The sequence below is a fragment of the Bemisia tabaci genome, chromosome 4, assembly GCF_918797505.1.
Source record: "Bemisia tabaci chromosome 4, PGI_BMITA_v3".
Classification (NCBI taxonomy): Eukaryota; Metazoa; Arthropoda; class Insecta; order Hemiptera; family Aleyrodidae; genus Bemisia; species Bemisia tabaci.
The window spans coordinates 45855310-45999488 of record NC_092796.1 but is presented as its reverse complement, the minus strand read 5'-3'; the positions used below and the strand labels follow the sequence as shown (position 1 = coordinate 45999488).

Genomic DNA, 144179 nt, shown 5'->3' with positions numbered 1-144179 from the left:
AGAGCCCGTCATTCCATGCCATTATTATTACAGGACTAGGTTTCTTACCTATAATTTGATGGGCACCGTGAGAATAATAGATAACCACAGTATTTGATCCGTGCCTTAAAAAATGAACTGCTGGTGGCAGAACCATCTTGGTGATGTTCATTAGGAATTTTAGACCTTCTTCTATTTTTTCAGCAGATGAACCATGGTAACTTGTAAAGTTTTGCCTCATTTTCCTTGAGTTCTACTTAGTTTGATGCCAAAAAACAAGAAAATTCATGGAGAAACGTGCCTTAAAGGTGATAATTCCCCCTCATACTTACTATCAGAGTTCCAACGGAAAAAATCTTGTTGTCATAGGTAAATACGGTTTCCATTGCTTCTTCAGCTCTTAATAGACAACTATGCGGGTTCGCTGGAGAATTTGGTGACAGCTAGGATTGTTAATTAGTATCTCCGAAGCCTGGTTGTTATAGCTAAACTTAAAGCATTGGCTTCAACGCATCGCAAAACCAGAACCTTGGAGAGACCAGTGAACATCCATGAGAAAGTGAGTGAGGAGCAAGGTACCTAGCATTGTACATCCGTCAGGTTTTCACAATTACCGTTCCTAGGGATTTAGGATTCAGATTCGCACATCAACCAGTAAGCTTTTCTCCCAATCATCTTGATATAGAGGCAGCTATGCAAGGCGCAGCCAGGTAGTCCAATGCTCAAGCCACTTAATCAACAAAAATATTATCCTAACTTACAACAAAATGACTTGTTTCTTCTCTAACAATGGAACCGGAAAATGTTACTTTGAATGCGCGAGAAACTTCTTTGGTCGAGATGAAGAAACGTAAATGAAGAAATGAGTCCGGAACATCTCGACCAGGTACAGGCCGCTGTGTTTACATTAGGAGTCTGGAGTATCTCGCCGCAATTTCACTTGAAATCACCATGAACAGATCAACGGGGTAACTGATATTTGATTTTACGAAAGGGATAAATGTTAGACGCGGACGAAAGTTCTTTTGTCGAGGTGAAGAAACGCTAACGCTGAGAAATTGAGTTTGGAACATCTCCTAGAGGAAGTCCGCTCTGGGTACGCTTTGTTTATGTCCGGACTATATGTCGCCGTTCGTTTGTTTACATTAGGAGCGAGTTTGACACCGATGACAGACTTTGGTTTTTGATGAAAATTTGGTCTGGAATATCTGGGCCAAACGCAAAAACCTTCCTTTTCCCCTCTATCGCTAATGATACAATACATCATTGTGTGCGGTTTAGGGTCTCTGGTTTTCAGGTAGGGCATTTCGATCTGCGCGGTTTTGGGTCGTCCCCCTTTATGGGGGGGGGGGGGCGAATTTGAAAGAATGCGGCTGATTGTGAGAAGTACTAGGGGAATTTAGCATACGGAGTTATTAACCGGGGAAACGTTCGGAAGCAGAATAGTAATTCGGGAAAAATCCGCGTGCGCCCGGGGGATTCCAAACACGATCTCGTTGTAGGATTTACTCGAGTCTACTGAACTTGGCCCAAACCTTGGTTTTCGGTCAACAAATCAAGTTGACGAGGGGTCAGTTGTGCTGGTCACAGAATCGTGTTCTGGTGCTAGATTCTTGTGGATTGGCAAAAAATAATGAGATCTGTCTAATCAGCAACTTTCTACGTTCAATATAGATATCGCCCTAATTGAAAAGTAGGATTTTTGACGTCATCCACCGCGGTAGTGACACCCTTGGTTTCTTCTACCTTGCTTTCGTCGAAGTTGCACGTTGAATAAGCAGTGCAAGTGTGCGTCACACCACTGATGAAACTAAGGTGAAAGAAATCGAGGATGCCACCACTGCGGTGGATGACATCATACACCGAATTTTTCAAAGCGCGATATCTCACTTAATATTGATCGTAGAAAGTTACTGTTTTGGCAGATCTAATTATTTTTAGCTGATATACGAGGATCGAACATCAAAACACAGTTCTGTGAACAGCGCAACCGACCCATTACTGACAGGTAATTGACTGATAACTGGATCGTGGCTGAAGACGATATACTTGGTGCCGAAAAACTACTCACCTTATAGTTAATAGTGAAGCATTTTTTTTTTTTTTTTTTAAATCACAATTCCTATGCTACTCTCTGCATGTGAAAAATAGTCCTGAGGCCCAGTGTATGAATAGATAATTACTATTGGAATTGCTGCTATGGCAATTTTCATAAACCTAATTTTTCTCGGCACAGTTATCAAAACACGTCAGGGAATGCTAATTCCCGGCCCGAACTCAAAGCAAGCTGCGCAAAAACATGACACAAAGCAATTAGATAAGTTTCCCGTGTAGAAGGATTACGTGCTATCGTCAGATTTGGGGAAATTAGCGCAATGCTAATCGGGCGCTTCCGAAACGTGCCCGGTGAGTGCGAACGAGTATAAAAGGGAAACAATCAGCGAAGTGACGCCTCGTTTTCGCGCTCGCAGGCAGCCGCGGCGCGGGCCCGCCCGGAAAGTTAGGCAAAATGCAAAGCAGGCGCTCGACGGAGGAGTGAATTTCAAACAGGAGCCGTAATAATTACCAATATGGCGGTGGGGAGGCGGCGCAGCGCAGCTTCCCTAATAGAATTAAAGCCGGGGCGGCTGTAATTAGCCTAGACACAGAGTCAAAACTGGTTAAATTGGCTCGGCATCTGAATCCGAACCTCTAAACCTTTCTAATCCCTCCTTAATTTGGGATTTAACCCCGCGCACAGTGCTGCCCAACGCTGGGTCCATGGAGCTCTTCAAGATAGAATTTACACGATTTGAATTTTCTCTGAGTTTGCCTCATAAGTCCTCAAAGAGGCTTTAAAAATGAGGATTTTCTGTGATAGAACACAGAATTCCTTCAAGTAAAGACGGCCAGAAATTTTTCGTAGGTAGGATGGCTGGCGTCTACTCAAGAAAGAATAAACGGACTCCAAGAAGACTATACAAGCAGTTCCACCCCGCAAGGACTCAAGAATCAAAGCCAAATCACCCTTATTGCCGAAATCTCACTACCTGCAGAAACATCATGTCCAACAGGTCTGTTTAATCACTCAACTAAATTGCTGTATTGTGCCGATTATAATAATTTTCTTTCCTTCCCTTCTTTTGTGTTACCCTACCCAGATTTTTGGTTTACTAAATTTAGGATATTTCAAGTGTGAACAACTGGTTTGGGAACAAACACAGTTTTATTTTATTTTTTCAAAAATCTTAAAATTCTAGCAACAAAATGAATGACGTGTCCGGGACGAATGGTTCCATGGGTTCTGAAACAAATACAAACGAGGGGAAAATCATTAAACTATTGCTGAAAAAGATGGACATTTTTAAAGATGAAAAGTCTCAAAAAATTAAAACTTTTTCGAGTTCGACTAACGTTCTGTCTACTCTTTCCTCACGCTACCTAGGTTACGACAGAAGCGATGTGTTTTCACTTGACTCGGAAATGACTAAAACACCATAACATGATTCTGTCACACGTAGTCAGGGAGAAATACGGAAAAAAAGGGCTTAACCCGGAACAAATTGCATAACAATTTATTCCTGTGTAAACGTCATCAGTAGGTCCTCCTGAACAACATACAAAAAGTTTACCACGGTCCGACCCCGGAACAACCCCCAAATGACGAAAATTCAAAATGGCGGCCATAATAAGGGCCTATGGGATTTCGGTATTTTAAAATGTTCCTATAGTGTCATGTGAGGTATCATTTCCTATGTAATTTTGGTCGCAGATTTCATTTCTGAAGTCCAAAAAGTCCCTAGGTCAAAGGGGGTGACCCAAATCCAAGATGGCGGCCAAATTTGAAATGCAAGAGGGCCATTTTTCAATTTTTACGTGATTGGGCAAGTGAGGTGTCGTTTCCTATGTAATTTTGGTCGTGCATTTCATTAATGATGTCAAAACAGCTCCCCGGTCAAAGGGGGTGCTCTAAATCCAAGATGGCGGCTAAATTTGAAAGACAGGAGGGTGAATTTTTTCGATTTTTACGTAAAAAATGAGAGTGAGGTGTATCAATTCTTATGAAATTTTCGTTGTAAATTTCATGTCTCAAGTCAAAACAGTCCCCCTGCTTATTAGGAGTGCCCGAAATTCAAGATGGTGGCTAAATTCGAAAGGCGGAAGGGTGCATTTTTGTAAAAAAATTCACCGAACAAGGCAAGGTAGGTGACTATTCCGTGTATTTCTAGTCTACAAGTCTAAATTAAACGTAAAAGATGAATTTTACTCATAAGTGAGACGTGTCATGCAAACGGTATGAAAATAATTTAATAGGAGCACCCAGTGAGTTATTTTTGCTCATTTTTAAAGGCATCAATTCTCAATCAAGATGAGGACATTGAACGTGACGGATCTACTTTAGTTAATATAGGAGAAAATCTGAAAGAGCGTGCTGATTCAAATTCTGTGTCAGGCTTGTCAGGACTGTCCACATCGGGTTTCTCCGAGTTTTTACAGTTGGAGTCCGAGTCTTCACAACTTCTCCTCTTGCGGAGGTCCGGGCATGATATTACAAGTACACCGCATGGTGTCAAACCCTTTCTTAAAATTACACCCGAAGATTTTAATTGAGCACCGATTCCGGAGCAGGAGGCAAGTCAGTATAAAATGGAATGGAGATCGTTGTTTTCATTCATTCATCCCCATTGACAAGCATCTGGATCGGCTTATCCTTCATCAATTGGTTTCGAAAGTTGTTCCTAAATTGGTGGTGCTTCATGGCTGATAATGTCGGAATTAATTTCTCTACTTGTGACGAAGATTTTTTAAGCTGCTAAATTTTTCCTTGAAGACTGATGACATACGTCTTTGAAAGTCTCATTTTTTGGCACCAAAGAGAGGTATTGTTACATTTTTTTCAGCTTTCCAGTTGATTTTCTGATTCCGTGCATGTGAGAGGTCAAGTTGCAACCAGTAAACTCATTTAAGAACAGGAGTTGCTTACATAAACGTTGACAAAGTCTGCGACGGATAAAAGAGATGTTAGCGATAGTTTTGGATTTAGCGTTCAATATCACTTCTAAATAGCAAAGAAAAATTGACGCCTTTCTGATCGATTTAACAAAAACACAAATAGGTTCGGATCCTCTCCTGTCACAGTTATGTTGGTGCTCTAGAAAGCTGCAACACCCTATTCAACGATATCAAGATCTGCATTCTTTCGCATGTACCACCTTACTCCATAGATTAGAAGAGTGTGCCAAATAAGGATAAGTCGCTTTTGATTAAGTCCGTGCTATATCCAGTAATAGGAAATTGGAAAAAAGAACCGTATAAATCCTCTTGCAGAGATTTTCAAGGAATGCTGAAGACGTGATATGATTGGAAACGAGTATGTTTTGTCTTTTGTTAATTTTATAGAGCGAACGCGCGTTTTTGAGCTAACATTTCTTTCGGAAGTACTTTTTTTCTCTTGGTTTTATTAAATAAAATTTAAACACCTAATTTAGGTTCATCGACCAAAATGCACGGAATAGTCACCTTCCTTGCCTTGTTCGGTGAATCCGTCACGTTCGATGTCCTCATCTTGATTGAGAATTGATGCCTTTAAAAATGAGCAAAAATAACTCACTGGGTGCTCCTATTAAATTATTTTCATACCGTTTGCATGACACGTCTCACTTATGAGTAAAATTCATCTTTTACGTTTAATTTAGACTTGTAGACTAGAAATACACGGAATAGTCACCTACCTTGCCTTGTTCGGTGAATTTTTTTTACAAAAATGCACCCTTCCGCCTTTCGAATTTAGCCACCATCTTGAATTTCGGGCACTCCTTATAAGCAGGGGGACTGTTTTGACTTGAGACATGAAATTTACAACGAAAATTTCATAAGAATTGATACACCTCACTCTCATTTTTTACGTAAAAATCGAAAAAATTCACCCTCCTGTCTTTCAAATTTAGCCGCCATCTTGGATTTAGAGCACCCCCTTTGACCGGGGAGCTGTTTTGACATCATTAATGAAATGCACGACCAAAATTACATAGGAAACGACACCTCACTTGCCCAATCACGTAAAAATTGAAAAATGGCCCTCTTGCATTTCAAATTTGGCCGCCATCTTGGATTTGGGTCACCCCCTTTGACCTAGGGACTTTTTGGACTTCAGAAATGAAATCTGCGACCAAAATTACATAGGAAATGATACCTCACATGACACTATAGGAACATTTTAAAATACCGAAATCCCATAGGCCCTTATTATGGCCGCCATTTTGAATTTTCGTCATTTTGGGGGGTGTTCCGGGGTCGGACCGTGGTAAACTTTTTGTATGTTGTTCAGGAGGACCTACTGATGACGTTTACACAGGAATAAATTGTTATGCAATTTGTTCCGGGTCAAACCGTATTTCTCCCTGACTAACGCGCAACTGACACATTTGGAGACTAACATTTATTATTAGATTTTGTGGGTAACTTTAAGTTCCTTAAATTACGTTCTTTGAGAAGCAATTTGGTATGAGAAGAAATGTTTAAAAAAATGCTTAAAAACTACTTTTAAAAATTGTTGAGATCATGTAAAAATGTCGTGACATCAACAGTGAAAAGGCATAAATAAAGTCATTCCTCCTCATCTTCTTCCTCACTGATGTGAATATTCAAGGAGTTCAACTCTTTTTCTTTCTCTCTTCTGGAACGTCAAAATTATCGCTCAAATCAGGCTTCCCCTCACTTTTACACATTTCTGTGTATTTCAAACTGCGGGCAGCTGACATGAACAGGGTGGAGTGCAACGTTTTTTAGTACAGCTGCAACGATACAGTCCCCATACTAAGTCGGGAACGCAAGGATTCGTGCAAGTGATTGGCTCATAACTGTCTCCAATTTTCCGCCAGCCACAGTCTGTAGGAGATGGTATTTTTGGGTGTTGCTCCAAACCTGAATTCCACACTAATGCTTGAAGATTAGCTCTAAGGAATGCAGGATACAAAGCACCTCTTGTTAACATGAGGTTCTCATCTTGGAACTGTTTTTTAGAAGATAATTGCCACCGAACTTCACCTATAGACCTGTTTGGTATATTTCAGCTAGTTTTGTTAATATATATATAAAGTCGCTTTATAACGCACTCTGGCGTTCTACGACACCCAAACGCCACATATGCCTGTCTTCCCAGAGGTTATCGGGCAACTGACACCGCAACATCTCTTCGTCAACGCCCTGCCGCCAACCCTTTACGGGACGTCCCCGTCGCCTCTTCCCAGGTGGTACCCAATCCAAAACTTGTTTGGGCAACCTCTCCTCCGACATTCTTTGCACATGTCCATACCAGCATAACTGCCTGGACATGACGTCGTGCACGATATCTTTCTCAACCTTCATCACTTTGTTAATGATTTTTTATAAATGTGTATATCACAATCTTTGTGTACCGGAGGTGCGTCCCATCCTGGATAGACTTCGCCTTGGTATCCTCTAATATTTACATGAAAATCTATTATATCATGGAAATGACTTTATAATGTCATAAGTAGTATTGAAATTATAACATTTTTAATGGTAATTATAATTATAATGAAAACGACCAAGAAATCAATTTTTAACTAACTAATTATTTGACTTTTTACAGTTTTTATAGTGTGATGTCTGGATTTTACACCCTAAATTACCTAGATCGATATCTCACTCGACGTATCGCATGACATTCAAAATTTTAGTCAGATCTGTCAAGAATTCGGAATATTCAAGGGGTTGTTTTGGGGGCTCTCAACCCCTGTTTTGGACGAGAGGTGTTTTCATAAACACTTTACCGTCCCGATCGTTCGTATCGTAATCTGGATGGCTGACTGCGACAAACGTTCGGTTACATTTGAATATAACCAGTCTTTACAGCGCGTTGGTGTGACACAATGGCGGTCATGCTGCTCGACCAAACGACTTAGATATGGGTTAAGCAAAAAAGTAGCTTATATTAACCAGCAAAATTCTTGATTTAAGACGAAATACTTCTTGGCGGCAAAAAGATTCTTTTTTTTCCAGTGTACTAACCCAAATCTTGCGGTACTACCCCAACTTGAGTTGCGGTTCTATATATATGTATATAAAAGTCGCTTTACAGCACTTCCTCGGGCTCTACGACTCCTAACCTCCACTGCTCTCTTTCAAACCACAAATCTTGGGGGATTGAGCACCTTAACATTTCCGCTTCAATCCCTTCCCTCCAACCTTTCAATGGGCGCCCTCTGCGTCTTCTCCCAGGAGGAACCCAGTCAAGGACCTTCTTCGGCAACCTGTCTCCTGCCATTCTCTGGACATGACCATACCAAATGAGTTGTTTTGTCATAGTGTCATGCACGATGGTCTGTTTGGCATCCATGATCTCCTGTACCCTCTCATTCCTGACGCGATCCTTTCTGGAAATACCAGCGGATCTACGCCAGAAGTCCATCTCAGTTGCCTCTAAAACCTCCCGGGTCCGCTGTTTCATTGGCCATACTTCACACCCGTAGGTTACTATGCTCTTGACAATCGCGTTGTAGATCCTTCTTTTGTTCTCTTTGGAGATCCTTTGGTCCCAAAGGACTCCATTTAACATAGCGTTGCGGTTCTACCACAACTAATTAGAAATGTCCGTATCATCCAACAAATTGTGGTAGTAACACAATTTTAGGGGATAACCCCTAACACTTTTTTTCCGTGGCCTGTATTGCACAGGTGCGAAATCATTTTTCCCGCATGCGTGGCATAATTTTTTCAGGCGTCGACCACTGTGTGAGCCCGGCAGGATTCTCTCCAGAGCGAGCTTCCTTTTGTCTTGCGACACTTTTTAATGGTTAACTCGATTAGCGCTGCAACTTGAGAACAAAGTCTCGGGCGTGAGCGCGGGCGGTAAGAGCTTTCATATCTGCATTAATCCGATTTCGAATCAGTTGCATTGTAGTCGGGCTCGTGGCCCCCCCTCCCCACACCTCCATCTTGTTAGTGGTAAATCTCCACCACGTCGAGGACCGAGGACTGGAGCCCAATCAAATGCAATTACTCCGAGCACGAACTGTGCCGCTCTCGGCAAAAAAGGACGGTTCTCCGAAATTTTTGCCGCCTGCGCCTTCAGATTTGATTTACCCGAGATTTGTTTTCCTAGTGAGGATGCCGTAATTAAAACGTCGAGCGCTCATGTCCTGAGGATTTTCCTCAGAGCTCATAGAGCTGTCCAATTTCTGCACTGGAAAAAAAACACATTGGATCTAGAGTCTAGACTCTTAAAAATATCGGCAAAAAAAAAATTCTCTTGATTCAATCGGATTTTTGCAATCAAGAACTAAGCCTCTTAATATGAGCGGATCTCCTTCTGATTTAAGCAAAAATCTGATTGAATCAAGAGTATTTTTTCTTGTCAATGTTTTCAAGAGTCTGGACTCTAGATCCAATGTGTTTTTTTTTCCCAATGTGGGTGAAAAATTAGAGTACTCTCGGTTCTCGTGCAACCGTAATGTACTCTAGTACAATTGCACCCCACCGATAATCAGTATCCATCACAAATATTCTTTTTCAGATTATTTTTAAACTTTTCTGCCCCTACCGTTAGATGAATATTTGTTTGCCGTAGGGCACGATCTACGCTGCTTTGGCGTTATTGAGGGCTTTATGATACCAATAATTGGTTTTTGGCCAACAGCACCCTTTCCATATGGAAGAAATAGTTTCTTTGCATTAGGACATCTTCGAGCAGGGGTGATTCAATTCTCATGTAATATGGAAGAAATAAGCGAAGACTCTTTTCTATCGAAACAAAATTAATGTATGAGTTTTTATCAACTGACGTACCGTGGTTTGCTAATAATTCAGAATATGATCTGGAAAATTTGCAAGGGGTACCGGTACCTATCGTCGCAATCGCGCTGCACCTCCTACATGTGTAGTTTCATCAAAAGTGTTGAAAGCCAACTTTCTACACGCTTTCATCGGGGAGTATGTTGATATACGGAGCATACTAAGTTATAAAATAAGGTAATACTCACTTTTTCTTTTTCGCCCGATACTGAAAATCGGGTGATTGTGTGATCACAATAAGTATTGGAAAGGAAATCAAAATATCAGTTTTGAAAATTTTTTATTTTTATCCTAGTTAGTATCAGTATATTTCAAACAAACTAATGTGAGAAAGGCTAGAGGTAGTGTGCCGTCTATTTCTTGCCTTCGTTAACATTAAGATTATATTTACTCTTTCTTTCACAAACATGCTGGGACTAGGGCACGCGAAAGGGTATAACTTTAAATTTACAAGTTTACATAACTTTGAAGTTGGTCTTTCCCCATCCTCTCACTTGCCAAGTTCATTTCTCCTCAATCTTAACCAAACCTCTGTACGAGATTGGAGCTAATTAGGTATTTAAATAAGGTTATCTCTGATTTAAGTATTCTTGTAGCGTTTGGTCTCTTCTTCTAAAGATGGGAAAGAAGTGCCTTTTAATGAAATTAAACTCGGAGAGGCCTCAACTCACTTTCGGAACATGCATAATTTGTGCCCTCTCCACGTCGCAACCTCGTAACTTTTTGCATATATTTGCTCTTATTATAATCTTCAAACGCCTCCTAAGCGCTGACAATCACAACTTTTCTGCAAGACTAAGGCACATCCAGCTTTCGGCAATAAGAGCAAGGTGCCGAAATTAGCTTTCAGAGGTCTCGATAAACCCGTGAAGCAATTGACCATTGGTCTAACCGCTTGAATGGGCCTGTTGCAAACTTTTGCTAGAGCAAAAATAAGAGTTGTTTCTTATAGCTAATGCCTCAAAAATCACGATGAGCGCATCGGCAAAGTCTGAAATGCACTCATAACTTCACAGTCTGCGTAAGAAATTTGCGGTTTTTTGAGCTTCCCGCTTCAAAAACGATACTACGGCACAGGTGAACATTTTGTAAGAGGAGTCGTTCCATCGTCGGCAAAAATCATCATGGCCGACGCCAATCCGCCAAAACACGTTTGATGGGACGAGATAACACCTGAACTGGATTAGACCAGATAATAATCGGTGTGTTAACGTTCATATTTTCCACGCCCGAATTGATTGACCTTGAACTCTCCTCGAATTACGCGCGGAACTGCGCACAAGCGTCGGCCATGATGAATATCGCCGACGATGGAGCGACTCCTCTAACAAAATGTTCACCTGTGCCGTAGTATCGTTTTTGAAGCGGGAAGCTTAAAAAAACGCAAATTTCTTACGCAGATTGTGAAGTTATGAGGCATTTCAGACTTTGCCGATGCGCTCATCGTGATTTTTGAGGCATTATCTACAAGAAACAACTCTTATTTTTGCTCTAGCAAAAGTTTGCAACAGGCCCATTTGTCAAGTTCACTTGTGATAAGCGCCAAAATGCATAAACAAAAAGCTCAATTTTAAACCCAAGTTATTGTCTCAAAACGCAGACGTGGAATAAGAGAAGGAAAGGAGAAAACACACGAAGAGGCAGAGAAGGAGGACACAAAAAGAATTGTCTTCTGCAACTCTGATTTTAATGGATTGTATTGTGAGTTGAGTGATTGCACTAATTAATAAGGCCTGATTTGAACAACAGCATTTTATTTGTATGTGAATGAGAACCAAGGTGTTGTGTTTAATATGTTTTAATCACTGATGTACCTTTCGGCTTACGCCATCTTCAGAATACAATTTCTTTGGAACAGCAATATATCACACTTTGTTTTACACAAGTTTAACAATATATTACATCGTGGACATCTCACGAAATGTCTAAATTAAGAGAAAGTCAAATAAGTTCAGAGCGTTACACCTATGAAAATGTAAACATTCGAATCAGCTGATTGTGACTACGTGCACCGGTGAATCATATTGGATATTGATAAAATGCTTACATGGATATCGTTAAAATGCTTAACCAAGGCACGTTGGCTTATGGGTACGTTGACGGCGATAGAGTATATCCACTGACCGAGCACACTTTCTCATTTGTACGTTCCGTTAGTTGTTCGTAAATAGTTGGACTACATTTTGCAATTTGGAACTATAAATTCTAGCTTGGCTTTAAAACAACGTATGTGTCAGTAGTTTCCCTATGCACATAAGTGTTTTTCCAGAAGAGCCAGAATTTATAGTTCCAAATTGCAAAATGCAGTCCAGTTGATGATGAGCACCCGTAAGTCAGTTGTGAATATCGTGCTTTTTCCTGAAAAATGACCGAAGTGGAGGGTCATATTATTTGCGTCAATTTTTTATCCAAGCTGGACGAGTGCAGATACTATCCGAATGGATTAACCCGCATTCATACAAGGTAGATTTAGGTATCACAGCAATGCCCCGCAGTTTATTGCCCCGTGAAACTCAGCCTGTTGCTGTTTCGCGGGGCAATGCAACTAAAAATTTAGTGCGGGGCAATGAAACCAAATTTTTGCAATCCCCCGCAGGAATGAAATAAAATTGTTTCACAGCCCCGCACCAAAAAATTTAGAGTTTCATTCCCCCGCAAATTAAATTGCTGATTTTTCATAAAGTTAGATTCTTTCAAAGTCATCATAAAATTCTGAACGACATTTTCCATTCCTTGGAGTTCCTACTCAACAGCCTGGTCTATTAAAACTTCATGCAAGAAAAAAACAGTTTGCAGCAACTCACCATTCACTGTGTCTAGTTCTCCTGAAGAGGTAAGATATTTCAATTCCAATCGTCCTATATTTTAAAAACACTTTCAGAATTGCACTTCACAGGATTCCCAACACTTCCAATTTCTTCCCTTTCAATTCATAGGAAAGTTAATAAGCTCATTCAAAGTTATTACTGGTCTTTGTACTTTTGGAAGAAAGTAATAATAATAAAAAAAAATCCTACATGCTAAATTTCTTTGAAACAAATGCCTTCCAGGAGATTGCACTTTTATGATGCAGTGCATTGTTTTTCTGTCAATCTTTCAATAAATTTTAAGGTAGATTTTCAAGAACTTGATGATGTGATTTTGCTGCTAAATCTCTGTTAATAGCTGATCTAATGCGGAAAAATCAGTTGAATCACAGAGTGCTAGTAGCTTTCATTTTTCCATGAGGATCCCAGCAAACCAAGCACTTCGTAAAGAAGTTCTAGAAAAAAAGAATAAAAAAACAGGCATTAGTGATTATTTCCTCATTGAACAAATAATTTTAAGAAATTGCAAAATAGCTTCCATCGTTTGAAATGTTTACACCTTGGCATGTTGGATACAGAATGAAGTGAGTGACCAAAAAAAATTACATCCATAACATTGAGAACTACAGATAGAGGGCATACATGAGGCAAAAATAAGTGACTGCTGGATTTTTAAGTCATGCTAAATAAAGAATAAATTTGTTGTTAAGTATGATAGGTAAATTTCTGTATTTGAATTTCTTCTTGCGTTTCTATTTTTAATATTCAATTCATTTTCCTAAATGAAAGTCCCGTCACAGAGATTTCCTACTTAAAATAATTGAAACCTAATGTTTGACAATTAACTGATAAGTACCACTGGTAAGCATAGTGAAAATTGAGAGCCCAACCTCAGCTTCTAGGAGCAATCCCTTCAGCTTTTTATGATCTTATCTGTGACTTAGTCAATATTTAAACCATGTAATTTATTGTCAGGAAAATCTCATTGTATCTACTACAATTGGATTCATGTAAACCTACATTTACTCAATCACACTCGAAGTATTTCGACAGTGTGAGTCGGCAATCACATAACTCGGTTTGCGACATCGCAGACTTCCTGTCATACTTTATTTTTTAAAAAGAACACTAGTCAAAGGCAATTCTTTAAAACTGCCGAGATTTTTCTTCTCAGTGGGAAGAAAATTCAGCATAAACTTCAAGGAATGATGTCCATTTGTTCTCCTTTCAAAAAATATCATAGAGCCGGAGATTTCCAGACACCGCAAACAAGATATGTGATTGCGGACTTACACCGTCGATTTGCGCTACTGAGCATTTTCAGGAACTTAATGAGAGATTCATTGATTGGAGGAGGGGTAGGGCATGAGCGTAGCAGTAGAGGTGATAGAGTTAGGGAGTGAGGGTTCAGGAAATTCACTCCAGATAATCTATAATTGAACCCAAAATTCGCAGATGGGCATTTTCCACACAATATTCATAATCATTTGAGGCTGAACGTTTGACAAAATTGGTAAATCACCAGGCTATGGTGCGATGTGCCACAGATCTGCGCATCACGCTCAAGATCACCATAGTAATCTGGAAAATGCACTACAGTGTGTGCACCATGCACCAGGTATGATCACAAATTTCAAGTCTCTTTCATCTAGGTGAAATCTGCCACAGGCTGGTTAAAGTACTACTTTATGTTTACTGCCAACTGATTTTTAACTGTTATAAAAATAACTACCATCTAAACTTAAAAATCAATGTATGGTCAACTTTAGGTTGGACTTCTAAGCAGGTTGTACCAGCCATTACGCAGTTTCAAGCTTGCAAAAAAGCGTTTGAGCATGTGTTGGTGCAGCCTCAGGCATTCTTTTTGGATTTCTGTTGAGGACTATTGTGGCATCAAGATGTATGCCACATTGCACCATAGCCTGTACAATTCCAGGGCTTGCAATAAGTTACAGAATCAGAACACTGTATCATCTAGTGGGGATCATGGTCTTTGCACTGCGCATAGGTACTTCGACTACTGCCGGAGGGAGTATCTACTTACAATGTGCAAAACATCAGATTCCTATTATTATGTTCATGTTGAACTTGAGATACTTGATTAAAAGGAATACTTGCTTACCATCAGAAACTGCATGAAATGCCCGTCTTTTCAGAAGAATTTCGAATTGTCGTTGCGAAACTAGTTGCAGTTTCTAAGTGCACTTATCGATTCTTTCATAAGAATGAAGAAGCTTAGATTTCCTTCAAAGTGGGTATAAAATAAGGACCATAAACGAGGAAGAGATGAAAAATTGATTTTAAATTATCACAACAAAAAAGTAATGCCCAGATAATTATAAACACTGAGTTTCGGGCCAGCCAGCATTAAGTTAGTATTTGGTAAGCTACGAGTAACAGACGACCCTCCCTGCCGAGATGCGGCAAACGAGTTTCACCGAAAAACCTTCAAATTTCTGCACTAACCACAAACCGTTGCGAAGCTGCTTTTGAGGTTATAAACACAGTTTTGATAACAGAGATAAGGGCTGATATGCTGATAACACTAGTGAACTGCTAGGACGACGTAAGAATCCTAAAATTTCATGAAATAATTTAATTTTTCGAAGCAAGCTCAGTTCGGTACTAGAAATTCATATCCAAAGCTATTCAGTCGATCCAGGTTCTCTAATTTTCGTGTCACTTTCATAGTTCCATCGTCTAAAATTTAAAACGAGGAAAGTCTATGTAAAAGTTGTATCCCTATTTATCACATCGTGTTTCTTTTACAGCCGAACAGTATCAATCAATTTTTTGTTCTTTACTCTCAAACTGCATAGTACTTGAATTTATATCATGCTGTTTGATGAGTGGTTAAAAATTGAGGAGTTGAATCATCGGATTCTTCAGATAGAAACTTAAATCTTTTAATTGCATTTACAAAATACCTGTCACTTCAACTCAACAATCCTCAATGAATAAATTTTTGCTCATTCTTGTTTCTCGGTAGGAGTTTGTCACTGGAGGTTCGCCTTCTTGGGCCCTAAGTAATATTCACGATCTATATGTTTTGATGAGAGACATTTTTTTATGAGCCAAAGATTCAACCAGCAATTCTTGATATTGATTCACCTACAACTCACTCAGTAATCATCAGTACAGGATTCAGCCACCCTCAATTAAATATGAGAGGTCATATTGATGCTGCAAGCATAGAATAATAACTAGCATTTATTATTCTATGCTGCAAGTGTGTTCACAAGTTTTTGACTTTAATACATCATAATTGTATACAAAAATGTTGAATTTTCTTCCCTGCGTTAAAGCAAATAATCTTGGATACTGTAAGCCAAACTTTATCTCGCCCAGAAATTTCTTTACAGCCAAAAATTGTTTTACTATCCACAATTTTCTCTTCGGGAGGAAAATGAGTTTCATCCAATTAGTAAACTCTGACTCGTCCCCAGTGATTGTAAAAATTTGGGAACTAAACGGATAATCTCGTGAATAACACCAATGACACATTTTCCCTCTGTGTATGGGCATCATTGAAAAAAGCTTACGTAATATATCATTTTATTTCTTTGACCTCCCGTAAGAAAAGTGACACATAAGGCTTTAAATTTTTTTATGATGCTGCTGATCAGTTTCCTACTGTTTCTGCAATTGGGGAAAAATTACAAATCAAATGAGATTTGACTTACTCTCAGAAAAAAAATAAAAGCAGGGCATCTCTGCTTTTTTTTGAATATGATCGACAGTCTCCCTTTGAAAGACGTCTAGGCATTCTTGACCAAATCAAGTCATCAAATGGCCAAGGCCAGAAGCTTTTTCTTCAAATAAAAATGACCCACAGGTATTTGATGGAATGACCATGAATATAGGTACAATTAAAAGTTTAGGTCCTTTTCTGCCGGACACAAGTGCACATGGACGAAGTATTTAGGTAACGTAGATGCACCAAACTTGAACCATAGGAAAGAGATTCAAAGTCTTATTCCTCCATAATAATGAGGACCAAGTTTGAGGATTTTTTGCAACGTTCAAAATATTTTGACAGAGAAAAATTTAAGGCTCTTGTTTAATGCCAAACTACTCCAAAGTCATATTTTCCTTAATGCACCTTTAGCCTTGATAAAGATCGCAAGGATCGAAAAGCTTCAGCTATAATCTAATAAATGTATCTCTCTTAACACCTTGGCGTTTTGTATTCACATGTTCCTACTATTAGTAACGCACTTTGTTGCATTTTTGTCAAAGTATTCGTTCAAATGATGATAATGCGATATTGCTCACAAATTTCTAGGAATTTAAGGCACATGAGTCAAAATTGAATCACAACATCAAGTCTAATGATATCGAGATCCTGTCAGCAGTTCAGCATCAATATTGCTTGATCAATTAAGTATTTGCTGGTTGCAAATCCAGTTTGCTTATTAGGAAAGCATCGGTATTTGCTGCTCTCAATTCAAACTTTATCAGGTATTGAGCAACATGTATGAAATGGTAAGAAAAGTGGAACTAATCTGGCCATCATAACCAGGGCCAAATCATGATATTTGGATAACATTGCAAAATGTAAAGTATGTAATAGTAGTGTAACAGAAGAGAAAGGAAGGAGATGTCAATGACAGTGAGTGAGTGAGATCTATCAGCGTTCATTACATGGCAAGGGTACTATGATCTTGCTGGCTAAGATTCACATTCATACACTGATACTTCTTGCATCCTTGGAAGCATTCTGTTTTGACACAAACAGAAGCTTCACAAAAATTCAAATGACGTAGCTCATGTAGATAAAGAAACAATATGTAGAATGTACAATGATTTACATTACAAAAATACAATAGTAGTGATAAGAGGAAATCAATTTCAAAAGCGCGGTGTTTACGTTACGATAGTTGAGAGGTGACACTCCGTGGTGTACGTTGCTTGTCGTTTGCCGCATCTCAGCAGGAAGCAAAAACCTACGAGTAACGCAGAGAGTTTTAGGTTATGTTGATGTTTTCTCGTTTCGCTGTTGCCATATGGTAATTCCTTTAAAAGCTCTTTGAGAGGTAATAAGTCAACTTTATACATAACTAATGTAAATTTAACTTTATTACTGACATGTCTTACTGTAATCGCAGTAAGTACATGCCATTTGTGTTGAAATTACAAAATCTATCTGTAGCCCATTACCTCCAATTTGGCTCCACTGTTATTTTTGCTTTCCCAACCTTCCAAATCAGATGTGCACCATACGATTTGCCGAGCTCATCAGCTCATCACTTAATTCTACAAAGAAACAACAAGTTTATGCCAAAAATCTTCAGCTTATTAATAAAAATCGATCTTAGTAAGCCCTTAGCCGTAGATAAAGTGAAAATTTAGAGATTCAATGGATGTAATATTTTAATGAGGTTGGCTACACTGAGATCGCGGGGATTTTTTTAGCGGGAAATCCTCTGATACTTAAATTCTCGCAATGAACATTTTCAATTTTATCTGACGAACGGGGGTGTTTTAATCGTTTAAAAGCCCATCCGGGTCGACGAATATGCACTATTTTTCACGAGGAATCGGAAAAAAACACTTTTAAAGGCGACAAATCATTAGTAAGGAAGAAAAAACAAGCCGGGCGCAAAAAATTTACGCATCTGAACACAGCTTGCTTTCTTTAGTTCTTATTCAGCACTTATTTGGTGATGCGGATTTTTATTTTTTGGTGCACGTGTTTTTTTTTGGAGGGGGTGGGAGGGGGTTAACATTAAAAAAAAAAAACCCAAATACAGTGTATTTCCGTATAGTTCATTGCACTAAGGGAGAATTCTTATTGAAGAAAAATGAGTCACGGTGCTGGGGGGGGGGGGGTGTCAGCATTTTCAAATATCGTTTTTTCGGTCCATATGGTTAGAATTGGCATAAAAGGGGCTTATTGCGCATACTGGAAGATCAAATCTGTCTAACATCATTTCAAAATGGCGGCCGATTAAAGTTTTGAAACTATCCAGTAAACTCCAAAGGGCCATATCTCTGTTGATATTCAACGTAGAGAGTTGCTGTCTCGCCGCGTCTTATCATTTTCACGTAATCTACAAGAATCCACCATCAAAACACGATTCTGTGACCAACGCAATTAACCTCAAATGCCATTTCGGAGCCCATTTTTCTAGTTTTTCTGTCCCCAATTGATGATGTTTTATTTCAATTACAATCGTCCTGTTAAATTTCTTTATTATTATTTTTTAATCGATTGACGTTTGAAATGAATTCGACTAAAAAGATAAAAATCAAGTATGAAAAAATTATAACGATTTAACCTTAAAATTTTAAAGAAAGAGTGTATTATAAAAAAATTAATTCAAAAATTAATAGGCAACAAAATTAGAAAAAAAGAAGAAACGGAAAACTGAAATCGAATAGGTACATGTATTCTGATGAAGAAAAATTCAACATTACAATGGCAAACAAAAAATCTTAATTTGGGTATTTGCTGCAGAGGAAGATGCTCCCCGGTCTTTTACGATTGATTGAGCGCGGAGTCCAGTTGAGGCACCGCTCGTGTTCATTTTTTAAAGCTTGGTACGCTTTATGGATGTCAGCGTATATTCGTGGTATGCCACTAACATCGATACGGCGAGGATTACAACAAGTATAGCAGCCAAGCCTAACCACAATCTGTCTTCTAATGAAAAAATATCGCACCACCTAGAAAAAACGAATCAATTTTAAAACTCAAAATGGACCTGTTCCAAAGATTCTGTCTCAGTGCATTAAAAAAGGAACCCTGCGTACAAATCCAACCTGCTTATTCCAGCAGTTTCAGGACATACAAATGTTTAGGCCGCGGCCCCCCTCGAAGCATCTCTTCTAATCTATGTCGCGACTGTCGTTATTCAAGGAGAGGAAAACAAAGTTATTCTCCTCCGCTACGGACCATCCAAAATCGACAAAACGCTTTGTTCCGTTCGTTTCAGTTCAGCCGGACTTCAGTTCAGGAAATTTGAAAGACAGTGCGGATCTTGCAACTTTCATACTAGGTAATCCTGCTTTTGCCCAAGGTAGATTTACACAGGTATGGAAAAGTTGAAAATTTCCCATGAGCCTCAGTACGTGTCACATGACTACGTGACGTAGGTTAAGGGGCCCGTTTTTTAATCAATTTACAATCAAATTAACATTCAAATGTTTGTGCGTTTAAACGTTAAAATTAATATTGCATTATCAAAATTGTGCAAAAAATCCCACAAAATTTTGACAGACGATAAACCGAACATAATAAATCAAAATAATCAAAACATTCAAAATGGCTGACGTTAAGGGGCCGCTGCACAGTGGGAAAAAACAGCCGATCTAGCGCCGAAAAAGTCGGAAAATCAGCATCAATGAAAATGGCAAAAATTGGTATGTATGTGTTCCTTAGGATCTACTGATCAAGAATCAGCCAAGTTCTACTTCATAAGATCGATCTTATCTGCGATAATAATAAGAAATGCACCGGTTAGCGCGGAGCTGGTTGAGGACCGCCTCAGAGTGGTTACATTCAGTAGCCTCGTGTGTTCGTCTAAGTGTGTCATTAGTGACTTTTAATTTTTTTTTCAACAAAGGCTTGCTCACCTAAACGTAAGGATACCAATTTTTTCTTTTTTACATACTTCTATGACTTACAGCAATTTTTGAAAGTTAGCCTCTGAAATAGTCAGAAATTCAAACTTCTAAAGACTGCATCTTACAATATCCAAGGATATCCAAGGAGATATTTATATCCAGTTACTCGTTATACTATCAAGATCACAAAAATCCTTGGTTGAAACCAGCCTTTCCCAGCCTTTCAGAGATATTTGATCAAAACTGAGTCGAAACATGTGCTCAGATTGATTGTAACTGTCGTTTTGCCTAGCAGCCTAGCGTTGAATCGCTGAGTAGCGTAGGGAGAGTGCGTGCGCAGAGCGCTGCGCGCGCAACTCCCCCAACGCACTTTTATATTACAGCTATTTCCGCCTCCTAATGCTGTCACCGATAGCCTAGCGGATCAGCGTGCTTCGCTATTATTTTCTTAGTCCGGGTTCGATCCTCGCCGAAACGATGTTTTATATTTTATCCGTGCAAATTTTTACTTTTTAGTTGTTTCTCTCGTACTATATTTATTAACAGAATGCGTATGTACAATACTTCATACTTTTAAGATTTTAAGGAGCTGGAGAGTTATGGAAAATTATTGAGCACGCAAACCATTCCAAAAAGAAAAAGGGAGAAATAAGACTAGTACACTTCATAGTGTAGAAAGTAACCAGCAATAACATAAAAAGCAAGAAATATTTTATTTTAACTCCACTGACTGATCAGGAACCACAAACCAAAGCACAGTCTCTAGGAATGTGAATTACAGCTGATTTGCCGACTAAATTTAGCTCGATACCTCTGAAATTTACGAAAAATCGGCGCATTATGCTTTCTTTGATGCTTAGGTAGATGTATAGGACCAACTAAGTGTGAAAAACCAATGGGAAAGTGAACACTCCGAGCGTCAAGACTTTTTCTGCGCTAGATTGGCTGTTTTTCCCACTGTGCGCTGGAGAGCCAATCAGAGGCCAGTTGTTAAGTTCTGTCCATACCTGTGTAAATCTACCTTGCATTCATAGGTGTTTTGGGGGGCGAGTTAGCGTTCCTCGCTCATTTCAAAGGTCCGCGTGATTTTCAGTCATTAAATTTCTATTCGTCGAGTTTATGCTTTGGACGAGTAACATTAAGTGCTCGTCATAAGCAACCCCATTCTGGGTTTAAAGGGTTGTCATCACGTCTATGGGACAAAGCCCGGCGCCTCGGAAAATCCCAGTGTTAGGAACCTAATATTGGCGGAGCTAGTTCGCTCGTGCTCTTATCGACTCAATTAGCGTCATTACAAGCGGACCGGAGGAACAAAAGGCATTAAGCATGGCGTTAAGGCTCGGAGTGGCTGCACCGGGAATTGAAACCGAGGCGCGGTTAGGAGGACCCGACATATTTCAGCACTTTGATAGGCTCATTAATCAAACCTGTATGAGTGGCTGTGTGCTCTTCGCCTCGTCTCCTGGTTTATGGCCAACTCATGTCGCTAGGTTTGCTTTCATCCAAGTTGGGCCGCCTGCTTTTCAGCTCGTAATATGCTAAGCACCTAATTGACGTGCTTACCACCGAGCATGGCTAAATCGCGCCGGGCTCTTCCGCGCCACCGGACATCGCTGCCGTCTTGTCGCTAATTTACCAGCGTCACAGAAGAAGAGCCCACGCCAAGTCAGCTTTCACCGATTCTACGGGTTGTAGCGGTATACTTCCGTCGGCGTCCAGTATAAACTCTATTTCATCCAAGGAATAGCATCGGAATACCTTGTCAAGATCAGCGCAACGAATGTTTCAAATAATTTCTCTAACACTGAAAAAAAAAAAAAACACATCAGATCCAGAGTCCAGACTCTTGAAAACATCGACAAGAAAAAATACTCTTGATTCAATCAGATTTTCCCTTAAATCAAAATGAAATCAGCTCAAATTAAGAGGCTTGGTTCTTGATTTAAGCAAAAATCCGATTGAATCAAGAGTATTTTTTCTAGTCGATGTTTTTAAGAGTCTGGACTCTAGATCTAATGTGTTTTTTTTCCAGTAAAGAACTGGCAGTAGTTGAAATAGGTATAGCACAGGCTTTGCTTCAAAATAATCGATCTGTGTCTGTTAAAGGCGTCATTTCAGCAAAATTTTAAGAGAAGGGGGACTATATTAATTCAGAAAAAGCTAGATTTATGGGGGGGGGGGGCAGGACTTTATAAAATTTCCTTAAATGCCCTCAACTAAATAAACCCTAACTTTTTTTCAAACGATGCCTCTGTCGTGGCTAGGACCCGGATCCTAACTATCCCAACCAGTCATTTTTCCAAACCCTCTTTTTCCCTCTAAAGTGGGTTTTTCAGTCGAAGAACTCAGTTTTGGGGCGCAAACATTGTAATCTCAACGCATGCTTTTGGCAACACGTTTGCCACGCCTTCAAGCGACGTCAACCCGTTCATCCCCCTCCTGCACTCCCTATTTGCGCGTAATGTTTCGCGCACCGGCTTATGACAGGTCCCGCGCGCCACTTGAAGCTTTTAGCTGCTCGGCAAACGGCGGGACCATTAATAATATTTTGTCCCATTCTGCGGACGTTCAACACCGCATTTTAATAACCCCCGCCCCACCTCCCTCAGCGTATGCCTGTAGACAAATAAATTTCGGCTCATTGTTTTATTCAATCCCGACCCCCCGTCCCCGTCGCCGTCGCTGAAAGACGAGTTATGAACTTTCGTGTCCCGCCGCGCTTCTCCTACCTCCGCTAAATATTAATTTTCCCAGCGTAATTGCCAAATCCGATGATTCTCTTTCATATTTCAGTTTTTGACGTCCCACACTGAAAAAAAAAATATTGGTGTATTCACTGAGAAAAGGGTAAAATTACCAAGAATCCAGGGTTCTATTTGATCCCAGTTTTTCCTTAGTAAAATTACCATTTATGGAATCGGTAATTTTACCGAGAATCTCGGTAAAATTATCGAACTTTCTCGGTAATTTTACTGGACCTTGGTAAATACACCAATATTTTTTATCGACTGTGGTAGAATTACCGAGATAAAATGGCAAAGTTACCGGGAATTGATTACCAATGTAAGTGGTATTCTTACCTGAAAAAAAAACAGTAAAAATACCGGTTTTTAGGTAAGCTTACCAGTCTGTCTTGGTAAAATTACCAATAATTGGTGAAAAAAGTGAGATGGTAAAGGTACCAACGGACCTTGGTGAAAACGCCGAGAATTTTTTTTCAGTGCAATAAAAAAAATTTCACCAAGACAATCATCAAATTTTTATCGACTCTTGATGATGATCGAGCCGAGACGATATAAAAAAAAATGTATTACAAAAGTTCTTCGGTTTATGTTATACAGGCATTTCGGCTGAGAGCCATCTTCAGGGTGTTGTTGAACAATCATACATTACTAGACCAAAAAATGTAAATGGAACATAACAGCAAAAAATATACATAGTATATATAACATGGTACATAATAGTAGACATGTGAAATTAAACCAGGAAACGAATAGATGATGCTGGCCTTCTTTGGCTTCTTTGAACTTTCCAAGCAGAAGGATTTTAAGCATAAAAAATCAGATCATGACTGGTCCTCAAAATACACAACAACAAAATTTAGATTTTGAACTTAATGGTTGTGAAAAAGTTCAAAATTTGGGTTGCAACCCGGGGATCATCGGAGATACGCTGTTTGTGTCCTTGTTGACTGTCTAAGAACAAGTCTATGGGCGGAGGTCCTAAGGGCAAAACAGCTCATAATTATATATTTGGCGGTGAAGGGTAATAAATCACAGGAGCTGCAGATAAATACAAGTAGATGAAAAGAGTGAACTAATATGAAATAGTCCCGTAAAATAACTTTGATTATTGAAGGTATGTCGTATTTATGTCTTTATCGCTGTCGGTTAATGAATTTCCTTTGAAAAAAAAGAGATTTCTTGGAAAAATTTTGAAAGTTTTTCTCCCAATTTTTCAGCGCAGTTATTTGCTAGGACGTTGGAAAAATTTCGGTTCCCTTTTGGTAACGACTATAATATTGCATTTTCAATTGGTCGCGCAATTGTAATGGAATAAATGAATTAAGGGTATGAGAATGGAATTACTTAAATGAAAAATTTTCTTTCATAGTGGTTCGACGCAATTTTTTTAACTGCCTTTGGTATAGGGGAAAACAATTCCGCAAAGAACAATATCGTTCATTCTTGACAAAGAATGTAAATTCAACATTTTCCTAATCAAGTCACCGTCGGTGTGGGGACAATACATTGATAATTTCTCAAATGTAAGTACACAGGTAGAAACATTTCGAATCCGAATACAGCCAATCGGCGGACGCAACTTAATTAACTTCGATGTGGGGTCGGGTTGCGTCGTCAAATTTGAAGGCGAACTAGCAGCGATTCAACGCTTTGCATCGCTCCAACTGACACGGTGCGGCTTATTTCTCCGCTAAAATAAAAAAAAGTTAGGAAAGTTTAGCTCCCCGCTTTCCAGCAGGTGCCAATACCCAAGAATTAATCACCTAACTTTAATTTGGATGGGACTATCTCATTTGTCTTTTCGAATTGAAGCTTCCTGTCACTTTCTGTTACTGGTTTTATTTCTGCCCAGAGGACCTCCCTTCACCCAAAAGACCCATTTCTCGCCCGAAAGTCCTGCACAAGGCACATGCACTCAGTGCATCTCTGCTTATGACTAACGTGTATGAATTACATTTGCGACTGTTGTACAATGGTTTGCAAGTTATTCTGTGCTATTGAGAAATTATGACCCCTTCCTCCCCTGGTCCTGAGCCAGGTTGTCAAAGCGCTGAACTTGAGATGTGTATCCAAGAGAGTAATCTCATTGCCAAAAGTATCTCAAGGAGGAATGGAGAAAAATAAGCTCAAATTTTGGTTGCCCTGAAAAGGGTCGTTTCAAATTAGAGTGACAGTAACTGGTAATTATTGTTTTCTTCGTCCATCGGGGGCAGGAACTCAACTCCAAGGCTACGACCGTCTTCTTTCAAAAAAAGTCACAAGGTTCTCGTCCATGACTTTGTCTTCAGTGTAATCATCAGTGCCGGACCAATCAGAGGATTCGTCATCGTCATTATCATCATCGCCGAAATGAATCAAAAACTGTTCAACCTCCACATCCGCAAGTCCTTCTTGTGCTCATGTCGCTCAAACAACTTTTTTGACGTGCTCGACATAAGATTTCCAGTCGTCCGTAGACAACTTTTCAACCGCTTCCAGGAACAGCTCTATAACATCTTCAAGGTTTTGGGTTGTCTCACGTTTTTGGACGTAACCTTTTAACCATGCCCATACCATTTCAATGGCGTTGGTATGCGGAGAACGTTCGGAGGAACCATTTCACAAACATTTCCGAGTTCATTTCCTCGTGATAGTCAACAGTCTTTTAAGAGGAAAAAATTAATGGGGGTGCAGAAATCCATCCTGAATTTCCTCCAGCATGGCGAATTATTAATCATTCTCCTTCGCCCAATGTGGGGTCGCTAATGTGAGCCTTTACGGTCCCATCAGATATGCCACGAGTTGGACATGTGTTTTTGTTCAGCCATGTTTCGTCTAAGATAAGATAATATAAGATATTTATTCAAAGTGTAAAACATAAAATAAAATAAAACATTAATCTGCCCGGCAAATTGGGATACCCAATTATTCTGTCAGATCAGACATTAAATCAAATTCAATTAATAATAATACAAGAAGAACAAAGTAATAAAAGAAATACGTAAACATACATTAGAACTAGAGCAGGACGCAATTATAATAAATATCAATTTAGTACAAAAAATGAGAAAAAAATAAGTTATGTAGCAAGGAATGGTGCCGCCTTGCGCCGGACTGGCACACTCGCGGGGACCTGCATGCTGGCAGGCGGTGAGAGCCGAAGCAATTCTCACACCTGCCAGCGGCTATGATTTTTTCGTACCTGCTCGCGGGGGTGCACGTAAATAACCCGGGGCAGCGATGTGGTATGTGGCGATCGCCATGAAAATTACACGCCGACGCGGCTGATGGTGTGGGCTCTAAGCTCCGTTTTTGCTAAGCATGTCAGTCCCGGCGACTGACATCGTATATTTTTTGTGATACCCGGCGGACGCTCAAAAAAACGATCTGAACTTCATCTTCAGCAACTTGAATCTGGAGGTGGGGGGGATGTACCTGGGGAACTATTACGTTCCTTATGTTGCTGCTAATTTCTTCTTCTCTTTTTCTGAAATATTAAACAAACGATGAAATCTACTCTTTGGCAAAAAATCCGAGGCCCCCACATACTCATTGGCATGAAAACAATTTCTCTAGTGTATGATCACAGCTCGTCCTCACAAAAAGCTCTGCCGGGAATTCAGGAATATCTTGGATACACTCTCTCTCCAGATTCGGACCCTGAATATCTTACAAAGATTATTTGGTCTTTTCCGAAGTCAATTATTTTGTGAGTGAATGATTCCTCTCTTTCCCAATCATTTCATAAAAATGTTTTCTCATCTAGATAACTGGAATTCATTTATTATACCTAAATTTAACGAACAAGAATTGTTTGCAGCAGGGGTACAAGAAGTTCTTAGCCTTCCCATTTTTATAGTCCAACCAATCATTTAGCTTCATGTTATCTTATATAGTCTGGTCTTGCTCAGCAGACAAACACATTATTTCGATAATCTGTTCGTAGGATTACTTGAATAAGTTGGTATTATCAAGAGTTTTATCCTCATCTTAGGAATACTTCTGTAAGCAAGTGATCACTTCAAGAGAAAAAAAAATGTTTCTGTCTTTACTGAAGTCTCTAAGTAACTTTTAAAATCAATGCAAATATTTTTTTATTTTGTTCATGCATAATTGCTTTTCCACTGAGCTCCACAAAAACCATCCATGATGCAAAGCTGAAAATCTTCTATTAATTTTTCCTCCTTTTTTTTCTTCTTTTTTTACAGACTACAAATATGTTACAAATGAATTGTATGTACCAACCGCGCCGGTTGGTCGTAGCGAGCGGGAATAGGACGTGATGGGGGGTTGGGTAGCCGGTGAAGTACTGGGTGTCGTGTGCCAGCAAGTTTTATTTTTCTTTCTCGGGGAAGACAGTTCCCCGGGCCCGTTATCCATGGCCAGCCCTCCGGGACTGGCTCGCGGACTTTGAATAGAGTATTGGCTCGGCCGGATTAACATGATCTCTTTGGTCCTCTTCGACCTCAAACTGTACCTTAGCTGAGAAAATACAAACCGAAATTGAGAGAATAGCCTCTCGACCCTGACTTATAAAATTCCTAGTTAAAGGGCTTTTCGCAATTAAGAAAGAGAAGTACTCTAGTAGAGGCTGTTCTATCGACAGTTGCGAGGTTCGCGTAGACGTGTCGACGCCGTAGTCCGGGGCGGTTCCGGGACCTCCGGCGGCTCCGGCGCTCCCCACGGATTCACCTGAAAACTCAGATCTGTGGCGTTCTCGTTATCATCGTCTAACACGGTGCTCCTGAACTCACTTTAAATGCGACTTTGTTGTACATCAAAAATTGAGGTTGGAGGTTGTAGTGGGGTACTCCCTGATGGGTTTTTGGGCAATTTCGAAATAGGTTGTCGGAGCTCCTGGAAAAATAATCGCATTTTTGTGGTTTTTTAGGGGTAAAATAGGAAAATTGGCCTCGGGGCGACAAATTAAACCCCCTCTCCCTCATCCTTGCCCTGACCGATCTGAATTTTTAGTATGTTTTCACCTAGTATAAGATGTGACTTTTCTGAAATTTTCATGCCCATACACAATTTTCTGCCCCCGCGGCAGCGTTGCCAAGTTGCGAACTCCAAAATATCGAATTTAATGATAAAATGAAGGTTTCGGAGTGTGATTTCCATTCAAAATCAAAAATTCACATTGTAAGTTGTAGCAGGGTACTGCCTGATGGGGTTTTGGCCAATATCGAAGTAGAGTGTTTGAGTTTTTTGGAAAATAATCGAATTTTTGTGGTTTTTTAAGGGTAAAATAGCACACTGGGCATGGGGCGACAAATTAAACCTCTTCTCCCTCATCCTTGCCGTGACCGATCTGAACTTTTAGTATGTATTAACCTGGTATAAGATGTGACTTCTCTGAAATTTTCACGCTCATACAAAATTTTTTGCCCCCCGCGGCAGCGTTGCCAAGTTGCGAACGCCAAAATATCGAATTTCATGATAAAATGAAGGTTTCGAAGTGTGATTTCCATTCAAAATTTCACTAGGAATGTGCAAGCTGAGAGCTTTCGATTAGAAAAGACATATTTGAGCAATTTAGAGTTGCAGTGTTGCCAGCTTTCGATTTAAAATTCGTCAAAATGACCCAAATCGCGTTGCAACCTCAAGCGCTGGATTTTTATTTCGTTCAGAATTGGTTATTACGGTTCTTCTGTACTCTATGCATTTAGGTACCATGAAAATTATGCCATTACTTACTTGATGGGTGCAGCTAACTCAAAAAGAGAGGCCGGATAAAGCGATGAGTCGGGGGAAAACGAGCGGTTCGGGTTGACAGAAAGTTCTTAAATCTACTCCATCACCAGAAAGTAGAATTTGAGAACTTTCTCCCACCCCCCAAACCTTATCCCTGTTGCAGTCAATCCTTTGAACATCTTATCTGAAATTTTGCCCCCGAATTTTCCCCCAAAAACATGAAAAATAAAAACACAAATAAAATGGGTGGATACCGACGATTCAAATAACGCTATGAAGTCCCTGAATTCGACCTCCTCTCATACAGCGGATTGGATAGTTCGAATCCAGAAGACTTCTTACTGTAAAGAAAATACCTTCGACAATTTAAAGAATAAAAAAATTACAAAAGATCATAATAAATTTGACTAATGTTAAAAATAAACTCCCTCATAAAAAAAAAAAAAACTAGATAACGAAATTAACGAAAATTAACGAAATTCAGGGACTTCCTAGCGTTATTTGAATCGTCGGTATCCACCCATTTTATTTGTGTTTTTATTTTTCATGTTTTTGGGGGAAAATTTGGGGGCAAAATTTCAGATAAGATGTTCCTAGGATTGACTGCAACAGGGATATGGTTTGGGGGGCGGGAGAAAGTTCTCAAATTCTACTTTCTGGTGATGGAGTAGATTTAAGAACTTTCTGTTAACCCGAACCGCTCGTTTTCCCCCGACTCATCGCTTTATCCGGCCTCTCTTTTTGAGTTAGCTGCATCCATCAAGTAAGTAATGGCATAATTTTCATGGTACCTAAATGCATAGAGTACAGAAGAACCGTAATAACCAATTCTGAACGAAATAAAAATCCAGCGCGTGAGTTGCAACGCGATTTGGGTCATTTTGACGAATTTTAAATCGAAAGCTGGCAACACTGCAACTCTAAATTGCTCAAATATGTCTTTTCTAATCGAAAGCTCTCAGCTTGCACATTCCTAGTGAAATTTTGAATGGAAATCACACTTCGAAACCTTCATTTTATCATGAAATTCGATATTTTGGCGTTCGCAACTTGGCAACGCTGCCGCGGGGGGCAAAAAATTTTGTATGAGCGTGAAAATTTCAGAGAAGTCACATCTTATACCAGGTTAATACTTACTAAAAGTTCAGATCGGTCACGGCAAGGATGAGGGAGAAGAGGTTTAATTTGTCGCCCCGAGGCCAATTTTCCTATTTTACCCCTAAAAAACCACAAAAATGCGATTATTTTTCCAGGAGCTCCGACAACCTATTTCGAAATTGCCCAAAAACCCATCAGGGAGTACCCCACTACAACCTCCAACCTCAATTTTTGATGTACAACAAAGTCGCATTTAAAGTGAGTTCAGGAGCACCGTGCTAATGCTACAACAACGGTGTTGCAGGGGGGCGGGCTGGTTTGAACCCCGCAATCCCTGTTGAGGCATCGTGGGTACCCGTCGTCAGTCACCGATGTATATTTAGGACCATTGACGCCAGTCGCTGCTGCTGGTGAGAAAATGTTTTTTTTTTTTTTTTTAATATAATAATTTATTGGTGACTATACAACTTGTAACCAATTTCAACAGAAATTGGCACGAAGGCCTATATGTACATTCTAATTATGAAAAGAGTGTAAAACATAAGTAAAGATGGTACAAAGTTATTAAAAGAAGAATATATGTAAAGTGATAAATTAAACTATAATCATACATTAAGTTGGTATTGTATCACCGGAAGCGCCTTGAGGCATTTCTTCGGTGTTTGTTAACAAACAGGTCCTTAACATCTTTTTCCTTATAAGTACTCTTTCTACAAATTGACTGATGGTCTGCCAGTTATTATTAGAAGAGAGCATAAAGTTGACTACGGTGGAGGGTTCTAAGCGATAAGATGTCGTTCTAGCCTATAAGATGTCGTTCTAGCCTATCAGATGGCGTGAGAAAATGTTACAGGAGTTTAAATTACTACACAAGTCGTTGAATATGTAATCTTTAAAAATTTACACAAATTTAAAAACTTTTAAAAACAAACTTAAAATCACTCCTTTGCAAATTTTTTTTTTAATAAATAGGTGCTGCTGGGAAATAGCTCATCCAGGAGGTCATTTGCTGTCCGACTCCTGAACACTCCGTTCCTCGTTCCTGAAGTCCTTTTTCCCCCCGATTTTTGTCTGCTTTCTTCTTGTTCGAACGAACAAAACTTTTCGCTATCAATGAACTCCTTTCAGGTGTACTTTCCGCTCTTCGTTCTTAATTTTGTGAAGGTTTGACGAAGGGTGCCCACGATAGCAAATTCAGTTGCACCGAGGTAATCCTTCAGGTCCATCTTCACAGCAACCAGCATAAACTACTAAACCAGGCACAATCACAATTCATAAACGGCGTGCACGTATGTTTGAGTGGGGAGTGGGACGTCAAAGATATAGGCCAGGTTAGTTCCATTGTCATGCGAGAGCGCGATTATGAGTGTGTTTATTCCCAACCGGAACGCCTTCAACTTGTAAACTATGCAATTCGCAGTACGTTTTTTTCCAAATCGTGATTCAAAACACGCTCCGTAGATTTTATCACTATCCAGTGATTTCGCAAACCAGTAACTGTGCAAGTCAGTATGAAATAGTAGAATTCCCGCAAAATGGTACAGTTATCGGGACTTGATTACCATTAAAAGTGGTAATCATACCTGAAATAACCAGTAAAAATACAGTTATCGTGGTAGGCCGACGATTCTTTCTTGGTAATATCATTGGTAATTGGTAACAGAAATGAGACGGTAAAGTTACCAGCGGACATAGGAAAAAAAACCGAGATTTTTCTGAGTGCACTGATGAGAGATTATTGGGAAATGGGAATAAATGGGAAGACTTAATTTTAGCCATAAGGGTCAATGCGGGGTTCCGGTCTAGAGGGATCACGCCAATTTGTTTCGTATCAGATTTTGCAAAGAATATCAAAGTTTTCGAAGAAGTGAAGAATGTAAACGACACCGTATTCGCGAAAGGAGCGTGAAGAAATCCGAAAGTTATCCCTTTTCAAGACGGAGCAGAGAAGTTGGGATGCAGGAGAGGCGGGTGTCGCGGAGATAGAGAGGAGCCGAGAGGATAAGAATCAAAATGGTGGTAATAATAAAATCATTGGAGCGTGAAACAAGATTATTCGATTACGCCTGAGCCAAGGCTCGACGCACTGTGGCACGAAAGCTCCCGTTTGCTGCGCGAAGACCCGGTTAACTTTAACGAATCAACTTTCCGCGAGTATGACCGCCGGTATCGGTATCAACCCCGCGGAGTCCTGAATTACAGTAAAAGTTCGTTAAGTCGAACTACGGTTAAGACGAAAATCCGCTTAAGTCGAAATTTTCTTCGGTCCCGCGACGTTGCATATGGAACAACGTTAAAAAAAAAACTACGCTTCAGACGAATTCGCGAATTTTTGAGCCGGGTGGAAAGCCGCTTATGTCGAAATTTTTTTTTTTTTTTCGAAAAATCCGGATTTTTACAACGAAAAACATAAAACAGCGATTTTCACGCTGATTTCGAGGTAAGCGGAGAAACGAATAACTCGAATTGCCGCTTAAGTCGAATTTTTCATCGGTCCCCAGACAATTCGACTTAACGAACTTTTACTGTGTTAGCTTTCTCCACACTCAGTGTTTTTGGAAAACATCAACACTCTTGTAAGAGCTTGACTGCCTCCTTATTCGAGTGGGTTTTGTTGAAAAATCAAATCAAAAATAGATCAAATCTATAGATTCTAGGGAAACTAATCGTACATACGTTGTTTTTGAACCGGGCCGGAATTTATAGGTCCAAATTGCAAAATGCAGTCCATTTGATCCCAATTTTTTCTTGGTAAAATTACCGTTTATGGAATTGGTAATTTTACCGAGAAATCTCGGTAAAATTATTAAACTTTCTCGGTAACGTTACTGGACCTTGTTAAAAATGCCAATAGTCATCGACTGTGGTGGAATTGCCGGGTTAAAAGGACAAAGTTACCGGGAATTGATTATCAATAAAAGTGGTATTCTTACCTGGAAAAAAAACAGTAAAAATACCGGTTTTTAGGTAAGCTCACCAGTCTGTCTTGGTAAAATTACCAATAATTGGTAAAAAAAAAAAAAAAGTGAGACGGTAAAGGTACCAACGTAAAAACGCCGAGAATTTTTTTTCAGTCTGCACTGAAAAAAAAAAGTAGCTTGGATCAAGCATGATAATTCTTGAATTTGCCGCCAAGAATTTTCTTTATCTTGCTTTAAGCTGACTTTTTCTTGATACAAGAAAAATAATGCTTGGGTTAAGCAAAAAAGTAGCTTATATCAACCAGCAAAATTCTTGATTTAAGAAGAAATACTTCTTGGCGGCAAATTTAAGATTTTTTTTTTCCAGTGTGGACCCCGAATGAGCCTCTCCGCGGCGAATCCAAGCTCTGGCGGCTCCAGCTCCACCGGGCGACGGCAGGTCGGAGGGGGAGGAGGCGGCACCTTGGAGAGGCGTGACTTGCCAACTTGCTCTCATCCCACTATCTCCCGAGCTCCCGCATCCCATGCCGGCTCCTCATAAGCTCACCCTACATCCACTCCTCTCCTCCAAGCTCTCCCGATTCCCACTCCTCGCTCTACTCCCTCCGCAGTGACCGCTCAGACCTCAACTCCGTCTCTCATAACCCCCTTTCCTCGATGGCTTGGAGGGGGGTCGCCAAACTTGTGCCCCATTGCCCCCGGCCAGCCCATCGTGCCCTTCCTCGCGGACGATATCTGCGATTATCCTCCGTCGCTCCTCGCTTTTCATGCTCTGACTGAGAGTTGAACCATCCGAACGTGAACTGATGTCGCGACTCTGAGCGGTTTTCGTGATCGTTCCTCCGACACTTCTCGAGGTGATTCGGACCGGTGGTCAAACTTTTATTTCTGTTGGAGGTTTGATGATGAATTTTTGGTTTACTTGGATATTTTCAGATATCATCGTTATAAGCAAATGGCGAACTTCCATAATGGGCCAGTTGCGCTGGGCACAGAATCGTGGACTGGATGCTTGATTCTTGTAGATCAGCTAAAGGTGACAAAATTTGTTCAAACAAGCAAACTTTCTACGTTCAGTATTAACCGAGATATTGTCCTTTGAAAAGTCGAGTTTTTGACATCATCCACCGCGGTAGTGACACTCTTGGTTTTTTCCACCTTACTTTCATCAGTTGGTATGACGCACGTTTGCACTGATTACTCAACGTGAAACTCGGATGAGAGCAAGGTGGAAGAAACAAAGGGTGTCAATACCGCGCTGGATGACGTCAAAAACCCGTCTTTTCAAAGGGCGATAACTCGGCTGATACTGAACGTAGTTCGGCCAGATTTTATTATTTTGAGCTAATCTACAAGGATCAATCATCAAAACACGACTCTGTGACCAGCGCAACTGACACATTAACAATTTCGTTTGCCCAGTGATCATTGTTCCCGTATGCACGTGAAAAGTATAGTCAACTCAAGGACTGATTGTGAGCTTGAAAACCAAGTATCTCGGTTTGCGACGCTGAAACCTTCCCGTCATGCTTCACTTTGTAATGGACCACTAGACAAGGTACGAATTTCAGCATTCTGATACATACCTCTTAACCATAATTTTACGTAGAGCACGATGCGCACAACGAAAATTACCGAACTCAACTCCTTACGAAGATACACTGAAAAAAAAGTAGTTAGCGTTGAGAACTAATTTGGTTGGTTCTCGCCAAGTAGAATCAAAATTAGGCTTCAGAACTAATTTATTGTACTGAAGCACCAATCAATTCGCTTCATACGCTGACTTGACTTTACTAGAGCGCGAACCAGAATTGGAAAACAGCACTAGTTGTAAAATTAGCGCTGTGGTAAGACAAATTCACCTTCGGGTCAAACTAATTCGCCCTCAACACTAACTGCCACATTGTCCGTTACATTTATTTAGTTTCGAAAAAGTGGCGTCGGTACAACAGCCTCAATCGCGTCAGCTCGTGAAAATAAATTAAAATGTGAAATTTCGGGCTCGTTTGACAATGTAAATACTCCCGGTATGATTTATAGTGTCCTCTCTTTCTTGAAAACGTTCGAAAGCAACATAAATAAACCTGTTAAGGTTAGAAATCGTCTGTTCAATTCAAAACGTAAACAAGCATGATATTCGTTGGAGTCGTCAATCTTCTATATTAAATTGCGATTAAAGCGTTCCGCGTTCAGTTTATATTTTTACGAAAATCTGTGAACTTACTGCTTACTTCTATAGTTCGTGTTCTCCCGTAATTTCAAAAGAATATCTCAAGTGTTCGGACGCCGACATCGGTTGGTCCAGTGGTTAGCGCAACTGATCACAGACCTAGATGTCCCGGGTTCGAATCCCGGCCTCGGTGGCAAGATTTGATGGTCTCAGATCTTGTCACCGTGGAGTGGCATGGATGTTTCTCTTCGTTTCTTCCTTCGTTTCTTCCTTTGTACTTCTGTTTCTACTGTTGTTGTAATCTTCCCATCATTTAGCGGTGGCTGTTTGTCTACACGACTAAGGCCAATGAACTATACCTAGAGTGCGCAAGCTCTCAAAAAAAAAAAAAAAAAAAAAAAAAAAAAAAAAAAAAAAAAAAAACTTCTTTTCCTGAAAGTATTGTCCAGTTATCATTCGCTAAGCCGTTTTCTCCTCTCTCAGTTTTGAGGTTAGGTTGACCCAACCCTACCGAATGCGAATTAGAGTAGCGGAATTAGTTTCCAGCACTAATAGTGGTTAGTGTACAGAAACCAAAAATCATGTGTGTCCAAATCACACAATTTGAGTTAGTGTATAGAAACCATTTTTAGTCATCTGACGCTAACTCATTTTTTTCAGTGTACTCAATAATTCTTGATGCGTCAATTCAAACCACCCGCTCATGAAAACTCAATGCTCTACGTGATTCACATCGCGCGCTAAACGTTATCATGACAGTCTCTGCGATATAAAAATCTGGCAATCTCAATCTTGACGCTTTGGCTCAGCTATAGCAAATTGCTTATAGTTTGAACAACACATGGTGGAAAATGAACATTGCTCGATTGAGAAGATTGCTGAAACCGTTGTAGTGCGCGATTTGACTCACGTAGAGCTTTGAGTTTCTTGTGAGCGGGCAGTTCAAATTCCTTGTAACCAATGTGAAATAAAAATGTTAATAGCTTCGTTAGGAGTTGATTCCAGTAATTTTCGTTGCGCGAATCATGTTCTACGTGAAATTCTGGTTAAGATGCCCGTATTAGAATGCTTAAATTCGTACCTTGTCTAGTGGTCCATTGGGCGACTAGCAATGTCATTTCTCGAGAGTTGTCGTACCCTCAGGTAGCGTGGTGATAGGGCAGACAAACGTAAGTCGAACTTGTGGGATGACACCGAGCGGGATCCAGGACGGACGGCGAGGAGGGAGAGCACACGCGAACCGGCGGAAAAAGTGCTACGCGAGCGGGGAAAGCAAGAGCCTGAACAAGAGCCTCGCGCCGGGGGAGCCGTATGCATTTATATCGATGCTACTGACAAGGGCTGCATTTATAAGATGCACACGGTTCGATAGTACAGATACTCCTGACCAGATGTCAGTGTGCCCCAATATTGGGCCACTCTGGCATCCAGGGGTGCTCAAGACGATGGAATCGTGGTGGGGGACCCGCCCATTGCCCCAACCCCCTCCCCTCCTCACTCAGATCATGATTCAGATTTTGAAAGCCCGCTAGCAGCGAGCACTCCGAGGAAATTTATTAAAGTTAATAAGAATGATTTTAAAACTTCTACGGACGAAGATAATGAATCTTCCGGTCCAGAGGGTCCTGTTCTTAGATCTAGGAGGAAAATTCCTGCAGGAGCAGTTAAAAAGAATAAGCTTCGTCACAAAGCTAGAATTTATTACCTATGTAAAATGTGAAATTAATAGGATATCACTATCCTCTATCTCTGGTAATGATGAAGCAACTATATCAGACCCAGTCTAGCCAAAAACGCTAAACACCCAAGGCAAAGTTGGCAAACCCATTAAAACAAGAGCTTACGCGAGACATAGAGCAAAAAGTGTAAATACCCCACCGACTAAAGGATACGACTTACAAGATGTACTCAACAGGAAAGCTCGTAGAGGGAGCTCTTTCAGGAAACAACTCTCAGCCGTAACTGGTTTATTCAAATAATCGAAAGTTGTCAATAAATTTCTCTATTAATTTAGTCCCCACTTCATGTGTATATTAATATTGAGCGGCGGTTCTTCTATCTTCCATGTAGACGACTCTAGGTATAGGTACTTACTTTAACCACATTGTAAACTAATTTAACCACGGGGGTGGTTAAAGTAGATTTTTTTTGTTGTAAAATCTGCGTTGAAACATTGCACTCACTGTTTTTAGCAATTGAATTGCTGAATCAGCAATTTTTTTTTTCCGTGAGCAGTTAATAAATATTCTGTCAAAATTCTCAAAATCTCTTACTTAACACATGATTTCAGGTCTGAAATCACACATTTTATTCAGTAGGATACAAATTCTGTACATTGTATTTTATTCGCCAACTCTCAAAGAAAAAACGCCGTCAATTCTCAAAATACTTCCCCGCGACTAGGAAACACTAAAAGTGGTATCTTAGGTATTAATCAGTAAAATCCTCTGGGTGCAGTAACCATAAATTATCAGTAAGAAAATTCATTCACACCCTCTTTCCTATCCTGTGTGAATTATTCCATAGTTTAGAATCACTTTACAAAGGTAATGCAAACTTGTGTTACACTCACCATAGTAGCTCGCAGACCAGCCGTTCATGCTCGCAGTCCATGTATCGCGTCCTCACGAAGACGATTAGTACTATGGGGTCCCGAACCCAAAGGCGAAAAACGTCGCGGGGCCGGACCTCTCCGAAGTCACCACTTGTGCCCATACCGATACCCCGCTCCAGGTTGTCCTCCTCTAAAACTTTTTTTTTTTTTTTTTTTTTTTTTTTTTTTTTTTTTTTATCCAGGACATTCCCCTTCTAACTTTATTCAACAATTTACATAAAATAAGGCTATAACGTTGATGGCGGCCTTTCTGCCACACACTTCGTCCCGATCGTATACAACAACGATCTGACAGTCCGTAATTGTTTTGTAGTTTTGAATGTTTTCTTTGGTCAAAGCTGTATCTTCAACAACATCGGAAATCAGCTATCGGTACAAAATGGGCGAAAAATAGTGAGGACCAGGAAAAAAGTTTGCTGATTCGATCCCGTTACAAAACTCGTTCAGTTTAGCTTCCTGCTACAGTCGAGCAATGATCCTGAATTTTTCCATCCGTTTACTCAAAAATCCCTCCCCCCCCCCCTTAGCTTCCTGCTGCAGTCGAGCAATGATTCTGAATTTTTCCATCCGTTTACTCGAAAATCCCTCCCTCCTCCCCCCCCCCCCCCGGTAGCCCGCCCATGATGATGGTACAAAACCCTACCACCAAAATAAGGTAGAATTTTAAACATGGGGGGGGGGGAGGGTGCTTCACTCCTCCAGCCCCCTCTCTTTTTATTAAGTTTTTTTCTTTTTCATGATGGATGAAAAACCTTTCTTTGTGGCAGAAAACTAGTAAAAAACTTTGACCATGTTAAAATTTAAGTTTCGGTCTGGAGAAATCGACCTGCACAATCTTATCGTACATTACATGAAATGTATTGTTACAAGAAAATACTACGAAGAATATGCGTGTATGTCCCTGCAGGATGAGATGCTGCAAAAGAAACTAACGAAAACTCCCTTACTTTTTCATCATTACTTATCTTTCCTTAAAGGCGGGGGGCGGGGGGGGGGGGGGGGGGGAGAAACTCTGTGTCCGGAACTGGTAATTCTGCCCGCTGTTCCGATTCGTTTCGCCTTGTTTTCCCCTCGCGGCCCGCGCCGAACTTTGGCTCCTGAATTCTGTCTCCGGGCGCTCGGTGACAAGAATCATAACTTTGGAATCGAGAATCAAGTCCGCGGACGCCGCGTCGGGCGCTGTATTAATAAAATTGGCCAGTCGAATGGAAAATCTGATAATCTATTTGTCATCACGAGTTCCATTTTTCATGAGCGGTCGCTCCGCTTTTGTCGATACCGACTCCAGTTTTTCCGGCCACCCTTCCTCAACTACTTTTTTTGGCTCAACTACTTGGTAATGCGGCTCTCTTTATTCAATGGAGGACTCGGATATTCTCCAGTATAATACCAGATACAATAACCACGAGGTCTCGAATATATCTGGACAAAATTCCGACAAACACGAGTTTACACTGAAAAGTATGAGTCAAGATCTTCGGGTTTAAGATCCATTTTTGGAGATGGATTTGTCTGCGTTGATTTGCATACAAGCGCGGGAGGTGAGTTTCGCTGATGATCAAGGGCATTGGACAGTGCGTCCAAATTTAGCAAATTTCTCCATGCGAGGCTCATTAAATATTTTCGAAGTCTGCCCTCGTATACGTCATCGTCTTTTAACATTCCATTCATTCATTGCAAACACATTTTTCCGACTACTGATTAGTTGAATTGGATGGACTCGGTGTAGACTATTTCTGGAAGCAATCGAGTTTTGTTTCTTTTGTGTTTGTGTTGGAAATCCACATTTTCTTCATCATGGAGGATGCTCATTTTAAGAAAGAACAAGAGAACTCACTTTCATTTTGAATTTTCCGTAGAAAGTGTGCTTCGAAGTTATTTTAGTCCCCCATCTGAGACCTTCTGCATCCTGAACTTCAAAGAGCTTCTTGATGTGAAACCATCGAATCGGATCTTGAAAAGGAAACAAGAAAACCTTTATCTCCAGGGTGGTTTCGCACTAATTTAATAATGTGAGAAGTGTCCAAGAAGACATGTATTTTATCCTTGTTGCAGGGGTTTGTGAATCAAAATTTTCGGGAACTTAATGAATAGGAATTGCAGCCTAAGATTCGGGACATGGTTCAGTTGCACTGCGTTTCATCGGCAGTCGAGGAGAACACTTTTTAAATGAATAATATTTTACTCCGCATGTGGAGCCACGGGGCTATAGTACATCGCTACATGAGAAATTTTAGTCTGCATATGTACATAACAGACATACATACATACATTTAAAAAAAAAAAAAAAAAAAAAAAAAAAAAAAAAAAAAAAAAAAAACCCGCAACTAAACTGGGTCATTATAAAATTCTTACATACTTACATGGAGTAACAACTATTGTATTTTTTAATTTCCTCAGGAGCACTATGCCTCTCTCTTTCTTGAAGGCCCTCCGTAGTGGTGGAGATGAGTTGTTAATGGACAGTAAATACACAGCAATTCACGCTTGATTTTAGGGAAAAATCTCAATGGCTGTACGAGAATACTTTAAATACACAGCAATTCACGCTTGATTTTAGGGAAAAATCTCAATGGTTGTACGAGAATACTTTAAATACTCGGCAATTCACGCTTGATTTTAGGGGAAAATCTCATTGGTTGTACGAGAATACTTACTTTTTTCTCAGATGTGTCCAATAGGATTACACGGACCAGCCCTCATCTTACAAGTGTTTAGAAGTCTCGGACACGTCTTTATCAGGCCTGTTTGTTGTTCCCTATTGTATCAGCTGTAAAAATATGTTGTAGAGGAATCCTCCAGCTGCCTTTCAAGGCACACAAGTAATATCATCAGAGCTTTGGATACTAAGGGTGCGTCATCTGCATTTAACCCGTCTCAAAAATCAACAAAACCATGATAGTGTGTCCCATTTGTCTCAACATTTTTCCGTTTACTCATTCCGTCAATTATCAGTGAGCCAAAGACTGGGCCGTCAGTGAATGCATACTTTTCTCGTTAATCTTTTAATGCTTCTTCCGTGAAGCCGGGATTCCCGTCAACAACCCTGTACCATTTGTATATTATATTCGGGTGCAGATTAACAGAAAGAGTTAAATATCCTGGCAACTTTAGCCCGTTGCAAATCTGAATGTGTGATGCACAAAACCCTCTACACAGATTTGCTTTTTCTACGATATATATTTTTTGAGAAATAAAATACCTAGAGAAACTCATTGTTGGGTATACTCTCGTACTTACTTGTGCGTTAATAGCGCAATCTGATTATCAATACGTATCACGTTTTGAATGAATTCTTTTCAATTTTCACTCCCACTTAAAGACAAATTTGCTTCACAATGATTATACACATTATAACTTTTAGGATAGTGCAAGTTTATAATAGCTGAATGAGCATGAAAATCTCCTTTTGAGTAGTTGTTTGATGAAAATTACATGTGCTTATTTCTTTGTTTGACGATGAATACGTCAGTTTTGATGAAGTGTTCCCCTAGATACATTATGCAGTTGAGATGGCAAAGTGTGGCCGAATCATCCAGCTTCTCTCTTCCGGCCTGTGCAGGCTCCAATGAATATGAAACAGAGCGTACACCTCATCTCGGAGGCGACGCCTTTCTGAGCACTTGCGCCGCGACAACAGGAGGCGAGGTTCTCACTGTTACCCGAATTATTTATCACTTGAGCTCTCGCACACACCATCAATCATGAGTGTTGCACCCAGGCAATAACTCGGAGTTAACTCATTTTTGAAGCTTCGAGTATGAAAGAGTTAAACACCGCGTTGTCAAACTTTTCGCCAAGCTTTTCGGTTAGAAACTTCAGTGCCAAGTTTTGTTTTGCCTGCATAGAATTCTATTTTCAGTTTTTCCACTTGGAATAAAGAAAATAACTTGACTTATCTTTAACCAGTGGTAAAGAGCTTTCTCTCTTCGTTTTCCTAACGAGATGAGAAGATAGACATGGTGACGAACTAATGAACTTAACTATTACAGTAGGTACCCTAGAGAAAATATTACCTCTTAATGAACATTCGTTCCAGGCAAGATCATGCAAATTAGACAAAAAAAAATACTACTAAATAAGTATGCAATAAAGTTACCTCTAATGTTGGCTTTTTTTGCGGCGGGGAAACCCCTTCAAAAGGCACCATGCTATTGGCACCGTATGGCAGTGTGAGATTCCAACTCACTGAAAAACCCCTCCTCTTCTGATAACTCCTATCTGGTTCCCTGCTGCAATGCCTGCAAAAAACTAAAAATAAAATCAATTAGAACGAATCTTGAAATGCACAGAGATGGTTATTTTTGAAGTTTTCCTACTTAATTTTTTGAATTTTTTTTTTGGTTTGTTTTCTTATATGAATTTTCCTGGAACAACATATTTACAGGAGGGCATTCACACATGGTAACTGTGCTGTGTTAAATCTAAAGACTAGAACATTTCAATTTGAAAGGTTGCCTGAAAGAAAAATTAAATGTTAAAATTTAAAAAAAAAAAAAAAAAAAAAAAAAAAAAAAAAAAAAAAAAAAAAAATTACTAGAAAGCTAGTCTGGAATGACTACTTGAAAGAAAAGTCAAAATTGCTAGTGTGCAGACCGTATGGAGAATTTCGACTCTTGCGAACTCCTTAACTTGAGATGTCCGCACATTATCAGTGCCTAACTGAAAATCAACAAATACGTCATCACTTTAATATAGTGAGACCCAGCAGCGTACGCAGATTTTTCTACAGAATGAAATTGCAAAAAAAACACTGGAAGACCAAATACTTGAAGATACTTAAGAAAAGAAAATGAAGGTAGATTAAAAAATAAATAAATAAGTAAATAAACAAATAAACAAATTCTCCTGGTTCATGGTGTTTCATTATTTGTCAGGACCCTGCTTCCGCTTTTTACCAGAGCACCTGAAAACAGACTTAGAACATAGATATATTACTGTGTGAATTTGACCGACTTCCTACTCCTGAAAGATATTACATGGCACATGAAAGGGAAACTATATGAGTGCCTTGATAAGAGAAAAATAAAAAGGAAAATGAGAAAGAACCTGATCAGCCTAATATGAAGAGAAGCAGGAGCTTGAGAAACTAGCCTAATATTCACCAAGAATGGACATCACTATCTCATCCCGGACCACTTGCAAGCGACCTGCATTTAAGTGCTACCGATCAGAGCGATAACGCTTTCCTTCTTTATTCATATACCATTGTTCGAAATATGTTTCAATGGGCGTACCACAAGAATCAACAAATGGCTTGTAAGTGTCAAGAACTCGAACAGAATATTGCCTAAAGTCCCCGACTTGGCTTCTCAACCACCTATTCCAATCATTAATTAAGGTGTTGACGTCTGCACCTAAATAAGGAATGGGGGGAATCCTACAAATGTAAATCCTAGTGAAATTCTTCCTGACTAACAAAAAAAACAAACAAACAAACAAACAAATAAACAAATAAACAAACAAACGAACAAACAACACTGATATACCAACATAATCACTAATTTTGGAACTTTTTATTTCTTTTCATATACCATTGTTCGAAATAGGTTTCAATGGGCGTACCACGAGAATCAACAAATGGCTTGTAAGTGTCAAGAACTCGAATAGAATAATGCCTCAAGTCCCCGACTTGGCTTCTCAACCACCTATTCCAATCATTAATTATGGTGTTGACGTCTGCACCTAAATAAGGAATAGGGGGAATCCTAGGAATCCTTTATTTTTGAGCCCACCTCACTGTAATCTGGTATCATCAATGATTGAAGTCTAATTTAATGAAAATGAAATGTTTGTTCATACCCGGTTTTTTATTCGCAAGTTTTGAAGTATCGGGAATCCAACGAAATAACAAACAAACAAACAAACAAACAAACAAACAAACAAACAAACAAATAAATAAATAAACAAACAAACGAACAAACAAAACTGATGTACCAACATAATCACTAATTTTGGAACTTTTTATTTATTTTCATATAGCATTGTACGAAATAGGTTTCAATGGGCGTACCACAAGAATCAACAAATGGCCTGTAAGTGTCAAGAACTCGAACAGAATATTGCCTAAAATCCCCGACTTGGCTTCTCAACCACCTATTCCAATCATTAATTATGGTGTTGACGTCTGCACCTAAATAAGGAATAGGGGGAATCCTACAAATGTAAATCCTCGTGAAATTCTTCCTGACTATTTCCAGCAAAGCCCTAAACTGTTCCCTAAAATTATCCCTATCTCTAACTGCATTGTTGGTACCTATAAAAACTACACATTTAGAATTACCTGGAATTTCGTGTTCTTCTACATAAGCTTTCAGAATCTCCCTACCTCTGGCAGCAGTGGCTCCTGATTCGGCTAAACTTGTAATTTGAAAAGGAAATTTGTGCTTTTGGCTCAGTTGTCGCACCTGGCTATCACCTATGAAGAAAACCATTTCTCCTGTCTGAGCCATTGTACTTAAGACACTACTACTAGTGAAATTCTTCCTGGCTATTTCCAGCAAAGCCCTACATTGTTCCCTAAAATTATCCCTATCTCTAACTGCATTGTTGGTACCTATAAAGACTACACATTTAGAATTACCTGGAATTTCGTGTTCTTCTACATAAGCTTTCAGAATCTCCCTACCTCTGGCAACAGTGGCCCCTGATTCAGCTAAATTTGTGATTGGGAAACTAATTATTTTTGAGCCCACCTCACTGTAATCTGGTATCATCAATGATTGAAGTCTAATTTAATGAAAATGAAATGTTTGTTCATACCTGGTTTTTTATTCGCTAGTTTTGAAGTATCGGGAATCCAACGAAATAACAAAGAAACAAACAAACAAACAAACAAACAAACAAACAAACAAACAAACAAACAAACAAATAAACAAACAAACGAACAAACAAAACTGATATACCAACATAATCACTAATTTTTGGAACTTTTTATTTACACTTATTTTGAAACAAACTGAATACTAACATCTAGTGATCTGTACGGAGCATTTTCTTGGTACCATATCCCAATATTCTTATACATATATTTCTTGGGCAAAGAATTCAATCTTCGAGAAACGTCATGAAGACGTGTTTCGGACGTTATGAACGTCCCTGGCGTGTCCGCAGCGTCGAAAGTCTTATTGTATTCGTATCCTCAGGTACAAATACGCAAGGAAAACAACGTCTCTTTCGCCTTGCAAAGAGCCACTTGCTGTTGAAAATCATGAATCACTTCAATGCGATGATACCGTATTAAGTAATCCAAAGTTCGAAAATTCGAAGTGAAGCACTTTGTAAGTACTTGGCGGCGGCTAGATTCATGGTCAGTTAAGAAAACAGAAAGGATTGGTAAGAACTTTCGCAGCAGACTACTTACCTATTTCAGGAACTTCTCACGTAAGAAGCAGGGGGCTTCCGTCAATCCGGACTTTGGAGTCGTGATTAGTTGAGCCGTGAAGCATTGAAAGGATACTTTTAGTGTCGAATGGGGTGCAGAAGATTTTGTGGTTTGGATGACCTTTTTTTTTGGCATCAGGTGAAACAGAAGATTTACTGAATGGTCTTTTTCCTTTTCTTCGGTTGTTGTCTGAAAATAGAAGTAGAAGATAGTAGAAAAATACCATAATTTATCTCTTTACTTCTGAATTCAATCAACCCTACTTGTTCTTTAACAAGCAACTGCTCGCTAATTAACAAGAAGATGGGTGCAGCTTGTTCAAGAACAAGCAGCACATCGTTGATGTACATGAACCCTACTTGTTCATTAGCAAGCAACTGCTCGCTAATTAACAAGAAGAAGGGTGTTAATAGACGAGTTCTCCTGCACATAATAACCTACCGGTGCATTGCCAAATGGCAGCCAATCAGGGTTTTCTCCTCGGGGTGCAGGCTGAATTGCAATCTTACAATGCCTTGAATAATCAGATCGCACAGGCCATGGAGCACCAATTTAATATCGTAGAAACGGAATAATCCGTTTTTGGGCAAAGTCGTGAGGATTTGGTTCTTTTTTTTCAAAATCCGATACAACGTATGTGAAGAATTTTGCAACTGCCAAAACGCATGCACCCCTCCTGTCCTCAACCTCCCTGACGTGAAGCAATAAATTTCTCAGAGGACGTTCAAGTTGCAAGTGCTCGTATTGCACCGTACTCGTGCAATTCGAGCACTTACCGCACTTGTCAGGAGTGGCGCTGGGGTCTATCGATTTTATTAAAACCTGTTGAATGCAGGTGTGTCGTTGAGTGACAACATACCACGCCAACAGCTGATTGTTGCCTTTGGATGTTGTACCTGGTTTAATTTCATCGTACAACTTCAAGTCTAAACTTTGCCTGTATTCAATCGATCTGCTCATCTTCCTGTACGTGAAGGAGGCGTCAAGAATCACTAAACAAGTTGACTCTTGACCCTTCCTCCCCGCACGGCTACTCTCTTGAATAAAGTTATTTACACTTGAAGATGGACCCAGGTGAACAGTCACGGAGCAGCGTGGATTGCTGACACCCAGCGACACAGCACTTGTAGCCAGCAATATTTGACGTTTCCCACTCAGCCAATTGGTGATTTCACTTGACTTCCTGGCATCCGTCAGGCTACCGTGAAATATTGCCGGCTCAACATTTAATTCCTTAAAGGCTCCTCTCAGCTTCTCCAATTTTTTGATATTTTCAGCGAAAATTATTAATTGCTGGTTGGGGTAGTCTGCGAAATGCAAGTAACTCATTAATGGCAGCGGATTTTTTTCTACCCCCTCCAACGACTTATAACTTGCTGAAACGTCAGTGATATCAATGACCTTATAAGAAATTTCCTTCCGAAGTGACATATCGGATATAACCCGAACGTCACCTAGCCCGTAAATGCCTCTGAAAAATTGGATATCCTCCGTCGTCAGAGTTGCCGAGACGAAGACATGTTGGACCACTCCAAACTTTTTAATTACGTCCCTGACACGTAATAGAGAGGGTCGAAATTCCACCCCCCAGGAAGGGACCGTATGAGCTTCGTCGTGCACTATCATAAGACACTTCCGGGGGGCTTTTTCCAGGAACGCATGAAGCTTTCCTTGACAGGAAGAAAATCGACGTTCCATTACGTATCAGGGCATTGTAATCAGCGATGCTGGACCACGTCATTTTTGTCCTTCGCAGGTCTACAATGTGGATTTTGTTATGGAGCCACAGGAACAGGTCCTCTAGTAGGGCTATTAATGGGACCAATATAATAACAATTTTGGGGGGTGATATTAAGCCTGGTGTTATGTAAGAAATTGTTTTGCCGCTCCCCGTTGGCATCCTCAGTACTGCGTTACTGCCTTCTAAAATGCAGTCGATCCATTACATGCATCCTCGTAATTAAGCGAGGTAATATCCTTGTTCACGATTTTGGCGAACTCAACGAATCTGGAAAAACAGCGGAGAAGAATTGTATGCCCGCATCTCTCATGGAAACTCATATACATTGATATTCATCTAACTCAGATCAAGGTGCCATACACCATGGCTAGTTCATAAACAAGCAACCTGTCGTAAATCAACAATAATGAGGAGATGAATAAACAAGTTCTCTTGCACATAATTTAAATCAGACGATCATCGCGGCATTAAAGGCATAGTACATTTTACAAAAAAATAATGCAACTACGCAGGAATGATTGCCAGTATCAGGCAGAATTTTTTCCCGGCTCCTACTAATCCGTCCACTACTGCCGCAGTTAGACCTTCCAACGTCTCCATCGTTAGTTCGGAGTAGTTTGTGCGGTTAAAAAATAAGCTCCTTTGCATTTGCAACTGTAACGCTTTGAGGGTTCGGCTCCTTGAGGCGGTCCTCTTTATCCAGTTTTTTATAAGTTTAAGATGCTTCTGCGGATTCATATTCAAGGATAAAACAGTTATCTTCGTCGCTTAAGACACGTCGGTATCGCAGTTCCTCTCGTGGGGGCATGTTATGTTCCGCCCTTCCCTGCAGCTGAAAGATAGGCGTTTTGGTCTAGTTACGTCCACCACGTTTTCCACTGCAGCAAAGGGTGGAGAAACCCCAACTGATTGGAACTGCGCGACGACATTCTTATCTTGGAGGAATCGCTTATCGGTTTCACCTGCCCTCCGCTGAAGTATGTACCTAATTTTACGTTTAGTGCCCTGTCTATTTTAGCAGTAACCATTACACGTTTGCAAGCTGTCCAATTTTTACCCTTCATAAGAAAAGACATGATGATTTTACAATTTATGAGGTTTTAATAACTCTAATTTAGTTAATAAAAAACCATACACAATGAGGAACCCCAAACAAACATTTGGTTCCTTTTTTCTCAAGGAATTCAATGTCTGTCACACACTTGCTGCGTTTCAAAATTTTTTCTGACTCTTCTCTTTAAGTTAACAATAATCTTTATTTAGTATAGATTAGCCACAATGGAGAGCTTTATGATACACGCCCACCATTTGCACACATTAAGAATTCATTACATCCGGAATTCATCGATAGAATAAAATGTCTCATGAAACATGTTTCAAGCCACGATCTGCCATTACGATTGCGTTAACTGGTAATTCTTCCATGTATCCGCTGCATTTCACAATGGCAACATCAGTAGTTCTACCACCATAACCTTGCGAAACAAAATTAATTAAACCATCCGGTGTACAGGAAATAAGGAACTTGACAGTATGACCTTTTTTTGTACTCAGACCAGAAGCGGGCCTGTGCAACTGCATCTCCAGGTCGCTCTATCTGTACTTCGAAGCAGTCGATAATAGATTGGACATCACTAAAATTAATTCGAAATGCAGTTGGAACTTTAGACTTTATGATGGAAGGAGAAGGCCATCGAATTAAAGAATTTAAGAAGGCAGCCATAACAGGTGCTGTTTCCCAGATGATCTGTGAAATCCTAGCTTTTGAAACATTAAAAACATGTCCCAAAATTTCAAATGATTCGTTTAATTTAATTTTTATTATATAGAACAATCATCAAATTAACTTTGGGTTTTTTGCAGAATTTCTCAAGTCGGTACAAAATGCACAATGTAGAATTAGTCAAACCAACGTAAACTTTTGGATGTTGTTTCATTAATCCGATAAGGAGACTCCGCAAAGTTTCCATATCGTTGGTTTTTCTAAAAGCTACGATGGAGCTTTCATCACTGTAATTGCTAGCATATTCCGAGGGGGCGTAGGAGGAATCACCATGGACGTCGTCTGAACTCATTTCTGAACTTTGTAGTGTACTGTCTAAATCGTTTTGTGAACCCTTCATGGGAGACGTGGCAATTTCCTTCCTTTGAATTGGTCGTGTACCCACTTTTACGCTGCGATAGTATGGTTTAGCCTGTAACATACAGAGCAAGATAATTTCATTTGTGTTGCGCATATTATTAATTCCTCTAAATAGTTCCCAGAAGAGCAAATAATTCAAGAAAGGAGAGAGAGGAAAAATAATAATTAGGTAAAAAAAAAAAAAAAAAAAAAAAAAAAACATGTAGAGAGAAAGAGAGAAAAAGCCCTTCCTCCATTCTCACAGTCTTCTTCCCAGTCAGGCCGCAAGTGTGATGGCAGCTAAGTTATTGGAAAATAGTCAAAATCAAATAGTACTTTCAATATAAATTCTTTTATTTGTAATTCACTTTTACTTACTCCACAGCAAGAGCTGGGGTCAGTGTGTAAATGGTAAAATATGTAATTTTTTCCTGAATGAAGTATATCTACAGTGCATCTATCTATCTATCTATCTACCACACGAGCGCCGAAGCGATCGTGTTCGCATGATGCAGAACATTCTGCACCCTGCTTTTTCCCGCCTTTGCTCTTGAAAAAATGATTACCCTGCAATGAAGGTTTTTTTTTATTTATATTTTGTTTGTTATATTTTGTTTTATTTATGTTTTGTCAACCAGTTTCACCTTCATAGTATGATACAAGTAGATAATATTTTTAGACCTAATAAATAAATGTGCAGAAATTAGAATTTTAACAAACAGTGGATAGAAAATGTAACCAACCTGACAGTAAACATTTGCAGAGGCCTTCGTACTAAAATTAACTTGGCACTCTGCATCTTTTTGTATTGCTATTCGATAAATAGGCATTGCAGTTCTCTTCAAAATTGGGGTTGGTCGCAACGGAGTTACAAGTTCACTATCTTCACAGCAGTCTATCGAAGGATTCTGCAAAATGTAAAAAATTTGGGCCGTACACAAATAGGAAAAAAATTGCACCAAGCTGAAAATGTGTTAATATTCAATATAACGAATGAATAAGGCTTCAAAACTCTTCTTTTATAGTTAATGTTGCCAAGCTCCTGTTTAACTGGCATGTATGCCTTGGGAGTGATCAATAGAATTTCTTAAAAATCAGATTTTCAACTTTTGTGAAATAATACAACTTTTGCAGATATCCTAAAATTAACGAGAATTTTTTTAGCGCATTGTATTGACATTTTTTCAAGAAGCGTGAGCGATGCAAGAAATTGCGCTGCTTCAGGGAATCGGTCATATTTCGTATTTGTCTCGTGATTATTACTGTGTTAGCATGATGAGTTTTACTATTATGTTTTTTTGACGATGATTCCTCAGTTCGTTATGTTACACTTGTATTGGTTCACTCATCCATTTTCCACTTCTTTCCCCTATCACATGAAGGAAGCTGCTTAAGACTCTGTAAAAAAGATGCAAAGTCTGCATTCTTGAACAAAAGCCTTAAGTTAAAGGAAGCGCGTTAAGAACTGAATCGATGAGATTTTTATATTGGATTCAGAGACTTCCAGAGACGTTTTGATGTTTTTTTATGCATTAAGTTAACAAATAAATCCGAGCAAATGCATTCAAGGCTGCGATCTAAAGTTACCGAACATCATAACAACATTAATTTACTTATAAACGCAGTAAGAGTAAAATCTTTAATAAATGAGTGTGTTGTAGGTTTGTAAGGAACGTAAAATACGCCTTCAAATCCGAATGATACGTTCCCACATAGTGCCAGAGTTCGAATAGTTGTATCTCCGTCTGTCTCATTTTTTGTTTTATCAAACTCAATCTTGACGGGACTTCACTTGATTTTAACCTGATTTCTTCTCACCAAGAATAAACCATTCTTAGAAAAGAGCTCTTTCCAGCAGGTGACATTCTCAATTTATAGGGATATTCGTAGTTTTACAAATAGTATACTTCGACTCGACTCATTTTTTCTCTACAAGTTGAATGAAAATGTATGTATCATCGTGGTTATTTTAAGCATAAAAAATTTCGCGTATAACGTGGTAGCAAGGAATTTTCTATTATCCAGTTTTTTTGTTTTTTTGTTTTTCGCAGAATCTTAGAGTGGCCGTCCTCGAGGAAAGGGACAGTTTTTCATCAAATAAAAATTTGCAGCACAGGTGTTCTTGTCAAGTGGGTCGAAAACTGGATTTATAGATTTTCACGAAAAAATCTCTAGTGTCCCAAGTATCACGCAGTGAGAGGTTTTGTTCCTTATTTTGTCGTAAAAGGCGGAAAGTAGCCTTATAATCTGGGCAGGCAAGATTTTGAAATAGCTTTTCCCTCAAAGCTCCTTCAAACCTTTTGCTTCAAACGGTTATGTTCAGTTTTGTTTGAGATCCTTTTGGATTTTTTTGTCCTTAAATCTGATGCAAACATCCGTCTGCTCTTGTATCAATGAGTCTATGTTCAGGTCTTGTGGGCTGAGATCGTTCTTCTCTAGAAGAAAAATCTAGTTTCGTAGATGCACTCTTTTACCTCACTTCTCTAGATCGAGCATACTGAGCATCTCTCGAAAACGAGCCACTGTACGCAGTGAAGGGGTGTGGGACGCCAAGAGGGTCGATTGTTACAGGCGGGAACGGGAAAATGATATTATTTCATTAGAGCACTGTAGTAAAACATCGTGCAATATCTGTGCGGAGAATACGGTACTGTTAATTAATACAGTTGGTAGTGCACACAAAGAGGATTTGTAGCTTGGCATTGTGACGGGGCATTCGCATGGAACTAAACCGAATAACTCCATGCCCCGAAGTTTAACTAAGTGGAATCCATCGCTATTATTTAGCTCCAATGTAAACCCAATTTTAGCCAGCTCGTCAGGATGGACCGAGTAGCTGCGCAGGGTTGCCCAGACAGAGAGAGAGAAAACTGGGGTAATTTTATTGATCCAGCAATGAAGATGTGCATATACGACTATGTATGTCCCATTATTTTTACGATTGGTTTTACTCTATGTCCATAATTTGACGTGCAGAGCTCGATTGTTTTCTACTCCATGACTCTCTATAATACTTACTCTCTGTTGACTTTTCTGCTCTGCTCATCATCGTAATAGACCAATGAGCATAACCCTGTTCACCTAAACTTACAATTTTCTCGCGCTTGCTGATTAAAATTTCAAATGGCTCAAAGTGTACTGAAATTATTCCTCAATTCACTGGCATCCACTAAAGTTGCAATCATGCTTTTTCTGTGTATATGAATTAATTGATCCAGCAATGAGGATTTTTTTTTTTTTTTTTTTTTTTTTTTTTTTGTAGTTTTTCCGGGAGAAAAAGTGGCGAATCTTCACGAAGATATGACAATTTAAGCGACTTGCTTCACCGGCTGTGGTAACCCAAAGTCGGGGAGCAATGAGGATTTGTATTTACGACAACGTATGTCACAATGCGTTTACGATTGATTTTTTGCAATGTGTACAATTTTACTGCACTCTGTTGTTTTTCTACCACGACTCATGGTTTTTTTAACGCTTACATCATCAAAATTCACCAATAAGCATCATCTTGCTGACTTAAACTTACAATGTTCACACACTAGCTATTATAAAGTCAATTTTCCCAAAATGTCTGAGTGCCAAGGTGTATTAAGTAATTCGCATATCGTGGTTCAAAACTTCTAACGAATTTTTTTTTCGACTAAAATTTAACCCCTTTCCTTTATAGTGTACAAAAAACATAGTTTTCCCCTACACTGGAAAAAAAGTCGCTTGGATCTAGAATCCAGACTCTTGAAAACATTGACAAGAAAAAATACTCTTGATTCAATCGGATTTTTGCTAAAATCAAAAGGAAATCTGCTCAAATTAAGAGGCTTGGTTCTTGATTTAAAAAAAAATCCGATTAAATCAAGAGTATTTTTTCTTGTCGATGTTTTTAAAAGTCTGGACTCTAGATCCAAGCGGTTTTTTTCCAGTGTACTTTCAGCGTAAACTCTCTCTAAGTCGTATGTCGATCCTGGTATGTTCATCGATAGATTTTGCTCTCGCTAGGACCTTGCTAGAAGCTAATGAGCTCTATTTCTTGTGCGTGCTATCTAACGGCCTTATAACGTACTGTATTCAGATTAACTCAAAGGGACTCGCTAAGCGGACTTGAGGGCGCGAAGCACCCTCTGAGGGTTGGGCCGTGTAGCGGCGAGGGGTTGTTGCCTCCTGCTAGTTTAAGTATATGCTTTGAACGGGTGGATATTGTCCTTATTATGTCTTGAATATTCGCGCCTGGAATCACCATAGTGGCACCAGGGTAATTCCAGACGAGGAACTTCGTTCCCGAGCACAAATGATTCCTACCCTTGCGAGAGATGATGCCCAGAAACGGTCATCTGGATACCCCGTCATTATGGGATTTTCCGAAATTGGAGTAATTCCACACTATCGTGCTCTGCAAATTTTGTAAGGGAAAACTTCAGATTTTTATAGAACTATCTATCTCTTGTCATTTGCTACACTTTTTACTTGGGATGCACATTTGCGCAACTATTCAACTTTTAGGGAGGCCGAAGCTTAAAAAAACTATTAATGCGTGCTCATTTTTAGTATTTGCCCCATAGTTTAAATTGTTTACGATTTTATATTAAAAAGCTTTCAAAGTTTTTCCCCATCGTTCGACTAGTAAGTCTGTTTGTTTTATTTTTTTATTTTTTTTTTTAGAAACCAGACATTAGAAATAAAGGAGGTTGCAGCGTTTGATCGTGTGAAACGAGTCAGCGTTCAGAATCGATATACGATTGCAAGAATGCTGTAAAATTGTTCCGATTCATTTACAGCAGTTTAATTATCGGGAAGTCATGCGAAAGTGCCATAATTTTATAATCATTTACGTCGTTCCTCGCGTTCTGAGGCGGTGAAATATGACAATGTGTCACCACTGACCAAATATCTCCATTTCAATTTAAATTAATCTAGAGTTATTTTTTCTGCTTAATGTACAGTTTCAAGTCCGCAACACGAGAATCTAAAAGTGAGTAATTACATGATTATTTTTCTGAACAATCTTCAAAGACAAGAAAGGAAGGGAAGAAAACGATGGCTTTTGTGTGCTTTTTTCTGCTTTATTTGTATGAACAGTTTTCGAAGATAGAAAAGGAAGGGAAGTAAAGGATGGTTTTTGTATGCAGTGTTCTGCTTTGTTTTCCTGGACAATTTTCGAAGATAAAAAGTATGTAGTTTTCTCTTTTGTTTCCTGAACAGTTTTCGAAGATGAAAAAGAAAGGGGAGAAAAGGATGGGTTTCGTGTGATATTTTCTGTTGTGGGGTCGTAACTTTTTGCTCAAAGCTTTTTGCTCGCAAGTGCTACACTGGAAGAAAAACACATTGGATCCAGAGTCCAGACTCTTGAAAACATTAATAAGAAAAAGGACTCTTGATTCAATCAGATTTAAGCTTAAATCAAAAGGGAATCCGCTCAAATTAAGAGGCTTGGTTCTTGATTTAAGCTTAAATCTGATTGAATCAAGAGTGTTTTTTCTTGTCGACGTTTTTAAGAGTCTGGACTCTAGATCCAATGTGTTTTTTTTCCAGTGTATGCAAATCTGCCTAATTTTTTTATTTTTTCTTGACGCCCAAAATTTCATTTCTGGCTTGTGCTAACTCCAAGGTCTAGCGCTTTGCTTCGGTTCACTCCCATGAGTCGGGGCCTGGACCAACATGAGGATGGCACCGTCCTCCGGGCGCGCTACACTACACGAAGGAGCTGCGAGTGAAGACGCGCAAGACCGAGGGACTGGAGATTGGCGGTGTCGTAAGTGGCGGAACAATAACGCGGGCAATAAAACTGCAATCACGTTTACTTTGTATTAGCCCGGCCGCAAGTGGCCCCGTCGAGGGCTTAATTGCAATCGAAGCCACGGAGGCGTTCAACGGAATAATCCACATCGAAAGGAACCAACGCCGCACGACGCGAATAAAGCACAAAAGAGGAGAGATGAGCCATTCCCGCCCCCGGTCCTCGGTTGCCGCCCAGGGTGGAAGCCCGGCTTCTTCCACCCTCGGAATCGGGGCGAACGCGCGAGGTCTCGCGGCCTGGCAACCGCCATCCAGCAGCGCCCTCTTGTCTCCACGGCCCGAAGCTTTTGTGTCAGCTTTCAAGCACAGGGTGGTCCTCAAGCTTGTTCCCGGATCAGACACGAAATATTAGCGACTCCGTATTGCTATCTGCCCTATAGAGTATACAGAGTCAACACTGGAAAAAAAACACATTCCAGAGTCCAGACTCTTAAAAACATCGGCAAGAAAAAATATTCTTGATTCAATCAGATTTAAGCTTAAATCAAGAACCAAGCCTCTTAATTTGAGCGGATTTCCCTTTGATTTAAGCAAAAATCTGATTGAATCAAGAGTCCTTTTTCTTGTCAATGTTTTCAAGAGTCTGGACTCTAGATCCAATGTGTTTTTTTTTTTCCAGTGAACGCTTGAGGTTCGCCTAATGATGACAGAATTTGCAGATGTCTGAAAGATGAATTCAGTGTTCAAGTGGAAACTGCTGAGTGAACTGAACACGAGGATACCCCTAGTTCGCGAATTGAACAATTATTGGAGAAGATACGACAAAATGATCCAATCTGCTAAAATACATGTGTTTAAATGGGAAATGCCGTCCCAGGGGTGCATTTCCTCACTTTTAAATCTATTTTTATACTATTTCCCGTATCAGAAAAAATTATGAAAAAATACTACAGCTTTTTAAGCACTTTTAGATGAAGCAACAGAAAATTTTCAGCAATCGCAATTAATTGCGAGACAATCAAAACACACATATTGCTCCTCAAACAAAAGGTGTAGTCGGTACTACGAGAGCGGTTCATTTTCGGGACAAGGAATTGCCCTGCGAAAATTAATGTGCACTCTTATTTTCCTCCTCGTTACGCAGAGGTTGTGACTTGCGAGTGGCTAATGCATTGGATCATCATCGATGCGATCCAGGTTCGATCCTGACGGTGGCGCCTAAAAACAAGGTCGCGAAAATTTTCCACACATATATTTGGTCGATTTGACACAGGGGAAACTAACACACACAAAATTAACCAACAGCTTGTGTTACTTGGTGTTTTACTTCCCACATTAACACAAAATTTCGGTTACTTTTTCTTACTGTGCACATATTACTCAAGCAATTTGACTGGGCTAAATTTTTAAATAGAATTTAAATAATTCATTGCACATTAGTGGGTAATTTAAATTGGTAATACTATAAGACACCAGAAAACTGAGACAAACCATGAAATCATAAGTTAATAGCATTTATTACAGAAAAAAACATCCAAGATTTCATTCAAGCACCAATCCAGGAATGCACTTGGACTATATCAAATCATTTTAATAGAAAGTTTCCAGAGAGTTGAAAAGCTGCTGCAAAATCAAAATTTTTGAACATAAAATCCATATTTATTGGTAATTCATCGGAAAATTAAATTGATGAATACCTAATTTTAATTTCAGTGATATTTAATGAAATTTTGATGTCGTCTGTATTGTTATTCCCGCTATTATAATTACGTTTGGGGAACATAGACATAACTACTGGTACTGTCAATCCATTATGATCAGGTGCTATTAGATGTAATGGATGACGTTAATAAGAATCAGCATAATGTTCAAATGGCGGTGTCATCGTGTACACGAGACAGGCAAATTAAATTTTTTCATCCTCGAGACTCGAGCACTGATATACAATTCAGGGACCGATTCATTGCGCACTGAAAAAAAATTATCGGCGTTTTTACCAAGGTCCGTTGGTACCTTTACCATCTCACTTTTTTTACCAATTATTGACAATTTTACAAAGACAGACTGGTAATCTTACCTAAAAACTGGTATTTTTACTGTTTTTCTCAGGTAAGAATACCACTTATATTGGTAATCAATAATCGGTAACTTTGCCATTTTATCTCGGTACTTCTACCACAGTCGATAAAATATATTGGCGTTTTTACCGGGGTCCAGTAAAATTACCGAGAAAGTCAATAATTTTACCGAGATTTCTCGGTAAAATTACCAATTCCATAAATGGTGATTTTACCAAGAAAAAACTGGGATCAAATAGAACCCTGAATTCTTGGTAATTTTACCCTTTTCTTAGTAAATACACCGAGATTTTTTTTTTCAGGGTGGTTTGATCGCGAGGTCTTACAGGAGGCGAGAACGACGGGGCACCCGGTGGGTGATCGCATACGAGGAAATATTAAGTGACATTTACGAATGCAACTTGGAAAAGAGGCACCGTCTCCAAGCGTGGATCCGAGTGAAAAGGAAATTTACGCGCGGAGCACTTTGATTTTGTTTCCGGAAGACGACGGAATATTGTTTTTCTTTTATTTATCTCCGGTTTCCGCCACTCAGCGACGACGCTTTCCACAATCCCTTCCTCCTCCCTGCCCCGCACCCCGCCCCCGCCGAGCGACGCGGTTTCGCCCTCCCGTCAGTGCCAGCGTCCCCGTTTTGCTCCTTCCAGCCGTCGGGCGCCGCTTCTAAATAAACCGAATTTCTCGCTGGCTAGCTCCGTTCATTCGTTTCCTTCTTTTCCTTCAAACGCAGTTTTCACTCGAGACAGAATATTTTCTCTGGGATACGGTTAAACTTCTCAAATGACGATTTTCCAATCCATGTGTACTGAATCCATCCAATTCTGCGTCCAATCTTTCATTTTTGCAAACCCAATCGAATTTTTAAGCGCTCAGCCGATAGGCAGCGCTTTTTTATTTCGACTTGCCTCTGAGTACTAGTATACTAGTGCTAATGCGTTTAAATGGCGCATCAGCTCATCGATGTGTAGGCTTTTTTTTTGGGGGGGGGGGGGTCCATTTTTAAAATAAATAAAGCTGTGAAAACTGTATTTTATGCTTTTAACGTAATGCGCAGGTAGTTTCGATCGTTTGTCTATAAGAAAATTTCTTAGCGGTAGAGTAATTCTTATCGAAATTGATCGTTGAACTCAAATGAAGCCTAAAAAAAACGCGCCTGATGAGCTTAACGGTGAGCTCATTTTCGGGAAACAAAAATACGCGTTTACGGTTTCCTCGGTAACCTTTGTTTGCTATCAGCTGATGTTTTATTTCCATTTTCCATTCATTACTAACACCTGAGCGCTTTTCTAATACGACAGTATTAGAACTTTCCCGCTAGTTTTTCTCTGGAATATGGTTAAACTTCTCAAATGACGATTTTCCAATTCATGTGTACTGAATCCATCCAATTTTGCGTCCAATCTTTCAGTTTTGCAAACCCAATCGAATTTTTTTTTAAATTGGGAGGGGGGGGGGGATAAACGTCGTTAAAATCTGATTTGTAGGTATATTTATGCTCTTCTCAGCTTGGATTCCGTCGGCGAGTACTATTTATAAGGTAGTAAGAACAATTTGAACAGCTGATCCATCGTATCTAAGAAAATCATTTGACCAAGATTAAGTCGGTAATTTTAAAGGAAACTGAGAGACTTTTACTTCCCTTCGACGTCTGATCAGGCTCATATCAAGGAACACAAACAGGACAAGTTTGGGGCGCCGGGTTGAGTTTTGGGGGATTGTTTGATATGTGGTGATAAGTGTAGTTAATGGTATGCACAACTGACTTGACTTTGCCAAGGTACCATTTATCATGAAATAAGACAGCAATAAACCAGGCAGGTTCTGAGCAGGACGGGACGGCATTGCTGATGGTATCTGATGGGCCATTTTCTTGTACTGATTTAAACTGACTGACTTTCAGTTTTTCTTGTAAGTTCTGAAACCATTTCTCATATGGGGTTGACATTTTCTCCAAATAAAACGTCTGTGGACAAGGACAAGACAGAGATATATTTCAAGGTAATCTCAAGCAACTAAAATTATCCCTAAAAAACTAAAAAAGGCCGCTATAGATTCATTAAAAAAGATAGTTGGTCATAACCGTAACTCTTGCATCATTACCGTACACCACAGACGGTCTGGGTGGAAGTTACGGTAATGAGAAACATTCAAATTTCGCGCCAAAAAGAGACATGGGCTCGTTGTAGGAAGGTGAGATTTCATATTTGAGAGTAGTTTAATGCCATGCGTTCATACATGAAGTAGGTTTGATGATATCTTCAATCCTTGGTGGATTTTTATATGGAGTTGGACAAAACTCTATTCATCACTGTAAATCGAACGAATATTACTTTATGATTAAGTAAAAAATAGAGAGCTACCCACTATGGGTCCTCCTTCCAACACAAACATTAACAAATGTAAGTTCGAGCTGGTGCTGCCACCTAGCGGCCGAAGTTTGCTCCAGAACAAGGGGTTACGGTAATGACACCAAATCCAGTAACAAGCACAATATGGCAATTTTTTCGAAGACTTAGAGGAAAATTTAGCTCTATAAAGAAAGAACAATCAATTCAAAGTATGCTGAAGCCATATTTGATTTCAGAAGCCCGTGACTTTGTATAAATTTGCTTGAATTCAGTGACAAAGTTGAGACTTTCGACCGGTAACAGGTTGCGGTAGTGACAAATTCAGCATTTCAGATCAAATTTTGAGCTATAAATAAAATAAATTCCTGCAATGTAAGCACGAATTCGGATTCAGCGCAAAATTTTCATGATGAATGATCTTCAAAACACCATGCCACTGAGTTGGTTTTGTGAAAAAAGTAGCGGTAACAGCAAAATGAAATCTTAAATGGACTGACCCTGCTGTTAAGAATGCGCAATTTTCTATAGCGTTTGCGGAAGAATTTCACAGTGGACTTATGACTTCCTTACAATAGTGAGGATGAGAAACTCGGAGCAGATTCAAGGAAAAACTCATAGCAGAACTGTTGGACAAGTTACTTACAACTAGATTACTACATTGCACAATCTTCGTAGCATTGTAAGTCTCATACGCCCTTCCACCGAAAAATACATCAATTGTTCTCGAATAAAACCAGCCAAATACACCTTTTAAACTGTTTGTGAATATTTGAATACGTGAAGTATTTACAGGCATTTTTAAGAAAACCCCGTAGTTATTATCTTCTGAAATGAAAAAAGATTAAATAACTAAAATATGAACAACTGTGTGACGTCACGTCGCAATTGGAGGTGCACATTTTAGACTTTAGCCCTCAATATTTAACCCTTACTCTCGCAAATATAACATGGGAATTGTTTTAAATAAATCTAGCTACAAGCCAAAAATAAATTGAACAGGTAATATTTCAAGCCACATGGAGATGAGAAATAATAAAAAACTTGCAGGAAACAAAGCAAACGTTTCGACCGCCAACAAACTGCGGTCTTCTTCAGTGTAAAAGGAAAAAGTCGAAACGTTTTTGTCACGCCAGTGGGATTTGTTGAGTTTTAGACGGACTGAAAAACATCTAAAAATCCTTGATGCGGCGGAAAATTAAGTGGAGTTGTGGGAGAGCAGAAAATAAGAAAATATTTAAAGGGCCGAAAATGTTGTATTAAAGAATTTGGAAAAATGCTAAAATTACAGAGTCACGCTTTGAATAAATAATGCCTAAGCAGAGAAAATGGCATAACGTAGTACTACGGGTCAAGATGGTGAAAGGACAACGATGATGGGCAGCGCAAGCTTTTATAGACTTGCTGACGTCACAGGTGGTGAGACAACAAGTCTACACGCTATCGGCTGGCTATAATCAGTGGAGCTATCAGCTGCAAGTTCAGTAATAAAAGTAATGGGTAATTTAAGGTGATGGCTGGTAGATAGGACTGAAAAAGAGGAAAGTGTACGAAATCCAGCCATCCCTAATGGGTTACTGAATATGCATAAGAAATTTATAAGTTTAAGAAAGGAACAAGTTGTAGGTATTTCAATACCTGTGACAGTTTTACAATATAAATTAAAGAAAATAAATAAAGGAAACTACGAAACTATTGGCATAATAAGTTAAGCGAAAATACACATCTATTGCAACTATTTTCCATTAATATATTTTTGGTTTGTAGCTAGATTTTTTTAAAATCAATTACCATGTTCTATGCAGCTTAGCCAGCCAAATTTGGCAATAAAATGTATCTAGCAAATATATTGGTATTGGTGTGGAAGTCCAAGGCAACCTCCTCTACATTCTTTCAATGTAGGCCAAAGGTTAACACGCAATGCAGACCGGGGGAAGCCGATCATAAGTGATTACGGTGGGATTACCTGCTTTCTAATTTCAATGCCGTCCGCTAATTGCGGAATATTCCCAATTGAGGATGTAGCAAATGTGTATCAGTCCAGTCTTGAGTCTCACTCAGTCTTCATTAGATCGGCGCGAGCATCGCCCCGAATTCGTGCTTCGCTCCACGTCGTCGATTTTCGAATTCACATAATTTTGGCCTCACCGCAAATCACATGATTTTACGCTGTCCCGACCGAAGTTCATCTTAAATATCTGTGTTTAATATCGTCCGTTAAATTTGTGTTAAAAATCTTCGATTTTCGGATTCTCATAATTTTGGCCTCACCGCAAATCGCATAATTTTAGGCGGTCCCGACCGACGTTTACTTAAATTATCTGTTTGTCCATGAAGTAAAGTTCGCTTGCTGTACGTGGCTAACAACCGTTCGAACGATATGTTTATTTATGTGCCACGCCTCGAAGTTAAGAACAGAACCAACGCTAAATCGAATCTGTTCTCCGTGCGGTTTCTGCAAAGTTCGACAGTTTTAATTCAATGCTGTTTCTGAATGGTCTATACTATCTGTGAAGCATCGGAAATTTTACGAAAATGTTCGAACTTGCGTGGACTCGGTGACCTCTCGCAGATTACAATTTTGGTGTCTCATTGTATTTTTGTGACTACGTCTATGGTGCTTTCAGGTAAACATTATATTTCTTTATGATTTAATATTTATCGAATGATTTTACATGTCAGTGTGTCCTATTTTTCTTTTTTCCTTTCATGCGTATTTTATTTGTCCTTCTTATTTATCGTTCATTTTCTATCGAAGTTTTACTCTGCAGTGCTTTTTCTTGCATCGTGTCTTTCAAGAAAACTGTAAATAGCAGCGTAAGTGTAACAGTTCATGGGATTTTACTGTTTTTTGTTTAGTGGCAGAGGATGCGGATTTTTGAAACACGATTTACCAACTGCGGTTGATTGAAAGATAATAATTTGTTTTAAAGGAGTTGCATACAGGGTGATCCAAAAGTCCCTTCCACCCCCTCTAACTTTTTACCTAATTGAGATAAAGACTTGAAACTTGGGGGATACTCCTAGGTCAAAGGGAGCTACTTTATGGCCCCCCTAAAATTTTCAGGGGGCCCCCCTTGGGGGGGCAACGGCCCCCAACTTTTAATTTTCAAATGGGAAGACCCCCTTTGTGATAGCTCGTTCGAAAGAGCATAAAAAAAGAAAACTTTTCGCGCAAACCCGAAGTCAATATCTCAAACCGTTTCAAAATGGCGGCCGGTTAAAGTTCAAAATGGCCGAAAATTCACACCGGTTATTTGTCGATGGATTTGCGCGAAAATCGGTATGTAGAGGTATTTTGACACGAGAAAAACGAATTTGACGTTAGATTTTCAAAAAAACCAAAATTTCCAAAATGGCCGCCGGTTAAAGTTCAAAATGACCAAAAATTGATTTTTTTTAGAAATTTAAGTTCAAATTTGTTTATCTTCTGCCAAAATACTCTCAAATTCCAAGTTCTAGGCAAATCCATCAGGAAAAAACCGAGGTGAAAATTTTCGGCAATTTTAAACTTCAACCGGCGGCCATTTTGTAAATTTTGGTTTTTTTGAAAATCTAACGTCAAATTCGTTTTTCTCGTGTCAAAATACCTCTACATTCCGATTTTCGCGCAAATCCATCGACAAATAACCGGTGTGAATTTTCGGCCATTTTGAACTTTAACCGGCCGCCATTTTGAAACGGTTTGAGATATTGACTTCGGGTTTGCGCGAAAAGTTTTCTTTTTTTATGCTCTTTCGAACGAGCTATCACAAAGGGGGTCTTCCCATTTGAAAATTAAAAGTTGGGGGCCGTTGCCCCCCCAAGGGGGGCCCCCCTGAAAATTTTAGGGGGGCCAAAAAGTAGCTCCCTTTGACCTAGGAGTATCCTCCAAGTTTCAAATCTTTACCTCAATTAGGTATAAAGTTAGAGGGGGTGGAAGGGACTTTTGGATCACCCTGTATATGTCTCAGGCAATTAGTAATTGCCTGCACTTCGCAAGCAGTTCGTATGTTGTTTCGATACATTGCAATATTGCGCATTTACACACTACAATTTTTAAGGATTATGGTCTTCAAAAGCATCAGCTCGCCTTGGAGCGCCTTCATTTTTTGTGATACACTACGCTTTGTCACGAGGTTAGTTTAGTTGCGTGTCCAATCTCAACCCAACTAATGTCACGGAGTTCACTGCGCGCTCTTCTGAGAGTGCCTATTTCTACTACACTGGGAAAAAAAGTCTGCTACGGTCAAGCCGTCTCGGAATCTTGAGAAAAAATCAGCTTGATTCAAGAATTTTCATCTTAAAACAAGCAATTTATTGCTAAATTCAAGATTCGATATTCTTAATTGCAGCTACCTTATAGCTTGGATCACCTGCTAGCTTGATTTAAGCAGCACAAAAATCTTGAGTCAAACTTGCTGAGTCTTACATCAAGCCACCATGGCTGCTAATTCTAAGAAGTTGTTTCTTGATTCAAGATAATGTATACTCGACTCAAGATTCCTGGTTTCAAGCATGACACGAATCTTGGAAATAGCTGAAGAAATTAGACTTAAATTAAGTTTGCGGCCAACTTCTTGAATTAAGTTTCCATTGGATTGTAACCACTCCGCCTTCGTTTTCGACACGGGTATTAAGTTATACATTCCTACATGCTCAAGTCATTCCAGGAGATCTCCAAAAGCCGCGCATTTTAACATAGTGCTGCAAACCGAGAACAAAACCCGCGGCAAGGCACGACGACTTCAACATGATCCATGTCGAAGAATCAGTAATGTTCTATCCTTACGTTACGGAATTTTATGATAAATGAATAAAACTTTTTACTTTTTAGTATTGGATCCGAGCATTAAACGAAAAATATTTAAGATTCCGCCGGGTAGCTAATTTCAAGCAGCACGGCCATGCTTATTTCAAGCTATACGTTTCTTGGCGGCAAATTTAAGATTTTTTCCAGCTTGCTTCAAGCTGATTTTGATTGGTTCCAAGCTACTTTTTTTCCAGTGTATGTTTTTTACGGTGGGAAAAATGCTAATTCACAGTATAGGCAACACAATTACCACTCTAATCTTATTATTTTATTTTTGAATGTTATGTTTTTCTAAATTTATTTACCGCTGGCTTGCATATTGCCGGCGACACATATACACTTCAATTGGACGATAAGAGAATGTAAAAATAATCTTTTCAGTTACTTATTAAAAGACGAATCTCATTATATCATTTACATCGCAGGAATACACATTTTTACAGACTTGAGGGTCAATTTTATTAAACGAGAGAAACCGTTTTATATTGTCGAGGATCAGCATAAAAAGAAGGATGAAAACTTGGATTTGATCATATTACAAGTTTTTAAAAAAAGGAAAGGGCACTTCAAAAAATGTAATTCATCACAGTAAAATATCACCGAAAATTAACAGTAAAATTAAACTTTACGATAGACAAGAAAAAAAAGAAGGAGAAAAAACAAAAAACCCGTTTACTTGACTGACTGCCAGACCCATAAACCAAACTTTCTTAGAATATCATACTTGTGCTCGGACAAGTCAAGGTTTAGTGTCAATGCAAGTGTCTCACACATAGACATTACTCGCGTGTTCACCGGAACAGAGGGTGATTTCATTCTTGCCGCAAAATGCAACTCCTCCGCAGAATACACCAAGAGAGGCTCAACGTTTAGCTTTTTGGTTCTAGTACAACAGTCTAAGAACTTTTTTTGGGGCGCTCCAACGCCAGTTTTTTGGGAACGAGAAGGCTGGGGAAGACAATAGTCAGGAAATGAAATTGTAGTTGATAAAAAAGATTATCCGTACTTTTTTACCCTTGAGCTGCTTCAAAGATGTTTTTTTCACATCTCATCATAACGTAAACATGTCATCCTGGCAAACTTACTCCAATTTTCATTTGAAATACCTTAAATCGTGAATTTTTCTTGTAGCTTTTCCTCAATTGTAGCTGCACGGATCTTCAGAGGTTAGTTACTAAAGAACTAAATTCATCGATATGTGGACTATATGCAAGTGCTAGAAACAATGTAACATTTTTTGGAAAAATTACATTTTATTGATAAAATTTGACCGAAGTTTTTCGAAGCAAGCGCTTCATCGTCAGGGTCACTAAGTATATTAATTACAAAGGTCATACCTTAATTTCAGACAGTGGTAACAATTGATAACAATTAACAGATCATAACGCACTCTCAATGATCGAACCACTTTTAATCTAAGTATGCATAGCGTTGTACTATTCATAGATTAAAAGTGGTTTGATTATTGAGAGTGTTTTGATCTGTTACTTGTTATCAATTTTTACCACCGTCTGAAATCAAGTTATGGTGCCACTGTCCGATATTAAGTTATGACCTTTGTAATTAATACTTTTGGACACTGACGATGAAGTGCTTGCTTTGAAAAGCTTCGGTCAAATTTTATCAATAAAATGTAAGTTTTCCAAAAAATGTTACATTATTTTTAGCACTTGGCTACATTCCCTATACCGATATACATACCCAATCGTCGTCAATTTTTTACACCTTTCTTCAGAAGGGTAACGATCGTTAAAAAAAAAAGGCAAAAAAAAAACGCCAAAATAGGGTACATAAAGGGACATCGGTACGGGGTGCCTCTTAGGGCGGGTTTGTAGATGCCTCCTTTTTTCTTTCTTTACGATGATCAATTTTTCTCGAGTTCCTCCGAAACTCGAGAATCGAGAATAATGAAATTCGTAATAAAATTGACCGTCAAATCCGTGAAGAATTTCCTTTACGGCTTCTGGGGTTGAAATTTTCTCCGCTCCTTTTGGGGGAGGTTTTTTCACCCTCACCTTCTTGGAAAGGGTTTCCTGTACGGGTTCTGGGGTTAGGGTTTTCTCCGTCTCTTTTCGGGGAGGTTTTTTCGCCGTGTCTTTTACTCCGTGAAGAATTTTCTTTACGGCTTCTAGGGTTAGGATTTCTTCCGCCCCTTTTGAGGGAGGTTTTTTCACCCTCAGCTTTTTGGGTATGTATTTCAGTGCTACTACCTTTTGGACATTGTGTTAGTAATACAATGTTCGCTGAACTTGAGAACTAAATTGCAAAAGTGAAGTAGGTACCTTTGGAAAAGTCAACCGCATTTGGCCAAAAAAAGTATGCCTTTGTACTGAGTTTCCTTGAAACTGCATGTCTTCCTTTTCTTATTTAACAAATATGTTTTCCTACATCGAAACTCGTCAGCGGAGTTGACAGTCAGTTCGGAGTGACAAGCTGGGCACTTGGTTTTCGTAACGATAACGTTATGGTTGATTAAGATGTGTTTTACTTTTCCGGGATCGAGGCTCATCAAAATTTAGTGTCTCGAGTCGATAATAAACGAATTTCACAAGTCATCGTAAAAAATAAATTGCACAATGTAATTAACACAATTAGAGCTTAATCAGCATTAACATTGTGTAAACAAAAACAATAGACATTATCTTTTTTTGTCTTATAAGAGAAGGTGATTTAAATTGGAAAAGTCGAACTAAATTTTACTTACCTTTAATGTGATCGTTCTCTTCAACTTCGCCTGCTTAAAATAGGTGCCTTATTAACCATACCTAAAAAGATGCATAACTTTTACACCATGAAATTCACCCTCAAAGCATCATTTTACCCCTCCTTTCCTTCCGGGGTGAATGAACCCGCTTCCGCGCCATTCGGCGAACCCTTGATAGGGGTATAGTAAAACTTGTTTATTTATGTATTTATTTATTTTATTTTCGCACATTAAAGTCCCATAATTGGAGCTATGGCACAAGTCAAAGAACAATAATTAAAAGTAAAAATTATAATTGTAAAATGTTAAATTAAGTGGTGGTTGGTAGAATGCTATTCATCAGCTAAGTCAGAAATTCGTTTATATCAGAGAATGCCTCGGTTAAGAGGAAATTTCGAAGTAAATTGAAGAATTTCTTTACTTCACCATCGCGGAGTTGTCGTTTGATGCTCGAGGGCAGAGCATTTATAATTTTGGACAGCCGAAAATTTGCATTCTTCCTCGGACCTGTATCTGTCTTAAATACAAAGTACTCTGTACTCACGACAGAAGTTCTACTCTCACAATAGAAACATTCTTTCAATATATCATCTACCTCATTTGCTGGATAATACTACCATGCCGCTTTTGTGCAGTTTGCGAATGTTCTACTACTCGTAATATCGCACATTTACCAGTTATGGAAAGAAGAAATTCAAATTTTCACGTTTGTGTTACCTTTTTTCAGATCGGAGGGAAGAGAAATTCTCCAATACCGTCCGACTCATCATGCTTTGATGCCAAACTACCGCCATCGCTACCTGCAAAAAATATAATATGGAACTACCTTCAACTGCGAAGGATGACATCCGCACAACCATCAACGACAGCAGTAACAACAATCAAGCAACACTCAACACTCAACATCAATCAAGTGACGCATGGCTGTCTGCAGTTGGCAATTAATTGCATTGCGTTCCACGCGTTGCGCGCGTCGGCTCAATCAGGCGTTGTAACAGCAATCTCATATTTCTGGAGTCCTTTTTACCGCCAATGATTTTAAACATCGGATGCATTCTCTACACGCAGGTAATCGCATTCTTGAATGTGAACCATTCTTCAAGTGTGTTCAACTATTTGAGCATGTAATTCTATTTTTCAGGCGGAATTTTGTGGTCGTTTGTTTCTTTCATTTCCATAGCTTATTGTATGAGATATGTTATACGTAACACCTCGTGACAAAACACAATTGTGCAGTGCACATGTACTTGTGTAATTGTTAGGTATCATATCATAGATTTAGTTTTACGGTTTCCCTCTATCTTTACGTAAAAACGTAAAAATACGTAAAGACGAATGTAATTCATTTTATCTGAGAATGATTTTTCACACTTGCGTCAAGTTAAATTCCCACGAGTATATAGTTAGGTTAGCGAACTGCTTATTAACAAACTTTTCAATAATTATAGGGTAATAAACCCATCTCAACTATATACTATGATTATGTAACGTGCTCTTAGGACCACGCCAGTGTTATGTGGTTGCGTTCCTGGTGCAGAAAAGCACGAACACAAAAATAAGAGATCCAAAACTGTACCCTAACGAAAAGTGGTGGTGAAGTAGGTCGAGGCCCGGCCTCCAAGAGGTGCAATCTTTTACTCTTTATGAAAACTAAACAGGCTTGAGTTGTTGAAAAACGGTCCTGGGTGAAGTTGAAAAATCCGGAACATGGTTCCCCGTGGAAGCCATCTTTGGTCGAATGTAAAGACACGTAGGTTGACGAAACATTTGCCAGCGCCGACATGTTGTGTGCCTGCTAGCTGGTCTGGATGGTGTCGTGGTGAAACAAGAGTACAAAAAAATGTCTGAACCTAAGCTCTTAGCAGTGAGGAATTTTTTTTTTTTTAGATGTACAGATAATAAAAAAACTACTCATAAGTAAGAAGAATTCAGAAAATCTGTAGATAAAATATTTTAGAAAAACGCCTTCAATCCAAGGAAATACGGTAATATCTTAGACATGTAAATATTTTGGTCACTCTAAAAAATAAAGGCGCACTATTGTCTCAACATTCAAAAAGCCTTCAATCCCTGGGGATACTTCAAAACTTGCATCAAGGCAACACCAGTCTCTTCGGAGGCGTGGGTTCGAATCCCACCGCTGCCCCCAGTGTGATGCGGGACCCAGGGTAGCGTTGTGAGGTCCGGCACCTCTAGAATGAAGTCAACACTTGATCTTGGAGCTTGGACACAGTGCGAGGGTTCGATCGTCGAAGGGGTCGAGCTCGGATCGTGTCTGCGCTGAACTTGTCCCCTGCGCCATCACTCCTACCTTAAATATCCATCGATTGAGTTTGGGGCACTTGGGCCTACTTAATAAGCCGCTCAGCGAGCTTGTGCCCCTGCTCAAGGTCGATGGGTATTTTCGGGAGGTACGCTGTTCGCTGATGCGATGGCCCAGGGCAAGTCGGCTGTGGTGTGCACCACAATCCTGGGGTCCCTGAAAACTAGGCGTCCCCGCCGAAACGAGACTTCGCCAGGTTATTTATTAAATGTTACATGAGGACAAAAGTAATTATTATAATAAATCACGTGAAGTTCACATGCTAAAGTTAAAAGTAATTAACATAAATATAATTAACAAGAAATGTTTGAGAGAACACAAGAATTGTGTTCTGGCAGGGGTTATCGGGATCTTGAGGCGGATCCGCTCCTCCAATAATGGACAGAATGCGATGGAAGTTCTGCCTCAGGATTCTGCTTCCCAGCTTCCGAGATTTGTCTATCAGAGCTTTTAGCTCCGCTTTCACTTGAAAATCCTCGACCTTCAGCTGAAGGACATGAGCCGTGCATGGTACGGCGGTGAGGCTTTGCTTCTCAACCGCTACCATTTCATCTTTATTTAGAAGAACGAAATCCAAATCTAAGACTTCCGGCATTTGCATGTCGACCTCCAAGGCAGCCTCGTCTATTTCTTGCGCCTCCTGCATCTTCTTCAGGAGGTCGCTAACTTTCATCATGTTCGACCCATTGTCCGTTGTGCTGGTGTACACTTCCTTGATGTTGATGTCATAATCCTCCAAAACTTTGATTATGACATCCCGCAAATTTTCCCCTGTGTGCCAGACAATTAACTCCGGCACAACCGGGATTTGTCTCTCAGAGTTTTCACCTCCGCTTTCACTAGAAAATCCTCGACCGCCAGCTGAAGAACATGTGCCGCGCATGGTACGGCGGTGAGGCTTTGCTTCTCAACCGCTACCATTTCATCTTCATTTAGAAGAACAAAATCTAAATCTAAGACTTCCGGCATTTGCATGTTGACCTCCAATGAAGCCTCGTCTATTTCTTGCGCCTCCTGCACCTCCTTCAGGAGGTCGCTAACTTTCATCATGTTCGACCCATTGTCCGTTGTGCTGGTGTACACTTCCTTGATGTTGATGTCATATTCCTCCAAAACTTCGATTATGACATCCCGCAAATTTTCCCCTGTGTGCCAGCCAGTGAACTCTGGCACACCCGGGATTTATCTCTCAGAGTTTTCACCTCCGCTTTCACTAGAAAATCCTCGACCGCCAGCTGAAGAACATGTGCCGCGCATGGTACGGTGGTGAGGCTTTGCTTCTCAGCCGCTACCATTTCATCTTCATTTAGAAGAACAAAATCTAAATCTAAGACCTCCGGCATTTGCATGTTGACCTCCAATGAAGCCTCGTCTATTTCTTGCGCCTCCTGCATTTCCTTCAGGAGGTCGCTAACTTTCATCATGTTCGACCCATTGTCCGTTGTGCTGGTGTACACTTCCTTGATGTTGATGTCATATTCCTCCAAAACTTCGATTATGACATCCCGCAAATTTTCCCCTGTATGCCTGCCAGTTAACTCCGACACACCCAGAGTCCTCATGCACACTTGCCCTTTATCCTTATACTGCACGTTCACCCCGAGGAAACACCTGTTCAGCCTGCTTACTCCGTCCACCTTCAAAGATAGCACTCTTCCATTTAGCTCCTTCTTGAGTTTGGCTTTCAGCTTTTGAGCCTTCGGCCTTATGAACTCGACCCATTGTTTGTTGTGCTCGTGTACACTTTCTTGATGTTGATGTCATATTCTTCCGAAACTTCAATTATGACATCCCGCAAATTTTCCCCTGTGTGCCTGCCAGTTAACTCCGGCACACCCAGCGTCCTTATGCACACTTGTCCGTTTTCGATGTACTGTACGTTAACCCCGAGGAAACATCTGTTCAGCCTGCTTACTCTATCCACCTTCAAGGATAGCACTCTTCCATTTAGCTCCTTCTTGAGTTTGGCTTTCAGCTTTTGAGCCTTCGGCCTTATGAATTCTCTCACGGTGTCCGCTGAAATCGCAAATTTCTTAGCCGCCGGAAGTGCTTCCAGAATTGGGTCGAAGACTAGACGGAAACCCACATCCTGGACGATCGTGAATGGTCTCGCGTCGATGGTTACCGATGTGGCACAGGCATCCTTTAGAAGTCTGCCGTTCATCTATACGTACAGATGCCCGAAGGTATTCGGACCAGGGCTGCTTCCTCCTTGTTGCCCGCTCTTTCCTCTCCGCTTCCACATTCGACCACAATTCCCTGTGATCTGCTTCAGATGCCGCATCAAATTTGCACTTCTATCACCCTGAAACATAAGAAATAGGGAAAATAATTACTAATACCTCTAATACACACACTCAACCACTCAATACACACTCATACCACTAATTTTCAAATACAATACTCCTTAGAAAACCATCAGTAGTTCCTAATACGGAATCCACTTGACGTGTGATGCGGGCCCTGGGAAAATGGGTCGGGAACACTAAAATAAGTAGAACGCGTGGTTCACGAGTGGAAGAACACTTCGAAAAACCTCAGGCACCTGGAGGGGTGATCAAATCGCGATGTCACTGATCTCAAAGATGAGGAGTCGTCTCCCGTCAATCAGTTGCATTGGGCTTTAACGCGCGCTGGTCCAGCATGAGGCTGGTGGACGTCCAGTGCATATTTAGACTGGTGCTAATGAGCGATATGGATAATGGGTGATGCTGGTTCACATGGACATTATTACTTTGTCTTATTATTCAACACAATTTTTTATCAACTCACCAAAAACTAAAATTCTGTAAATCAAAGGATATACATACCGCAGATTATATTCTCGGATGACCCTGGTTTCAAAACCAGGATCAGCAAAATCCTCGTGGATTGCGAATATCGCCTCGAATAAAGGATAACCATACCGTGTTACGAGTAAACAAACTAGCCTAAGCTCACCAGGACAAGAGAAATTAAATTTAAAAACCTCCCGGTCACAACGAATAAATTGGGAGCGCCCAACATATAAAAAATGCTCGACTCTAGGAAATTCACTTGGCGGGACAAAGACTAACACATATTCCTTACGGGGAACGGATGAGTAGAATTCAAAGAAGCGAGACACCATGCCCATGTAGAAATCCATAGTGAGATTGAAAATTTACCAGGACAGACAAACGCGACGACAATAATTGAGAAAATAGAGCGAGATATATACGTATATACAGCGTCCAACTGAGGCAAAAATGAGGTTCATCTAAAAACAAACAATTATTAAAATTAAAATACAGAAATAAAAGAGATTCATAAATAAATTTTGAAGAAATAAGAGTTAAAAAATTTTTTTCTTTGTGAAAGTATAACATATTGCATACCCCCAAATTTGAAGGAGATTGAAAAAGTAAAATTCTGTAATTCAAAGGATATACATACCATAAATTGTACTCCCGGATGACCCTCGCTTGGAGACGCGGGTCTACATAGTCAGAGTGTACCACAAAATTTCCCTCAAACAAGGGATACCCATTGCGAGTAACTAAAAGGCAGAATAACCGCAAGTCACCGGGGTACGAAAAATTAAACCGAAAGACCTCCCGGTCACACCGGGTAAATTGGGAGCTCCCGATATCTAGGAAGCGGTTGACTCGAGATATTTGACACGGCGGAACGAACACCAGTACGTATTCCTCCCGAGGGACAAGAGAGTAAAAATCGAAAGAACACATTACCATATCCATATAGTAATCCATAGTAATGGGACTAAAAATTTGCGGACAGAAACGAACGTAGCGTAAGGACGGAGGAGCACAACTGACGAACAGAAAAGCCCACCCTTAGCAAGAAACATCACCTACTTTCACAGAAGCAGGATGTCGATACTAGGAACTTTCTCCAAAAGTCGCGGATTCTCCCAACCCTCAATGACTAATTACAGCAATTCACAGCGGGAGGCACAACTACTGGTAATGTCAGATGCCTAGGATATAAGTCCAAATCCCAAAAATCGAAAAAATAAAGAGTCCTTTTTCTCCAGAAGAACCATCCCCTTAGAAAATATCCCTATTTCCCATCCTTGCCCCTGCATGATCACTCTCCCTCCTTCCCCTCCCTACCTAATTTTTCGAGAAAACGGAATTAAGAGAAAAATTCATCTAGAAACAAACGGAAACACTCAAATTTAACATTATAGATAATAAGAGAGCCTTACAAAAAAGCCAGAAAGGCAACAACGATCCTCCAAGAGAAATTTATAAAACGCCTTAATCTTCAAACAAAAACACAGGATCATAACATATTGCATACCCCCCACAGTTGAAGGAGATCAAAGGAACGAGGTACCTGCCAAAGGTGAGCACACGTGAGATATCGTGCCAAAGGAAACGGATCTGCAGGAAGGAATAAATTAAATTTTAGGGTTTTCAAAATTGAAATATAACTTTTCCAAAAGCAAGGATAAATATATTACTCCTAATTCAGTTACTGCCATTTTATTAAAATCGTGAATGTATTTATTAAGAAAATGCTGGCATGAAAATAATTGTGTTTCCGGAGTATATTGAAATGGACCATAATTATAACCACTCAGAACAATCGGACACTCTGGATGGAGGTGTCACTACGTAAGAACGAGTAAATTGGCTATTGTATCCTTTACATTTTTTTACTGGAATTACATATCCTCCTAACTTGCAGAGATGGCTTGGTGTGACGCCAGTCATTCGTCCTCGACAAATTTTTTGATGTGGTCACACAGGTCATTTATTGTCAACTGGTGGATTCCTATATAGATTACCGTGAGAGTCTATTGATCACCCGTCAGGATTCCTAGGTTACCGTGAGAGTCCATTGATCACCCGTCAGGAGAAATGTTTTTTCCAGGAGAAAGACTATTCCCGAGTCGAGATCATTTTTGAATTTTCGGCGTTAGAACAGGTTATAGTCAGCAGGGCTATGCTGAGTCTGCAACAAAATTCTAAATGCCTCTCCAAAAACCAGAAATTATTTGACATACCGCAACGTTGCATACTCGCGCCACCACTTAAAATAGTCGATTACAGCTTCAGAAGCGCGGAGCGTCGCCAAAAGCGACGTAGTGTATGCTAATTCCGAAAAATAACTTAAAATGCAAATCCGAATCTATCGCGGAGGAATTATGAATAAATAAAACTGTATCGAATAAACAGTTCCGAACTTGTAATGACGGGAAAAGGCTCTCTCTACAGCCCCCTTCTAAATTCGTGTTATACTTTCCCGGAGTTGGCTCTCTCTCCAGTGACCAACTAATTTCTATGAGAAAGGAGTTCATGTCATTTCAACTAAAGGATAATTCCTCTGGTGCAGTGAACACTAAAATTTCATAACTAGGCAGCAATCCTCAATTTGAAACTGGCTATCATTAATATCTTGGAGACTTTGATTTTCCCAACGAAGCACCGTAAGAACGGAGGCTGCTAACCAGGGGAGCCAGTCATGTTTACATACATCAACGCCGCTTGAATAGCGCTCTTTGGTGTTCTGCGACACCCAGCCGCCATACTGCGCTATCTTCCCAAAGCCCTTCTGTTATGGGCTAGTCATGTTTCAGGCTTTAATTTCGTCTTTTTGACGGGAAACAAGAAGTAAAGGTTAACCCTTTATGGCATGAATTAATTTTGAATCTTGCATTCTAAAGAGCTCAAATCTATGTTGTAGCTTTCGTAAAAACACTAAGTTCCAAACTTTTTTCCTTAAATTCCAAATCTTAGGTAAGCAGTTCAAAAAAAAGACACTCATGAAAATTTGCAATACCATGCCAAGAGGAAGATTTAATTTTAGAAAAAACCAAAAAGTGCGTTGTTACGAATAAGTAACATTATGCCATAGAGGGTTAAGTCCCAACTTGGACCTTTCCACTTAATTTTGGTGATACCTCCATAAAGTAGGTTACTAACCTAAATGTTGGGGTACTATCAAAATTAATTAGAAATTTCCGTATCATCCAGCAAATTGGGGTTGCGCCACAATTTTAGGGCATCACCATTAACACCTCTTCTCCTTGATAGGTATGCAGCAAGGCATAACCATACGATTGGGTACACTTTTTCCCCTCACACACTTTCTCCTTCTCTCTATTATGCATTGTTTGGGGCCTTTTTTATTCATTGATAAGGTCGTCTGTCGTAGAGGACAACCTCCTCGGACCGAATGCTCCTGAGTTAAAATCATTTGTATGTGTTTATAAGCCGCTTTTACGGCGCTAGGACGCTCTGCGACGCTTACCCGCCACAGGAATCTGTCATGGTAGAGATCCTCCGGAAGCTGGCATCTCTCCATCTCTTCACGGATGCCCTCTATCCACCGTTTGGCTGGACGCCCTCTCCGTCGCCTACCCGGGGGGACCCACTCCAACACCTTCGGCAACCTGGTATCAGCCATTCCCTGCACGTGCCCATACCATACCAATTGCTTGGTCATGATATCGTGCAAAATCGTCCCCTAAAATCGTTTGTGATTTGTATTTTATTTCCTCATGAAAGATCTCTCGAGGGCGACATTGTTTGTTTAGGAATTTATCGGAGTTGGGAAGAACTGACGAAGCATCTGACCCGACGAGCATGATTGTGGAGCACTCTGTATCGGTGCTGAGCAGGGGCGGGTCGAGTAAACTACTTAGCTCTCGGAGAGTGGAAGATGGGGCGAGAGTTGAACGCTGCCGTAAAGGGCTAGTTTATGAATGTTTAATGCGGGAGGGGCGACGGCGAGGGAGGGCGGAGGCGCTGGCTGCTCAACTAAGGGCGACGACGAAGCACCAGTTATGACACATTTAAAACACTTCAAAAACACAAAGTGTTTCGCACTTCGCTCCTTTCCAATAACACTCTGCTCCGCCGCCTCCTACCTCCTTCCGCGCTCTACCGTGACCCCACCCCCAGCCTCGACGCGGAAAGTTTCCTTATTTTAAACTTTTTCAACTCTCCAGGATTACTTGAATTGCTTTGCTCTGCGGGAAAAAACACATCGTGACCATCTTATTAGCTCCGGATTAAAATTGAAGTCTCTATTGTCGCTCTAGATCGCTGATTGGTCCAATCGAAAGCGATAGCACCCAGAGTATTTTTATTAATTATTTATTCTATTTGACTCTCGAAACCTTTTTAATCTCCCGGGGAGTTCTGCGAGTTTGAGTGTCGGTTACTTTTGCGACCGTAATTCTCAAATGAAGATACCTTTCCGACCAAACAGCATACACCCATATCAACGTCGCTAAGATTGTGCAAGCCGTCTTGTTTTACAAGTATATCCAAAATCACCTTCATCAGCAACATTGTACATTTCTCTGCCAATATCTTTAGAATAATGGAAAGAAAATCTGTGGCGAATTTCAGAATAGAGCTTACATGCTCTCCACCAACCATATGCAGAGTTCAATGTATGCACAATCTCAGCAACGTTGACATGGGTAGGAATATGCTGTTTAATCGGAAAGGTCCTCAGATGCGTAGAAAAAAAGGGTCTGGAATCCTATAGAAAGATCTTTCCAAAGAACCACTTGCACGTTTTAAGAGCAGCAAAAACTTTGCATCAGGACAATATTATTTCACGTGCTGTAAAGGCAGAACGGGTGAGAACGGTAACGAAAGAAGAACGCAACCGAATGGATTGTGGAAAAAGTTTTTGAATTGGAAACTTGAAAATATCAAGGAGCCGGCCGAGGCCGTATTTCAAAAACTAGCGTCTAAACCTGCCGAGCTAAAAATGACCTGGTACCAAGTTCGGGACCCTTCAGACTGACGTGGACAGAAGGGTCTCATCAGTTTAAAGGCTGCTGCTGCTCCGAGCAAATGCGAACGTTCGAACCAACTTAATTCGAATTTTGTCCTCTAAATTGATTTTTTAAGAAACATTCTTCAGTATTATGACTACCGTAACTATTGTGAATATTGCAATATTTTTGCTGTTTATCATACTGATTATAATTAGCATTGTAATTTGGGGCAGCATTAGAATTATGATTATAGTTAGCGGGCCTATGCTGCTGTTTTTGCAACTTCCTGTACGTGTCGATAACGTGATTATGCATCCGGCAATACGTACATATTTTCTTTGGGACTTGATTCACAAAATTAGATTGAAATTGATCAGGATGATTCTGATTTTGAAATGAACTAGGATTGTAGTTCTGATAATTAAAATTAGGATTTTGACCTTGGTATGAGAAGTTAGGATTAAAATGATTTTGATAATCAGTGTTATAATTAGGATTTTGATAAAAGCTAGTATTCGGATTCGATTGTTGATGAAAGTTCTGACTAAACTTACTACTTTGAAAAGGGTTACTGTTTGGCTTAAATTGATGTGCAGCATTTTGAGATGGATTAAAATCGTTATTAAATTGACTTTGATCACGATTATTACTAGAAGATACTTCAGAGTTAAAATAAATATTTCCTTTAGAAAATTTATTTTTCCCGCATTCCGAAGTATCGTGATTTTTCATCTTGAACAGATCACACCATTTATCAGACGTCGCTCTTTGAGCACTTGATTTTAAAAATTGTTCTTCTTCTTCTGCCTTATTAAGTGCTTGGAGCAAATTTTTAAGCGTTTGACATCTAAGAAATCGTGAAATCTCTGGAACTGCGAGTGATAAATAAAACGGTTAATCGCTAATTCTTCGATAATTTCTATTTTCCCGGTAGTATTAGAATTTTCCGATGATTCTAAAGTAACCAAAATACGAGTTATAGTAGAATTAATTCGGTTCTTAAAATCGATCACCGATTCGTTCGTTTTTTGTCTCAAATTGTTCATCTCTTCCATTAATTGAACATAACTTTTCCTATCCAAGTGAAACACGTCGAGAGCCTGTTTTAATTCTTACCATGATTTTAAATTTTCTTCGCTTATACATGACTTATCTGAACTGCTCAGTTTAGAATAAATAAGTGTTATTAAGGGGACTGATTCGTCGGCAATTAGTTCAGCGTTATCACAGTTTACCACAAAATCATAATATTCACTTGCATTACCATTAAACTCGCCGATTAAGTCACGCAAAAATTTCAAATCTGTAATTTTGCCGGGAGGGGGAGCCATTTTGGGTGGGGGAAATTGAATACGGCAAGAAACAAAAATTGATCAAATTAAAAGACAGGGTGAAATACACTGCACACACCTTTTGGATTTGATGATAAGACGTCGGGTGTCGGCAAGCCCCAGGAACAGCTCAGGGTAAAATCGGGAATGGCTCAAGATGCAAACAGGAACAGCTCAAAAACAATGGATTGCAAGTCGTAGCAACGCGAAGTGGTTAGCACGTAAAAAATTCGTTTCTATATTGACTGCGCCAGTGTTGGGATCTAGAATTGACTATTTCCTCCAACGAGAGGGAAAAACTCCAACACAATGAAATAAGTGCTAAAACATATATTGTGTTGGGATCTAGTCTGTGCTAGTGTCCCAAACCAAGAGAGAGAAAAGGTCCAACACGAAAGATGGATGTCTATGAATAAACTAGCCGTTCTGGGCGCGCTTCGCGCGCCCGTCACGCCTAGCCGGGGGCTACGCCCCCTGGACCCCCGGTCACTCGCTACGCGAGTGACATTCGGCTCGCTTCGCGAGCCGATTTTGTAGTAGTTGCAAATTTTTAATCACTATATTTTGAAGATTTCATAGAAAACATTATGAAATTCTCACTCCACAATTAACTTGTAGAATAATAATGGCAGGGCAAGAAATAGACTATATCTTAAAATGGACGGTTCTCACTTAGTACAAACAGCCAACACCACGAGAAGGTGAGGAACCATTGTTAGCCACTTTTTTTTTTTTTTTTTTTTTTTTTTTTTTTTTTACTTTTCTGAAAAAATTTACTGAAATTTTAGTTGCGTGCCCTAAAAGGAAACACGGAGAAAAAAATTTTGTGCATGGAACCCGAAGCTGAGATCATATGGATCTCTGAAGTTTTCGGGTCATGCATCCGAAAAGTTAAGGTCCATCTGCCGAAGTTCGGGTCAGACAATTGAAGTAGTTCGGTATACATACCGAAGGGTTCAGGTCACACATCTGAAGTACTCGGTACATACCGAAGTGTTTCAAGTTTCTGACCCGAATTTCGGCATCTGGACCCCAAGTTTTAAGAGATTCATATGATCTCAACGTCGGGTCCCATGCACGAAGTTTTTTTCTCCGTGTGAGTATTAATATAAATTTCAACACAGTCAAACACAGTAGAGAACCAAGGAAATCACAGTAGAACAGAGAAAAAATACCGTCGAATAAATAAAGAAAACTATTATCGAAGAAATTCTAATTATTTGGAAGGTAATTCGCTGGCGTAATCATTGCGTAGCTGCGTAGGAGCATGAGCGAGATTTATCATCAAATGACCGCTGGCCGGTAGGTACCTGGGCGGGCGAGCGACAATACGTAAAAGCGGTGGCTATGGTTCGATTGACAGAGGAGTGGGGAACGGTCAGACGTAGGGGAAAGGTTCAGGCTGAACCGTTCAGCACAGCGCAGCGTCAGTCACCGGGTGGGGAAGAGAGTCAGGGAGGGGACACTTCCCCTCGAGTGAAATAGAAAAAGGCAGAATCCTTCGAAGTTTATATTAATGATATAAATGTAAACCAATCATTACGAGCAATAAGCCAACTAAAGTTTTACTATAGCAATAAAACCAGGGATTTTATTATATAAAATACAATAATTGAATTGCCAAAAACATTTCAATACAAATATTGAATAAATATATATATATATATATTGAAGTGAATCAAACAATGCACAAAAATGACAGAACGGAAGAACCAAGAATTGCGCCTTGACTCGTGGTCGCGGGTAACACAGGAGTCATCACTAATGCTAGAACAATCTCTTTTAAATCGATCTAATGAGCCTATGGGCCTAGGCCTAGGTGTTTGGGAGAAAATGAAGATGAGGTAATCATCTGCAAATAGGTAGCCGGACCTGGCTCACGGCCGGTCATTAGGCTGGGCCGCGAAGTGTCGTCAGACCGGACATGAACCGGATACGAACTGTATCAGGTGATATGACTAAGAATAGTCGTAAGAGATAGATGTAAGGTATGTTAGGTATGTTGGGTGCACAACAATTGTACAAAACTCGGAAGCGAAGAACAACAAACAAAGAAGAACAAATTGCGGCGTGGACTCCTGGTCGCGGGCCTTCCAAGAGTGCCTGCTAATGATCTAACGATCTCTCTTAACTTACTATGGTTTGGGGTGGCAAAGCCGGACTCCGCGCAGGGTGATAAGATAGAGGGTGGAATGTGCAAGGTCCGGTAATGTGATGTATAACGAGGAAGAATGCAGATAGGTATGTCAATAGATAAAGCTAGAAAGTGGAATGGGCAAGGTCCGGTGATGTGACGTATGAAGAGAAAAAATGCAGATAGGTATAGAGATAGGGCAGGAACACAATAGTTGTAAAACACTAATTGCGCTGGTTACTTTTTGCTAAATGCAATCCAAGTCATAGTGATAGGCGGGGCACCCAACAAATATAAGGTTTCAAAATCTATCTTCAGCCTCATAGTTTTGAGATTTTTAATTGAGCTCTTAACTTGATCAGTGTGTTTCGTGTGTGGTGTAGTGTGGTATTTTAGTGGGAGAGAAAGTAGAACGAAAGACCAAGACACCGAAATGTGGGTGAACAATTTGTTTACTTTTTCTTCTAACGGAATAAAAGCGAAAATCCATAAAATGTCGTCCTAAATGACAACTCTGATGTGTTGTGTCCACTCCCGGAGCAAATAATCAACATGTAAAACTTATTACTACTATGCTTGGAAAAATACTCAGACATACTCAACAAGCATATTATACAATCGATGCATTTTTTGAAGGTTTTTTAAAGTAGTAATAAAAAGAAAGAAAGAAATAAATGATAAAATTGGTCACTTAATCAATTAATGAAATAACACTGGAGTCCATGATGCCTCAAGCTTGCGAATGTTGGAGATATTCGACTGTTTTTAACAGCGACAGTCGGGTTGACTACGCTCAGATTAACACAAAAGACCCTTGGTGGGAAAAGGGAAAATTAAATGATTCCCATGAAATTAATGCAGTCTGTACGGGGGGTTCTCAGAGTTTGCTCGTCTCTACCAACTATTTGCAAGAAGTATTTTCTGTCGGTGCTTGAAAATGATGTTATCTTCCTAAACCCTAATATGCTTAAATATAAGCACCTTATGAAGGAATACTTTCGAGGGGAGCTTTTACCGCACAAGAAATAATTGAGAAAGTTAAAAAAGTTAAAATTGGTAACTCACTTGCACGTTTTAATATTCTTTTTTGCAGACGCGTTTCGGGCATCGGTCCATCATCAATGCTAGATCACGACTCAAAAACGCGAACGCGAAACGCGTCTGCAAAAAAGGATATTAAAACGTGCAAGTGAGTTATCAATTTTTACTTTTTAAACTTTCTCACCTTATGAAGGACAGTAAACGTAAATTTATCATTTTATCCCCCCCCCCCCCCCAAAAAAAAAGTCCCACGTCGTTTCTCATAACGTATTAGTGTTTATTTTTCTCTGATTTCTAATTTTGTACCAGTTAAAATTAGTTCTAGATTTGTTCAAAAGGAAGTATTCTGCCCCTAGCCCTAAGTGCGGGCGTTGTCAGTTCAGCGAGTGATGCTGAAAAAATTAATAATATCAAAATGAAAACAAAAGTAAAATGAAATACCCCGTTAAAAGGCAAAGCTTTTTCCGAACGTGTTTATCAAGTGAGGGCGCAAACGCTAAGAACCCCCGGAGCGAACGTCGGGTGAATTTATTTCGCGTTGACTTGAGCGCGGCCACGGCCGAAAAGGCACACTGATACGGTGCCTCCCGGCTATTTATTATTAGAGAACAAGAGGATTTCGAAAACCCTATAAAGGTTGCACTTTGCCCGTATTAGCGCTGCGCTCCGGGAGCCAAAGGACTATAAAAACCAGTCGTATGATGTTTTATTCATTAAGAACGAGCCGGCGAGACAAACAAAGGGCTGCAGTCCCCAAGCACGCCCTATCTGTTCTCATTAGCCACCTTGCGAAGAGCTGTCCCCGAAGTCAAATTCTGCATTTTAATTCCTATCATTTTTTCCCGAACTGCCGTGCACCCCGGAACATCCGGCTCTTTATCCGCGCTCCGCTGTATTCATTCGCGAATTTTCCCGGGATTAGTCCTGTTTGGCGCTTCTTCGTGCTTCTCCCCGCCCTGTCCTTCCATCCTCTTGTCTCCATTTAAATGCATCGCCCGATGACGGTATGCAAATGCCGAGACTTGGATAGCGCCGCCATTCAAAGTGTTCATTTCTGAGAGTCAATTATTCATGATGGCTCATGCAAAATATTCGCCACCATCCAGAACAGAGCCGCCGCCAGAATATCCCTCCCATCTCCATTTTTCTCCATTTCCGGGATCTCTTTCAGGTGCTCGTACCGATGAATGAATGTTCTACACTGGAAAAAAAAACACATTGGATCTAGAGTCCTGACTCTTGAAAACATTGACAAGAAAAAAGGCGCTTGATTCAATCGGATTTTCGCTTGGATCAAAACGAAATCCGCTTAACTTGAGAGGCTTGGTTCTTGATTTAAGCAAAAATCCGATTGAATCAAGAGTATTTTCTCTTGTCGATGTTTTTAAGAGTCTGGACTCTAGATCCAATGTGTTTTTTTGCCAGTGTAACACACCATGGTTCACGAATTAAATAAGAGAGAAAACTTGGAATAAATTAATACCATTTATTACACAAAAACGACAGTAAAAATCGGAAGTGAAAAGAGTGGTGACCTCCTTAGCGCTCGATGCGTAGGGTAAGGGTGTGTTCGGTGCGGCGATCGGATGTCCGGGCCGCCGGGTCTTATCACGAGGTCTAAGTTCAAGAGATACCGATAACAGTATGACTCTTGTGTATGGAAAATATATCACACGTTAGATATCCGCCCGGTGATTTTTAAGTGTTGACTCAACCAACCCTCCCATTTGAACCTAAAACAAGAAGAAACATCCAACATGAATATGTTGGAAAAGCGTGCCGAAGAACTGAAATCTAGTGTGTGCACTATTTCCATTTCAACGAGATGTGTATAAATTAGTACTCTCTGCAAATTAGGGAGGAATTATTGATTTGATACCGTTGAATGTAAATACATTTTATTGAATAAAGAAAGTAACATAATTATATTGGATGAACAAAGAAAATAACATCATAAATCATTTAACTGAATTGGTTCATTCAGAATTTCAAATTAAAGTTTGGAAATTGTTCAGTTTGTTGCGTCATGTTGGAGATTGCTCAGTTTGCAGCAGCAGAGTATGGAGTTTACTCTGTTTAATGAGTCAAACTTTGTCTTTTCTCTTTTCTTCGATTGATTTGTATTAAAATGAGACTTTAAGGTATCTTTTCTGGAAATAAAAAAAAAAAAAAAAACGTGACACCAAAAAAAAAAAAAAAAAAAAAAAAAATGCAACTTACACTCAGAGAATCAACAAGGGAACCTAACCTCCAAAACTCTGCCTTCCAATTGGTCGAATTGGAGATTGCTCACTTCGCTGCAGTTGTAACTATGGAGATGCAGCCAACTTGGGTTTAACCGCTTCTGAAAAGACGCTGATTCGCTAAATAGTTATGGCGGCATTTAAACTTCTAATTTAAATCCTCCGAGCGTAGAAAAGCTTATTTGACGTACCTATGAAAGAAAATAATACGGTTTCCACGGGAAAATGTTCTCAAGGGTTTCCAGTAACAGGATAATTCGGTTTCTCGATGAATGACCTTCAGGGCTTGACACTATAACGGTTCAAAAACGGAAGAATGGATCCGACGGAAAAAAAATTCGGACCGCCCCTTGAAAAGCATTGGTCGATCGGTGTGCTGTACTACAGTACATCCGAGTGATTTCAAAAAGCGAGCCCTATAGGCACGCTTAAAAATGTGCACTCAATTGCAAAAGTATAGTTCAAGAGGTATTTACGGCTCGCTAGAGGAAAAATTACTTGGAGGAGTAGCGAAGAATTTTATAATGTACTGTACAGGAACTCTTTCAGAGAAAGGTGGCTAACAAAAAGGTTGGATGCAGCTTATTGTTAGTGTTTCTAAGATGAAGCAATCCTATAACAAATCGTAGTCAATATCGAACTCCGGTTGGTTTTTTCCGGCATGGATTCCGTGCGAAATTTACCAACGTGCCAACGAGGAGGAAGTACGGATAAAATAATATGGACTGTGAAATCGAGTAATCGTGAAAGTATAAATAATAAATTGTCGCAGTTCAGGGGGTAGTAAAAGGAAAAGACGGTGGCGTCTCCAAGTGCTATTTATCATACTTTAACCGCGTTTGCCAAATAGTTGTCACCCGTTCATGATCAGAAGAACTTTCAAATTTTCTGTAAATTCTCATTAAATTAATCAACAGCTAAATGTACTAAAACAATGGTTACATTTCTACCACCTCTCTGCCAACACCACCCTTAAGCGGGGCAACATTCAGCTTTACCTCGGAATGTGGTTTGATACGAATACATCGAATCAGCCGAAATGATGAAATTTCCGCAATTTGTCATCAAGGACGCTCGGAAAAGTGTGGCCATAACTCAGAGTCTGGGTCAACCATCAGTAAAATATCAATGCTACGTGCTCTTTTTCGGGTAACTTCGGAAGTTTAAATTAATAACCCTTACTCAGTCGTTTCTATACCCTTTTATTCGCTTTTCAGCACTTTACTCAGCTTCCTGCGTGAAGGGTAGCTCTCTCATGAATTATTTGTCAAATCATCGGGGATCATCTGGAAACTTTTTACTCCCTACTTTTATTGCCCACGTTTATTTTGTTACCATCTTATTTGTCGTACCCTAGGTAGCGTCAGGGGGGGGGGGGGGGGTTAGGGACAGCACACGCGAACCGGCGAGCTATCAGGTGCTACACGATCAGAAAGAAGGAGCCTTGCGCTGGGGGGGGGGGGGGCATGCATTTATATTGCCAGCTACAAATTTTAGCAGTTTATGAAGAATGTCTCTTGGGAGGACTTGTTCTGGTGATAAATTTCTCAATTCTTCACCCGCTGGGTGAGAAATCGTTCCTACAGGGAGCCGAGGGGCTATGATGGGGTGTTTAGGGAGCTCCCGTGGGAGGACTTGAACCAAGTATTTTACGTACGTATTCTCACTAACAGGTACTAGAGGTAATAAAGATATCAATGCTATTCTGATAAGGGTTGCATTGATAAGATGCACACGGCCCGAGAGTACACATACTCTTGACCAGATGCCAGTGTGCCCCAATATTGGGCCATTCAGGCATCCAGGGGTGCTCAATACGATGGAGTCGTGATGGGGGACGCGGGGCTGTACCACATTATTCTTAAAAGAATCCTTTGCGTACTTGGTAAGTCAAGTAATGCCGTTTTACACTGGAGGACTAGCGAGCCCCAACCGCTTATGTTGGGGGTCTAGCATGGGCTAAGACAAAAGTTGGTAATGGTAAGAGGTGATAAAGATTAAATGTTGTTCCAGTAACTAATGGGATTTTTACTGAAGTTAAAATATCCTTGTCAGTATTTATGAATATTATTGAAATCGCGTGGCGAAAATGGGGGTTCGAGATTTTGTTTCAACTTTACTCTTTCTAATTCAATCTAGAAGGATTTTGGAGCAATTATGCTTGGATGAATTACTTTTTGTTTAATGAATAGATTTGACTCAATGAAAGTCCTCAGTTTGTCACGTAGTTCAGCAATTACAGTGCGTAATTGCGCGGACTCAAGGAACCAACAGTCTGTAATGGCAAGCCAGAGCTGGAAAGCCGCTCCTTCGGGGGGAGTGAGCAGTGAAACTGACTAACCGACAGTTTAATCCTAAAAGGCGATCTGCGCCCCCAACATAAACTCGGTACCCTGATTCATGAAGCAGGGACGCGCACGAACTTAGTAGGTACCGGGCTCGGCGCCGGTCGCAAGGAGCCACTAAAATGACGGCAGAATGTGGACTCCGGACACGAAAAATGCTGCCACGAAGCAGTGCGGTTACGAAGTTTTCAAACTCGGCGAACGACATGGTTCTTTTCTCGTGTCGTAGTAAACTGAGAATCTGTCCTAAGATAACTCTTGAATTCGGTTCGGCGAAAGCCGCTAACGGTTCTTTGAAAACGGGAATTTGCTTAAGCGAAGCAAGAATTCGGTGGCATAATACTTTCACTGGTTTGAGGCACCACTCACTTCGGAGGCGTGGGTTCGAATCCCACCGCTGCCACCAGTCGTTGTACACCGTACAACGGAGATAGGAGGTAGCGTGGAAAAGACTCGGAGTTGCAATTATAAACGTGCGGTTTATTGAAGCAACCAGCAAGCGTTTCAAGTCGTAACAACGCGTGTCTGTCAAAGCGGTTGGCACGTAAACAAAAATTCGTTTTAATACTTGACTGCGCCAGTGTTAGGGTCTAACATGGGTTAGGACAACCAAACAGGAGAGGAAAAATCCAACACACGAGATAGGTGTCTACGAATATTGTGATGCGGGCCCTGGGAAAGGGGACGGCAACGCTAAAAATGAAGGAACGCGCGATGCAGGTGAAACGGACACGTAAGTAGTAAGCTACCAAACCACTGGGTATATTTTTCGCTCAAGTTGTACATCACGGAAAGATCTGACCTGTTTTTAATTCACATGTCAAGATTTTGAATTGACAATATTCTGCTGATGATTTAAATAGGGATACGTCTTGGGGCATACATTGAGTTTTCAAATAAAGTAATTTCTGCATTTGATGGAATTTGCGTTGATGTCAAAAAATTATGTAGCTTACTACTCACGTAGAATCACCTCGGCGCGGACAACTTCGGGGGTGCAAGATACTCGGTCTTGCTGATCTCACAGGGGAAGTTGTAGGAAGGAGTCCCGTTGATCAGTTGCATCGATCGACTGGGCCACTTAGTTTGAGGCATAGAGAAAAAACAAGGAGGTGTTTGCATTTCGGCATCTTGGAATTTTTTGATGACTTGATGACGTAGGTGGGTACAGCGACGTTTAGCTAAATATGAAAACGGACCGTAGTGTCCGATTTCTTTAATTAAATCAACTCATTATTAATTTCAAGCACTTTGATAGAATGACTTTTTTCTTTAAATTACACCATTTCCAAGAAAATCGACAGGATAAAAACGTCGCTGTACCACCTACGTCATCAAAAAATTCCAAGATGCCGAAATGCAACACCTCCTTTTTTTTCTCTATGAGTTTGAGGAGCTGGTTCAATGAGTTGTCCCCGCGCTAGGTCGATGGGTATTTTTGGACAGAGCCGTGAGCGGTCATGCAACGGGTCAGGAAAAGTGTGCGTTGGTACACGCATGTGCGCCACACCCCGGGTATTATTGGAAAAATCCGTTCAATCCTACAGGCCTGGTTGTGGTCGTTAAAGTATCCTCCAGGTCGTCGTCCTCCCCCCCCTTCATCCGGATAAGAGCGTTGACAGAAACTACCATCCAGTGACGCAATAGCATCACATATTGCCCCCGAGAGCAACATGTGTCGACAGCGATGAGTTGAGGATAAGGCCTCGCCTTCCGAGGCTTTAGATGACACAATCAGATAGTGGTGCACCCCTTTCAAGAGCCGAGATCACAGCTCGCCAGACAAACAGCGAACAGCTTCCCCTAAACACCCGCTCCCGAGGGGCGGCCGACAAATTAGGGATGATGAGTCAAATGGGCTTGCGCTTGTTTAATTCCGTATCTGGTCTCTTGTTCCCGTCAACGTCACGTCATGTTAAGCACGATTTCTTTGAAGCTTTTAAACGAACTTCGGAGGTATTGGGTGGTAACTAAAACGTATTTGTTTCACTCGGTTTTTTACGCAGTTTTTTTTTTTTTTTTTTTATTTTTTATTTTATTATTTTCTCGTGAGATGGAGTTGCGATTGCTGTGACTCATCAAGAGAAAATTCTCTCTCTGACAATGAGTTTAAACAAATAATACATGTACAAAGTTGCATTTGATACGAACATTATGATTATTATAACGGGGAACAGTGGGTAGCTGAGACTAGAGGGGAGCAATTTCGTGTAAGGATTCCGTTCAGGAAAAAGAACAACGAGTTTTGATATTACAACGATATTAAAATTAAAGGATCTTCAGAACTTTTTAAAGCGACAATTTTATAAACTTCAGATTCTCTTCTTTCGATTTTACTTCAAAAATTTCGATTACTTCCTTTTATAGCTATGTATATCTTTTGAAATACTCACCAATAATTGAGAAAATAGAGCGAGATATATACATATATACAGCGTCCAACCGAGGCAAAAATGAGGTTCATCTAAAAACAAACAATTATTAAAATTAAAATACAGAAATGAGAGAGATTCATAAATAAAGAGCTTGATGCAAAAACGGCTTTTTTCGCCCCCCCTCTGGAAGTTCTTCAGACTTTGTCTATTGATTACTCATACTTGAGCGCTTCTTTTCCCAAATTTTCAGACTCCCAAAAAATTTTGGGGGGGAGCTAGGGGGGGTGGAAGTCAAAACCTGTGAACCTCGATATCTCTTGAACAAAGAAAGATATCGAGGTCCGGTTTGGACAAAAAATCGTCTAAAATTGCATACTTTAAGATTCTAAAGGTCGAAATCCCGATATCACATTTTTAAGTCAACATATGTGCTTTTTTCCAGTTTTTAGGTCTAGAAAATTTCCTTTAAACAAAAAATTTACAAAGATCTCAATTTTTTATTTGAACCAAAACCATCTTTTTAAATTGTTCGTCTTTTTCCGCATCCAACGAGTGGTCCATTAAGCTGGGGAACCAAACGGTTCCGGAGTTATGATCGATTGAAGTTTCCGCTCAACGCGCGCCGACCGATTTTCGCGCGCAAAAAAGTCGGATTTGACTGTTATTAGATCAGATTGAATGTTCAAACTGAGCAAAATGCTTTATTAGGGACTCTTGAGGGTCGCTGAGTTCAGAAATTACCGATACTTCCAAAAAATTCACGTTTTTAAAATTGCAGCTTTGGACAGGACCACTGAGCGACCGGTCGGCGCTCAGTGGGCCTCTAAAATAGCGCTGCGGAGCTGTAATTTTAAAAACGTAAATTATTTGGAAGTATCTGTAATTTCTGAACTCAGCGACCCTCAAGAGTCCCTAATAAAGCATTTTGCTCAGTTTGAACATTCAATCTGATCTAATAACAGTCAAATCCGACTTTTTTGCGCGCGAAAATCGGTCGGCGCGCGTTGAGCGGAAACTTCAATCGATCATAACTCCGGAACCGTTTGGTTCCCCAGCTTAATGGACCACTCGTTGGATGCGGAAAAAGACGAACAATTTAAAAAGATGGTTTTGGTTCAAATAAAAAATTGAGATCTTTGTAAATTTTTTGTTTAAAGGAAATTTTCTAGACCTAAAAACTGGAAAAAAGCACATATGTTGACTTAAAAATGTGATATCGGGATTTCGACCTTTAGAATCTTAAAGTATGCAATTTTAGACGATTTTTTGTCCAAACCGGACCTCGATATCTTTCTTTGTTCAAGAGATATCGAGGTTCACAGGTTTTGACTTCCACCCCCCCTAGCTCCCCCCCAAAATTTTTTGGGAGTCTGAAAATTTGGGAAAAGAAGCGCTCACGTATGAGTAATCAATAGACAAAGTCTGAAGAACTTCCAGAGGGGGGGCGAAAAAAGCCGTTTTTGCATCAAGCTCTTTTGAAGAAATAAGAATTAAAAATTTTTTTCTCTAAGTCAAAGTATAACATATTGCATACCCCCAAATTTGAAGGAGATTGAAAAAGTAAAATTCTGTAAATCAAAGGATATACATACCATAAATTGTACTCCCGGATGACCCTCGCTTGGAGACGCGGGTCTACATAGTCAGAGTGTACCACAAAATTTCCCTCAAACAAGGGATATCCTTTTTTAGTAACTAGAAGACAAATTAACTGTAAATCACCGGGGTACGAGAAATTAAACCGAAAGACCTCCCGGTCACACCGGGTAAATTGGGAGCTCCCGATATCTAGGAAGCGGTTGACTCGAGATATTTGACACGGCGGAACGAACACCAGTACGTATTCCTCCCGAGGGACAAGAGAGTAAAAATCGAAAGAACGCATCACCATATCCATATAGTAATCCATAGTAATGGGACTAAAAATTTGCGGACAGAAACGAACGTAGCGTAAGGACGGAGGAGCACGACTGACAATGAAAAGACCACCCTTAGCAAGAAACCTCACCTTATTTTCACAGAAGCAGGATGTAGATACTAGGAACTTTCTCCAAAAGTCGCGGATTCTCCCAACCCTCAATGACTAATTACAGCAATTAACAGCGGGAGACATAACTACTGATACTTTTAGATGCCTAGAATATTGCACAAAATCCCAAAAAATTGAAAAGGTAAAAAGTCCTTTTTTCTCCAAAAGAACCATCCCGTGGAAAATATCCCTATTTCCCATCCTTGCCTCAGCATGATCACTCTCCCTCCTCCCCTCCCTACCTACTTTTTCGAAGAAAAAAAAAAATATTAAGGGAAAATTTTTTAGTAAATATAAAATTGCTTACCGAAAAGCGGGAAAATGTTGATAAATGTACGCCTCATGAATAGGTGATTCAGGGTCTTCCACGCCTATGAAAAATAATTCCCAAAGTATGGAGGACTCAGTGGAATAGAATACAATTTCTAAATCATGAATTGTATCAGGTGAATCACTGGACTGAGTTTGAGAATACACAGGAATCCTCAAACATTCCGCGAAATAGTTCTTTAATGCGCCAACAGCAAGGGCTCTTAGGTTTCGCGCACTCTTCTTATAAAAAAACCAACCGCGATTGTCCGATCGCCGGACGAACTTCAAGGGATCGCCGAGAATCCCCGAAACAATTGTCTGAGCGGCCGTCAAAGAAAACTCGGAGCGGGAATCCATCGTAACGTCTTAGAGTCACTGTAGGAGTAATTCTGAGAAAAAGAGTTCTTATACAGAGAACTTGACATTGGAAGAGATTGCAAAATTTACAATTGCAGCAAGAATTGAGCTCACTTACCTTCGGAAATTTCAAAAAGTGTACACATTCTTTCTCAGGCCTGAGTAAAGATGTCCGGTTTGCTTTCAATAGCCGACGGCGTCAAGTGGAGACAGCTTCCTTTTCACTAGGCGGTTGTCACCACTAATAACATTTATGTCACAACATTCACAAAACTCCGAAAAAAGTTAGCCACTTTTTGCACTTACAATTTGTCATGATTTTTCTCTTGATTTTCACAGAATTTCTTGATAATTTTTTCCTAATTCCGATAAAAAAAAACTTATGTTATATTTCACACCAATCTTCTCGTATTAAACGCATGTAGTCGCGATCGAAATGAAATTGTTAAATAAAAACTGCGCCTCCTAAAGAAACCTTTGACCCCATTGATAAGAAGAAAATTGAATGATATCAATTTCAACAAGCCAAAAACCATATCCTTTCCTGGGATTGGAGCCGAAATTTTGCGCTCAGAAAAATTACGCGAAGCGCATCTCAACGTTTGTCATTTCTTCGCTTTGCATCCGCACAGAGCCCACGAGGACTTTCATCAAATGGAGATGTTGCATGTTTGAGGAATTTGCGATTGGACTGTTGAATCTTATGTAAAAGTTTGCGAGAAACACGATGGTGCCACTGGTTTTCTGTGAAATCAACTCCCAAGCTCATAAAAAGCTCTCAAGTTGAGACCAAAATGGAGGGAATATCCCACGCTATCCTGAGAGTCCACCCCTACATCAAAACAAACTCTCCATGCAAAGATAGAGAGCATGTACATACATTGACAGGGCTGCCACTTTATTTGGGGACTCCAAAACTGAAAACACGGCATCACTGCTAATATATTTTCTCCCTATCTTTGCATGGAGAGTTCGTCTTGATATGGAGGTGGACTCGCAGGGTAGCGTGGGATATCCCCTCCATTTTCGCCTCAACTTGAGAGCTTTTTTTGAGCTTGGGAGTTGATTTTAGAGAAAACCAGTGGTACCATCGTGTTTCTCGCGAACTTTTACATATGATTCATGAGTCCAATCGCAAATTCCTCACACCTACAACATCCCCATTGCAAAATGTGACAGCGATGCATATTGTATCAACCTCGGGGAGCGTAACAAGGGGGGGGGGGGGGTTGCGAAACAGGAGCCAGACGTTAGAGGATCGAAAGGGTTTATTTAATACTAGTTAAGTTGTAATGTAATATAAGTTATCTCGGCGGTGGAATAGCACTGGAGTGCCGTATCGAGATCCCCGTTCCCGTCCTGTCTCCATGCGTGTATCGGCGGAAGTAAAAGAGGGTGGCTCGATTAATGTGCTTGCTCGGGGGAGAGTCCCGATGAAGGGGCTGCGACGCTCAGTGGGGCCTCCTCCTTTTTCCATGACCAAAACTTGATTCATGTTACTGTTTTCCTCAACTATTTTAAATCTATTATCAGTTTCAATTACAGATATAATAATTAAAATTAGAATGGACCATATTAGACAAGGTACGAATTTCAGCATTCTGATACCTGTGTCTTCATCAAAATTTCACGTAAAACACGATGCGCACAACGAAAATCACCGAAATCAACTCCTCCCGAAGATATTCAATGATTCTTAGTGCGTGAATTGAATCCGCCCGCTCATGTAATTTCAATGTTCTACGTGATTCACATCGCGCGCTACACGTTATCATGAACGTTTCTGCGATAAAAAAATCTGGCAACCTCAATATTGACGCTTATTGGCTCAGCTATAGCAAATTACTTGTAGTTTGAAAAACACATGGTGGGAAATGAACATTGCTCGATTGAGAAGCTTGCTAAAACCGTTGTAGTGCGCGATTTGATTCGCGTAGAGCTTTGAGTACCTTGTGAGCGGGCAGTTCAAATTCCTCGTAGCCAATGTGAAATAAAAATGTTGATATCTTCGTTAAGAGTTGGTTTCAGTAATTTTCGTTGCGCAAATCGTGTACTACGTGAAATTCTGGTTAAGGAACATGTATCAGAATGCTTAAATTCGTACCTTGTATACCTTTATACCACACTATCGCAACTAAGTACAAAGTCGCAATATTCGGTGACATCCCATGAAATTCTGCCTTGAGGTTTTGTAACATTTTAAGGTCTGTAATTTTCATGGCATCACTATTTTCGTTGCAGGACATTGGGTGGGAAATAAAATATAAGGAGGAAAAACGGTTGAAATCTCTGCAAGATATGGCCCTGCCTTATCTTGCGCATGAAGTGCTCATTAATAAAAATGGGAATTGCGGGTCAATGATTGAAAGGACGGCTAGATTTTCATGGAATGACGGAAATGGTATTTGAAGTCAAATAATTTCATTTGACGTCGTGAAAAAGCCAAGAAACCTCATAAAACAAACTTTTTGGGTAATCATAGCATCCTCAACGCCTCCATGACCAGTGAGGGCGCGGTTCTGGAGCATTGCTGACCTACTGTGCGGTGGCAGGGGTGCGAACGCGCGCGATAGGGCGGGCAAAGAATAGCTTTTTGCGGTCAGTCAAGTGAAGCAGTACAATTGCCGCTCATTTGTCACCCTGCTCTCTATTAGCGATCACTTAATGTTTTTACTACAGCTTTCTTTTAACGTCTCCCCTCCGCTATCGGTAATTACCTCGCCCCTCAACTTAAAACCGTTCTCTCCCCTCCCGCCCCGCCGCGCCCTTTCGGAGATTCCTTACTTTCACCCATATCCTTATGGAAGGATAAACCTGGGTCTTGTTGGAGTCTTGCTTTTTCAACCGTTTGTTGCATATTTTGTCCGTGTAGATTTTACAGCGACTTTTTACTCTCTCATAGATTTTACAACTCGGTACATATTTATGTTGCACCTCTGTACAATGGAGGGTAGCGTGGAACCAGAACTCGATTGTTGCAAATATATACAGGGTTATTCAAGAGTCACGCACCACTGGCCGTAACTTTAAGTTCTAATCATGATATCGACTTGCGGTTTAAGGCGTTTTTTCTCATATTGAGGGGGGAACTTTTCAAAGTACTTTCCAGTTTTTGATTCCCTGGGAAGGAGGAGGGCGGGGGGCAACTCGAAAATTTCAAATGGCCACACACTTTTGAATAACCCTGTATGTATATATACTTTATTTGTAACAAGACGAGATAATCGCGGTGCGGGAGATTGCGGCGGCCAGGCGATGGGCAAGAGACGAGTCCTCGGAATCGGTCACAGCGATAGATCAGGCCGAACAGCACAAAATCGACCCCCAGCATCCTAGATCGGGTGCATATGTACCCATCCTTGAACTTGGGCTAGAAAGGCCAAGTGCGAGAATAGCACCCTACCGGTAATCTCGGAGCAGGCGACCTTGATGGCGATAATAACCACGAGATTGTCAACAGCAGGGCTGCTTCCGACCTGGTGCCTGGTGAGTCGCACCGAGTGTGACAACCCTCCCTCTCTCCTGTGAGAAGGGCTGCTTAGGGGCAGGGCTTCAAAAAATTGTGTGTCGCGTCGGACCGCCAGAACCTCTCGCTCTATAAAAATATGCAAGAATCGTCATAAAGAAATATACACAGGAATACATGGTTAAGAACATGCGCAAATTCAAGGAACCAGCTGTCAGTGACAGCCAGCCACAGCTGGAACGCCGCGTCGCTCCTTCCCCAGGGATTCCATATACTTTATAAGGTGTGACCTTTGCGCTTGCGAAGCTCTTGTCCTTGTCTTCTTTTCCTTCTGCTGCGCTGCTGATGCCGGCGCTGGGTCTACGGTATCCCCCTCGCCGTCGGATGATAAGCTAGAGCTTGTACTCATTTCAAAATGCACCAAACAGAAACTGTAACGTTCTCTAAAACGTACATATCGTGGATGTAAGGGTGGAAAAACACAACACAAAGTGAATGTAGTGGTGTCAAACTGTAATGAAAATAGAAGCCGGCCGAGGCCCGGCCTCCAAGAGGTACAATCGAACTCTCAAACTGAACTGTCTCTCCTCTGCCGAAGACTAGACTAGTCAGTCAGTCTGTCTTGGTCACTGAGACCGTTACTAGATAATATCCATCGACAGGTTCCGATATGAATTGAGATACTTTCCCGTCTCGCTTGTAGGAAATATTTAGGGTAATTTTTCCATCTCCGTCGCTCGAAATTCTTTTTTCTGAAAATCTTGCGAATACGTCCTCCTTGCAATAAATTATCTAGTTTTTGGCACCTAAGAAACCGTGAGATCTCGGGTAGTGAATGGTAAATGAAGCGACTGAGGGCCAATTCCTCTATTATTTCAATTTTTCCTGCTATACTTGAGTTTTCCGAGGATCCTAATGTGGCTAAAATGCGAATTCTTGTGGAATTAAGTCTATTATAGAAGTCAATAATAGGTTCTCTTGAATTTTGTTTGATACCATTCATTTCTTCCATTAGCTGGACATAATTTTTTCTATCTAAGTAGAACACGTCCAGAGCCTCCTTAAGTTCTTTCCATGTTGTAAATTCCTTCGCCCTTATTTTAGACTTTACGGAACTGCTTAGTTTGGCATAGATGATTGTTAAAAGTGGGACAGAGTCATGGGCGATCTGCTCCACATTATTACAACTGACAACAAAATCATAGTACTCCGCGGTATCCCCCTTAAAATCTACTATGAGGTTTTGTAAAAATTTTAAATCCTTAATTTTAGTTTCATCATTGATTGGGGCCATTTTTGGGTAGGTAAGGTTAGGAATAAAACACGACAAGAAACAAAATAAAGACAGAGTAAAAACAGGTAAAAACGCACTTCACACACCTTTAGAGATTGACGTGCGATGAGCCAGAATGGTAGGGAGGGTCCTTTTTTCGACTGCGCCAATGTAGTGGTCCTGCCCCTTTGTCAGGATCGGGAATCTACTTCCGACATTATTTTATTAAGAGTTTCTTTCCTCTTGGGATAAGAGTTAATATTTGCAAAGAATTCTACATCGTTTTTTGTAACAACCGTTTTAGTTTTTGGAGCAAAGAATGATGGAGCTGATACCTCCATATCTGATTGAAATACGTCTGGCGTATCAATTTGAAAGTCTTCTGCTATAATTCCGCACCCAAACGGAATGTCAATTCGTCCATTACCCTTGAATATTACTGGGGTGCCTATATTTTGGTCATCACTGTCTGGACACTGAACAGTGGCTCTAATGGGTTCAGGGACACTAAAAATCCAAGAGTTGGATTTCTGGGGGTTGTAAAACAATGGCTGCCTTTTGGCAGGTACTACAATTTTATCGCAAAATTTAATGACATCATTAGTGATGTTGTTATAAACTGCGTACATACAAGTGTTTGGCTTAAAAGATCTGATAATTGATGAAGGTGGACAAATTGTGATAGCCAACTTTTTACATTTTAAAAGGTCTTCCGTAGATAAGGCCGAATAGATTAATTTGCTGCTGCTAATTGCAGCGTATTGGGCGGGTGGGTTAACAAAAATACCGAAAGAGTTGTTTGGGAAGGAAATGGGAATTGGCACTAATTAAAATACATTGAAAAAACGGTCTTGAGTTTTTAGTGGAATATCAATAATAATATGCAAGGAATTGTCTTCGATGGCGGCATGAACATTTGTTACAGAATAGTATTTTGAAAGAAAAGAATTAGATATGGGAAAAGGCATCTGGAATCTTGCTGGCAGAAAATTATCGATTTCTCTTAAATCTGAGACAAATTTGTCTCTAGGTAGAAAGAATGTGGACAAATGACCATGAGCAATGTGCTCTAAAGCAAGTTTAAGTTCTAACAAAAACGAGTTCGCTTCAGCGAGCTTATCGCGAATTCTGCGTCCAAAAACATTTGCTCTATTTGCCTGTTGACTGATGTTAGATTCACTTTCTAATCTATAGAAAGCTTTAGATAAAATTTCCGTTTCTGAAGTTAAGTTTTTTACAATATTAATAGATTTATTTTGGAAAATATTTAAGTTTTTCATGACAGAGATCTGCTCTTCTAAACGATGTTTAATTTGGACATCATTATTTTGTAATTTACTAGTTATGGATTTCACCTTTTGGAATTGATCTGAGGTGGCCGTGCCGAACAGGTAGTGCATGGCAGTGCCAACGAATGATAACGGGGCTGAATTTCTTTTAGACCTTGTAGCTGGATCCCAAGACTGGCTGATCTCCTGAAAATTGTTATTTAGTTCGGAGAGCTGATGACGATACAGGTTTACCTCCTCCCTGATTGAGTTTGCCAGGAAAGAGGGTGTTCCTGTGCCTCCAATTTTCCGTTCTAGATCGCTAATTGATGAATTGATTGCCGTGAGTTGGGGTAACCATTCTTTGAGTGGAACAGTTAGGCCCAGCATCCAATGGTGGCCAGAAACCAGGATTGCCGATTCGTATAGAAAAATAATGCCAGAGTTTGATTCCAGAGGTTCGATTGTTACATGAATTGCAAGTGTCCCGACAAAGAGTCCCAATAGGGTAGCCAATACGTGATTTCTGCAAATACGAGTAGAGCATCAGCGTTGCATAATACAAATTACATGAATACAGGGGAGGTCATAGCTCCTCAATAAAAATTTGTTGTGCAAATTTACATCAAATGATAAAACAAAGTATGCCATAATAATATATGCCAAAGAATTAAAAATAAAAATGCCATTATAAAAATGCCAAATATGCCATACATGTCATCTGCCATTTAGAATAAATCAAAATATACATTGTATTGGTGAATTTCGTGCATGTATGCATTATTATAATAATTAGGGTATTCATTTTCCCCTGCTATTTCCTCGTTCCACGTTCTGACTGTAAATTGATAATTTGGAAGAATAGGTCCCCATAAGGTTATTCCGAGGTGGATTGCGAGCACTTCTGTTTCGTAATTGGATAAATTCCTTTCATGATCATCTAAGATTCTATACACAACATCGAGTAACTCGTTGTTGTGGTACAACTCAGCATTTATTCCTGTGTTCCAGAAGTCTGTACAAATAATGGCTCTATTAACAATGGGTAGTGGCATTTTGTTACAATAAATTAATTCCCCAACAGGTTCAGGTACAGATGGGATTTTCAAAATTTTCAAATTTCCAAATAATTTTTAGATTGTGCTGAAACAGAACGAGGCATATTATATTTAATTATTAATATGAATTTTAAATATCTAAGAACATGAGGCGAGCCACCAAAGTACGCTGGACTCTTCTTTTCTTAATTTCGAACAAAATTTCTTCTTTAACAATTGACCATGCGATACGCGTGTCATCGCCGCATCTACATTGGACGTCATTACTGGCTTGCCACCTGGCATATTGCTCCAGGCTTGCCATGGACGCGCAAATGTCCATTCTAACCGGTGGCTGGAAAATTGCAGTTCTCCAGCAAGATGGCGAAATTCGAAAAGTGCCCATGAGTCTAAATATCGGTTAGTTCCAAATGAACAACTCGACTAGAGAAAGAAAGGTAGAAATGAAAAACTCACCTTCAAGTAGCGAAACCACTCGCAGGAAAAATCAGGAAAACAGAGCTATTTACAAAAGCTGAACAAGATCATCTGAAAAAAAAAAAAAAAGAAGAAAAAAAAAAAGACAAATTATTAATCTAAATTGTTAAAGTTGAGAACAATGAACCAACAAAGATAATTAGGAAAAAACCCTCCCAAACTTCAGGTTCAAAAAAGAAATACGGAACTGACATTACTGCTAAAGATTTTTTTTTTTTAAAAAGAAGAAACCCTTCAAATGGCGAGGTAGGCAAAAGGTACGGGCGATAATCAAAAAAAAAAAAAAAAAAAAAAAAAAAAAAACCCTTCAAAACATCAGATAGGCAAAAACCAAAACAGGAATAAATTAATCACCTACATAAAGTATTGTAGGCGAGACATCTGTACTGAAATTCTCTCAAAAAATAAAAAATATTAATCGAATAAGCGACGTAGAAAAAATCAAATCTTACCTTAGAAAGCTAAAGGGAAGATTAGACAGAATATTTACAATATATACAAGGAGATCACCGGTTCATCTGTAACAGAAAGAAATAAGAAAACAAAATTATTAATATTATAAGTTGTAAAAATTATATTAATTTTAGAATATAAATGTAAACATAAATTTCAGAAATAAAGTGAGAAATGTAAATATAAGTCAAAGTTCTTGAATCAGAATCATGAATAAATAAATGATCAAAAACTTTCAATGTAAGTAAGAGCCAGAAAATAAAAATACCAGAAACAAGGATAGGCAGAGAAAAAACGCCGTCGAGTGCAGGCCAAACTGGGCGCATTGCACCCGACAAAAACAACCTCAAGAGTAACCTGTAATTCCCGGCCCGAAAAAACTAAGTGAGTTACTGAGTCCCCAGAGACGGGAGAACGAGATTCAACCCGCGAATCAAGCCCAGCGAGATAGCCCTGCTGACTTAACATCCCCAGAGCGCGGAAAAGGGAAATTAAATCACCCCGGCGGAAAAATACTACAAAGCACCGAGAGGAACGTTTAACCACAAAACTAGACGCAAAACAATTGCCAACAATAAGCCTAAGTCCGCGAAAGTTTAGAGTACGCACAAACACAGGATCCATAGCGATAGGGAAAATGAAAGTAAAAAGATAGGATCAAACACTTAAATAGAACTAGTTATCTCGTAGTGTACATAAACAGTATCAGAAAATTAGAGAAAGAAAAAAGGAGACAGTTGCCAAATAGAAAAAAAAAAAAAAAAAAAAAAAAAAGTTCCACGAAATGAAAAATCAAGAAAAATTTGAAATTTTACCTCAACAAGCCGTATTGCCGACAACAGTCGTCTTGAACGAGGAAGTCAATATGTCCCGGGACAGAAAATACAAACACAGAAAACGGTTCTTGGAGAGTAGCGATTAAACGGAAAACCTCTCCGGAGGCGTAAACCGCGCTAGAAGTGGACACCAAAGCCCCCACAAAGCGAAGGGTTGCGGACATGTAGGAAAATAATTCGCGAACTGATGCAGCACGGCCCGGGGGACAGAAAATAGCAATGCAGCTATTTTGACAAGTCATTACAACAGAACCGGGGAGAGCCAAATTAACCAACTGACAAAGGGCAACTACGTCCATGACCGAAGAGAAACGAAGGAAACGAGCGAAGAGAACCTTTGAGACTGAGATGCAGAAACATACTAACCACGACTTTTATAGACGAATGAACCTCAAAAGCGAAAACGTAATTAGGATTCCCCATAAGGTTGCGCGGAGCGACACTAAGAGAACAGCATAATCTTACAGAACTTCTCTCGCAAAATCATGACTCTCCATATTTTCTATTTGTTAAATTCAGTAATTTGAATTAAAGTATAAAATAAAATATACATACCTCCTAAAGGTCGAAGGCATCGAGAGCCCGTTGCCGAGCCACCTCGTCCCACCAGTCTCTTCGGAGGCGTGGGTTCGAATCCCGTGACGATGGGTGACGGGTCCGGCAGTATGAGATGAAGCACAACAACTCCGAAGTTCGTGTATACTAGCAAGAACTGTGCTCGACAAGGGCTCGAGCGTCGCGGTGTCGTAGCTGCTGAACTTGTCCTGAAAGCCACCACCCTCACCTTAAATATCCATCGCCGGAGCTTGGGGCATTCGGGCCTAATGAGCCACTCGGCGAGCTTGTGCCCCAGCTCAAGGTCGATGGGTATTTTTGGGAGGTGAATCCTCTGCCAATGTGATGGCCCAGGGCGAGTCGGCTGTGGTGTGCACCACATCCAGTTATCATGGCCATTTTTTTTCTACTTGAAAAAAAAAAAACAACAACAACAACAACACGAAATTGATAAAATGATGTTATTTTTTATTTTTATTTTTTGTATGGGGTTCTCTTGTTTTGAGAATGAATAATTTTCCTATTCACAACCTATCCATTAACCACTGGGTGTATTTTTCGCTCCAGTTATACATCACAGAAACATCCGACCTGTGTTTTAAGTCACATGTCAAGGTTTTGAAGTGGTAATATTCTGGTGATGATTTAAATAGTGCATAATGAATTTCAGGCATATTAGGAAAAGAGTGAATATTAAAAAAGCTCCCTGCAGACTAGCTATATTTTTGCGGTTGAGAAAGTAACTCGTGAAGTAGAAAGTTTTCAGTTGGATTGTCAAAAGTGTAAAACCAGCATAGTTCTTTTTGGAGATCTTCCATCAACTGCGTAAGGAAAAGTGTGAAATCATCGGCACACAACACTGATTTAAGAAGATAAACTTCCTCTCGCAGGAACACATTTATAAATTCATAAATATATATACACACACAATATTGATTAATTAATATTGGTAACCCTATTAGTTCAACACTACGGAGCAAGAGGGTATATTTAAAGATTCGAGGAGGAGTGGCAATTTGGAAAAGAATGATGATTTGTTCCGGTGTTATTTTGCTAACGGAAAGGATTGACAACTTAGGGACCATTTCCTCCTATTTGCGGCCAAAAAAAGAAAGAAAGAAAAAAGAATTGACTTTAAAAGAGATACATACATATTTTTACAAGAATAAGTAAAGGGTCATTTATTTATTTCCTTTTCTTTTATTTTGATTATCATTGATGTATGTATAGGGGGGACTACATAAACAATTCTTATTAATTAAACGCAAAAGAGAATGGATGCAGTTCCTGCTTCAATTTACTTAGTTGAGAATTTAATTTCGCATACGTATCACTATTTTCAAATAAATTAAAGTGCCATTCGAGATCAGGGAATGATTCCCATGTAAAAAAGCGCCGCGTGTTGGAATTGCTGTCTTGGAATGTTACCAATTCCATCGCCAGAAATTTTAAAAATGTATTATTACTTTGAATTGTTAACCCTATTTCTTCATCGAAATCTTTATATAATTTAAACATCATTAGAGCAAAATCGGACTTGGATACGCGCGCTTTCATTTCCAGAAGTATACCGGCAAACTTCTCGAGACTTTCTCTCCATTCCTTACTTCGTAAAACGTATAGTTATATGTGCTGATGAAAGTAGTCACTTTCATCATGAGCATATATTTTAATTTAACAGGGATGGTAATTTGGGATTGGAGGAGGAATAAAATATGCTCCGGAGTCGCTGAATAGAAAGCCATAAATTGAAGGTTCATAGAAGCTTTGACATCCATTTTTCCCTCCTGCTTCCTTTGTTGTTCTAGGGACAAAAATATTTAGATTGAAATAAATATTCATTGCTCGTTTTCTATACTGTATTTTATGAAATCAATGGTTTTTTTTTCAAGAGGAATTTGGGATGTTAGAGAATTGAGGTTGGTATCCTTAAGGGGAAGCTGACGTGGTTGGTTCGGGGGAAGTTGACGTAGATGCTTCGGGGGAAGCTGACGTGGATGATTCGAGAGATGAAAGTTAGGGCTTGGGAGGAGTTCGCTGTGTTAACGGGGGAATTGGATAGTCTGCATCTTCGTAAGATGTGGGGATAAAGTCGGGGTGAGGCTGGCGGGGTTGGTTGGGGTGAAGGGGATAACTCATGTACCCCGGCGGGAATTTTAGATTCTTCATTGTTGGTAATCCACATAATGCTCATAGTAAGTTATCTAAAGAATGAGAAAAGAAAATTAAATTTTCTGAGAAGGATTAAAAAATTAAGAATAATGGATCGCATTTAGGGGGAAAAAACAATTTTTCTCTTATTTTGAAGTTATATACATGAATAATATTATCAATAAAAACACACTAAAATACAAAAACAAATGGGTTTACAATTAAGGCTAGAGGAGACATAAAACAACCAGGACGTTTCGGGCCAAACAATATTTTAAAAAAGAAGCAGGTTTCCATTCGCATCTAATCATTCTACTGCGAAAAGCTTTATTTGTCGGAAACGGATCTTTATTACATAAAATAATAATTGGGGTTCTCATAATAACGGCATCATTTTTATATTTTACTTTTACGTTTAACGGATCTCCAGCGAATAACTTTTTACAATCTTCAAAAAAATCAGATTCACAAGAAGGTTCATTCCAAATAATTAATCGTTTTTTTACACATTCCATTAATGGAAAAGCACAATTTTTATTTGAGTTTCCAGCATGTCCACAATTTAACATAAACTGTGCAACACAATCAAAAAAAAAATTTTTTCCAGCATTAGGATCTGATCTAATCAATAAGCAATTTTTTTTCGGATATCTGCAATCTAATATATCAACAAGAGCGTGTAAAAAAGCAGGAAACTCATCTCCAAATTGATGTACCAGTAAAAGTTCTAAAATTTGAATAGATTCTTTCAAAGGAAAAAATTCATGTTTAGGATTATCACTATTGAAATATAATTTTGAATAAAAACACACTAAAATACAAAAACAAATGGGTTTACAATTAAGGCTAGAGGAGACATAAAACAACCAGGACGTTTCGGGCCAAGTATGTTGTGTACAGATACTGGACTACCGGATGAGGATATGACAAATGACGAAAAACAGCAGATATCGTGTGTGCAAACAAATGTATATGAATCGGTAAACGTACAGAGGTGTGACACTAAATATAACGCTAAGTCAAGGCGTCGCGAACCCGGCGTGGTGGCCCGAGCAATGGCCGAAATCAGAGTGTCGCCAAATTCGGTGACCTGTTCGGATGTCCGGACCGGATGTTATCACCTGAGGTGATAACGGTGCCCAGCTAATGAACAGATATCGCCATGAAGAGAAATTAAAAAGTCTTGAAGGTTGAGGGTTCACAACTTGGTAGTTAGGTGGATAAAGTTGATAATGCAGTGTCCCTAAGGTACATGGTGATAAGGGATAAGGGATACAATTACGGGAAATGCATAGAAATAAGGTAAAATGGCAAAATGAGGGTAAGAAATAATTTAGGAAAATGCGATTTGAATAGGAAATGGTACGTTTGAGGAAAGGAAATCTTGCTTGTGGAAGGTAGGGAATTGAGGAATATGAACATTTTAGGAAGTACTTTGACGTTTGCAGTGGCGTGGTGTCCATAGGTTCGCAGTGTTCGCCGAACACCCTAAAATATTTTGAAACAATTAATAAATTATGGCTAAGAATGTGGGAAGCAATACAGAATACAGAATAGTAGATTGCAAATGAGTATCGGGCGCTTGGCTTCCGACAGCGGCATGTGGCGCGGCGGAGAGAGAAAATCCTGTGACGCGTGGTCCGCACCGGCTACCGAACCTGAATGATCTGCGTACGGTGAGGAGAGAGAACCTGGGTGCAATGATGAAGGGGAAAAGGGTACACGAGAGAGGAGAGGCACCGGCGCGCGGCGCAGAGCGGAGCGTGAGCATTGGGTTCGGAGACGAGTGCGGACCGCGCTCGCGGAGGGAACACAGCAGAGAGAAAAGGGAGGGGAAAAGAACGAGAGAGGAAAGCCGCTCATCAGTCCAGCTGTTTCCTATAGCAGTGGTCCGCAGGGGTTTGCGAACCGCCGAATTTCCTCTATGCCGCGATTCGCCCTCCGCTTCCCCCCCTGCGCCTGCGGGCCGCATCTCCCAGTTTCACAGTCTCCCTCTCCCACCTCTCTCTGCAGGTGCGTGTTGCGAAAATACGTTATCATTTAACAAAATAAATTACAGGAAAACGATCGGTAAAAAGAACAAAATTTCAATGACAATTTACCGGCACAATTTTCACCAGAAAGGGTTAAAATCGTGTTCTTGCGGCTTCATTTTTTAAAAAGTTTCCGGGGGAGGCCCCCCGAACCCCCCTTTAAGGAAGGGGATTGAACCTTTCTGACCCTCCCCCCCTCCCCCTTAAAGTTAACACTCCTACCGAACGCCTACCAGATATACACTGAGAAAAATCTATGGTTTATAAACCTATTAGTGGTAAATATGGAACACCACTAATAGTAGTACCTCTACATATAATAATAGCACATATACCTTAGTTATGGTCTCTGTACCTTAATTAGGTACAGAGACCTTAGTATGGTTCACAGACCGAGAATCAGTAGTTTATTTACGACTATTATAGGTGTTCCATATTTACCTCTAATAGGTTTATAAACCATAGTTTTTTCTCAGTGTAGTCACGCCACGCCACTGGTTTGATGATGTGACGTCGGACGTCGGCAAGCCCCAGGAACCCTCAGGGTAAAATCAGCAGGAACAGCTCAGGATGCAATCAGAAGCAGCTCGAGAACAGTGGGTTGCAATTCGTAGCAACGCGAAGTGGTTGGCACGTAAAATTAAAAATTCGTTTCAATATTGACTGCGCCAGTGTACCGTTACTTGGATGCGCCTCTGTTAAATTTCCAATGGTCTGGCATCGGAGAAAACGAGAAATTTCTGGTCGGGAATAATTAATGAATCGACTTAAAGCTAGTTCTTCTATGATCTTAACTCTGCCTCTGATTTCGTCGCCTGTTGATGATCCTAATGTTGACAATAAACGAGACTTAATATCATCTATTTTAGAGTGGAAATCATCAACAACCTCCTTGGGACCTTGTTCTACCGTATTCAGTTCTTCCATTAGTTGTACATAACTTTTTTTTCTAGATAGTGAGCGTCAAGTGCAAGTTTCAATTCTTTCCAAGATTTAAAAGTCTGATTCCTAATTCTAAGACACACAGGACTGCTCAATTTATTATGAATAAGATTTAAAAGGAGATGTTTTACCGAGTCATCAGCCATTGCTACAGTGTTGTCACATTCTACGACGAAATGATAATATTCTGTCTTGTCACCGGAGAATGATGGCAAGCACTCACCTAAAAAGGATAAATCTTTAACACCTTCAGTTGCCATTTTCTCTCATTTTTTAATTAAATTTGGGGTAAAGGATGGATCAAGAGGGTGGGAAATTTAAGCAAGCACACAAAACGCGAACATTATCAACACAAAGAATAAGAGAATGCGGCGGACCTACTTCAGTAAAATTGTGCGTGGTGAAAAACGGTCCGTTTTCCAAGGGATGGTCCTTTTCCGATGAAGTGGTCCTTCCAGAAAGTTGTCTTTTTTCCAGGGGAGTGGTTCTTTTTCCAAGGGAGTGGTTCTTTTTCCGACTGCGCCACTGTTGTGTACAGATACTGGACTACCGGATGAGGATATGACAAATGACGAAATAGCCGAAGCGATGGCCGAAATCAGAGTGTCGCCAAATTCGGTGACCTATTCGGATGTCCGGACCGGATGTTATCACCTGAGATGATAACGGTGCCCAGCTGATGGACAAATATCGCCATAAAGAGAAAGTCTTGAAGGTTGAGGGTGACAAGGCCGGACTCCGCGCGGGTGATTAGATAGAAAGTGCAACGTACGGAATCTGGTGATGTGACGTATGAAGAGAAAGAAAATGAAATAGGGCAGGAACGTAACAATTACATGCCATTCTCAACTGGAACAGAAGCTAAAAAATGTAAAAATTAAAACGAGAAAATGAGCATGCAACTGACCGAGGTAGGAATCAGTGCAAACTGAAAAACAGAGCAAAGACGGACAGAGGGGCACTATCACCTCCTTGATTATTATCAAGGGGCCTGAGATATATAATTCGTGATTAAAATCCATTTTTAAAGACTTAATGGGCTGGCCCCCGAAACGTGACAAGACCAACTCGTCAGGGACAAACCCAATAGTGGAGCTTAATTCCGTGTTGTCGGATTGTCGCAGTTGCTCACGGCATTTCCCAATGCGGATAACGCAGTGCAAGATACATTCGGCAACATCTAAGCCGCGGCCGCATGAGATCGACCAGCGAATTACGGCTGATTATCACGCCGCGAATCGAAGGGATCGTTCCGGAGCCGGGGGCGTCAAAAATGCGTCCATCTGTCGAATTATGACATTATAGTCGCTAGTGCAACTTGTCCATAGTTAGACAACGTTGCCAGATATCATAGTTAAATGTCATACACTTGAGCTGTGTAAACGAGTATAAATCTTCCTGTTTTGATGGCTTTTCGATAGCTTTTCGATGGCTGAGATGACCCCCTCAACAGTCACGGGATTGAAATTAAATACACTACTACACCTTGTTAAATAATCAAAAGCTAAAATATCTATTTCCAAATTACTATCATTAGTAAAGACGAAGGTGAAATGCTGATTGAAAAGATTTGCCAAGATTGGCAAATCTTTTCAATCAAACCCAGCGTTAAAGTCCCCGGACTTCAATAATAAAGTTGAAGAGAAATTCGCTCTCACCGAGGGCAAAAATGAAATGTTGCCTGCACCTTGGAGGCAACTTCCAGGGAACAAGAGTTGATAGGGCCAACTCGCTGCGGTTCATTAACAGCTTCGGAGAAAGTTTCTGGTTTGCGTGCAATGACAAACCTGTGAATGTTTTCATTTATTTCATTTAAACCCTTTAAAACATTATTTTTTGAAGGTTCCTCCAGCTTTTAAAAATAATCCAACCTATAATTGGACTGCATTTTGCAAAAAGGAACCAAGAGCGTTCCAATGTCGCTAAGATTGTGCAATTTTTCTTACCTTGAAAATATAATCTGATCATCTAAACAAATTTGATCTTTATTCGTAATAAACTATGATTTCAAGACGAAAATTACCTACAAAAATTTAATTTTTTACATGATTTCAGTAATTTTATCGCAAAGAATGTAAGTTGTACAGTTTTAGCAACATTGGATTTCTCTTGGTTTCTAATTGTAAAATGCAATCCAATTGTCAATCCACTGACCCTAGAAATCTCCAAAACATTCCAGGTCTTTTTCTTTGTTCCCTTTTTTTTTTGGTGTGAAAATATGTGTCGAAGTCGTAACAGGTGGAAAGTTGAAAGCGGAAGTGGAGAGGAGGCCACGCGATTTGGAGGCGCGGAGTCGGGTCATGCTTGGCTAGCTCTATAACTTGATTTGGGCCGCGCCGCACTCCCGCTCGCCTCTGATTGTTATTTATTTAGCGTCCTTAAGAGCCACCCCCTGGCCCCACCCGTAGCCCCGGGCCCGGGCAGATGTTGTCTGTCATCCGAGCCGCCCCTCTATTGTCCACCATCCGTAATTCGCTCGCTTACTAAGTACTATAACTTTTTCCGAGGGCTTCAGCCAGACGGAGCGTGTATTATTCCTTGCGTTCTTTCGTGTGATCGAAAAAATTGGAATATATTTGGACCGCGTTTAACAGAAAGGTACCAAGCCACATCAGTTAGTGCCAAATTTAATCGGGCAAGTTAATTTTTTTCATGAAAACGGTTGTGCGGATTTTCGTGCAAATTTCAGTGAAAATTCTTTATAATTTGAAGCAAATTCCTTAAAAATTTCAAAGGAATTCGCACAAACGATCTCTCGTAAAAAATTAAATTGCCCAGTTAAATTTGGCAATATCAGATGTGGCTTGGTTCCTTTCTGTTAAACTCGGTCCATTTACGAACCAAAATAAGAACTCCGGAGAAAAAGAAAATGTTCTCAAAATTGAAGCAAAAGCAACAGTTCCATAATTTGAATACTTTCTCTTAGGGTAAAAAATTAAGCTTCAGGATTTTCCGAATTGAAATATAATTTTTCGAATAAGAGAAAGTCTGAGGGTTGAGGGCGATGAGGCCGGACTCGGCGCAGGGTGATGAAATGGACTGCATTTTGCAATTTGGAACTATAAATTCTGGCTCTTCTGGAAAAACACTTATGTGCATAGGGAAACTAATGGCACATACGTCGTTTATAAACCGGACTAGATTTCATAGTTCCAAATTGCAAAATATAGTCCAAATAGAAAGTGCAATGTGTAGATTTCGGCAATATGACATCTGAAGAGAAAGACCAGATGTGTAATGAATGAGATGGGAAAGAATGCGGATAAGTATAACTATGCTACATGGCAGGCACACAACAAGGTATATGCTCGTTAATAAGATTAAATATGATGGGTACTTCTCAGGAAGTAATGAGGCCCTTAAATGTATGTTCGCACCATTTCACCACCACATCATTTTGAATCAAATCGTGTAAAAAATATATTTTTGGCATGTTCTCAGCTTTAGCGCTCCTTATTGAAATCTAACCCGCTATTTTGTAAGTTGTGTCATTTCATCTACATTCACCGAAAAAAAAAGTTCGGTAAATCCGAACTAGTTAGGATCATATGGAACCACGATTTTGTTCGGTACACAAGACCGAATTATTCGGTCTGCTCAGCCGAACTGTAAGAATTTATTATGGTTCGGTCGCACAAACCGAACAATTCGGTTGTGTGTACCGAACAAAACCTGGTTCCATATGATCCTAACTAGTTTGAAGTTACCGAACTTTTTTTTTCAGTGTTCACCACCAAATGTAATGTCTATGAGTTGAGTGCATTGAGAAAATTTGGATATACGGTGGCGAGTAGGTCGGTACAAGAAATTAGATCTCATTCTATGTTGTAATAGTGGACCAAAAAAGAAATTGGCCTTTTCAAAAATCTGAGAGCAGGTTGGTTCTCAATTCTACCTTTTTTGCGCACCTCTCATCTAAATTTGATTTATCTTTATTTTTCTCTAAAGACACCCAGGCACACTCATTTACAAAACAGGTCCCCCTTATTTTCTGCTTTGTAGATTTATTATTTTTCTTTCTTTTATCTGTCCTGATCAGTCATTTTATCGTAAAAATATTGGTAGTTTAGTTTATGTTATTTTTTTATTCATGTTTTGATATGTTATTTCATTGTAAACACATTTGTTGCGATCAATTATCTCCTTCGCGCATTCCTGTTTTGATTGTTTATTTTATTGTAAAAACATTTGTTGCGATAAATTATTTTCTTTGTGCATCCCTGTTTTGATTGTTTCATTTTATTGTAAAAATATTTGCTGTGTAAATAAACTGTTATAAACTGATAAATTTGTTGTTTCATTTTGACTTGAAGTGAAAATCCATATTCTTCGGTTGCAATTGAGGGCTTGGAGGACAAGGCGCATAAGTGCAGTTTTTGAAAAAATTAAGATATATCAATGATTTCAAGTAAAACTAGTCTTATTGCATATTCTGTGAAAAATTCGCTCCCAAATTCGAATTTTTAAGCACCAAAAAGTCAGTTCGAACTTTCTTACCGCCATAAGGTCAATGTATATGTAATTTCGAAATTTCAAACACGTATTTCTCGTAATAGCTAAAACCTGCCCTTGTCCTCTAAGCTTTTCAATTTCAAGTCTTGATTCTGAACCTATTAATAGTAAAAACCTCACTTCGACCCCAATTTCGAGGGCCCAAAAATGGGCCGTTTTGGCCCTTTTTGTGCATGGCTCTTTGTTGTGCTGTGTTATAGTAGTCTTCTCTATTGAGAGCGCTCTTTTGATGTTGAGATAGTGAACTTTGATTATATTCTTTCGAATGATTAAATGAGAGAGAGAGAAAAAAAAGAATTAAAAAAATAAATACATTCATTCCTAAACGGAGCAGGTTCAACACAGAAAAAAACTTTAAGAGCGCCCCGTTATCGAGGTCTAGATAGCTGAGCCCTGCTAAAAATGGTGAGTACAAATGAGTAGAAAATGAAATTCATATGAATAGAATTTCAACTCATATAAATAGAATTTCAACTTATATGAATAGAATTCAACTCATATGAGCAGAATTTCTCAATTCACTTTTCGCCGACTCATATGATTAGAGATTCTAACTCATATGACTAGCGATTTCAACTCACATGAGTTCAGCGTTGAATCTACCGTGTCCGATATCTCAGAAACTAGTCACCGCATCAAAAAAATTATAAGAACAAAATGTTCTTATTTTTCAAATTTATCTGCTATGTCGGTGTCTCCTGGTCAAAAACACCACTTCTGAATAATGAAAAAAATTGAATTCATGTGAGTTGAACTTTTCTACTCTTGTGAGTAGAATATTCTAGTGATATGAGTAGGATTTCTACTCATATAAGTAGGAAATTCTACTCATGTGAGTCGGCGAATTCTGAATAGCCTACTAGATTGCATCGCTTTTGAAACTGAACAGAAAAAGAATAGATATCTCTATTGCAGAATTGGTAATTTCAGAGGCGTTAAGACAGCGTTTTAGGCCACTTCCGTTATCTTGGCTTTTTGAATTTTGAAAATTCGACTTTTACTTCCATAAATACACCCTGGCACCAAGTTTCACAAAAATCGATCGACAGGAGCCGCTTATCGTGGGATCAGCGGACCCTACACAGTGGTAAATTATACCAGTCAATTTACAAACGGCAGTGCGCCTTCATGTTCGTCTGATACTGTGCAATACTTCCGAGGTGGAATAGTTGCTCGGAGCGCCTTCAACGGCATCGCTTTACCTCGATGCCTGATGGCGGAATATATCGACGAAAGTACACCCTAGGGTGTGCGCAGTTACACAGATCTCAATACCGACGGTGAGATAAATAACATTCGTTCCTCAATTTGTGACCTTGCAAGTTTTCCACTGCCCATTTTACGGGGGTAAACTGATGTGAACACTTTAAAATAAGCCGTGATTTTTCCGAGATTAGATGAGAAATGTTATTTAAATGTTTCATTCAAATCCATGTGAATGCTGTCGTTAACAAGAGGAAAAGGAGTAACTAATAGTAGGAATTCTCGAACAAGCTGAAGCGGATCTTAGCCCTTGATGTAGACGGACCTGAGAAGTTGAACAAGTGTTGAAGCAAACTGACTGTCAATACAGTGTTATTGTCATCTCGCTTTTGGGCTTTTTCCTCTTTGATGTAAATATTATAAACTTCGATTACATACCTCCGAATGATCAAGGAGAAATTGAAAAAGAAAGGTAATAGTAGTACTTATTTATTTTGAAGAGGTGCCTTGGCATCTTCGGCCACTCACGCCTCTGCAAGAGGAATGAAAAAATAAGTACAAGATTAAATGGGCAAGCTGTTTCAACCCAAAAAACCGAGGAGCGCGCAGATATTGAGGTCCTTATTAGCTGCATGAGAATATACAGATTTTCAACGAAAGCTTAGAGATAGACTTGAATGAAACATCAAAATAAAATTTCTCACCTTATCTTGGAGCATATCTGCAGATTTTAAAATGTTCACATTGGTTTACCCGCATATATAGGCAGTGGAAAACTTGCGACGTCGCAAATTGAGGTATGAACGTTTTTTATATCACGTTCGGTGAGGAGAAAATGTGTAATTGCGCACGCATTAGGGGGCCATGTCAGAGGTAATCGTAAACATTCGCCATCAAGTCGAAGCAATGCCGTTGAAGGCGCTCTGAGCAACTATTCCGCCACGGAAGTATTGCACAGTATCAGACAAAATTGAAGGCGCACTGCCATATGTAAATTAACTGGAATCGTTCACCACCGTACGATTTGCGGCTCCTGTGCGATCGATTTTTGTGAAACCTGCCACATAGGTAGGCATTTTTTATGGGAAACTTGAATTTCAACTCAAATTTTTAAAATTCGAAAATTCAAGATGGTAAATGCGGGCTAAAATGCTCTCTCGCTTCCTGCTCGATCGATCTTTGTGAATCTTGATGCCGAGGGTTTTTCTTTGACATTCAGAATACAGCCACTCGGTGGATGACACTTAAGGGTCATTCCCCCTCCCCCACAAGGGGGGGGGGAGTCCTTTGGGGGTTTTGAGCCGGCTTTTGATGGCTTTAAGGTTTAATTAAGAGCCTTGTTAAAAATGGGTCGAAATATCCTCCAAAAGATCAATCACTGGAGCTGAAATACAATGGCAAGCTCTATTAGACCATACTATAGGAAGATAACTGTCAAAAGTCTTGGACCTGAAGGGCAAAATCTTGAAGGAGAACTGAAGATAATCACAAAGTGGGTAGTGGATGGGTCCTCCCGAAATCCTCGCCAAAAAAAAAAAAAATGTTTGGGATTCTAAAGAGGATACTCCCGCAAAGACCCTTCGGTACGTAATTCGTCTTCATCCGCTATGCATCTTGTGCCTTTGGAATTGCTATATCGACGGTGAAAGTCGGCAATCACAGAACTCGATTTGCGACGTCGCAGACTTCCTGTCATACTTTATTCTTTAAACGGAAAACTACTCAACGGTAGTTTCCTTAAAACTGCCGTGATTTTTCTTCTATGTGCGAGGAAAATTCTGCAAAAACTGCAAGGAATCATGTCCATTTGTTCTCCTTTAAAAAAATAACATAGTTGCGGAGATTTTCAGACACCGCAAACGAGTTATGTGATTGCCGACTTGCACCGTCGATATCTGGCTCGCGCATAGTCAATTTGACAAAATCCGCGGCCAAGTTCTAGGTACCTTTTTCCGTCAGCCTATGCGTTTCGAATTTATTAAGGAAAACGATGAGGTAATCCAAAAAGAATATGTACACGAGTTATGGTGGAGACAGGAAAACTCTCAGAGACGAAAATTGGTAGAATAATGGTCGTAACTCATGAAATGATATGTAGTATGATCGATGGGAAGGTTTGTAACAGCTTTGCTAGGTAATTGCACATCGACCCTCAAGTGTTACATATTGACGGTGAAACTACCAAACCACGTATCTCGGTTTGCGACGTCGCAGACTTCCTGTCATACTTTATTTTTTTAATGAAAAACTACTTAACGTCTAGTCTTGATAATTTCTGTGATTTTTCCTCTTTGTGCGGAGAAAATTCTGTGAAAATTTCAAGGAATGATATTGATTTGGTCGACTTCAAAAAAATAAAATGCGAGCGTAGATTTTTAAACACCGCAAACGAGATACGTGGTTTGGTAGTTTCACCGTCGATATGTATAGATATGCTGCCGTGCTAAGGAAGAACGCCGTATGAACATTCGAGAGTTGCCAAATTTCCCTTAATAAAACATGTATTTTTGACGATATTTATGCGCATTTTTCTTTCAAACTTTCAGATATTTTAGATGGAATTGCGTACAAAATAGTCTGAAAATTTGGGGAAAAAGTATTCTCAATTTTCCCAGTAAATTCGGTTCTTATCGAAAGAAACTTGGCACCGCCCGGAGGCTCATACGGCGTTTTTCCTTAGCACGGCAGTATGGTGCTACTTCTAAAGAATTCAACAAAGTGGAAAAGGTGTTTGAAACAGCCGTCGAAGAGAATATATCAATTTGGCGTTTCTACTCTTCATACCTGGATCCGAGTCATGGAGTTCCTTCTGCTTTTAGCCTATAAATTGCGCACCGAGGAAAATAAATTAAAACAAGCTTCTAGGAAGAAAACAAAAAAGACCGAAGAAGAAAAAAGAAGATGGAAAAAGAAAGAGATGAAAAGTACAGAGAAGAACTGGCAACAGCGAAGATTGCAATCCAGAATCAATTCCGGGAGCGACTGGACATCTCAGCTGATGTTGTGAAACAAGGATACGGGACAACAAATGATGGAAATTGTGCCAGAAAATTTTTTGAAAACCCAACAATTACATCTGGAATGACAGGTGTAAGCGAAGAGATCATAGGCAGATTTAAGATAATTTTACGGGTGAGAAAAACTTATTTAAATTATGTCTGTGAACAAAAATCACATAACCCTTCATTTAATGAAAGTCAATATTGTTTTATTTTCAGAGAATTTTTCGCTGAGACAAAAAATTTAATGAAAAGAAGGGGACTCTATTCTCATCAAAATTTTCATGAATGCAAGTTTTAACGAGTAAATTTGCTATCTTTATTTTTAAATATACAGGGTGGCCCAGACCTACCGTACCAGGCCTTTTTTTCGGTTAATTTAGGTCGCACGAGGTGCGGGATCGCGGAGATGAAGAGGGAATCGACCCCAAGGAATCCGAATTTCATGGTCCCAGAGCCCCCTGGGGGGGGGGGGGGGGGTCCGTACTTCAAAAGTCAGGGTTAATGTCAAAATTTTGAAATTATTTCATCGGAATCAGAACGTACGGAAATTTTTAACTTGAATCGACACCAAGAAATCCAAAATCGGCCCATCCGGGTCCAAAATACCGACCTCTAAAGGTGGGGGACAGAGTCCCCTTTTAAAAGAAATCAAGTTCGTTGAATTGACGTGGAGACTCGGAAAAAATGTGTATTCATGGGTAATCGACCCCAAGGAATCCAAATTTGAGGGTCCCATTGTCCTCAGAGACTTTACTGATGGGGCACAGGGGTAACCTCACCACCGGTTAAATTTAAAAGTTCAGAGACCCCCTGTGCCCCATCAGAAAAGTGTCTGAGGACAATGGGACCCTCAAATTTGGATTCCTTGGTGTCGATTACCCACGAATAGACATTTTTTCCGAGTCCCCACGTCAATTCAACGAACTTGATTTCTTTTGAAAGGGGGCTCTGTCCCCCACCTTTAGAGGTCGGTATTTTGGACCCGGATGGGCCGATTTTGGATTTCTTGGTGTCGATTCAAGTTAAAAATTTCCGGACGTTCTGCTTCCGCTGAAATAATTTCAAAATTTTGACAGTAACCCTGACTTTTGAGGTACGGACCCCCCTTTTACCCCCCCCCCCTCCCAAGGGGCGCCAGGGGAACTCTAGGACCATGAAATTCGGATTCCTTGGGGTCAATTCCCTATTCATCCCCGCGATCCGGCACTTCGTGCGACCCAAATTAACCGAAAAAAATGCCTGGTACGGTAGGTCTGGGCCACCCTGTATTAAAGAAACTTAAAAAATATAATACATCCTACAATATCATATAAGAATAAAAGATGCCTCTCTCTCCTCCTCTCCACATTTTATTCTTTTTTTCTTTTTAAATTTCAGGTCTTAGCTAGCAGTTTGGAAATAGATGTGATGAAATATAAAGTTTACACAAAGGAAACAGCGGAAATTCTGGTTAAATCTTATAAATGGTGCAGTATGACTCCCAAGATGCACAAACTTCTGATTCACGGATCAGAAATAAGCTAGAGCTCTAGTGCCAAAAGGTAAGATTATTTTCATTTCCTCTCATTTCCTTTCAGCTCTTCATTATTCTGCCAAATGCTTGGTCATTCACGATTAGGCAATTCATACAATTTTTCAACGCATCAATAAACTTAGAAACTTAGAACTTAGTTCCCCATAAAAAATGCCTACCTATGTGACAGGTTTCACAAAAATCGATCGCACAGGAGCCGCAAATCGTACGGTGGTGAACGATTCCAGTTAATTTACATATGGCAGTGCGCCTTCAATTTTGTCTGATACTGTGCAATACTTCCGTGGCGGAATAGTTGCTCAGAGCGCCTTCAACGGCATTGCTTCGACTTGATGGCGAATGTTTACGATTACCTCTGACATGGCCCCCCAATGCGTGCGCAATTACACATTTTCTCCTCACCGAACGTGATATAAAAAACGTTCATACCTCAATTTGCGACGTCGCAAGTTTTCCACTGCCTATATATGCGGGTAAACCAATGTGAACATTTTAAAATCTGCAGGGATGCTCCGAGATAAGGTGAGAAATTTTATTTTGATGTTTCATTCAAGTCTATCTCTAAGTTTTCGTTAAAAATCTGTATACTCTCGTGCAGCTAATAAGGACCTCGATATCTGCGCGCTCCTCGGTTTTTTGGGTTAAACAGCTTGCCCATTTAATCTTGTACTTATTTTTTCATTCCTCTTGCAGAGGCGTGAGTGGCCGAAGATGCCAGGCACCTCTTCAAAATAAATAAGTACTACTATTACCTTTCTTTTTCAATTTCTCCTTGATCATTCGGAGGTATGTAATCGAAGTTTATAATATTTACATCAAAGAGGAAAAAGCCCAAAAGCGAGATGACAATAACACTGTATTGACAGTCAGTTTGCTTCAACACTTGTTCAACTTCTCAGGTCCGTCTACATCAAGGGCTAAGATCCGCTTCAGCTTGTTCGAGAATTCCTACTATTAGTTACTCCTTTTCCTCTTGTTAACGACAGCATTCACATGGATTTGAATGAAACATTTAAATAACATTTCTCATCTAATCTCGGAAAAATCACGGCTTATTTTAAAGTGTTCACATCAGTTTACCCCCGTAAAATGGGCAGTGGAAAACTTGCAAGGTCACAAATTGAGGAACGAATGTTATTTATCTCACCGTCGGTATTGAGATCTGTGTAACTGCGCACACCCTAGGGTGTACTTTCGTCGATATATTCCGCCATCAGGCATCGAGGTAAAGCGATGCCGTTGAAGGCGCTCCGAGCAACTATTCCACCTCGGAAGTATTGCACAGTATCAGACGAAAATGAAGGCGCACTGCCGTATGTAAATTGACTGGTATAATTTACCACTGTGTAGGGTCCGCTGATCCCACGATAAGCGGCTCCTGTCGATCGATTTTTGTGAAACTTGGTGCCAGGGTGTATTTATGGAAGTAAAAGTCGAATTTTCAAAGTTCAAAAAGCCAAGATAACGGAAGTGGCCTAAAACGCTGTCTTAACGCCTCTGAAATTACCAATTCTGCAATAGAGATATCTATTCTTTTTCTGTTCAGTTTCAAAATCAATGCAATCTCAGCTATCTAGACCTCGATAACGGGGCTCTCTTAAATATTTTTTTTTTTTGTTGAACCTGCTCCGTTTATGAATGCATGTATTTATTTTTTTAATCCTTTTTTTATTAACTCATTTAATCATTCAGAAGAATATAATCAAAGTTCACTATCTCAACATCAAAAGAGCGCTCTCAATAGAGAAGAATACTAACACAGCACAACAAAGAGCCATGCACAAAAAGGGCCAAAACGGCCCATTTTTGGGCCCTCGAAATTGGGGTCGAAGTGAGATTTTTACTATTAATAGGTTCAGAATCAAGAATTGAAATTGAGGAGCTTGGAGGACAAGGGCAGGTTTTACTAGTACTTTCCTAAGTATGGACTTGGGAAACCCCATAATCAAGTTTATTATACTTTCTTGATAAGAAAACTTGATACTTAACAATTAAGGGATACAGCTGATCTCTACTTTTATTGAAAATTATGCTTAGTTTTTGTTTGTTTTTTACCTCAACTCTAGTTACTTTTAATTCATTTTGTCACTCGTTGGCCTATCATATTCTTTCTGTTTGTAGGTACGAATCCTGTGAATTGAAAAAAGAAGATGATCTTTGACTGTGAGGCCCAAGAACTTTTAATGCCCATCTATCAGCTTGATGACAGCAGTCTAAGTTAAGAGTTTGAAGGGAGTGATAGAGGTGAAGGAGATGAAGAAGAGGACCATGAAAGTAGCGATGATAGCGATAGTTAGGTTTTTTAGTATTACGCTTTCCTGATTGTGTAACGGTGTTTACGATGTTTTTTTTTTAAATAAAGAGAGTAAGAAGAATATACATTTGTATAGTGTGATTAATTTGTGTTTTTATTTGGAAGGATGGAGGGGGTCGTCGCGTGTATGAATTAGATGAGTAATAAACCTTTCATATGCGTCCTTTAAAATTTTACTTGAAAGGAAAGTACCTTAAACACTTGAAACTCCGAATGAAATGAGTGTAGAAAGTGCAAACTTATCTGTTGTTGACCAATATCTCTCTTTTTATCCAAAACTGTGCCAAAAGACGTATTTAAACCCGGTAATCAGTAACATAGTCATCAAAAATTAAATCCGCGACAAAAAATACATAGGATTCATTTATCTTGATATGTTTTATGAGCGAAAATAATATGTAAATGAGCAAACCAAGTCGCCTGAACCATGTCCAGCCGAGCACATTTGGACCACATTTTGCAATAAGGAACCTCAATTTCTGGCTCATTATAGAAACAACATAGATGCCATCGGTTTCCCTATGCAGAAAGGTGTTTTTACAGGAGAGCCAGAGATAGTGGTTCCTTATTGCAAAATGTTATCCATTTGGCAACACTCGAATAGAAAAGCTACCTTCTAAATTTTTTGTCAAATTTCACTGTCACACGATCCTATTCTAAAAATATTGAGCTCAGTAAGAGTTCAAATGGATAAATCGTTTTAAAGCTGTACTTCACGGTCACTTCATGAAAATTTTAGACTGCTTCATATAATCCAATAAATAATAATTTTTTGACATCTGAACTACTGTCATTAAAAACTGTGATCAAGTCAAGCAAAATGGACTTCAGGTGAAAAAAAGAAAAAAGTAGGCTCTGCCATGGTTCATGAAGGATTATTGAGTCTGCTTCTCCAGATTATATAGATTAACAAAAAATAATAAAAACTGACCAAACTTAAACATAATTAAGAAAGATATCGCCCATCAAAAAACACAGCAGCGGGGCGATTATTGAAATTTCTTGTTTGTCGGGACAACATAGATGACATAGGTTAAAAGGCGGAGCGTGATTGGTCGGCTATGTCTTATCGCTGCTTTATCGTGCCTTTGTCAGGTGGAATGATCGACAAGCTAACGGCACCTCTTAAGTTTCTGACAGTATGTCGATCATTCCACCTGACAAAGGCACGATAAAGCAGCGATAAGACATAGCCGACCAATCACGCTCCGCCTTTTAACCTATGTCATCTATGTCGTCCCGACAAACAAGAAATTTCAATAATCGCCCCGCTGGAAGTCATCTAACACGAAAGTGCATCCTAGGGTTTCTTCTATCTTGGTTTCACCCGTGTTTTATGTCCAGCATCCATTGCAAATGTGAATCACTTATTGATGAGTCCAAGATGGGAATGTCCCATTTTGCCTGACTCCATCACAATTTTCAATTAGGTATGTTATTACTTTATCTAAAAAATCAGTGTCTGCTGGGAGTTGTGGACAGAAATTTAAACTGGAGAAAAACAGGCAGTAACCAAAATTTCGGGAAAACTCATGAAATTTTTGTATGGCAAGTCTAAAGAAAAAACTGAGGGAAAAAATATTTCAGTATTGATTGATTTGAAAAAAAAAAAATTAAAATGAAAGAGCAAAAATTTCAGGGTGAACGTCAAATTCCCTAGGTTTTCACTCAAAATTTCATTTCCTGGATTTTCCCAGTAGTAGAAACCCTGTCTTAGTTTCATTTTGACACATAGTTTTTGATATTACATGATTTTCCGACTAGGACTAACAAGAAACACACACACGGCAGCTGTGTGAAATATTCATTTCTTGATGAGAAATGGTGTATGTCAAGATGTACCTACTCGAGTCGCCGTAACCACAACATTATTAATTTGCATTTTACAAATGTGACAGTTGACAGTAAACAGGGAAATGGACCTAAGTTCACAACCACTGAAAATTGAAACAATAATATCTGAGCATGAAGAACTGTTCAATGAAAATTTTAGAATTAGAATGTCGAACTAAACAAAAGGTACAGTGGTTGGAAGTTAGCGATTTGAAAAATGTAGATTCTAGAGAAAGCTAATTACTATAGAAGAAACCTTTGTTCAGGGTACAAAATTGCAAGAAATTAATGCAACTTTGTCCTTTCCATTGCCACAATTATTAACTTAACCACTTAAAACTTATTCTTAAGGACACTAGCTAGAAATTTTTGTTGAAAGATCATAATCCATTTTTTTGACTTGACTCTGGAAAATGCTGAACGGAAAATTGTTTCTCCTTGGTCTAGTGTCTGTAGATAATTATGAATGGAAAATATCTTCAGCCCTCACAAGAACCCTGCAGGATGCGTGAAAAGAGAAAAGAACTCATTGCTTAACAGTTTCTTACAGTAACTATTATTGTAAACAAACAAATAAAAATGTTAAGATCATAAAATTAAATACAAGTGTACATTTAAAAACACAAATCGATGATTGACAAGGAACCAAGTGTTAACGGAACTGCCTGGCAAGTGTTTTTAGAAGTTGAGACAGAGTCTTTGGATTTGATGCGCTGAAAAAATAAACAAGAACACAATTAAAATTGGGATTTTTAAGTTAGAATGGAATCATTAATCTCAAAAAAAGCCAGCTTCCCTCTTTCAAATATGTGTTAGTGCAGTCATACTACGGTGGATAAGAGGAATACTTGATCCATCAGGACATTTTCAATATTGATTAAAATTATCTGATTAGGACTCCTTGTCACCATATCAAGAAGGATACTTTTTTGGAATCATGACCATCATAAGGGTTAGATTTTGGACTTGCTCAAAATATTAAAAAAACTGAGTGAGGAACCTCTGCTCATGTGTCTTATGGTTAGAAAAAGCAGGGAAAAAGAGAATGTTTTGGAAAAATTGCAAGTCTCTATCATAATCAGTTTCAAACTTGTGAAACAATTGTCACTCCTGCTATTTGACAATGGATTTGGATAAAAAGTCTTATTTAAGGAGTTATTTGGTGTGAAGAAAACAAATATAACATCAGATTTTCAAATTTCAGACTCCCTTCAAAAAGACAACCTACAAATGGCGCATCCAAGGAAACATAGTCTTCATTCCCAAAAAATTTTACCTATTACCTATAGATACGTATCAGATAAATGCACATGATATTATAGCATTTTTCCAATAGTAACACTAAAGTAGGGGGTCCTCAATTAAAATTGTTGACATTTTAAGATACAATTTTTAAGTCTATGATGGTTCCTTGCCACGAAATGTGGTTAGTTAGGGGGATGAGCAGTCCGGTCTCTTTCTTAAGGGTTGTTTGGCTCTGTAGAGCCCACATCGTTTAAAAGTGCCAATGTACTTTCATTCAATCCCTTAAAAAATACTCTAAGCCAGTCATTGACTCCGCCCTCACGCATTACTTTCCTCAGCTTTGACTGGAATGAGTTTTTTTTTTTTTTTTTTTTTTTTTTAAATACCAGTAGTTAGACTAAAGGTGATAGAACCGACATTTACAGGATCACTTCAGGATGAGCAGATTCCATGCTAGATGAGCTAGGATCAGAAATGGTAGTGGATCTTGAAAAGAAGTGCAGTGAGGTCTGTGTGGATTGGCCTTGTCCTTTACACCAATTTCAAGATATGCAGTGAAAGGAAATAAACAGTGATAAATCTGCTCATGGGTAGAATTAGAGCTTACCATGTCATCCCAGAGTAAAATTCTAATAGTTGTGTGTGACTGACAGTTTCTGTTCCGCCGGAGTTATGTGTAGGTAGTTTTGATAAGGCTTCTTGAAGCCACTGATGTACTGGCTGATGAAACAGAGAAGAAGTAGAATTAAATGTAAAGTCTGTGCTTTTAAATTATTCAATAAATAAATTGGACTACATTAGGCAAAAAGGAATCAAGAGAGATTACGCTTGTGGCTTGTAATTCCTTCCTTCAGTCCCGTCGACCAACAAGCATTTATCTGAGTGCACCAGCTATTAATCAAGGCAGGCTGTTTTCAGAGAAAAATTAGCAAATTTAATACAAAGTACCACTCAGGCAGATGATCTCAACTGTAAGAGGTCCACCACATAAAGCTTCTCTGTCTTTTCAATAAAGTAAACTGTGTTTGTCAAATTTGTTGTTTCTTTCAGTCGTTCCTATCATTTAGGCAAAAATAGTAATTTTTTTGGATTATTTCATGTTAAAGATCAGATAATACTGAAGGAATAAAGAAAAAGTCCATTTCTACTCGGCTTATGGTTAAACATGGGCTGGATTTACAATTTTAAAAGGTACCTAGGGCTAACAAGTATTTATTGCCCCCAGGTTTAGAAAATAATGACTTTTCTTAGGTAATGAGATAGCACAGCAGAAGAAAAAAGGAGCCATCACTTTTGAAAATTACTGTCCCCAAAATCCTCGCCTCCTAAAACTCTTGTGCAGTAAGGAATGAAGTTGCTGAAAATGTATAAACTGAATCAGTACCTCTAGCAAGCTCTTTTTTCAAATGAGTAGCTCATCAAAAAATTATTTTGCAAGTCCTTTGAACTAACAAGCCATAAAATGAGACATAGAGCACATGAAGGTACATCCAACTGATAAGACTACTTGTTGGTAAATTGGCATGAAGATCTTGCTAAGCACATCAGAAAGGGCTAAAGTACATGAAAGAAACTCAGATGCGCAGACTGTACTGCTTATTTTCAATTTCACCCCGTCCTCACAAACTTTTTTTTTTCAATTGCACGCGATCAAGTTTGCCCGGAGAGAGAGATATAAAACCTAACCTGAGAAAAAACAATCTTGCAAACTGCAAAGACTCATATGTTTCTCATGTTCAATCAATTTGAAGCATTGGATTTTGTCTTTTTATCTAAAAAAGGGAAAACAAATGCTTCAAAGAGGATTGTTTGTTTCTTGGAGTAAGGTTTGCTTGTGTCTCTCTCCAGACAGACTTGATTGCTGGCAACTAGGAAAAAAGAGTCTATGAATACTGTAAATTTGAGAATGCTCAATACGGACTACGCAAATTGTAAGCTTCAAAAATTATTGTAGAGAATGAAGTGCTTGACAGGTTTTGCTTTGCAATTCTACTTTTAAAAAGACTATTGTGTTGGCTGTATTTTATGAGTGCAACGGATTGATTCCTTTATAAGTTGCTAAAATTATGTTTCAATAAAATGAAATACTCACCACTTTTTGATATGTTAGTAATTCAAAGAAGGTGCCGGCAATATCCACAATCATATATGAAGGTAGCAAAAATATTGAGGCCTGAATTAGACTATCGACTAAAGATTGACCATGGTTTACCAAGACTTTAACAACAAGTTCTTGCTTGACGGCGCCATCGTTTGAGGACTGAAAATGTCAAGAAATTTCATTATTCATCAAAATTATCTTGAAAATAATTTAACTTTTTTTTTTCATTTTTTTTTGTTTTCTTTTTTGACACTTGAGTAGGGAAATTACATCTTATTTTAAAATATGATGATCATTAGTGATTACGAACTATTGGGAGCAGTGAGCTGCTTGTAAAAACTGACATAAACAAAGGTGCTTTTTAAATATGAAAGGAATAAATGTGTATTGAGCCAAAAGAAAAAAAAAAACTCTGCCATGACCCATTTCTGGAAATATTTACCCACTTATATTTTTACCCTTCTTGCGATAGTTGTAATTAAAGCACTGTAGTCCTGGCACCCTCAATTGACAGCAAATTAGCGACTCCACAAAAACAAGGGTTATTAGCAGGAGCATCAAAAAGTGAACAACACTACTCACAGCATGACATTTTCCACAGGAGATGAGATCACAGAGAAATTTGGTGACTGATGCATTTGCATCTTTGTGGTCTAATGTTACAGAATACACAGCCAGCTGCATGATGAAACTGATATTTTCGTCTGACAATGTCAGAAATGGAATTGGAGCTCTCAGGATAAACCTGCAAAACAAAACAAAAATTCTCAAACACACAAAAATTTTAAAGTGAGGCTTCAGCAAGCCTGAGTTACAGCGGTTCATTCCCAAACTATGCAATGTTCAGGAGTTGGTGGGGGTCTTTGCTGACATTACATGGGGTGGGAATGTATCAAGCGCAGCATTAATCAACAATCTTGAGTGTTTTCCCTAAGTTTTCAGAGTATATTTTGGCCATCGTCTACACGAATTTACATGAATTGATGCTTCAGTAAAAAACCACTATCCAGTTGAATGTACAGCGATACTCATACTGGTTAAGCCTTGTTAGATAGCTACAGTGAAACCAAAAAGTGAAATAATAGCCTACCTCTAGCGCCTCAAGGCAACATTATTAATTGAAAGAACACCAAGAGATGAAAGGAATTAAAATCTAAGAATTTACCACCAACATTGACTACATGGTGATGGCTACACTGTGTGTGGAGCATTACCATGTAATCATTGTTCGTGGTGGGTAAATTTGCAACTTTCGAGATAATTTTCCTTTTGTTGTTTTTGAGCTGTACAGTGCAGAGGCGTCCAGCATTTTTAGTCATTTTGTGTGAATTTCAACTTAGTCTTTGCATTATGCCTTTTTTACCATGTCTAACAGCTATCTCAATAATTTCTGTAAATTTTTTTGTTTGTAGTCTGGGAGTGAGGGAGGGAGGTCTACTTCAATGTTACATAATTTAGGAAAACATGGCACAATGACATGGGGCATTGCTAGGTAATATGTGCTTCCTCTTCAAAATTTCTCGAGAACACAATTTGCACGACAAAAATTACAGAGGTTAATTTCTAACCAGGATATTAGCATTTTTACTTCGCACTGGTTACAAAAAATTTGGATTTTCTGTTCAGAGTAACCAGAAATTACACAAGTAAAATTGCACACTATAACGTTTTTGACAGGCATCTCCATAGAGCGGTGTTTTTTCTCTGCCCTGATTTCTTTAAAGTCTTAAAAAAGTGCAACTGCTAAGTCAAAGCGCCAAGACTGAAAATGGCTTATTTTCATATTGAAGAAACTGTTACGGATACTTTTGGTATGCAATTTAATTCAAGTATATTACGGTGTTTTTTTGAGCGGGAAGTCTGACTTTATGCATTGAAAAATATTTACATCTTGGTTAGGAGTTACTTTCGATAATTTTTGTGTCACAAATCATATTCGTGGTGACATTTTTATGAGGAAGCAGGTATTTAGCACCTTGTCTAGTGGTCCATTCAGCTTCAATTTAATTTAAAAAGCAACATTAGAATACGACTCATGGAGGGTGCTAAACCTGATACATAACCCTAAAAAGGATAAAAAATCATTAGCTCTCTGCTGAAGAGAAATGACTACCTCAATAACATGTAATTAATAATGAATCTCACAAACCTTTGGCATAGTCTAAAAAAATCATCTATGGTGTCTGGATGATGTTTAAGGGTTAATCCACTGATAGGCTGACCATTTTTCTGCAGGTGCATGAACGTTGGTGGAATGAAGGCCTCTAACATTTTCAATAATGGTACTTGATTGCTTAAATCTGCTCCATATTCGTCTACTAAAACAGATCCTAGATACAGGAAACAGCTGTGCTGATGTTCATTGTATAGAGTTACTAACTGAAAAGTAAAAACAACAACAGTTGAGTTATCACATCTGAACTAGATCGATATAAAATTAATTGCATTTTGCATTTATTTTGGTGCTTGCCATTAAGGACTCCAGCAACTCATGGGTCATACCTGCACTAATGCTTTCTCAATTCCTCACTTTCTCTTTTTCTAGGTTAAATTGAAAAAGAGAATTTGTAGCACCTGGATAAGGTCTTTTTCTATCAGGGTCAAGCAGCTTAAAAAATGCTTGAGCTCCATGTGGATAACGCTATGGTTTATTCATGAAGATATGAAATCATTGATATTCCTTTTAATTCTATAAGAGGGTCAGCAAATTAATGTAGCATATTTTGGAATGCAGCAAAACTTCAATTAACATTTGTTGATATGACAAAAGTGGTGTAGTGGTTATAGCCCTTGCTCTATGATTGGGAGGTCCCAGGTTCGATTCCCAGCCAGGTGACCTGAGTTTGATGGTCTCAAACAACGGTTATTTGGAGCTGGCTGGTTATTAGGGACAGTAATGCGCAGGATTATCCCTCATGGGATGCTTGAAGTGAAAAAAAAAGAGAAAAAAATCTTCAGATTAACAATTTTTCATCCCGTCCCAAAACCACCCTTTTATTTTTCGAGGTAAATAGTTATTTTGAAATATTTCAATTTGATAAAGGATATTTTACGTCCAAGCACTGTCTTTCAGATGTAAAACAGCCTTGATTTTACAAATTCATGGGTATTACAGAAATTCCTACATCCATGCTTTGTACCTAAAGACAGGATTCAGATAGCTCACTGTCTGACAAAATGGTACAAAGGAATCAAAGCTTAAAAATTAATATGGGACAGACCATTTGAAATACTGGTGGCATGGTCGTTGTGAAGGAGGCAGCAGAATGACTCCACAGAATCTTTATTATGACAAAATTCTACTCGTTCCTGCTGTCTTGTAAATTAAGAAATTTGAAAAAGAAGAAAATTGGAAATTTGAAGACACTATCGCCATTGACAATCCTATTATTGATCCTCTAAATCCTGCAGATAAGAATCAGAAAAAGGAAGAGGATAGGAATGTGATCAGGGGCTCAACCCTCATTGTCTTCTATATTGCAAACAATGCAAGAAAAATTCCCTTACAAGCGTCTTTGACGCACACCAAACAACGAACATGCGCTGTTTACTTCATTGCACAGTTACCTTTGGCATAAATAAAGTGGTGTAAGTAAAGATGTAGATTGGTCGATGGGGTAGATCAGTTAAAATTCAACTAATGTCAAATTAATCAAACTCATTTGAAGGGGGAATGCAGTTTACCTCGCTGAAAATTATCTCCCTCTAACGTAGACTCTAACTTTAGGACAACTGCAATAAATTTGTTCTCTTATAGATTTTTAAAGTCTTACCAGATTTTCTATGGGAATAAGAAGTTGATTCGAGTGTTTTCCAATACACCTAACTGTGAATCGGAGGCATCTACAACATCGTTCCATTACATATATATCAGCTTTAAAAGTCTGACAAATTTTTTCTAAGACAGGCCAACACTGGAATAAGATAAAAGAGAAAAACAATTAGTAAAAACTCTAAACCTTAAAGGTTAATGTTTACCAAAAACACAGCAAGTAAATATGTAGGCAAAATAGTGTTTAAAGGGGCTTCACTCTCACTTGTGTTATCTAGATGTAATCTGCTGTAAAATTAAAGAAATGGGCAACAAGTCAAGGTAGGAATTTTTGTGTTCTAATATGTAAGTCCTCTTCAAAATTTCATGTAAAACACAATTTGAGCGACGAAAACAATTTTCTCTCCCTTCTGTTCTTTCCTCAGCAAATTAAAATGTATGCAAAACCATTTGATAATTAAATAAATTGATTAATTTTTGATCTTTTTATCTATAAAAGTAATTTCTTTATTCAAAATTTAAATTTTAGAAAGAAAAAAAAATATTTATTTGATTTTTACTTCGACTAACACAGAGGTTGGTTTTGGTCAAAAATAGATAAAAACTAAAAATATTCGATTCGAATTCGAAACTTTTTCAAAATATTCGATTCGATTCGACATCAAAAAAACCACATTCGCACAGCTCTACAAAAAATTAAACTTACCTGCTCACAAGAAGAGCCAAAGTCTAAATGAACCAAATTGCACACTACAACGGTTTAGGTAGGCTTCTTAATTGATCAAAGTTACTCTGGAGCTCTAGGTTGTTCAAGATGTTTAAAACGTCCAACAGAGCCAAAGCGCCGAGATTGAGGTTGCCAGAGACTGTTTTGATAACGTTTATTGTACCATTTGACTCGAGCAGATTATGGTTTTTTTCATGAACAGGAAGTTTGAATTCATGCATTCAAAAATTTTACAAACCAGTACCTCACCTATGAGTTACTTTCATTAATTTTCGTTGCACTGATTTTGTTCCATGTGAAATTTTAACGAGAAAACAATTTATAATGCTTGAATTTGTACCCTGTCTAGTGGTTCATGGTTTTCACTAAAAGAAGAAAGCTGCAAGGACCTACGGAACTAAAATCCTTGGCAAGTAGAAACTTGACATAGACTTTTCTTGATGACTTCTGAGCTTCTTAGGAATGCTTGCATGTTCGAGTTTTTTATAAAGTGGTTCTGTCAAGTTTAAACATCTACCAGACCAATAAATGAGAACACGAAACTGAAAGAGGCAAAATAACCTACCTTCAACACAACCTCCAGACACGGGTGCTCATGAGAGTTATCAACTTTGGGATTAACAGATCTGAGAATGGCTGCCAGTCTATCCATCCATACACAAGGATTTGCCTTAATACTTTTTATTACATCTGTAGAGTTCTGGAAAAAACGATTTCATCATTACTGACTAAGAGAGACAAATTTTTCATAAAAAATCTCATTTACTTTATTCTTGAGAGGTGAAAACTTTGAAGTACCAGACTGGCTTTACTTAAAGTTGACTGATTTACTGACTGCAGAATCAGAAGTTACTTCATTTATAATCATTCTTTTTGGTAAATACATAAATGAAAATCTGACAAATAAAAACTGAGATTCTTGAAATCACATTCCAAAGGAGAAGGTATCAACTCTCGTAAAAATCACTTTTTGACAGAAGATAGAACACAAATCATTCCATAGAGAGCAGAAATATAAGAGGCCATTTACTGTTAAACTCTCAAACAAGCCTTAAACAAGAGGATTCATCCAATAATTGGTAATAACAGGCTCTACAGGCAAGTTTTCCGGAAAATTTGCAAAATAGGATAAAACAGGTTGATCATTGCTAGTTTGTAATTTAGTGCTCTTCCCTAAGTCGTCAATCTATTTTTAAGCCTTATGTTTTACACAGAGACCTTTATAGAAACAATGAAAAACGAGCAGAAAAAAAGTTTTAACAACAAACAATTCAGGCTTTTTGAAGTTCATCGCTGGTTATTTTTGAGCTAAAATGCAAAAAGAAAGAAGAAGGAGAAAGAGCTATTCACTACTCGACTAGGGCAAAGAGTGCCTTTACTTTTGCTTACATTCGACAATTAGTGGGTATCTAAAAAAACAGAGCATGGCATCCTCGGGGTGTCTACTAAAACAGGCTGGCCAAAACCCCGTACTTTTAAAGTACTTTTTTATTACATTCCCAAGAAATTCAGTACTTTTCAGGGGTCCGCGAATCTTCGCATTGCTTCGCTTCCCAAAACGAAGCGCAAGGTTGGAAAAAGCGAAGCGAAGATTTCGCCCTCTTTTGGAATCGATGCCGAATGCCGATGATTGATGGATAATTCTCAGCGTAAACCGGTTCTTTGCGGCCACTCCGCGTATAAGCGCCTTTTCTCCTAACCTCAATTCCATCATAATAAAATTTTTTACCTCCTTGAGTCACTAAGCTTATGCTTATAATCAAGGCAAGAGAACATATTTTAATTTGTATTCAAAGATGATTCTCAAGAGAGATATGCCTTCTTTTTAATGGATTTAAAACATGATTAAACTTACATTTAGCAGTTCTACAAGTGCTTTGACTTGAACCTCACACATTTCTCCAAAAACAGGGAGAATGTCATTATGGGGTAGTAAACTGACAGCATAACCTAATCCTGAAAAACAAAATAAACAGGGAAATCATTTTTGTGATGCAAGCTTCACTGAGATATGAAGAAAGTAGAGAATAGACAGCAGGATCAAAATTCCGTACGGAGATTGTGAAAAAAAAACAAGAAATTTATTTTTTGAATCCAGAAAGCAGTAACACCAAACGGTTCAAACATGTTTTGGAAGACCCTACAAAAGGAAGCGTTATTTCTCTGCAAGGACAATTTTTTGTGCAATTTTACCATTCACGTTGATTTTCATGTACTAAAAACATTGGACTTTGACTAATTGTAGGCCAATGTAAAATAGTATGAAAGAAACAAATGAAAAAAAGTTTTAAAAAAAGAAAAACCTATTTGCAGGACTCAAACCTCAACCTCCAGAACTTAAATGAGCCTTTATGAGTTTTCCACACACTTTTAAAAGCTATGAATGGCTTTGATCGCTACATTTTCCCCTTTCATTTTGAACTTAAGACCTTCTTGATACCATTAGTAAGAAGAAAAGGGAATTTTTAGTCAAGAATAATCTCCAGGTAGGTACGTCAATGTGCCGAAATAATTTCACACAACACTGCAAAATTGAATTTAAAAGATAGTCGATTGACCTTTCTAATCTCTGCACTTAGTCAAGTGACAAAGGTTGCTTTTTCAAGTAGATTGAGCATTCGCCAACTTGGTATACATACCTTTCAGTATTTTGCAGGCGGAATCATTTGAGATTGCTTTTGAATCCAACTGATGAATAATGCTAACCACAGGCAACAGACTTTCAACATGAGGTACAATGTGAGTTTTTGCAACGGAGCATATACTGTGGAACGCATCTGCAGCTGTGTTTGCAACATGGGGTTGCCTTAGACAGGCAATCAAAAAATTTAAAACAGGTTCTGAAACAAATGAAAAAACATTCAATAGGACAAAAGTAGAGGTTTTATTTGATTTTGCATGCAGATGATATTATTAATCTGAGGCTACAACCAAACAGGAATAATTTCATGGAGTACTGCTGGTAAAAAATGATACTTTGATAAAGAAGAGAAGTAATTGGGGACCAAAATTAATCTCATCAAAATAATTTTTTTCAAGTATTTTAATTCATTTCTAAAGTCATGATAAAAAAAATAATGACAAGGTGCTAATCTGAAGCACTGTTCATGGGTTCTTTTGGACTGAAAAATTCCTTTGAGGAAACATGCATTTTTCAGTACATATGATAAAAAGTACCTTAAATAAGGAAATATCCGCTTAAAAATATTTACTTGCTTCAGTTCTTTAATTTTTGGGCCAGTTTTGTACAAAATTCTTTGAAAATCCCAAGTTTTGATCTGCTATGTGTCCTGAGTTTATCGGCTACTTTCATTGAAAGTCAACAGTCAACTATTACACCAAGGAGCCTTTCAGAGGCTCCTAGTTTGTACACGGAGAAGAGCTTAGACACAAATACATAAATTGTCGAATGAAATTTGGCAACAGCTGATATCTTTTGTAGAGTTGGGCCGGGTATCCGGCGATTATCCGGATTGCCGGATTATCCGGCGGGATACCGGATATCCGGCTCCGGCCGGATACGATTTTCGCGAGTATCCGGATCCGGCCGGATAATCGCGCTATCCGGTTTTTGGACCCGCCGAATAGTGCTTTTTTGGCCCTGAAAATTTCGATAAATTTTTGGTGATATTCTTTCTTTTTTCTTCCCTATCAATACAATTTTCTGTATTTTTTCCTGAAACTTTTGACTTTTTTTCAGTCATGGTAATTGTTCGACCTTTACTACCGGAATAACGCACATGTTCTGCTAATTGACGCGATCGCAACGTAAATTCCTTTAGTCCGCGACCCGCGTGTTTCACTATGGAACGCCGTTAGTGTCAAAACCCTTTTCTTGCGCGCGCGGAATTTTTTCTGGCGCGCGGAAAGAAAAAACCCGTTTTCGATGAAAATCTCTGAATTTCCGGATTCCGCGCCGGTTTTCGATATATTTGCGCCGTTTGTGTCAAAACTATTTTTGTCGGCGCGCCGCTTCAAATCTGTTCCGCGCGCGGAATTTTCGATGTATCGATTCCTGCTCGCAGTTTGTGTCAAAACTATTTTTTTCGGCGCGACGCTCCAAATCTGTTCCGCGCGCAGAATTTTCGATATATCGATTCCTGCTCGCCGATCGTGTCAAAACTGTTTTTTCCGGCGCTGCACCAGAAAATAATTCCGCGCGCCACATTTTCGATATATCGATTTTTCTGCGCGCGGAGAATACAGGGTGATCCAAAAGTCCCTTCCACCCCCTCTAACTTTTTACCTAATTGAGGTAAAGATTTGAAACTTGGGGGATATTCCTAGGTCAAGGGGAGCTACTTTTTGGCCCCCCCTAAAATTTTCAGGGGGCCCCCCTTAGTGGGGCAACGGCCCCCAACTTTTAATTTTCAAATGAGAAGACCCCCTTTGTGATAGCTCGTTTGAAAGAACATAAGAAAAGAAAACTTTTCACGCAAACCCGAAGTCAATATCTCAAACCGTTTCAAAATGGCGGCCGGTTAAAGTTCAAAATGGCCGAAAATTCACATCGGTTATTTGTCGATGGATTTGCGCGAAAATCGGTATGTAAGGGTATTTTGACACGAGAAAAACGAATTGGATGTTAGATTTTCAAAAGAACCAAAATTTCCAAAATGGCCGCTGTTTAAAGTTTAAAATGGCCGAAAATTGTCACCTCGGTTTTTCCTGATGGATTTGCCTAAAACTTGGAATTTGAGAGTATTTTGGCATAAGATAAACAAATTTGAACTTAGATTTCTAAAAAAAATCAATTTTTGGTCATTTTGAACTTTAACCGGCGGCCATTTTGGAAATTTTGGTTTTTTTTTTTTAAATCTAACGTCAAATTCGTTTTTCTCGTGTCAAAACACCCATTCATACCGATTTTCGCGCAAATCCATCGACAAATAACCGATGTTAATTTTCGGCCATTTTGAACTTTAACCGGCCGCCATTTTGAAACGGTTTGAGATATTGACTTCGGGTTTGCGCGAAAAGTTTTCTTTTTTTATGTTCTTTCAAACGAGCGATCACAAAGGGGGTCTTCCCATTGGAAAATTAAAAGTTGGGGGCCCCCCTGAAAATTTTAGGGGGGCCAAAAAGTAGCTCCCCTTGACCTAGGAATATCCCCCAAGTTTCAAATCTTTACCTCAATTAGGTAAAAAGTTAGAGGGGGTGGAAGGGACTTTTGGATCATCCTGTATTCTCCGCGCGCAGAAAAATCGATATATCGAAAAAGTGGCGCGCGGAATTATTTTCTGGTGCAGCGCCGGAAAAAACAGTTTTGACACGATCGGCGAGCAGGAATCGATATATCGAAAATTCTGCGCGCGGAACAGATTTGGAGCGCCGCGCCGGAAAAAATAGTTTTGACACAAACGGCGAGCAGGAATCGATATATCGAAAATTCCGCGCGCGGAACAGATTTGAAGCGGCGCGCCGACAAAAATAGTTTTGACACAAACGGCGCAAATATATCGAAAACCGGCGCGGAATCCGGAAATTCAGAGATTTTCATCGAAAACGGGTTTTTTCTTTCCGCGCGCCGAAAAAAAATTCCGTGCGCGCAAGAAAAGGGTTTTGACACTAACGGCGTTCCATAGTTTCACTTTCATAGATGCAGGTGGAAATTCAAGGCCCGAATTTTGTTAGCTACGACCGATCGTGAGTCGAGTAAACTTAACCTCAAAAATCGCGACATTTTTCTAGCGAAAAAGCACTATCCGGATCCGGTACTATCCGGATCCGGCCGGATACTTTTTTGAATTATCCGGTATCCGGATCCGGCCGGATACAAAAAACCGATATCCGGATCCGGTTCCGGTGACGCGAAAATTCCATTTCGGCCCAACTCTAATCTTTTGGTTCCATTTCAACAATCACTGCGAAATTGTAACTTGAAAACTGAAGGAGGGGGTACTTACCTACAAAGTGGGGATGAGCATCAATCCAGTCACACAATTCTCCTAACAATAAAATTGCTGTATTCTGTACAGCTACATGAGTTGATTCAATAGGTAACCTTAAGACCGCTTCCAGTACTTCAGGTACTACTTCATTTTCTTTTCTACAAAGTGAGTGAAACAGTAAATTAGAGATGGAATTAGAATTACAGGAAATTTGATGAGCCCTTCACCTACGATTCACCTTTCTGGACCGAGATATGTATCAGTTTTCAAGAAGCCATAAATGACTGAAATAATTTTATTTCATACTTGAAAGTAGTATGTGCAAAAAAATATTGATACTAAAACTTTAGAAACACCTCTTGGTTTGAGGCAATGCAGACTTTCTGTCATACTTCATTTCCTGCATGGAAACCCACTTAAACAAAAATCTTGAAAGCTTCTATGATTTTCCCTCTTAATGTGAAGAATATTCTATGAAAATTTCCATCCGTGATGTAAATTCAAGCTCCTTTTAAAGAATAAAAACTGAGTGGACATTTTGAAACACCATAACTGAGATACGCATTTATGCAGTTTTATCTTTGATATGAAAAATACATAATAATAAAAGCTGATCACATAAAATTACGGTTGTCTGTTGGAGAGACGTAAAAACTGCTGGTACATTTTATGTCTTCAGATTCGGAATTCAAAATGAAGAGACCAACACACTTTCTTACAAAATATTTGATGGCGTATATTCAAAAAGCCTAGACTAAAACCAAAGTTTCTTTAGTTTACCTTTGCATCAGTCCAAAATTGCGACCAGCTCGCCCCTCCCCCCCCCCCCCCCCCTAGTACAAGGGAGGAGCAATGAATAATCTGACCGCATTAAGTAGAAAGGAACCAAGTCACATCAGCCATTGCCAAATTTCATCGGAGAATTTATTTTAAAGTAAGAAACCGGTAAGAGAGTTTCTTCGGAAAATTTCAGGGGATTCCCTAAGTGGTGTACAGCAAATTCTTTGAAATTTGCAAAAAAATCTGGCAAACCGTTTTTCTGTGAAAAAAATAGATTATTCTATTGATTCTGCAATGGCTGATGTGATTTAGTTCCTTTCTGCTTAAGCAGTCCATTTCACTGAGTACCTTTCTGTTTGTGTGATTGAACACTAATAGTAGAGATTCCTCCTAACTTTTTATTTGAAACTTTACTCGATTTTTTGCATTTTTCACTAACTCAATGTTTCTGTTACATGATTAAAACATGTTGAACAATAATGATTCTGACATGCGCTAAGGCACTCGCTAAATTTTCCTCTTGAGCTCCCATTACAAAGAGAGCAGAGAAGAGATTTATAATAACTAACCATATCATAATTTACCAGATGAGACCTCCATAGCACATCGCTAGGAAATAGGAACTAATGAAAAATTCACAGGCTTCAGAGAGATCAAAGAAAATTTAAACATTAGTTAGGAAAATGACTTACGGTACTATATTCTTAGCTACAGCCTTCATGATAAAAAGAGCAGACTCTAATTTAGGCCATTGAATGTTCGGCTTCCAAAGGTACACAGACATTTGTCTAAAACAAACTGAAGATCCAACAATGAAAATTACGTCTTTAATAAGCTCGTAAACTCGTTTCCTGAATTCGCTGAAGTCGTCACCACTTTCTAGTAAGCCTTCCTAAAAAGTAATTAAAAAACAAAGTTAGTAGAGAGAAAAAGTAAGCAAAAATATACAAGAAACAACTAAAAAGGAAGATGTAAACAAGACTGAACCATAGTTTACAATATTTATGCAGAGCCAACTTGAATAAAAATTATGATCCTCTCCTGTAAGGCTGCAAAAAAGAATGTTTCAAAATTCCTTACTGTTTGAATTATGTGCACTGATCAGATCTTCTTTAAGGCGTCATAGGTAACATACACTTCCAAAAAGATACTCCTTAGGTAACCAATATGATTTAGGGGGCGGATTGGGGCCAAAAATGCTCCTCTTGAGTAATTCAATGAAAGTGTTGATGAGAAATATGGACGGTGTAAGTCGGCAATCACATAACTTGTTGGCAGTGTCTGAAAATTTCCGCCTCTATATTATTTCTTTAAAGGAGAACAAATTGACATCATTCCTTGAAGTTTATGAAGAATTTTCTTTGCACAGAGAAGAAAAATTATGGCAGTTTTAAAGAATTGCTATCGTTTAAAAAATAAAGTATGACAGGAAGTCTGCAACGTCGCAAACCAAGTTACGTGATTGCGGACGTACACCGTCGATATGATAATGGTGCTGAATCGATAATCAAGAAGATCTCTCTTTTCTTCCCATGGCCGACCGGAAAATTTTCCAGTATGATGTGCAAAAGCTTACAATCAATAAAATCCTTCCAAATGAATCCAATGCAGCTTTCCCACCTTACGAGAGAACTTTGACGATATGAAAATCATTAATGCTTGAGCCATACAAATTGATTTCAACAGTGCAACAGCACCATTGCAAACACTTATTGTGCTTTTGAAGTCTAGTTGCACATTATGTCTACAAAGAAAGGAATTGAATTGGTGCAAAAACGGAGGAACGTTTGATGCATTCTTGATTTGTAAATACATTTTTCACGTACATACTAGGTTGGCTCTCATAATAAAAGGAAATCAAATTAGATGAGTGGATAATGGGAGACATAACTTCCTCAACTTGGAAACTTTCGCAGGATGACTTTGAAAATCAACATTTACACCCAAAGCTCCAACAATTGTAATGAATATTAGAGAGGATATTCTTCCTGAACTTACCAAATCAGAGTCTAATTCATTTTGCCCTTTTAAAGCGTCAATTAATTTTAAAACATAAGGTTTAAAAACTTCCGTCAGACTGTCATCATTCTTTTGGTATAAGCTGTCAGAAAGTCTATGCCAAAAACTAAACGTAATTGATGCAACCTAAAACATGAAAAAATACACTCTTATCATAATCAAAAATAAAACTATAGAAAATTAAGTTTGGAAACATTTGTAAAATTTTTAGGGGAAAAAAATAAATGAAGAAGAAGAGAGGATTACTAAAAGTGATTCAAGGATTAATGTGTACTTTTGTCAAATTTTGTAGGTTCAGATTGACAAATATATTTGCTAGCTCCTAAAAATCTGATAAATTGGGATCTTACCACAGTATTTTGCACTGGTGCTTCAGTCATGAGCAGATCAGCGATGAAAAATATAAAGTCTCAATTCGTGCACCAAATATAAACTTTTTAATTAACTTGTTTCTACTTTTTCATTAAAGAGGAAAAAAGTTGGGCATAAATTGACAAAATTTACCTCATAATCATAGTGGGTAGCACATATCAGTAGAAGATCAAGTGTCTTCATAGAAAAGTGATTAGTGTTCATTTTTTCAATGAAAAACTCCGCTAAATCAGTAAATATCCTTGCATAGTTGAGAGCTCTGTTAAAAGAAACAAAAGAAGAAAAAATTGTTACTTCCTGAAAGCTGCAATTGTATGAGGGTGTATGGTACAAAAACTGAAATAGGCTAAGCAAAGACCTAACAGATTACTATCAATAAAGAATTATTCTCTACCTTGTCTCCATGAAGACGTCTCAGCACTTAGCCAGGGCATACTATTGCTACTTTAATGGTTCATTGGATACTACACAAACGCTTAATTGAAAGCCTCATATTTTGCAAGTTCTTCAAAGAGAGTAATTCCTCTTGACTTTTTTTTTTTTCCTTCATTAAATATATAGAAACTACAAAATATTACACAAAATATTAACCCTAGCTTGACTAACTTCTGACAATTTAACACAGAAATCCAAAACTAAAGGATTAATCATTGCTCATTCATGACAAAGATCGGAGCAGTTCTTCTTATAAAGCCTGCATAGCTTCGATGCATGAAAAATATTATGTTAAGTTTAAAAAAAAGCTAAGTATACAGTGACAACTAGAGCAAAGCTAGAATTACAATCTTCTGTAATTTTGATGTTCATTCACAGAAATAGTTACGGAGGTTTTAATTAGAGTCAGCTCTGAGACCTGTTTGCAAGTGTCTTCATGGCTCCATCAAGGATGGAGACGAAAGTCACGAACGAACTGCGAGGGGGAGGGGGGAGAAGGCAAACAATTCAGAATCCAAGACGTGGAATCCGTTCTTGTATTCTATGAATGGCCCCTCAGAGTTTTTTTTATCTTAGAAAATAATCAATCGTAAGAAATGCTGTTGTATCAGTGGAGATAAACACCTCTGACCTCAAAAGTGGAGCGAAGTACTTTAAAAAAGTAAAACATGCTTGCATACTCACTTCTCTTCTTCCTCTCTCGTGCTGACTAAATGGAAAAGATCCTTCAAACTTTCTACACCTAAATATAACTGAGTATCGATTTCACTTGGATAATTTTCATCAGTCTGGAGGCACTGAAAAAGTGCAGAGAGACAATCTCCTGCAGATTCATGGAGTTCCATCATACCCTGTGACAGAAAGAATAATATTAAACAAGAGGCTCTAGTTCAAGATTAATATGTTTTTACTGGCTCTCCTTTAAGGACAAATAATTAGTGGCGTCACTTGTCGGATGGGAAGGGGGTTGGGTTTGAAGTTGCCCCCCTCCCCTGTTTCAGAGCCTAAAGAAATTAGGAAAATAGATAACAGGAAGAAAGAAAAAGAATGACGGGAAAGAGACAGGCTTCCTTTTTTAAATCAACGTTAAATATCCTCATCATGCAAGTTACTTACTTACTTAGGTATTAGTTATTCTGACAAGCATAAAAAAAAGTTATTTGCCCTCTCAAGATTTTGATGAAATGACACCACTGTAAATGATATCCTATGCAACAGATAGAGGCTACTTTTTACATGGCAATGAACAAATTTCTATTCGTATCCTATCAACTCATATGATAATTTTCAAAAAGCAAGGGTTGGGCATGCACACAAACTAAACTGAGGAAATTAGGTTTTTGATGGTTTAATAGTAATTAAAATGCCCCGCTCAAGCTCATGTGTCCTCATCAACTGGTTAAGTTACATCAGTGGATCTAATGATCTCACCAAGATAGGCAACTCAACCAATAGCAGGAAACCTACAGTTGGCTTTGTCAATGGTAATGGAGAACGGTTTTAGCAAACGTTGGTCTGGACTAATACATGAAAAATGATCTATTCAATTTACACAGACATTCCAGAGCCACTCAATCAGATTGTGTCCACAGCTAACCAAAATTGTAAAGCTATACAATGACTTTGATCAACGTTGGTTTTTAAACCAATGACCACAGTGAGGCAGCAAATAAAGTTCAAATTTTGCAGTTTTTGTAATTAGCATCTGCCTGAGGCAGTCAGTGAATCATGCCCAAAGTATTTAATAGGCATACATACTTCCTTCTCCCTTCCTTCAATACATTTTTGAAGGAGGTACAGCAAATTTTTTGAATTTATTTAATGGATAGAACTACGGGTAGGGTTTTAAAATGCAGTTAGAAATTCCTCGATCTGAGGTCTGTTGGAGACTTTCATTGAGGGTGCTGATTGGTTTGGTCGCATAAAATGAAGGAGCCCTTGTGGAAACAGGGAAAACTTGGGCAACCCTGTTCAATTTTGTCCCTTTTTTCATTTTCACAATATTTTAGCAGTGGAAAAGTCCCATTTCAGGAGGATTACTCCCCCCTCCAACCCCCCCCCCCCCTTAGAGATGACAAATCATAAATTTTGGTTAAAATGGGCGATGACCAATTGAATTTGTGGGAGGGCAAGCTTTCTACACACCTAATCCCTTTTGCACATAAGATGCACATGGAAATTATCTGGTCACATAAAAAACAAAACGAATCCTAAAAGTGTAACATTTTTTTAAAATTTTTACGTCAAATAAAAAAAATAAGATTCTATTTAGTCACCCTGAATAAATTTTCAAGTCGATGGTTGGGTGAAGTGTTTATGATACCACTAAAAAGATCTTCTTGGGTAATAAAAAAGAAACTTACATCAGGACTACTCAACGTATGGAACGCAAATTTGATGATAAGATTGTCAGCTGCTTGGACAGGAGGCACAACGTAGATTAACACCCATGATGTGTAACACTGCAACACTTTGTTTTGGATGGTTACATTGTTCTCAGCATTCTTTAGGCAAACAGTCTGAAAAAAATAAGAACTACCGATTACTTTCACTAGAAACACAAAATATAGAGAAGTAGGCACTTTCGATGTCCAGTGTTTCTAAGAAGGGCGAAGAAGATCAGGAGCCTTCTGTGAGGTCAGAATCATTTTTGCTTTCAGGATTGAGACTGAGAAAAATCAGTTAACTGCTACTTTACAGTGTCGGGAAACTTAAACTGTGATGTAAGTTTTTAATATTCATTTTTTTAAAGCTGGAAATTTTTAAGTAAAGCATCTCTCGTATAGTGGAATACAAACCAAAAATTCGAGAAATGCGAAAATGGGTGATCAGGCTGTTTTTGCACAAGCTTCTTTGACAAAAACAACATACTCAGTAGAAAACAAAGGGGTGAGAGATGATGTTACATTTGATGCACATGTAATATGTCAATAGCATAGTACTATCCATTATTCTCGTTGCTTTTTTTTTTTGTTTTTCGATATTTTAGTGCATTCAAATCTTGACCTTTAAAGCCAGAATATTTCAATCCATTTTCTCCAGATTTACTTGAAATTAGTGGCATTTAAGACTAAATTTATGCAGCAATTTAAAGTAATTTTGATCTTCACATAAAAGTCTGTCACTTTATTATCACTTCAAGATGAAAGCAACATTGTAAAGGAACGAATAAAAAAATTAATCTCTAGTATTAATATTAATTGTTTTGGTTAAGAAGTGACCCATTTAATATTCTGATTATTAGGACAGCTTAAAAAATAACTAGTTTTTCGAACATGTTAGACCAGAGAGAAAATATAAAATTGATAGAAACATTAGGAAAATGTGAGCACAAATTCGACAGGATTAATACATACCCAACATTCAAATAGCATGGGATGGAATGCCCGGAATTGCTCTAGAACTTCTTGCCTCCTATTTTCTCCTAACCTTAGTGCTCTTGAATTCAGCTCTTCTGGTAGGACCTTGAGGATTTCTAGAACTGCTCGGGAATTGACAGGGTTCAACTGTGTGATGAGTTCTGAGATAGGATCTTTCCAGCTACTCATTTGTAGAGCTAAGTCAGCCACAGCTAAGCACAGCTACAAAATTATAAAGTATTCATGAAAAAATGCACCAACATAACAAGAAATTAAGTGATCACAATAAAAAACAGTTTATGCGCATTGCATTACCTGCTCACAAAAGAATGAAAAGTTGAAGGCATAATAAAGGAGAGCAGAGTTTCCATAATGTTTAATTTCTTCAATTTCTCCGCTTGTCCTGGCTTTTTATGCTTTTTACTGATTTTTTAGTTTCCAAATTCTGAGAATTGCCTGACCCTCTAACGAAACTTCCACTTGATTCTGTTTTCTTTTGATTACGTTGACTTTTAGGTACTCAACTTTGCATGCATTTTCCACTTCTAGACATTCACATTGGGGGAAAAAGGTACTCAGAAGTTGTTCACACTATCTTGAATGGCAACAACTGATGTTGCCGAGCCCACATGTTATTCTTGAAATTCCCTGACTATTCCAGAGACCTGCAAGTTCTTTGACTTTCCAGGCTTTTTGGACGGCCACAAACCCTCGAATGGAATTAAAAGACCTTGATTCAGAGCAAGATGACAAGAAGCTGTAAAACAAAGCACTAGTCATGGCTCTGTCATACAGAAAAAAGTGCATATTTATTAGCGAATTTCTCAGTTCCACACAGAGTCGATAATTTTAGGCTACAGATTTACAAATTCAATTTTTATCTAGATGTAGTATGAGTCATTGACATTGTCCTCTTTCCTTTTTGAGGGTTTAATGGTTTCACACAATCAAATCATAGAAAAATGGACAAAAAGTTGAAAAAAATTTGCTTCATTCCTTTAAAATAGTTTTGATAAGATCTTGGATTTGTCTGTTCTGCATAGCCAAACTTTTGAGCTTTTATGGTAAAAGATACTATAACAGTAATTTCAGCCGGTAAAGTGACATAAAGTGTATGGTTTTTTACAGGATAAAGCCATATTCAGGTGAGAAAACGTTGAAAATGTACTTCTTGAACTCGATCATGATGATAATAGTAAATTGGATATCAAAAAAGTGCGGCCCAGTACAGACCATTGACCACTTAAAAGAGGAAGTGAAACAGACGGTAAATGTTTTCCTCTAATTTTTTTGAGGAAAAAAGGTGATGAGATTACTTACTAACCTGGGTGACAATTGGAGGACTAGTTGCGTGATCAATATTGGCAATGTGCTTCAAAAGTGAGTCTTTCAAGCTTATCTGATTTTCAAGAGGAACTTCATGGAAGGAGTACTGGATCTTTGTTCTCAAAGTTTGTGCAGCAAAATAACAGCATTCAATATCAACTTTCTGGTACAGCATTTCGTCTGCTATTTTCCAGGCATAAAGCTGGAATAAAAAGAGAGAAAAATTAGAAATTTTAGATGCAATAATTTTGAACATTAATAGGGATCATTTTAGTACCTAGCTGCAAGCATTTTGAATGAAATGTAGTGCCAGTTTCAGTGCTGTAGTAAGGTAAGAGTAGTCTGCTGTCAGGACTAGAGTCCCAGACCAGGGAGAGGTGGATCTCCATATTCAGCCAAACTCTTCATGCACATATAGAGAGCAAATACATAGGCGTGTTGTAGTGATTCTAGGCTAGAAGTCCCTCAACAAAGTGGCGACCCTACGAATGCAATGGGTCAGTTTCGCTGGTCACTGAATCGTGTTTTGATGCTTGATTCTTGCACATTAGCAAAAAGTAATAAGATCTATCCAAACAGCATCTTTCTACATTCAGTTTTAGCTGAGATATCGTCCTTAGAAAAGTCAGGTTTTTGACGTCATCCACCGCAGTTAGTGACTCCCTTGGTTTCTTCAACCTTGCTTTCATCAGTCGGTGTGACGCGCATTTGCACTGGTAGTGTTCAACGTAAAACTGGGATGAAAGCAAGGTGGAAGAGACCAAGGGTATCATTACCGCAGTGGATTACGTTAAAACCCCGACTTTTCAAGGGGCGATATCTCGGCTAAAACTTAACGTAGAAAGCTGCTACTTGGAGAGATCTTATTATTTTGACTAATCTACAAGAATCAAACATCAAAACACAATTCTATGACCAGCGCAACTGACCCATTTCTCCCTGCATGTGAATGGAGAGTTTAATCGAGAATGGAGGTGGACTCGCAGCTCAGTGTGGGGAATCTTCCCCATTGCAGCTTAAACTTTAAGAGCTTTTATAGATCTTCAAAGTTTGTTTTAAGGCAAACCAGAGGCACCATCATGTTTCTAGGGAAATTATCTAAGAGGAGAAGAGCTTAATTGCAAATTCTTATGGCATACTGCAAAAGCTCCAGTTAAAGATTAAGACAAAACCAATCGACCACATCAGAAATGCATCCTAAATATACGAATAATCATCAATAAATTCAAGGGCTGACTTTCTAGGTACAACTTCCTAGTCATTTGTACATTTGGTGGTACCTTGAAAACTTTCCGACAAAAGTTTCAAATTCAATACCTACACTCATTATGACAGCTCTCTCCGAATAAGTAAGTCAACTTTTAGACTGTTACAGGAGTTCTGATAATTTCATTTATTATTTCAATACTACTTAAATTGGAGATGGTAGAACTTTCATTGCACTTGAAAAACGCAACACTATCACTTGATCTTAGCCTCTCATTTCGAAGCACGTATGACATAATTGAGGTAATGAACCATGAAAGCAACCCTGAAGCCTGTGACAGATTTAATTTAATGCAAACTTCATGCCATAATACAGATCCGTAACCAGCTTCCAGTGACAACAGAACAGGTCAGACGTCAAAATGAGACCAGCTCTATTGAGCGAGCAGCTTGCACTCAGCTTTATCCTCCGAGACACTACCTGAGTGCTTACACTCTCGTAAGAGGAACATTGGCTGGTATCTTTGGCGAGGAGTGTGAGTAATTCGAAGATTCTTCCTTCGATCTGAGCATTTTGAGAGACTAACCTCAAAGCCCTGCTACCTGTCCTTGTTTACAATTGGATGACAGGGTTCGTCTCAGGTGAAGAAGCACGACTGAGTATGGCTTCATCTTCAAGGTTATCGGAAAAAACATTGGGAGTAGATTAAAGATCACTCCAGAGGCATGAATGCAGAGTAAGCAACGAATGACTACAAAACCAGCCAAGATTCATTGCATACTTGGTCAACTAAAATTTGGATTGTGTCGCTCTCGGGAGCAGTGGACACATGGAATCACGAGTTCATCAAGAAAGAACCTCGGTAGGCCCGAGGCGGTTAGGGGATGATAAAGAAGTGGTCAAGAGAAAGAAGTAAACCTTAGTGTTGAGAACAGGAGGTAAACACTGAAGATTGATAGTTAAACTTACGGATTTTTGAAACTCTCCCAGCCATAACGACGCCTTTTCTTTCTCGGTGACATTGGAATCCTTGAATAAGGTATAAACTGCTTGTAAACCGTTTCTATAGAAGGAGGCTCCATGAGTTAACATTAATATATATTGCAAATATTCAGGATTCACTGAATTTAAAAGGAAATGCTGGAACCACTTAGTTCAGAACGTATTCAAATTTGAATTCAGACTGGACAAATTAGATAAAAACACCGTGTGACGGCCATTTTGGTGATTGGTGGAACCGGGTGCTCAAGATAGCGCGCGATTTGAAATTGAATCGGTCCATATGAATCTGCCGCGGGTTTGGCGCGCGCGCGACTGCCTTTGCGTCTCCATTACGAACTTTAGTAAATGTATTGAAAATTGAAAAGAGGAAATACAAATTTCGTACCAACGTGCTGCAAAATTTTATTTACAACGCCAAGGCCTCTCGGCACACGGTGCCATTTTCAGAGGCGTAACAAACTTTGGCTAAAGTAGGTAACCGCAGATAGCAAAAAAAGCACAGCTATAAGCAAACATGTTTAAGAAGAGATAGCACGATGATTTTAAATAGGGAA

At 39.2% G+C, this 144179-nt stretch overlaps 6 protein-coding genes and 1 long non-coding RNA gene across 9 annotated transcripts; 1 reads left to right on the top strand and 6 right to left on the bottom strand.

Annotated features, from left to right (window-relative positions):
* Positions 1-11295: 11295 nt before the first annotated feature.
* LOC140224512 (uncharacterized) lies at positions 11296-18325 on the bottom strand. The gene is made up of 3 exons (XR_011899783.1): positions 17528-18325; positions 14704-14968; positions 11296-13036 (listed from the first exon to the last, which is right to left on the bottom strand). It is a non-coding gene; the product is annotated as an uncharacterized lncRNA (long non-coding RNA).
* Positions 18326-48074: 29749 nt separating this feature from the next.
* On the bottom strand, positions 48075-59566 carry LOC109038073 (uncharacterized). Its single transcript, XM_072299939.1, has 3 exons — positions 59414-59566; positions 49361-49525; positions 48075-48690 (listed from the first exon to the last, which is right to left on the bottom strand). The coding sequence occupies exons 1-3, from the start codon at positions 59564-59566 to the stop codon at positions 48307-48309; spliced, it is 702 nt and encodes a 233-aa protein (XP_072156040.1). The 3' UTR covers positions 48075-48306.
* LOC140224511 (uncharacterized) lies at positions 56726-59418 on the bottom strand. The gene is made up of 2 exons (XM_072299943.1): positions 58787-59418; positions 56726-58385 (listed from the first exon to the last, which is right to left on the bottom strand). Exons 1-2 carry the CDS (start codon positions 58811-58813, stop codon positions 58086-58088), a joined length of 327 nt encoding a protein of 108 aa, XP_072156044.1. The 5' UTR covers positions 58814-59418; the 3' UTR covers positions 56726-58085.
* Positions 59567-61253: 1687 nt separating the features above from the next.
* Positions 61254-117987, top strand: LOC109038076 (uncharacterized). 3 transcript variants are annotated; one of them, XR_011899782.1, is made up of 4 exons: positions 61254-61394; positions 66991-67331; positions 115086-115249; positions 117364-117987. XR_011899782.1 is itself a non-coding variant. In XM_072299942.1 (3 exons), the coding sequence occupies exons 1-2, from the start codon at positions 113608-113610 to the stop codon at positions 115230-115232; spliced, it is 378 nt and encodes a 125-aa protein (XP_072156043.1). In that variant the 5' UTR covers positions 113133-113607; the 3' UTR covers positions 115233-115249; positions 117364-117987. The 3 variants fall into 3 exon arrangements, 1 of the variants encoding a protein (XP_072156043.1); XR_002009538.2 differs by lacking the exons at positions 115086-115249; positions 117364-117987 and adding an exon at positions 80871-81000; XM_072299942.1 differs by lacking the exons at positions 61254-61394; positions 66991-67331 and adding an exon at positions 113133-113838.
* On the bottom strand, positions 67326-69471 carry LOC140224510 (uncharacterized). The gene has a single exon (XM_072299940.1). It carries the CDS (start codon positions 69467-69469, stop codon positions 68855-68857), a length of 615 nt encoding a protein of 204 aa, XP_072156041.1. The 5' UTR covers positions 69470-69471; the 3' UTR covers positions 67326-68854.
* On the bottom strand, positions 69708-70171 carry LOC109038074 (uncharacterized). The gene has a single exon (XM_072299941.1). The coding sequence runs from the start codon at positions 70146-70148 to the stop codon at positions 69708-69710; it is 441 nt and encodes a 146-aa protein (XP_072156042.1). The 5' UTR covers positions 70149-70171.
* Positions 117988-119922: 1935 nt separating the features above from the next.
* LOC109038107 (transportin-3) lies at positions 119923-143832 on the bottom strand. Its single transcript, XM_019053062.2, is given in 19 exon segments — positions 119923-120102; positions 121242-121354; positions 122727-122894; positions 123318-123480; positions 124885-125114; positions 126509-126649; positions 127800-127934; positions 129090-129190; positions 129874-130074; positions 133141-133283; positions 134598-134797; positions 135904-136050; positions 136429-136555; positions 137416-137582; positions 139095-139250; positions 140088-140312; positions 141415-141618; positions 143593-143678; positions 143681-143832. Coding segments are annotated over 19 exon segments (2793 nt in total). The 5' UTR covers positions 143706-143832; the 3' UTR covers positions 119923-120041.
* Positions 143833-144179: the final 347 nt, after the last annotated feature.

Coding starts and splice junctions, on each gene's coding strand:
- LOC140224511 (XM_072299943.1), bottom strand. CDS start 58,813: ATGTTTGTGTTGGAAGGAGGACCCATA. Junction 58,386..58,786: donor TGTTGGAAGGAGGACCCATA/GTGGGTAGCTCT, acceptor CCTTGTCCACAG/ACGTTTTATTTGGAGAAAAT.
- LOC109038073 (XM_072299939.1), bottom strand. CDS start 59,566: ATGCCTGTAAATACTTCACGTATTCAAATATTCACAAACAGTTTAAAA. Junction 49,526..59,413: donor TGCAATGTAGTAATCTAGTT/GTAAGTAACTTG, acceptor TACATTTTGCAG/AATCCTTCGATAGACTGCTG. Junction 48,691..49,360: donor CTGCAAATGTTTACTGTCAG/GTTGGTTACATT, acceptor TGTATGTTACAG/GCTAAACCATACTATCGCAG.
- LOC140224510 (XM_072299940.1), bottom strand. CDS start 69,469: ATGCGCGGCACATGTTCTTCAGCTGGCGGTCGAGGATTTTCTAGTGAA.
- LOC109038074 (XM_072299941.1), bottom strand. CDS start 70,148: ATGAGGACTCTGGGTGTGTCGGAGTTAACTGGCAGGCATACAGGGGAA.
- LOC109038076 (XM_072299942.1), top strand. CDS start 113,608: ATGGAAAAAGAAAGAGATGAAAAGTACAGAGAAGAACTGGCAACAGCG. Junction 113,839..115,085: donor GATTTAAGATAATTTTACGG/GTGAGAAAAACT, acceptor TTTAAATTTCAG/GTCTTAGCTAGCAGTTTGGA.